Here is a 144,179-nt window from a genome sequence, read left to right on the forward strand (position 1 = left end):
AACGGTTTGTGCATTAACTAACAAAAAATAAAATAGCCTGTATCAGATTTCAAAAAGAAAAATGGACAATGTTCAAAATGTAGTCATATCCAAATATTTAACAGGAAAAGCTGTATTCATATTGGTCTCATGATTGTTCTCTTCATTATCAAAGTATGTTCCTTCTCAGCCCAAACTTTTAAATTGCAAGGAAAACTGCCGTCACTGGTGGGTAAAAAAAAAGAGGCTAAGAAAAAACTGTCCTTCACGCTGGTGTAAATATTCCTTCACAAAACACAGTATCTATAAATATAATCATTTCAGGGCAATGCATCAAAATAAAAAATACATATATATTATTTATTTACTTTACCACCGGAGAATTTTTTCGATTTTAAGAGCATAGTCTGATGTCTGTGAAATCAATCCAATCCAGCACGCACAAGAAGCAATTTGAACATATAACGATACTCCCTCCTCAGTCCTGCTGTTTTCTTCTTTTGTTTTATTTTATTGATATAAATGTATAAATCCTTTTTGGGGAAAAAAAATCACCGTTAACTGCCTCTCGCGAAAAAGGCAAAATCACGTCAAACAAACAAAGCCACACTAAGAAAAATGAAACCCGGCGCTGCTTTGATGGGGAAACCAGTCAGATGAGATGGTTGCCTCCTCTATCCCCGATGCTCGTGTCTTCAGGCTGTTTCCTCCTGCTAAACACTGTGCTCTCCAGATTATACACTTCTCATTATTAACTCCACCTCTCTGTGTTGATGTCACGTTGGCTCTGTTCCTGCTAGATTAAGAGGCTTGCATAACTATTGCATATATATATATATATATATATATATATATATATATATATATATATATATATATATATATATATATATATATATATATATATATATATATATATATATATGTGTGTGTGTGTGTGTGTGTGTGTGTGTGTGTGTGTGTGTGTGTAAATCACACGATCCACAGAAATACAGGCATACAGTATGGGCTTCAGTAGCACAGTGAATGTGTTTAGATAGATACTGCATTAGACAAATGCTGTGTGTGTGTGTGTGTGTGTGTGTGTGTGTGTGTGTGTGTGTGTGTGTGTGTGTGTGTGTGTGTGTGTGTGTGTATTTATAAAAACGTGCAGATTTGTGTAGTTATGTGGCACATATAGTAAGGACACTATTACTGGTTGGGAATGACACACACACACACACACACATATGAGAACGTCACATAATATTTAGTATGGTTTAAACTAAGCCCATACGGTCTGAGATACCAATACGTTTTTAAATATAGTTTAATTGGAATGATTGTCGGACAGATACTAAACCTTAAAGTAGACAAGGTATTAAAAAATAGAAGTTTGGACGTCCCCATTCTCTGTTGAATGGAAAAAAAAAACTTATTTGCATTTTAACACAGTGACCCCCAGTGGATACAAAACGTTACTTCAAGATATTTTGTTATTGCAAATAATGTGATGTCCTTTCACTGCAGATCCAAATACTGTATTTGTGTTTGAAATATTTGGCCTGTTTTTCTCTAAAGAATTTCTAGCTGTCATGCTGGCATACACGTGTTTCCATGGAAACACGAAACTTCGCCAAAGATACTACTGTATTCTTATGGAATATGTTGACTTCACTGTCACTGCGCACAATTTTCCATTTTAATTTGAGACCCTATGTAAATATTTTCGACAAAAACAGCATCCTACATTCCACAAACGGATAACACACATATTTTCCCATAGCTAGCTTATCTATTAAAGTTACACTTCACCAAACTCACTTTTTCTCTATTCCAGTTGTTTTATGTTTAGTAGTATGCTTTACTACACTTTGCCATTAACATAGCATGCTATACTGTCATTCTTTAAAAAAATAATTGCAAAACAAGATACATTTAAGTTTTATATTTGAGGATGCTGTCTCCATCGAAACAATGGTACACTGGGTGAGAGGCTGAACATCACACTTCCTGTGTCTCCATGGAAACACCTGTACCAGCCGCTTTTGAGAATTTTGCTTCCTGTGTATCCATAGAGACAGAAGCATGTCTGAACGTGGCTTTCAGAATACATAAATAAATGCTGTACATACTTTTGTTGAACATCTAACATGAATTATTGTACTTAATAAGTAAAATAATAATTGTTCCAGAATATCCAGACTTTAATCGTTTCTATGGAAGTTTAATATAAAGTTATTTATTATTTTTTTTTTAAAAAAGGTAAGCAAAAGAGCATTTTTTCTTTCAGACATACATTTCAAATTAGGAAATAGGGGAATTCATTTTTACTTTGAAGAATGTGTAAGGAAGTGACCTAATTACATATAGTTCAGTAAGCAGAGAATGTATTAATTGTGTCGTTTATTATTATTATTATTGATTATAAGGATGTGCTGTGAGTGTGCAGTGAGGGAATTCATAAGCATTCACCCACTGCAGTGTGCATACCATTGCGTTGCAATCATTAATTTTTTTTTTAATAGCTCAGCACACAGCAGTGCCAGGCCAAAAGTTTTGCATCACCAATAGAATTAACAAATGTTGCTTCATAAAGTCGAATGAAACAGGCTGAGTAATGTTACGTTAACATTGAATTACATACCGCTTTGTAGTTTTCCATATACTTAACGAAAACATTGACAACAATTGAAACATGTGACATTTCGAAATTAAATATGAAATACTGTACTATTATTATGGCTTCCGGTAAACTTTTGCGATATCCTTTTGGAATTTCTTTCATTACATGATGTTAAATAAAACATCTAAGTTATGTTTATTTATTTATTTCTTTTAATTTCAAGCGATGCAAAACATGGCCATAGCTGTAAGTTAAGAGCTTGACTACATGAGCACACTAAATAATTATTATGTATTATATTTATAAAATAAATAAATAAATAAATAAATAAAACAAGTGAAACATCAACCTAAAACTAGAGGGGACCAAGCATTAAAAAGTATACCCATGGGATCTCAGAATAGGTTTTGAATCCGCTTCATTTGTTATTGTATTGACCCAACTCTGCACAGTTAGTTTTCCAGCAGCTGTCACTATAAGAAACACTGAAACCAGCATTAAAAAAAAAATAATAAAAAAAAAAAAAAATGTTGTGATCATGAAGCTTGAGACTTGGCCCTTTTTATAACCAATCAGGACATAGCGCTGCACAGGACTGTTCCAAACCACTTCCAACTAGTGCATTGCTGACTCATATAGAAAACCTCAGACATCTAATAATGACATACATTTCTTCTAATCAGACTGCACTTCATAATGCAGGAGGGTTTTCATGAAAGGGGTTGTATCCTGAAGAGTTTAAATCAATCCAGTGATTAGATCAGAGGTTACATTGATTTTGTGTGGTTGACCTGACACGCTGGAGTATCATTTTAGTTTTTGATTGGTGGGTTTCCTTCCCAGCAAGATCGTCATGACCTCCATCCGGAACCTGCTGCAGCGGGAGATTTTCACCCCTAAAGAGGAGAGGCTGCTGGGGATCGTTCATGTCTGGAAGGGGGGCAAGAAAAAGAAAAACTCAATTCTGTGTGCAGCAGGTGAGAGTTCCTCTTTTAACGCAGAGTTAGAACAACACTGGGAAGGACATGGCCCAGCCATGCTGTGGTATACATTAAAGGACCAACTGTTATCAGAGGAAGATGGTGTCATTTGATTTAATGATATAATGCAATCAGTTAAAATAGTAACTTAGTAAATAGTTGAACATTTAGTATCCACTTGGTAGATGCCCTCTAAAGCTAACATGACTTTTTTAGAATCTTAAAAATGTTATTTAAACCGAATATTGGTTTATAATAGCATTCATGTCCTCTGCAATGGTCCTTACCCGTAGACAGTTAAACCTAACTGCTGTAAATCAGATTTTTGCAGGTAATGACAGCTGCAATTTTTTTTTTTTTTCTTGGGACAGTTGACCAAAACTAATATGTAGCGATAGGAAGGTTTTGGTTTTAATGACAAGAAATAATTAAGGAGCAATGGTGGTCTCACTGGCTAGCTGTAATAAATACTGTATGCCTCCAAGTTGTATGTAAGATGTATTTCTTAAACGGTAACCAACCCTGGTTCTATGCTATGACCATGGCCATCAGAGTTGAAACATCGCAGTCTCACAGGAATTCTCTGAGGTCCTGAAGTACAGACACACGATCAAACAACATGGCTTGTTGCAAACACCATCAAGGGAAGATAATGCTTTACAATATACCCTTCTGGGTTTCTTGTTTTCTTTTGCAACCATCATGCTTTCAGTAACCATAGCATGTTAATAGGTCTAAATAGGTGTATTTTCTTTGACTGCCTTGCTCAGCTGCTGAGCATACACATAATATACAACATTAGTCGTGTTTAAATTGTGAAACCACTGATAATGTAAAATATAAACGAAGTATGGCTCAGCCAGGCTGGGTGATGGATCATGAAGACCTAGCGTTGTTTTTTTCTTTTGGTGTGAAAGAACTGCAGCCCAGCAGGGTTACCTACACATTCTAAAATAAACCTGTTTGGAGCACGGGAGGGCTTTTTATGCTTCACACTGTAAACCCAGCTTTCTCAAAGCAGTATGTTTGGCAATGTTCCTCCCCACTGGCAATCTAGAGTTGTATTTAAGTCATGTTGCTCTAAACTTGCTACGACATTTCACAATATTTTTTTTCTACCCACATCTAATAAAGAATTTGAGAAACTGCATTTATTTATGTATTGTCCGGGCTCATGTCAAGAGCTTTAATGGCATGAAGAGGCATGAAGGCTTCCCCTCACAGCTCTTTGTGCGCACCTCTGTCCAGACCTGAATATCTCTTTATTAGGACCTAGGCCTCTCATAATCAAAGACAGACAATGGTGCTGGATTGTGTGGTGATTTTGTGCTTTGGTACACTTGACCTGAGCTTGATTTTGAGGTGAACGACTAGTTACACCACACTAACAATTTCTAAAGTGTCAGATTTGTTCAGGTCTGAATAGGCCAGTAAAGGCTCAGTGTAGCTAGCAGTAATTTGCTAAGTTTACAGTACATGCCCAATCTAATCAGATTGAAGGTACTTATTTGAGGAATCTAAAACACTCTGTAGTTGCTGGAATCAGGTTGGGGTTTTAATCGGATTCAATTACAAAGGTTCAGAAGCATTGATTCCTCCAAACGCAATTATGTTTTTTACTCTACGCATTTGATAAAAATATATATATATATATAGTTACAAGAGGATTGATTTCTTGTGCATGTAAACATAAGAACTGTATTGGGTGACTGGAGAGCAAGAGCAAAAATGTGGAAGTTTGTTGTTAACCCCACTTGTGGTTGTTTTTTGGCACCTTAGTGCTTTAAGAATTGTCTACTGACATATTCCCAGTTTTATTATTGTATTATTATTCTGTCTTTAAAGATTGTGAGACATAGTGAACTTTAATTGTGTTCTGTTGATTGTGAGGTTAGCAATTGTTACCCTGTCTCTGGGGACTGCTGGAGGGGAATGTTGTCATTCTGGATTTACAGGTGCTATTATCCACTGTGACATTCTGAAGAGTGTGGATATCATCCTTGTTGCAGACAGCTAATAAAATGGATCTGACCAGTACAGTGAGGTGTTGTGATTTGCATTGAAATATTTATCACAATACCAGCCAAGACAGTTAAGAAGAGATAAAGTAAGTGGGTGGCAACATGTTAGCTTTCCTTTGATCCTCTTAAGAATCTTCCATCTTCAGAAATAAGGATCTAAATCAAGTTCATAAAATGTAAGACCATCAACACATAAAAATAATCTATAATGGGCACCATTTTTTACTGTTCCGAGAGAAATACACTAAAAACTCTCACTTAAACGGCTAGATGTATGACTTTTTTAAGTTTGATGCACAATGTCCGGTCATTCTTCTAACTTAAGATGTTTTACAATAGGTTAATATGTACAGTTGATCCTGCCTAATGACAAGGTTATTTTACAGTAGTGCTTAGCATGCATCTCGAGCTGCATGTTTCCATTTGCTGGTATCATTTCCCATCTAACGTTGTAGTTTATTCACCCGGAGAGATCTTGTCATGCAAGCAGAGTATGATTTCATGCTGAACCAGCATTCCACAGATGCAGTGATTTATGTCTCAGGGCATACAGTTACAAAAGCACTCTTAGCCCTGATGTATGCGTCATTTGTGTCAGCAGTTACCCACTTGTTAGGATGGATATTGATTTTGGCTAGATTTATTATCGGACGACGGTAGTTAAATCCAGAAGGCATACTTGATGCATCCCTGGTTTGAATTAAATCAGTAACCTCCTAAACAGTATGGATCTGATTATAAAAAACTATTGATTATAAAAACCTATTTTCTTGATGGCCCACATGTGGCATGTATTAAAAAAATGCATATGTGCACATTTTTTTTTTCTTTTTTTTACAATCGGTATATATATATATATATATATATATATATATATATATATATATATATATATATATAAAACATTACTTAATCCAACTATGAGTTTCAGAATCATTACGTTTCTTTCTGTTTTCTTCCTGGGCAGTGACTTCTGAGCGCCCTGTGCAGATCTCCCTAGTGAAGGTGAAGTCAGACCGCTGGCAGTATAAGCAGTCTACATGCTGGGCAATGGAGGACCTGATGCTGGTAGATGGGAAGGATGCAGTCAAGGTCAGAAAGATATCTTATTAACACAGTTTGAAAAAAAAGATATTTACTGTTACTGTTGTAAATGTATGGAACTGTCTTATTGGAAAGTACAAAATAAATAAAAAGAAGACAAATCCTTTTATTTTTAAACCTAGTTGGCATAATAAATATTTTATTAGGGTTCTGCAAATTGGATTTTCCCCGTTGTAGAATATCAAGTAAATAGATGTTTCAGCAACTGCCTTCATTGTGACCTCATAACTTCCTGTGTGATAGGATGTGATACCTTGGATGTCTGCTAGCTGTCATTAATGTTATGCTTCACATGTTTTCCTGTAACTTGAAAAATTGAAAAAAAAAATTAGCTTGTTATAGACAGGCACAAGCTTACCTTTTTATGAATGGTAGAAAGCAAAATACATAAAATGAAATAGCTTTTGCATTTTTATATGGTATTTCAGAGATGCATAGGGACAATCTCAAACGTAAGTAAAAAGAAAATAGGATTTATAAACGCAAGGCAGAATTATTTTTTTAACACTCTTTAAACTCCTTTTTTTTGGTATAAATTCATCTTTCCAACAGGAATATTAAACAGGAGGATTGAAATTTACTTTCACATCACTGCTTAAACAAAATTGATTCTGCATTTAGTTTATTCAAGGCTGAATGTTGAATGCAACCAGTAATCAGTCTTAAATACACAGCAGTGGGAATCAGTAGTCAATCAGTGTTCGTGACTCCACACAGGCAATACGGGGAGCATCATGGTCTAAACAGACAGACACCGTTCATCTTGTATTGACTGTATAATTACTATCATCAAGCTTCTGTGCAATCCCTGTTACAAGCTGAAAAGTCATTAACAAAAACAATATTAGATACACCAGATATTTCTGGCTGTGCTTCTCATTATGCACCAGTGGTCGATGTGACCATGGCAAGCTCACCATGGCAAGATGCCCTTATAGACCCCAACCTCTCTTTCACTGTAGGGTGTCATCAGTCTGTCTCGAAGGTCTGAAAGTGATTGACCCGATGGGTAATTGTTTTTTAGACAGTATGGGTCCAGACCATTAGTCAGCACTGTGACTCTCCTGTTTTTAATAGGCTGGTATTGAAAATAACGGTTGTGCTTGCTCCGCAGGATACAGCTGAGTTTGATTTCCACTTGAACAAGGTTTATAAGTGGGTAGCCAGTAGCCCTTCTGAGAAGATTGCATTTATGACCTGCATGTGGAAACTCAACCAGCGATACCTGCAGAACAAAGTCAAGTTCATCAACATCAGCCCTGACATCCTGCAAGGTAAGGCTGTCTCCTGAAATGTAGAGACACGTTCTGTTTGGGGCTTGGGGGAATAGCCGCTTGTGTTTATTATTATTATTATTATTATTATTATTTATTTCTTAGCAGACGGCCTTACCCAGGGCGACTTACAATCGTAAGCAAATACAAATAGGTTTAAGATATGATCTCATTTTCCTTTTGCCAAAGCTCATAATTCTTAGCTAATTTCTTATACATTCTTATACAGCTTGTTTCACAGACCCTGATGAGTACTAATCTAGGACTTACCTTGGGTAAGGTAGTCCCAGATTATTGCCAGAGGGGGTCTGCGTGAACCATCCAATACTGCAACTACTACATCTAACAATGTCAAACTTTCTTTGTCATTGAAAGTAAACCCATTATAGGTTTTACTCCTGTGCAAAATTTTAAAAAACATTATATATATCTTACGTCTTATGATACTAAAACTGATGTCAAGGACAGGATTCAGGAAGCGAGAGGAACAGGCTGTAACCACATGATTCATGCCAGGTTGAGCATCAGTGTGTATCATCAGCACTCAGGCAGGAAACCTACAGCAGACAACACCCTTCTCTGCTTCCTGTTCATTGTAACCTTTCGCTACCTCATACCATGTGCGGGTGAGACAGACATCTCCTTGAGCCTTTCCTTCCTGGTACCCTTGTGCAGGCAGTGAAGGGTTGTACTGTATGTTGCACAGATACCTGGAGCAGTAAATTGGAGCACTTCAAGATCTGTATTGTAACAAAAAGTGGACAATTCAGGTGCATTTGTCAGGGGATTATACTCTGTTGGATCTGATACCCTTTTTGCAGTGTTTATTTTGAGCTGTAATCATGTTATCCAGGTTAACATACATTTTGGCCAATTGAAAAAAACATGTTGTTTTTTTATGCAGGAATGTTTTTGTAGAGAATTAAAACGATAGAAGAATTTGAACCATATGGTCTTGTCTTTTTACTATGTAACTTATTTAGGCTCATTACGATAATACCACTGTATATTATACCAAATCTTTTTCTTAAAACAGCTGAGAACAAATTTATCTTTGTATTCTACTGCTGAAATTTGCCTTACTACTTATATGATATCATTGCATACTTTGTTTCTTCATTTTTGAATACGATGCAGTTACTTTGTGTTTTATAGCCTTATTTTTCATAAAACTATTTGGAATAATGACTTAAGTGTCACGTAGTTCCCTTAAAAAACACAGACTGTACACAGAACACAGTTTTATAACTGCCAGCAACACATAAATGAATATGAGAATGGTTAAAGGTTACAAAACAGTTCTGAGCAATAACCCCAGAGCTGATAAGATACATTTTAGTGACATCAAATATTGATGTCCTCAAAATTGCTTCCCAACACTAAGGTGAAATCTCTCGTCACCTTTAGAGCGAAATAACAGTTGCATGGAGACAAAAGAGCTCAACTGACAAAATAAGGATGATGAGATGCGACATTGCGGCCTGCATTGTAGCTTTACGTGGCCCTTTAGTCCTAAATTATTCCTGAAGAATTACAATGGCTTCACCTTCAATATTTCTTCTTTTGACCTTTTTTGTCTGTTTTGGCCTGGAGTCTGGATTATGCTAGCAGAGGTGGTTTTATCTGGAATTGGAAAAGTAATGGAAATATTTTTTTGTAATAAAGTGTATATAAACATGGCTTAAAACAATATTAAATGCCTCTCAATAGCAACAGAACCTTGTCTTAAGTCAGTTTGACCAGAATGAACCAATTCATCCTACAACCACACAAAAAATGTGTACAGATTACTGCTGGGGAAAACTGATCAAATTATTGTGCAAAAGTTGTTAATCAGGGTATTTACTTGTAATTTACAAAAAAAAAAAACAAACATTTCATTCAGAACCATTTATTTAAAAAAAAATATAAATACAAATATAAATACCACGGATATACAGTGCATTTGTACAGATTACCAGGGTTAATTTAAACAAAAAAAAAAGTTTTATGCCAACAACAGATTAATTTCTCGATTGGCAAACATTGTTTATCCAACTTTCAAAGACATTCTTTAAATGAGATATTCATGTAACAGACATAAAACTGTCAGTGTTTCCTGTAAAATGGAAGAACGCAGCTTGGTGATATAGCTTGCCGCTTATGTTACCTCTGCATGCAGTTTTATTTTTGCAGATCGGGGGATTGTTTTGTAGCGTTAGCAGCTTGGCTGGCTGAGATTAACATAAATCAGCAGTGATATCCTGCCACCCCCTCACTAAGCTATTTAATATGCAGTAATGGTTAGGCACAAAAACAGTTTTTATTTCTTCTTTCATCCACAATTTTTTTTTCACCTGAAAGGCATATGCCATTATTGTGTTGTGAGGGTCAGCTTGAATTGTCATTTAATCGGATGTATTGTGACCTTACAGTACTAGCAGGATTGTATGTACCTGATAATCACCCAATACTTCATTAAACACTCACTCATAACATCTTCAGCTAAAGAAACCAATTTCTGACAAAGTGTTCTTCTGTGTTTACAAAGAACAACAAAGGAATATGATTCTGATAAAACCTTTAACCACCTGTGAAATAGGTTGTATTTGAATCTGTTCTATGTTGATTATGGGAGTTGCCCTGCTGTTTCTCTGCAGAGACCCAGGTTCTGGAGGCCGAAGTGGGGACAGGTGAGCCCGCTGGAGAAGGGTACCAGCATCTGACGGCCAAGGAAGCAGCAGACATTGAGCTGCTGATGGAGCGGAGTGAGCTGGCTGTGTCTGATGCTCAGGCCTTTGCAGAGACACTCAGCACTGACCTGCAGGTGCTTGACAAGGTAGGAGATTGGATGAGGAGTAACAGGAGCTGTCACTGGATAGAATCTGACTTTCTGAATTCAATTTAAGGACCTTTTTTCAATCTACAATTAGAAACACTTGCAATATATAGTACCCACTTTTGTGAAGGGTTACCAAAGGGGAGCTGGAGTTCATGCTGTCAGTTTCAGTCAATGGGTAAGACAGCAGGACTGGCAGAATTTGATAGATGGCTAATAGGAGGCAGTGTGGTCCAGTGGTTAAAGAAAAGGGCTTGTAACCAGGAGGTCCCCGGTTCAAATCCCAGCTCAACCACTGATTAACTGTGTAACCTTGAGCAAGTTACTTAACCTCCTTGTGCTCCGTCTTTTAGGTGAGATGTTGTTATAAGTGACTCTGCAGTTGATGCATAGTTCACACCCTAGTCTCTGTAAGTCGTGGATAAAGGTGTCTGCTAAATAAAAATAACAGTGTCTGTCTGTCTTCTCCATCTATCTACACTGCTATGCAAAAGTCTTAGACATGTTGCATTTTCTACTCTGATGCATTATGAGCATCAACAATTTACTCAATGGTGTTTTTCCTTCTTTATGCAAGTCAAGGTTGTTATAATAGTAGAATACAGTAGTGGAGGCTTTGAATGAATTGATGATGCTTATAATGCATCAGAGTAGAAAATGCAACATGTCTAAGACTTTTGCACAGCAGTGTATCTGAAGATATTTTTTTCAATATGTATTTTTTTGTGCTGAAACATTTATTTTAATTGGACATACGCTGTAGCAGATACAGGACACCTGCTAATCAAGTTTCCTCCATTTCATTATCTTTACTAACATTGTGACTTCTCCTTTTACATGTGTGTTTTTTATTTTCATGCCAATTGTAAATTGCAAAGAATCACAGTACATACATTATGTAAATGATCTTTGCCTCTGTGTTGGATATGTGAGCTTCTCTCACACCTGCGGTGGAGGAGCAGTATTATTTCCTACTGTACCTCTACTGTACTGACACAGAATTGCCAACTCTCGCGAATTCATCGCAAGACACGCGATTTCTAAATTAAATTAAGACCTGCTCGCGATCTTGCGACAGTACTAGTGGATCTCGGGATTTTTCGCTTTTCGAAAGATATACGTTAGTCATGGCGGAAAACTCAAAGAAGCGCAAACACTGTAGATGCAAATTCAACCCAGACTGGAGCAGTTGCTTTCCAACTTCTTCATACTGCTAAACATGCAACACTCCAGGAGCTGTCCTTGCAGTAGCTGTCTGCGCAGCAGTAACAGTCATGATAACAGATAATGTTGTTTGTAGTGTTGAATGGTGATCTGGATTGTCTGGTTTTGTTATACATTTTGAGAAGCACTAATAGAGGTTTGTAAGAAGAGATGTGAGGTGTTATAGACTCAATATAAGCTGTTGTTAACGAGGTTTAAAAAACAACTGAAAATATTGGTTGTCTCTTAGCATTGAAATATTGGAGTATGTTTTGAAAAATAAAATCTCGCAAATCGAACGCCAAATCGCTTGATTTCTAAGAGTTTGTCTCATGATTTCTGCAGAGGTGTGGTTGGCAATACTGCTGACACAAGCGTCTAACAGCATATATCAGAATTCACCGAGCCGCATGTGGTAAGTCTCCCTCGCAAAAAAACATGGTTTATCAGTTGATCTTTTTTTTTTTTTTTTTTAAAGGTATTTTTTGTGAGTTAGACCTGCCAACAGGTTGATGGAAAAACAGGAAATCAAGATATAGACATTTGTACAGAAGTGCAAACCACAGCACTATATCTGAATATACCACATTGGATGTTTATAAATATGTACAGAGAGTTGAAATACTGTAGTAAGACAGACAGGTAGAAAAAATAGCTTTTTGTTAATACACTGTAATGTATTTTATTTTTGAAATACTTATTAAATAATGAGAATAAAACTGGTTTCTAGATACTAAGTTCATAGTCATTGGTCTTTTTTAGTGATCTTGCTAAATGAACAGCCTTACTATTTAAGACTGATATTTAGCACCACAGAGGTAAAGCATTCACTCATGCATTTTACTTTTTAACTGCTGTTCCCGCTGGATAAATAGGCCTATAGGCCCACAGTAGGCTCTGAAAGCATGTATGTACAATACACGGTAATGGAGAACCCAAAAGGATGTACTGCATACTGTATGTAGCACAGTAGATACAATTTAGGTATTGCAAAAAGAAAGGCTCTGTTATATGTATATAAAAATGACTATTATGTAGTGCAGTCTCTGGTTCTGTTCACTAATCACAGGGTCATGTTTATTAGAAGCACTGTTAAAGTCAGAAAATTGCTAATCATTAGATTATGCACCCAAACAAATGCAGCAAATAAACATGCCTTGATAGTAATAGCAATGTGATTCTAATGTGCTAAATATTAGCTTTCCTTTAAAAAAAATAGCCATGTGTGGATTATGCTCTATTAAATATCTTATTTAAATACATGTTATTTGTTAAATGTGTTAAATATTACAACTAAATAATATAAATGTAAACATCTTACATGGGAAGGGCAATTAAGCTATGATATTTATTTATTTATTTTTTTTGCATAGCTCTAATGTGTAACAGCACTTTTGCTGACACTTTTATTGTCCTCCCCAATACAAACTGGGCTTTGGAGTCAAGCACTATAGGTTGAAAATGCATTTTTAAAAAGTTAAGTCGCTTATGTTTTCCCATTGTGTTTTTAGAAATAATAAACAAATACAATCAATGATAAATCCTAGACCTCACATTCTCTCTGATACACAAGCTGTAAGTATGAGGTAAAAACATAAGGGAAGTCAACAAATATTTTGGCTAATGTCAAAATGAATAATTGTGTGTGACTGTATGGAAGTTCTGCAGCATAATTCAGCTTTAGAAGCTATATTGACGTGCTGTACTGCTTCCCACCCAGGCTAACATCATGGCGATCATGGAGTCAGAGAAGCAGGTTAGTCAGCTGGTCCAGCTGATTGATGAGGGCCTGATGGAGGTGCTGTGTCTGGAGAATACTCTCCGTGTTCACGACGAGCTGCTACGCAGCGTCAAAGAGCAGATGGACAGTATCCACAAAAGCAACTACTGGCTGCAGGTCATCGACAACAACCAGAAGAAGCTGCAGAGAGAGGTCACCTATTTAGCGGTAGGAACCAGCTTGTCTACATAATAATAAATAACAATTTGCAATTGTTCTACTAAATTGCCTTCTGATACAATAAAACCTTCTGTAATTTGAATTTACTAAACGTCTACAGGAGATTAACTGCAGTAATTTCCAAGAGACTGTGAATGGTGTTAATAATTCTTGCTGTAGATCTCCTACAGGCATACCACTAAACCTTTTAAACATTTGCTGTTGCAAGCAGTGGCTCATCGGAAAGGTTATGTATGTGTCTTTGTTATGCAAGCCTTTGAACAAAAAAAATAAAAAGAGAAAGCGGCAAACTAAATGAATCTCTTTTAACATCATCTACACACTCTGCCCTCTCCCAGCTTTAGTCACGTTTTCCAACACCCACACAGTCTTGTTTTCTATGCAGAGCATAGAAAACAATATACAATGCATAGCTAGGTGAGAACTGAGACTGTAAATGTTATTCATCATGGTCAATTTAGTTACAACAAAGTTGGACCAGAAAAGATAAAAATAAATGCTAAATTAATGTTTTAGCATCAAGTGGCAAATTGATCAGTCTAATTTCTATTGGAAATGGAATTCATATTAATGTACAGCTATTATTTTCAAGTGTTACCATATACAGTATATGCTACATGCATGTAGTACAATTTAGTACTGTATATGGACAGCAGTTTAACTTTACTAGAACTGTTTTGCCTGCTTTAAGATGGATGCTTCTCTATTGGTTCTGTTGGTAGGATAGTCTGACCCTGAATGATAAACATGTCTGGGTTTTGAATTATGGAAGCCTCGACACCACTGAACATGTAGAGGCTTGCAGCATTGCTGCACAGGCTTTATCCAGATGTGCAAACACTAGCCTGGCACCAGGTAATGACCTTCCTTACAGTAATATTAAAATATAATATATCATATTACGTATTCATTAATAAAAAATATACATTTTAGTGTTCTATTTTAAAGGTCATGGTTTAAAACTGGAGTCCTGTCTTTTGTGCATGTTTCATACATGTTCTTAAAACATGGTTACTGTTTGATCACTTGTGGGGATAAAAAAAAAAAAGAAATCTTCATAATGAGAAGAGGTTGTTTGGCTGCTAGAACACCATTAGCCCAGGGGCAGTATCTAATAGTTTTGTAGTGACACCTGAGTGTTTTACTAGTGAGAATAAAAAACAAAAATCTAATTCTCTGAAAAAAAACCTTAAGGCTGAAATTGCTCATTTCAACACAGGAAATCATTAAACCTGGGAAACAAATTCAGCTTTTATTACATTTTTAATGTCAGTGTCTCAAAGGAATGGTAAGGATTACATTCCAGCATTTTTATTATATTATTCATATATTTGTTGTTTTCCAAAATCGATTATCTATTAAACCAAAATGTGATAATAATGAGCCCTTTAAATCCAAGATAGATGCAATTTGTCCAACGTTGGTACAGTGATTCTTCAACTGATGAAATGCTTGATGGTTTTATTTCTGTTCTGTCATTTATTAATGAGGTTCACTGTTTACTTATGTTGGTCAGAAGTTTTAGATGATCCTTCAATCACGCAATTCAGAATTCAGCTCAGCTTTATTGCTGCCTCCTGTTGATTGTCCTTTCCTATCCATTCTATTTGCTTTCTTTTCCTTTTATTTTACTGCAGAGCAACGCAAACTACAAGGTGTGGCTGAACAGTTAATAAAGTTTGAGAGCCTGCGACAGAACTTTGAAAAACGCTTTGTCAGTCACCTCAACAAAATCATTGTTTTACAGGTAGGAGGCACTCTACTTTGGATGGACTAGAATTGTTCTGTGCCAGGCAGAGATTGATAGAATAGGAAAAAATCAAACTGGAATGATCAAAAATAAGTTCAATCAGAACACACACAAAATAAGCAACTGTTGTCTGACTCTCGTTTATTTTATACAAACATATCGAAAGATTCAACTTTATGAAGATTAAAATGATCTGTGAATGAACAGTGAAACAAACAAGTTATCAAAGGTTTTTGCTACAATATAAAATCTTGACATGACCTTGATTTCATTAAAGCTCTGCAGCTACCACCACTGCATAGAAAGAGACTGCAAATGCCATTGAAATAATCAAGGCCTTTTCTTACCTCTAATTAGCATTAGCAACAATACTACTGCTGTGTTGAAGATGTTTGCTTCCTGGACCTTAATCATGTTCTGTGCTCTACTTCTGATTGCAGTTAGACCATTGTCGTAAGTCTGGCCAACAGTAACACATGAAGTGGCTGCAGTAGGTACCAGAAAGCAACAGCAGTACTTAATGGTGCATTTAAAGCAAGATTGATTCACAGGTCTGTTTTACTCCAGTGTAAAATCATTATACTCACATTACTGACATGTTTTTAAAGAGGATGGACCAAGGTGCTGCTCCACATGAAGATGGTGCTGATTTGGTTTTGCCCCAACACACAGCTTTCCACCAGCAGCTGCTGCCCTATGTGTCACTCATGGGCTGGCTCAGGAACTCCAACCCTGTCATCTTTAATGAGCTGTACAAGGTGGGCAAGGCAGTTTATCCCAAGCATTCGGGTTATTTTTCATGATTATAACTAAAGTTTCAGAACAGCTGACCACAACCTTTTTTTAAAATAACCTGTCTCTCTCCCATATTGAATTTTGAAATGTACTATGCTTTTCTCGTGTTTGTGCTATGTTTAACATCACATGATGTATTTACTTTGCTTTATCATGTGATAATACACGATTAACTCACATGCTGTCAGTGTGCTTTTACTGTATTTTGCTATGCTTTAAATATTTGCATAAACCCAGCGAATCTTAAGCAATATGACTGTTGAGGAAATATTTAACTTATCTACAAGCAAAGCACATTGCCACTTTAGTTTCTGTTGAATTCAAGTATTCTTGGTTTTAGATACTGCAGCACCCTATATTACAGACTCAGCCTTTTGTTTTGCTGCCATCTGCTGATAAATAACTGTAAATGAAAACCCCTGATCACATTTTTATAAACTTCCTAGGAATATAAGCATTGCAGGGTTTTTTTTTTTATTATTATCTGTGGCATTATTTCTCAGTCTCTTAACTCTATTATTTTTAATCAGCTGCAGTATATTTGCTATTTGCTGTTTATATCTGTGTAATTTATATTTTATTAGTGCAAGTCTTTTATTTCACTTGATTTCTATAACATACCTTTGCATCGTTTCAGATCTATGTTTAATAACATTAGCTTTTGTGTGCTCTGTGTTATAAGGAATATCTGACACAAAATATGCTCTAAAAATGTGAAGTGGTTGTTGTTGTGTTTCCATTCTGATTCTCTGGTCCATTCCACTGTTATTTTTAAATTACTAATTGTTATCTGGAGGGCTGTAAATCCATTATCTGTACTATACAACACATTTCACACGTACTTGATGTGTTCTTCACAATATAATTGACGTGGTTAGCTGGTTCCTCATCTTTTCCGACAAACTAGAAATCGTGCCGTATATTTGTATTCATCAGTGATCTGTAAAATAACACTGTGGCCTTTTCATGAGATGTTAACAATAAAACTGCATGTATCTGTTGCAGGTCTATGCTGATAACTCAGGCAAACTTTATGAAAAGCAAATGAAGGCTGTATTTGACCTGGCAAGGTTCAAAGTGTGTGGATTTAAGGACAGTAAACGATTGGGTAGGTACTGGATTTTTATTTGTGAGATAAAACCTTCAGCTGGTAACTTCAGGTAATCATAATTTATAGTCACAATCTAGTAAATACTCACTAAGGAATATTATTTATTTATTTATTTATTTATTTATTTATTTATTTATTTATTTTTTTTTAATGGATTGAAACTGCTACAAATGTTTATAGTTCCTTTGGCGACCAATTAATTTAGGTCAAGGCTGTATTTTTCCTTTCACTGAACTGTTCTCACAAAATAAATTGCTTTTCAAAAATGATTGAAGAGAACAGGGTCTGTTAATTTGCTGTGCTCATACACAGGTCCTTATCCCTATTAGAGGCTCACATCTGCTGCCACTTTACAGCTCCGTGAAGAGGTATGGCTCACTGGTGAGACAGAGCTTCACAATCACTGCCACTGTAACACAGACATTTCACCTGTTACTTTAACCTGCATCTTTGAAATGGGGGTGTCAACCCTGCTACAGAAACTGCTGCTCCCTTCAACAAGGTTTAAAAATAGTTTTTTTCAGGTTTCCAGGACAGTCTTGACAGAGCGACCCCCTCAAGTTCCAACCTGCCCCGGCCTCGACTGCGCTTCTCCACCACTGACCGGACAGAAGTGGACATGGCTCGCAGGGTGGTGGTGGATAAGGTCAGTGGAAGGGTCGTCTAACTAGCCACAGCATGGCCAAATAAATGCACTTCAGGGTTCAGTGAAATGATTTTGGGAGTCTCAGCCTACCCCCGTGTACTTGTCCACACACCATCACAAAATCAACACATTATGCAGTGTTGCAGGCCAGGAATTAATGGAAGAGGTGAGGGGAAGCCCTTGTGGGTTAAGCAAAATTAAAACAAAAACATACAAATCAGATATCAATCAATAAATTAAATAAGTAAATGACATATGCTTTCCCCCAGGTGCTGGAATTGGTACTTACAGAGCTAGAACCTGTTTGCATCGCAGAGCAGGAGTTTCTCACTTCCTTCTTTTGGTTGGAGGAAAAAGATAACAAGCAAAACCTTTTTGCTGAGGTGAGTCTTAGGGGTTTCCTTTCATGGTTCTTTTTGGTGTCTGATGTTTGGAACAGTACATGCAGAACTGTGATTACAAAGTGGACAGACTAAATACCACCGTATGGAAGGTTACATTCTGATCCTTTGGTACAGTCTGTTCTTAGGATATAACTAAAGTACTTGAGACCTGATCAGAGAAAGCCCTTGACAATAGATTGTGTCATTCTTACCAGCTGTTTATGTCACTGACAGCAATTGTGTAATCCCTGGCATTCCAAGTGAAGAGGTTAAACTTTGAGCTAATAGGGCTCCCTAACTTCCAAGGTTACCCCAGCTTGCACTAAATAAAACAACAGAGATGTGTGACTTTACCATTACTCTCTTGCAACCTCTATATCTGGCTCCTCATTTACAAATAAGATTCTTCTTTGATGCGCCACTCATACAGTAGTTTGAAGGGACGTATGTTGTAAACACAATACCGAAGCCTTAAACAGAATATTTGCTAAGAATATAACATTGAATATAAAATTGTACCCTTAGATTCAGCTCTCTTATCAACCCTTACTTATGGTGCAAGAAAGAAGAGTATTTTCTTTTGTCCAGTATTTTTTTTTTTATTCTGCTCGCTTATTAAAATAACCAGTAAGTCCATCTACTGTTAGGGTGAGTGAGTGTTGCACATAACCATGTTACCACTGCTTGTGTTATTACAGACAACTTTCAATAAAAGATGTTCAGAAGCACCAGGATCTGACAAGTCTATGTATGATGAGTAAGTACGCTTGACAATGCTGGTCTCGTTATTGTTGTATCATAAAATAATGTAGGCAAATCGTATTATAACCATTAGAACTTTGTTGGCACTACATTCTGTTGACTGGTGATGAATGGTGATGGCGGTTGCATCTGCTTCTTCTCTGTCCGCAGGCTGGAGGAGGTGTCAGACCCCTGGGTGAGTGGGGTCCTTGGCAATGTGGAGCTGGAGCTGCGGACTTTGGTGAGCCTGTGTGACAAGGTGGACCTGTTCAGCTGCCTGTACGTGCTGATGAGAACGGGTCAGCATCTGGCCATCAACCAAAACACTCCCTGCGCCTCCTTCCTCAACGCAGTCCTCAACCACACCCTGCAGCTGGGCAAGCGCAACTTTCAGCAGTGCATTGTAAGTGTGGTCCCCTAATCTATTAGCATTGTACAAGCAGAGTAAAAGCAGGATAGAGCACAGGCAAGCTGTGTTAATCACTGTAGCTAAACTTTCCTAAACAAACACGGACATTGATTTAAAATATGCATGTGTTGCCATTTCTCTGGGTTTCTGTTTTAGGTAGATGATAATTAATTGTTTGAGGAGTTTTCTGTTGTACTTCTTGAACCAGGTCAGGGTCTATTTTGGCTATTTTGGCTTGTGTAGAAAAATGTTATCTCAACTATATGAATTTGTTAACTGAATTTGTTCTTTGAGTTACTTAGCCACATATGTGGTATACAAGTAATATATGGAGTACTATACAATTGGTTTAGCTATTTATTTATTTATTTTATTTATTTTAATTTAATCGTTTCCAATCATTTTTACCCCAGTTTTCCCCCCAATTTGGAATCGCGAATTGTGTTATTATTGATCCTGGTTCACAGCTGCAACTCCCCGGCGACTCGGGAAACGGAGGATGAAACATGCGTCCTCCGAAACGCATTCCTGCCAAGCCCTCTTTTTTAGCACTGCGGAACCACAACAAAACCATCAGACCTATAGTGCCGGAGGACAACAAAGATCTGAATGGCTCCACTTTATACCTGCAGGCACCCTATCACCCACAGGGGTCGCTAGCGCGCAGTTAACCGTGGATTGCCCTGCTGTCCTAAGCCATCCTTACCTGGGCGGCGCTTAGCCAATTGTGTGCTGCCCCCTGGGAACCTCCGGTCATGGTCGACAATGACATAGCCTGGATTCGAACCTGCAATCTCCAGGCTATAGTTCGCATCCTGCACTCCACGCGGAGTGCCTTTACTGGATGCGCCACTCGGGAGTCCCTGGTTTAGCTATTCTCTTTTTGATTGTCTTGTTTGATAATGTGTCTGCATAATGTTTTGACAATATCATGCAGCTGCCAGCCTGTCATGCAGTTTTGGCAGTGAAGATTCAGTGAAAGCATGTACGTAGCTTGCTAGTTTTTACTGCTAGACTGTAAGGCTTTTAAGCTTTGGTTAACACTAACAGACTATAAGAACTATGCATCTGTTCCCCACAGTTGACACGTTCAGTAATATGTGCAAGGTAAAGTCCTGGCTTGATAGAGGGCCTGTTTATAGCAGTCTTAAAGATAGGATAGCAGAGGACAGGTTAATTAAACTTGTCTAAGGTCACACAGTGACTGAGAATTGAAAAGAAGCATAAACATCCTATTGTGGATTTATTACCTATATGTATATGTATTATTTTATCAGGAAGTTCTATATCAAGAGATTGAGAATGCCAAGCTTCCTAAGAAAGTGAAGATTGGCATATTGCCATTTGTGACTCGACTCGAGGATTTTGTCACGCTGGCAGAAAACGTACTTGAAAATACTGAGGGACGTGGAGATCTGGACAAGGCCTACAACAAACTTTTTTATGCAGCCTTTAACAGCAGTGAGTACACAGAGAGCTAAACAATGCTACATTGTTGGCTGAGTGTTGTTTAATTTTTTTTTTAGAATCACATAGCTCAAATAGAGACAACTGTCGTTACTATCTTTGAGCGATTCAGTTGCACCAATTTACTGATAATGTGTAACGCTAACTGTCCATTATCTTTCATTAAGTGGATTCCTCAAAGTCATGAATAGTAATCTGCTCTACAGTATACTGTAGTATAGACCATATGGAGGCAACATAGTTGAAATGTCATGCTTCATATGGCTGGAAAGAAATCATAAGACAATGGGCAGTTAATGAGTAGCACTGAATTTATAGTAGTGAAAAACTAGTTTAAACTAGTTAAGACAGTTATAAAAACATTATACAAACAAATGTAGAAGGTGATGTAGGGCTATTTACTTTAAGAATAAAATCAATTTGGTCTTCTGTCAGTTATTATATTCATGTCTCCCTGTCCTCAGGTAAAATTACACCATATTAAAAGTGCTATTAAATCGTTCCATCTGCACAGTGCTGGCACACAAACTAATGACATATTTGACCACAATTTTTATACACTGATGCATAAGCAAATGTTTTGATTTAGTTGGGAAAGACTCAAGATAAAAGATAAAAATGCAAGTTCATCAAAGGACAAACTCAGACCGGGGGTCTTGATAGTGTTAAGTGCAATGGCCACATTTCTAGAAGAAACCAATCATAATAATAATGTAACTGCCCGTTCTTGTATTATCAATTTCAGACAGTTTAAGAATACATTGCAAAAATATCAAGACAAGTGACTCACTCAAAACCCTTCTATTTTCCATAGTTGAAAACATGGCTCTCCAGACCCTAAAGATGCCCCTTAATGTGGTGATGATGGTAAACTTTCACCACATTTACACATTCCTGCTTGAAATGAAGGTACCCAGCCTGGAGACCACGAGGAAGGAGGCAAAAGAGAAGTACACTCAGCACCTGGAGCTCTTTGTCACCACTTACCTGGGGCTGCCCCTGGAGAAACTCAATGTAGGTTTGAGAGGTTCACCAGGATTATGCTGTCACAGGGTAGAAGTATGCACAATATAAATATCCACAGTCATTATTTTAAACACTATACTGTGCTCCAGCAGCAAGTAAGACTTATTTATTTTCTTTCTGTCTCAGGTTAGTAGGCCTCCAGCACTGAGGGGGGGGGGTCAGTGTTTTCACCAAGGACAGTGTAAACATTCAAATTGTATTTCTAAAGTACCTCACTATACACTTTATAGTTTTTAGCTCACTAACCTAATGGAACCAAACTGATACCTATTTCCATTTCCCATTATTGTGCTGCTGTCGTCAAGTAACACTAGATGGCAGTGCAGTTGTACCTGTGGTGTGCAGTCCCTCTAGCTGCCCATATTGCCCTATGTCTAGTTCTTGTAGCTAAACTGTTTACTCTCCCTATTTCAGGAGTTCTTTGATGGGGTGAAGGCCTGCGTGGCTCATGGGATTAAAGAGGAAGAAGTACATTTCCAGCTGGCCTACAGCAAGCAGGAGCTGAGGAAGGTGATAGAGAAATACCCGGGAAGAGAGGTGCGCAAGGCACTGGAGATGCTGTACAGGAAGATCAACAGGCAGCTCTCAGAGGAGAACCTGCTGCAAGTAATGATAAGATGTTGCTAGAGTTATTATTATTATTATTATTATTTATTTCTTAGCAGACGCCCTTATCCAGGGCGACTTACATACAATTACCCATTTATACAGTTAGGTTTTTACTGGAGCAATCTAGGTAAAGTACCTTGCTCAAGGGTACAGCAGCAGTGTCCCCCACCTGGGATTGAACCCACAACCCTGCGGTCAAGAGTCCAGAGCCCTAACCACTACTCCACACTGCTGCCCAAAAATATCAAGACAAGTGACTCACTCAAAACCCTTCTGTTTTCCATAGTTGAAAACATGGCTCTCCAGACCCTAAAGATGCCCCTTAATGTGGTGATGATGGTAAACTTTCACCACATTTACACATTCCTGCTTGAAATGAAGGTAGCCAGCCTGGAGACCACGAGGAAGGAGGCAAAAGAGAAGTACACTCAGCACCTGGAGCTCTTTGTCACCACTTACCTGGGGCTGCCCCTGGAGAAACTCAGTGTAGGTTTGAGAGGTTCACCAGGGTTATGCTGTCACAAGTTATGTTTTACATTTGTTTTGCAGGGGTGTTCACAATGATTTCAATGCAGGATTTGGGGATTTATAATGCTTAATTTACACATTTCTTAATATCTCTTAACTGTTTGGAGGAGTGTATATACTGGGGGTAGAGCTAAAGGGAATCTTTATATAGCTGGAAGGGAATCTGGTATGTCGGAGACAGTGCTACATAGATCACCAGTATAGGAGCAGAACTGCAAGGGAATTTTGGTTGTGGAAGAGAGAAGAATACAGTTGGCATCTAAATGTACAAAGTGCACAATATTTAGCGTTCTGTCCTTGCTGGCATCAGAGGGAATGGAAGTATATAGGGGTTAGGGTATTGGGGTGGATTTTGTATTAAGGCACACTGTAAAGGGCTATAGTCAGCCCATTGATGTTGGCACAGTGCCAGTCCACTGCTCTGCCCAGTCTCACCCATGAATTGGTTACAGTTTATAAGGGCCTGTGTTGCCGGGTGGGTTGAGATCCCTTTCCCACAGCGTTCTGGTTTGTGTTAGCAGGTGGTGTGGAGAGCGATGCAGGAGGATTTCATTCGTCAGTACCGCGTGATTGAGGAGCTGATTGAGCGCTGCTACCCGGGGTCTGGAATATCCTTGGAGTTCACTGTGGAGGACCTGCTGCAATACTTCTCTGCAGTCACCTGCTGCAGCCCACGATAGACAAGGAGAGTGAAGAGCATGACGGGCCAATATTACAGTCAAGAACCTGGCTAGAGCACAGACACATGGAACATGTCTCTCTGACTAAAATGCAAGTTACAGTAAATATTCTGATGTAGAATTTTAGTAAGGTATCTCATATAAGTCCAGATGTTTCAGCTGTACTGTGTAAATAATTGCTGAAGAATGCATTTGCACAGGACGTTTAACCAAAGTACTGTTTTATATCTTTGTAATTACTACAGGGGATTGTATCAGATTGATGCAACGTGTCATGTTATATGTAGTTTTTTTAAAAGGCCACATGTTATGATGGCTTTGTGATTCTGTGTTTTTATATGTTAAGTGGTATGGTATATTGTATATAACAAAAGTTTTATAATCTGTCTTTGACCACTTTGTAAGCAAGGTTCTATACTGAATGTATTTTTATTGCCGTTCAATTGTTTGAATTGTATTTTTACATCCACTGTTATAATTGTATTAATTTATTAATATTTTTGGCTTATATCATTTGGCTACACAGCCTCCCCCTCACTGATAACAATCTTGGGGTTAGCACGCAAAGCTGACAAACCTTTCACATTCTTTTAGAGAGGTCCCTCCAAGGACAAAAATATTGAAAATATTAACACAGCATTGGTTAACAGTAATCTATGAAACTGCTGTTTTTCTGTGTGATTTTCATGTAACATTTTGTTGTTGACTTCTTTAACAATTGTCTGGGAAAACTTAATAAATCTAAATATTGATTTTATTCATTTTAAAAAAAGAACTGACTGGTGTTGCATCTCCACCTGTCTTTGCTGGTAAAACATTTCCAACCAAATACTGTAAATCTTGCCAGTGAGGAATGGAATTTCTTGGTTTGACCATTAGATTGAGACTTTGTTCTTTTACATTTGAATGTTTTATTTAATTAGGTAATATAATATCCACAAACAATCCACATACAGTATCTAGACAGTTAATCTTCCAGTACACCCCAGCTATGCCCTAAGCTTTAATTATGAGGGTTCCATGGACACCCCGGAGTTCAGTAAAGATATAGGGCTGGAAAATCCACTGAGGATATGATCATCAGGTATTTAGTCCTACAGCAAATAGGTGTCAGTTTAGATTCAGACAGATTATTAGCAAACATCTATGACATGATTGATTCACACAGAACATTTTAAAGGCTGCTGGGCACTAAATCTATTGTTTTAGACTTACTTCCTGGTGAATATGTCCAGATTGATTTCAGGAAGAAAGCTTTATTTAACCATTAATCATTTAATCAGAATAACCATTTGCTGTGCTTCCGCCCTTTGGTCCTTTACTTTCTCAGTCACTTCTACTATACCTATCTATTTAAATCTGTTCTCCATTTTGTATTGAGTATAACATCCCATGTTTCAGGGGGCAACTGTATTGTAATTAAGACTAAGTGCTTGTGACTAGCAACAGAATAGGGTTTTCCCCTTGACTACTCTGTGAATTGCCCTCACTGAGGTGAGGCCGAACTGATCGACCTCCAGGGCCGGGAAGCGAGGTAACTTCCCCCAAGGGGAAACTAAGGAAGGATAGAGGAGGAACAGGTCTCCCTGGCTTACTGAGACGTCTAATTGAGAGAGTTCAGACTTGGCTGACGCTCTGAGGCCGCATGGAGAGCCTTGTGATCTATGCAGGGGGAACAAAAGTGCTGAAAAAGAGAATAAAGAAACAAACACATAAAGAGGGCCAGGGGTCTGAAGGAGGAGACTGGCACAGGTGCAAATGAATTGATTTAAGCAAGAAAATGGAAAACGAAATGTAGTTTCGTTTTGACCAGGGGTCCCCTCTGACCAGCGGGAACCTTCTTCTCGGAGGGCGAGATAATGTTGTTGGCCTCTATGGTTTGGAAGTGAGTTTCACTTGACCCCAAAAGAGGACCCCCGGCTCCCCACAACTGCACCACCAATGCAGACAGAAAATGGTGTTATAAATGTTAGTAATTAATTACAGTTTTTTTTTTTTTTTTAATCTAATCTAACCGCTCAGCAGAGAGGAAAAAAACCTGTTTTTGTGGGAGGAAACTTCTGGTGGTCCTGGCTGAGTACTCAGGAATTCATATTAATTATAAAGTGTTTGTTGTTTCTTGAACATTTAAAGTGTGCTGCAGTGTTCTAGTACAGTAACCAAGATAATTAAAACTAAAAAATACATGTTTCAAACAAGAGCGCTTGTGAATGGAAGTAAGATTCATGGAATTATTAGCTATCCCCAAATTAAGAGAGTCGTTAAACATTTATTATTATTATTTATTTCTTAGCAGTCGCCCTTATCCAGGGTGACTTTCAATTGCTACAAGATATCACATTATTTATTACATACAATTACATTATGTTTTTTTACACATTATTTTTACATACAATTACCCATTTATACAGTTGGGTTTTTACTGGAGCAATCTAGGTAAAGTACCTTGCTCAAGGGTACAGCAGCAGTGTTCCCAACCTGGGATTGAACCCACAACCCTCCTGTCAAGAGTCCAGAGCCCTAACCACTACTCCACACTGCTGCCCACACAGTAGCATGGTATAGTAAACTAATCATGTGTACAGGGTTAATGTGCTATCTGTTTTGTTATTATCAGCTGCATATATTTTCTTCCTTAACTGTAAATGGCATCCCCATTGCCGTTCTTTGGAAAGATGAAATCTTGTGTAACACATCCTTACCTAACTTCAATTTTACTTCCTTGAGGAGTGCTGTGGTATTTGCGAGGAGATGCTTCCAAGCACGTTCACATGGAAAGTTTCAGTAATTGTTCCAAATTGATGAAGGTCTTTACTCTTTTAACTTTGTACAGTTGTGGGTCATTTTGCTTCGATTGAATTGCTGTGTTTTTCATAGTGTTAAAAAGTAAACTGCAAGCACAGCAAGGCAAAAGGTTAAAAAACAAATCCCCCAAAAACATATATTTAAAAAGGAAATTTCTATAAAAAGCGTAACAAAAACGATAATGGCAACAATTTAAAAATGAAGTTGTCTGGTTTACAATCTTATTAAAGCAAGGTAGGAGATTACTCCCATTTCACTGTGTGTATTATATTTAGACAGGCTGGTGAAGGCCTTGGTACACTGGACCCAGTAAGGGAGGGAAATGGTGCTTAATTAAATGGGCCAACCCTGTTCCGTTGTTATTGAGTTTCGGCTCAATGGGCCTCAGATGGGTCACGAAAGGGGTGGCTGGAGTTTCACATCAGAACAAGAAAGGGTTTGAAACTTTTCAGGATAAGATCAAACAGCTGTGCCAAGTGCAAATTACCCGTGAACTGTTTTCTCAAATTTTGATGCTTATTCGTGTGAAAACGACAGCCACAGAGGCATAATACTGCAGAAGTTACCAACAAATCTCTGCATCTGTAAATGTGGTCACAGGTGAAATGAGTTTCCAGATCTGTTACATAATTACCTAGGCATGAACAACATTCATAACCTTAATATCATAACATTTTACATGAACGTTGACACATGACCTATTAGAAAATGGAACAGCTTTTCTCCTGTGATAAGCATGGGTGTGTGTCAACGCCATGTACCAATGAGTTTTATAAATAGCATCTTTCTGGAAAATAGTTTAGGAAAGATGTTCCATGAGATTAGGTGAAGCACGTTCCTGATAAATAAATGTCTTTACTAAAAAACACCATATTTGCAGAAAGGAAAATACAACTTGAACTGTTATACCAATCACTTAAGAGAACGTAGATAATGGTAAAAACACTCTAGGGTATATTTTGCTTCCGTGAGGGATTTGCATTTGCATTTTAATCTGTATACATTTATGGGCTTAGAACATAGAATGTGTCTTGAGACGAAACCAAAAAGAGATGAATATGTAATTTCGGTGCTGTAGACATGTAATACTGGGCATTTCAACAACCTAGAAACTTATCTATTCTTCATTGCTTCTTCGCGTTTCAGAAAGTAGATAATCAGGATTCCCAACCATGACCTGTAGGTGGAGTACAACTCATAGTGTGTGGATGACCAAGGTTTTCTAAGACTACAGTTGCTTCACAACCCAATGATTCTTGTTTAGTTTACAGTCTAGCATCTAGCATCAGTGTCACTTTTTTCAGAATTGTAATCATTTTATTTGAATATGTGAGGTAGAATTGCAATTTGCTATACTGCAGACCTATTACAGTTGTATGTATTGTATTAAGGTATGTAACGGATTAGATCTTTGCAAAACAGTCTTTTTATGTGCAAAATAGTGTGAAGTTATGTAGAGTATACTGTCAGTCGAGTTATCTGATTTCTTGTAATCCCATTAAACCAAAGCAGGACTAAGGTACTTCTCAGTAAAAAAAACAAAAAAAAAAACACATCTGAATTACATGAAATTACTGCTGTAACATATGTGCTTGTATTAGCTCCATCTTTGTATCTACATTCCGTACATTCGGTACATTCACTGCCATAACAAAAAAACTAAAACAAAAAAGAAATCTTAGGGGATACAGCAGTAGAACAATGGAAACAATCCGACTTTGAATGCCAGGAACACCATTTACATACTGTATTATAAATACCTTGTCTGATTAGGAAGAATACAATTACTGAAATATCTGATTACTTTGATTAAAAAAAATAAAAAAATAAGTTGCTCTAGAGTGATTTCTGTACCATGTGGAATTTACATGTTAAACTAGTTGTTAATGTACTTATTGGTTAAGCTAACATAAGCCTCAGTTGTAGCAAAACAATTGGATGAACAATGTATTTGATTTGCATTATATTACATTTTACTAGTTTATATTCAATAGAAAAGATTTTTAATGAAAAAAATACTAAACTGGTTGGTTTCACAGACCTTAATTCACACTAATGGACAATAGCACATTTACTGTGATGTGTTCAATTGTTGTAAGTAGTTTTAAGTGCTAAAATACATTGCCATATGCATACAATTTGAGTTCCCTGAACTGAAGAGCCCAATTGAAATGTGTAGTGGCCAGACCTTGCTGTTTTTTGGGGGTTTCAGTTTCTGGTATGTGAGACTATCTTCATGGCTACGAGTTTACTTTTCCAGCTACTTATTTTATTGGATTACATTAAACATATTAGTCATTAATTTATAACTTCTGGGTAAAAGTGCTTTTTTCCAGCTAGTCAACTTCCTTGTGTCAGGAAAGTGGAGTAAAAAAACGAGTATGTTGGTGTTTGTATTTTTGATTTATGGTTAACTGTTGCATAACACCTGTCTGATTAGTTTAATCTACCATTTAAATTTAAAAACAGTAAACAACTGAAGATGTTATTAAAACTGAAAATCAATAAAAAAAAATAATTTCCTCAGTATTTACAAAGAAATGTGTAAATGTATTATTTGTTACAACTGTTAAATGTCATTTTTTTTTAGTGTGTGGTGTACCCAGACTATTTTTTTAGTTATTTTATTTCATCTCCACAAAAGGAGCAACAGCAGACAGTATTTTCCTTTCATGACTAGCTACAGTTGTGTGTGTGTGGGTGGTGTGTGTGTGTGTGTGTGTGTGTGTGTGTGTGGTGTGTGTGTGTGTGTGTGTGTGTGTGTGTGTGTGTGTGTGTGTGTGTGTGTGTAGTGTGTGTGTGTGTGTGTGTGTGTTTTTTTTATGTACTCGTGCTGTATTTGTGTAGTTTGCTTCGCTCCCGGTGTGTATAGCCCTTAAGTCTAGGTCAGTGGCATAGCTGTCAGCCATGTGCAAAAATATTGATCTGCACCCCCCCAAAAAAAAAATCTAGTGGTCTAGGTTAAGGTTTTTCAGCAGGGGTCTCACTGGTATGGCAGTTGACATCTTTATGCATCTTTACCTATTCACACCTAATTCAATTTCCATTAAGGATGTTTTTTAGTGACGTTATTATGATGTACATATTTTCTTGATTATGTATGACAATAAAGGGAAACATCTTATGTATTTATGGAAATTCCAGTTTTCTTGCTTTACTAGTAATATGGGTTACATGATGTGGTTATATAATGATGCTCTAATAAATTATAATATGTGCACCTAGCTCTCCAGACTAGTTGCACATATTATCTAAGAGGGCCGTCTAGTTTGTGGAGCAAAGTGTGAAGGGCATAAAGTTTAAAGGAAACAAAAACTAAAATAAGTAAATGACACACTGATGAAGCAAAGTGAAAGAAAAGGAAGGATGATGAATAAATACAAGTGCAAAGAAGTGGTGAAAATGCGAGAAAGGGTGGGTAAGGGAAATGTCTGTGGGGAATTCTTTTGTGTGTGTTTGTTTTCCAAATGGTCAACAGACTCTTTACTTAAGAAACACTTTGCATGATGATGTAAGTCAGCATGCAACAATCTCTGTCAGACTTGTTGTTCCAGTTCAGGAAATGGCAAGGCTATAGAAAGGGGATTTTTTTTTTTTTTTAAATCAGGCACAGATTGTAGCAGGGCAGCACGCATGACATACTAGAAGGGTGTGTGAGAAAATACTGTAATGGAAAGTCCTGCATACCTTCACTGGGTGGGTGTCCTTCCCCTGAATGCATCTCATCATTTACTCATAAGCTTCCCGAGGCAATGTAACACAATGCCATTTTACTGACAACCTTTTACTATTTACAAGTGTTTTATTTGCTAATAAAAACACCTGAATTTGTTTTAACAGATGAATATCTGCATTACATTAAACATGAGTAATTCATTTATAACTTCTGGGTACAGGTGCTTTTTTCCAGCTAGTCAACTTCCTTGTGTCAAGAAAGTGGAGGAAGCCAATTACATTGCTATAGATTATTGCGGCCAATACTTTTTCTTTTGATGCACACGTTGCTACTGTTACAATTACATGTTTTTATATAATTTTACCAGAATTTACATGTGTACCGATTAAAGCAACTTTATATCTGATGTGTAGGACATTCACATTAGCAGTTTTGTTGCAGATTTAACATTTCCCTTACATCCAGAACCTGTTGATTCTGTAACATCATACTAGCACTAAGCTGTATGATCGATTGATCAGTCAAAAAAAAAAATAATAATAATAAAAAAAAAGCCTCATGGTTTAGGAACTTAAAAATCTTAGAGGGTTGCTCACCAAGAAACTAAAGTATTACTGCTTTAAAAAAACTAGTATGTTGGTGTTTGTAATTTTGATTTATGGTTATCCGTTGCATAACACCCATTGATTACTTTAATCTACCTACCATTTAAATTTAAAAATAGAAAACAGAAGAAAAGCACTAACATGCTTATGAGATAATAAGTGTGCCACTAGCTATGCTGTCTATATGACATCATCTTCAGCTATTCACACCTAATTCAATTTCCTTTAAGTTTTTTTTTTAGAGATTGTAACAGGGAGAGACCTGGACTGGCCGTCTGACGCATGCACGATGCTGCAGGAAGGCGGTGACACGGAGAGGTGGGGAAGAGGGTGTGTGTGCTTTCCCCCTCTCTGAGTGGCTGGAAGGCGGACTTTAATGGGATTGTTAACCTATAAAGTAACACTTTGTTGTTTCCTCAGATCTGCCCCTTTAGACTGGAACAGCGAGCAAAGCGGTCTCGTTTTGACTACCGAGGGACGGGAGGATAACAAACGTCCGGAAAGAAAAATCAAAGAAAATAATTTTAAAGAAAGAGAGGGAAAAGTGGGGGATCGTTGGGCAGCCCCAGTATTGTTGTGCAGTGAGCTGGAGACAGCAGAGTGTAGGACGGAGTCCCGGGTCGTACGGGTAGCGGCGACTGGGGAGATTCACGCTGCGAAGTGCAGCACATTTATTTTGTAGTTTTTCCTTACTGTGTTTTATTTTCCCTGTTTCTTTTTGCCTTTTTCGTTTTTTATAATTTGTGAGCACCTGCGAGTGCCGGACTGTACCTGAGTACCCTGCCGTGGCATTCCCCGTTGGTTCTGGATACCATAGCTGGTAGCCAGACCACGGACCACAAGCGCCCTCTATGGGCTCAAAGAAATCAGTGCACCTCACCAGAATACAAAAGAAAATAATAAAACCGAGCACCTGTGTGGTGTTGTCAAATACCATTTCTGTCTCCCGTGTCAGTGAATACCCGCACCCTCCCACAGAGATGCTATTATGATGTACATATTTTGTATGACAAAAGGGAAACTTTATGCAGTTACAGAAAACCCAGTTTTTCTTGCTTTACTGGTAATATAGGTTACATTGTGTGCTTATGTAATGGTGGTATCTGGGTCTCTGGCAACACATATGCTGGCCTGTTAGATTTAAAATAGAAGTTTTGTGGTCTTTCTTTAAAACTCTTCAAAAAGGGCATTAAAGACAAATAAAGATCCCTCTAGTCCACAGGTTAAACCTCAGTTCAGAAATTCAGGTTTTTTTCTGAGCTTTTTGAGAAAAATTAGTTAGTAAGCCTGATAAATACATAATGATCAAAGCAGAAAAAGCAATCACGAATGAGACAAAACACACCCAGGAGTCTATTTCAATGTTCTAAAGAGTGGCATATGTAAATACCCCTGCTCTTTATCTCAGTGTTAACCCAGCTGGGATTTACTTATAGTATTAACATTACAAATACAGTGTGACAAAGTCGTGAAAAATCTAGATTTACATTTTTTAAATAGACCCCCCCATAACATGATATAAAAGAGAGCGTTAATCATGTATTCTCCTTGTTGCTTAGGTTCACTTTGCAAATTAAATAATTTCAGTCATTACATCCTGGTGGCTTTTTAAAAGAGAAGTTTAAACAAGCCCTCCCCAGACTAAGTGCACAAATTATCTAAGAGGGGTGTCTAGTTTGTGAAGTGCATAAAGTTTAAAGGAAACAAAAACTAAAATAAGTAAATAAATAACACATTGATGAAGCAAAGTGAAAGAAAAGGAAGGATGACAAACACCAGTGTAATGAAGAGGTGAAAATGAGAGAAAGGGTGGGTGAGGGAAATGTCTCTGGGGACATTTGTGTTTGTTTGTTTTCCAAATGGTTAACAAACTCTTTACTTAAGAAAAAATGAGCACCACTGTTGGTCCAGTTCAGGAAATGGCAAGGGTCTAGAAAGGGGATTTTTAAATCAGACACAGATTGTAGCAGGGCAGCACGTATGTCATACTAGAAGGGTGTTTGAGGAAATACTGTAAAGGAAGAGTAATGGAGATTCCTGCATACCTTCACTGGGTGGGTGTCCTTCCCCTGAATGCATCTCATCATTTACATATATACTGTATATCCCTATTGGAGGAAGTATAGGATTACATTTCTCTGCAATGCACCTGCACCGAGGTAAACCAGGTAAAGGTGCATGGAAATGTTAAATTAAGTCAATCTTTCTTTATGAGAGGGGGTTCAGACAGGGGAGGAATTCTATTGACATGACAAGAAAATGGGTATGAAACAGCAATGTGTGTTGTATGGGAGAATTGGACTGGGGATATACATGGGTGTCTGTCTGTTCATGCCCATGGGTATCACACTTACAGTTCTGCATATATCTGGAAACATGAGCTCTCTATCTGTACATCTGCCTAACATCTTGAGAAGACAAGATGTTTTTCCACATACAATTTATTATACATTATCATGATACTAACACCTCATTTTCTTGCCGAATGACTTCTAGGTCTTACCGCTTATCCAGTTATCCAATTTAGATTTTACAGCTGTAGCCAGGATGTTTGTTGCTGATATTGTTAAATATATATATTTTTTTTAAACTTAGAAAAATCACAGCCTGGCTGTTGTTAGTCTTTGCTGGGGGTGCGTCACGTTTAAGACTAGTTGAGAGAATAGTATAAGCTTGAATCAGGAAGAAACTGTTATTTCAACAGAAACTATTTATCTTCACTGGAATTCATTCAAGTGTTTAAACTAATATGGCACAGCTTACCTACACCCACGTTATCTAGAAGGAAGTGTCTATTTATACATTATGGGAATTGCATTTGTTTCCCCTCCAGTAATTTCTATTAACATTACTCAACTTGTATGTCATATCGTGTGGCAGCCAGGGCAGTGTCATAGCAGCTCTTTCGGTTGGAAGAGGTCAGTGACATTTGTGGTTTATATTTGACAGAAGATTGTGTTTCTAAATTTGCAATAAGTGATGTCCCCATCTCAGGAAGTTGACACACGAACACAGGTACTGCAGGTTGAAGCGCTGGTGCGTGTATTTATTACACAAATAAATAGAAAAAGCCAACAAAAAACACTGCTCACAGAGTCAAATAAACACAAATAATCAATCTGGAGATGACGAGTTTGCACGAGTTTAGGGGGATGGGGTTTTTACATTAACAAACATTCACCCGTTCTAAATCAACACAAACAATACATTTAAATCATACAATAATAACATCATTTGTTGCTGAATGCATGTCAATGCATACCCTGCATTCGTCCGTTTCACCTGCTAGACACAAATTACACCAGCTCAGCTGGAGCTCCAACTCTTAGCTGATCAACCTCTATCCATCAGGGATAAACCACACCTGGAATTGGGGAGATTTCTGGGGAGATAACTATTTTGTTAGGTGAGAAAAGACTTATTTGGGGAAGTTTGACAGGTTATTTACATTCCCAGATGATTCTAGGTTAGGTAGAAGATGGCTGCAAACACTAATATTAAAAATGATCCCATAAGTTTACAGAAAACTTAATTTGAAGTTTAAAATGTTATTATTTTTGGTTTTCTTTTTATAAAATACAGATTTTATAAGCTCAATGTCCCACTCCACTCCATCTTACTGTTGCTGGTTCTTGCTTATGTAGATGTGTAGGCTGTGTTTCTTCCAAATTGCTAACATACAAAACCACAGGACAGGACCGCCCAGGTGTATTAAAGTAAAGCAGGAGAGGACCCCCTGTAGAGATGGGGTCTCAAATGCAGGTACCTTACAATATGTGAAATGGCCCCTCCGGAATAATTTTAACAACACGTGGACTTGCAACATTGAATAAGTCCTGGCAGTCAATGGTGGCTATTTATTGCTGTTATTGCTTAATTAAAAAGCATGAGCTGTCAGTGTTTCATGAGTATTGACACAACTGTTCCAACATTTTCTTGAATTCAGGCTGATGCAAAACATATTTTCCGTGTTCCTTGCTCTGTTTATAGGAGTGCTGGGTACAGTTTGTTCAATTGCAACCTCTTGTTGAATTCAGCTGTGGTCAATAAAGTGAACGAGGCCTGTTTTCCTTGCCAGGAGAGAACAGGAGAGGAGTAGACCTGCATTCTTGTGGAAGTACCTCATGAAACCCACCAAGTATTTAAAAACTGAGACTGTTTCCAATAACAAATAATGTTTGTCATATATTTTTAACTTTTATTGTGCTGCCCCCAATGCCAAATGTGAACAGAAATAGAAGTGAAAGAAAATGAAATAACCATTGTTTCCGATGAATAGTTCTCTTGTAGATTGTATCAGTATGCTATGATATTTGGTTATAAAATGGCACCGATGGTTTCTGTAACCTAATGTAGGACATTTCTCATTGTAGTTTGTCTATTGATGTAATTTGAAGGAGAGGAAAGTACATATACCCTTGCATGGGCAATTGATTTCAAAAGAGAACGCTTCATTTTACGAATTTATTATATACAATACATTTGCAGTATATACAATACATTTATATCACTTAACAATGAAAGTACTGTATTATTGTACACCTTAAACACTGTAAACTAATAATCTTTTTCAATTAAATAAAATATAAACACCAAAACAATTACAATTGTTTCATTTGTATTATATTTGCACACTTGGGGCATTACATTGATTTCACATTTGATGATTTAATTGATTGAATTGACAGATGATATCTTCCAAACTAGTGACCTGTTACACAAGTCAACAGTATTGCAATTCCGATACAAAAGTCTGAAATTACACACAATAAATCTTTGTAAAAGATCAAATAAAATAACAATAATTCAGTAAATAGAGCAATATTTTCGGTGCTAGCAGAATTGAGAGTATATACATTGCATAATCCATGTGAACTGTGCTTTACTTACAATTGAGTATGACTGGTAAATAATCACTAAAATTATGCACTATATAACAACAACAACAACAACAACAACAACAACAACAACAACAACAACAATAATAATAATACAGTAAAACAAAACACAAATGGCCTAAAGATCGTTTCCCCAATCATTTCATATTGTTTTCTTCAAGTGTACGTCATCAAAGGATGTCATGAAGCCCTTCACTCCAGGTGCATGGTGAGGTGGGAGCAGTCCTGCATGTCTTCTATGTTCTCCACTGCATCAATGATGGCCTCCACTCTCTCTCCTGGCAGGACTGCCCCAGCGTTGGCCCGGAACTTTTTCAGCAGACTGTCACGACTCAGTGGCTTCCTCCAGTGTCCATAAAAGGTGTCGCAACGACCCTTCAAGACATCGCCCGTTGTGAGGGTCACCAGCACCTCTGCGTACATCTTATTGAAATTGGCAGGGTTGTCCTGGGGGTGCTCGACCTGTACTCTGCTCAGGAGGCTGAGCAGCTCAGGACGGTCCAGGAAGGCTGGGCTGAAGGATTGTACACTGACCTCGCCGTCCAGCAGAGCAGTGCAGGCATTGAACTGGAAGGAGTGTCGGGCCTGGTGCTCAGATTCAGGGAAGGGCCGGTTGATATATTTGGAGAAGGGGATTCTCAGTAGGATGTTCTGGATCATAGAGGGGTGGAACCCCCCTACGGTGTTGACCAAAAGCTCCCGTGCTGCGCACGCTGCGTCTGCCACCCAGTGCATCCCCAGGTGTGCAGGGAAGCGCTTGAAGGCTATGTCCTGGTCCTCCAGCAGGAAGCGGGGATCCTGTTCCACCGGGGAGGGCAGTGCCTGAGGCAGGTAGTCGTTGTAGAAGGCACTAAAGCCAGCGCAGCCTGGGGTCGAGTCCAGGATCAGTGTGCTGGCCTCCAGGCCCCGGGATGCCAGCAGTGCCGCCTCCAGACCAAGTCGGGCTGCGTTCCCAATATGAAGAGGCTTGGATTGAGTGGCAGCGTTGGCCATGGGAGCCCCTGCCAGCGAGGCAGCAATCGCCAAGGCGTTTGAGCACTGCGAGCGATCCAGGGAGAGCAGACGGGAGCAGGCAGCAGCACTACCCAGAGGGCCCACTACAGTCGGGGGATGGAACCTGAAGGGAGAAACACTGGCATGACCATCCTGGTAACTGAGAGAGTATTTTACATTATATATGCTTTTAATGGTTTTAAAATTCTGATTTAAAAACAACCTCGGGTAGACAAACGTTTCTTATCATGCCTTCTAAAAAAACATGTTATTTTGCTAGGAAAGTGTAATAATAATTTCCAATAAAAACAAAATAATCACTGTGAGGCTAAAAAAAACACTGAATAACAGATTAAGATTTGCTTTCAAATTCAAACACTGTCTCATTCATGCTGGAAGAATATTGGCACACTTCCTTCTTGGCAGCACTACAGTTTTATGCCAAGTTTGTTCGGCAGCAGTCTCCTCACCTGTTGGGGATGTTTTGGGCTTCGTTGGAGAACCTCATGAGCCGACCCTGAATCTCAATGCCCACGTTGAAGGCTAGCAGGAGGTCCATCCCACTGGGCTTGGCGTTGCCAGGTAACATCTGAGCAATAGCGAGCAGGGCAGGAAGGACTGCCCCTGAGGGGTGGGTGGCTGGATGCCAGGTATCATCGAAATCCATTGAATGGACCTGCAAAGAAAAACGTGCAGGCACAGTAAGCACCTGGTACAGTGTGATCTCCACTGACATTCCTGACTGTGAGGAAGCCTGGCAGTGCTCCATCTTTCTACAAAAGAAACCTCAAGGACATGAATACAAACCTGAGCTTCACTTTTCAAAAAAAAAAAAAAAAGGACAGGATAAATGGAATGTGTCCTGAATACAGTCACTCCCTGATGGGCAAATATCCAGCATAATGAACAAATTAAATTATTTAAGTATTATATTTACACAATTAAGGCATTACATTAGTTTTTAATTTTCTGCATTATGAAAATGTTTAGCCTCAGATCTCAGAAGTTTTTCTCCTTTGACTTTCTCATAGAACTACTCCTTAATCATCTGCTAAGTAACCTGTAAAGTGCTCTTGTTTGCTTTTCTCAAACAATTACTTAAAACTAGAGATAAAACAAACGTTTAAACTATTTTATGTTGAAATAATAACACATTATCTCTTACAAGATGATTTGTGTATGTATTGTATATACTAACATTTTGGAATGCTGTATTTCAAGAGGTGTTTTCATGGAAATTAGTTGCAGGTGTAATGAGGAAATAACCAACCACAGACATGAGCTGCAGAGCTCGTCAGCTGCTAGAATGTGCTCATTTCATGGACTACATTTTTACAATTTGAAAGGGCTGAGCACTGTGTAAACAAACCTGATATTAAAACATGCCAGCCAGCAAATACACTGACTTACCGCTACTCCATTGACAAAGGCTGCCAGACTTGGAGAGAGTCTTGTGTGCCTTCGACCAAAGACTGAACTGATGTAATCTGGAGCATACATTTGCTGCAAAGAGAGTTAATCACAGATCATTATAGGATCTCAACGTTCTTTAAGATGGAAACAAGCAAGTTAAATTCTTGATTATCATCACCCTGGTTTGACAATGCAAACCTCAACTGGAATGGTGACTGTTCAAAGAAACTTTTCAAAAATGGGGTAAGTACTGAAGGAATGGTTGATATTAAAATTGTACAGCCATGGCCCACTTCTTTGGCCATCATTTTAGGACCATAGCCCAGTGTAAGCCTCAGCTGAAGGATTACCTGGCAGTGCTGCAGAGCCAGCTCGAAGACATGGGAGCTGCTTCCCAGCAGCCCCACCCCGATGCTGTCCAGGATCATCCTCTTACTGCGGTGCAGCACAGTGTCTGACAGCTGGCCCGGGTGCACCAAGTGGATGAACCCTCCAAAACTGCTGGTGATTGTCTCCTCTGGGGCAGGCCTTTCTTGCACTGCAGGACAACAAACAGCAGATCAGTCTCTGCCTGTGCTTCACTTTAGTATTCATAGCATCTCACTCTACAATAATGGACTAAAATAACAACACTTAAAGATAACTGGGTCCATTCAATTGATGATGGTATGAAATCCTTAAAATTGATGTTATTTACACAGTTTTTTTTTTTTTTAATTAAATAGCTTTTTAAAAAATGTTTACCTTCAACTGCAGATTTATGTAGAAGTCGCAGGCAGGAAAAGTGCCTTGAGGTTCTCTGAAACTAATTTAAAAAGGGAAAAAAATTAAATAAAATCAATATGATATATGACAGAAAATACTTCTACTATGACTACTACGACTACTAATAATAATAATAGTAAAATACAAAATAAAAATGCATACATTTCCAAGAGTTCCCGCGCAATAATTACCTTGAGTGCTGAGAGCATGATGGTGTTCAGTAGATTGCTGTGTACAACAAAGTTCTGTCACTGAGCTGATATTTTGCAGTGGTTCCATCCTCTCTTTATATTCTTTCATACCTGGATGCTGATCGTCCTCCAGGTTCCAAAACCCCTCCTTCTTTTAGTGAAACTGTTCAACTAATTGGGGGGATTTTTCTAATTTGACCAGGAAATGGGTTATGTAATGACCAAGAAGGGGTCTGGAATGTTGGGGAATAACCCTCTTTCTGTTCTGGGAGGACACTTACTGAGAACTTGGCACTGGGAGACTCCTCCCCTGCTTGAGAGAGAGGTTCTATAAAAAATAAACTCTCACCTCCTAAAGTTCACACTGCAGCTGAAGAGACACCTTGTTGGCCAGGTACTGTAATACCAATCTTGTTTCATATTTTTACAGTTAGATAAATGCTTGTTTGATTATATAGAAACTATTTAAATGTATTTGTTTAATGTAAATGATGTTATGTAGTGTGTGATCATTTTTTTGTATTATTAAAACTACCAGCTGTATTTTAGTTATCTAGTAGAAATGTAGATTATTATAAAACATATATACCAGATGCTGCATGCATTGGGGGCACCCATCCTCATGAGTGTGATAATAATTATTATCACATACCATACAGTATATAATAAAGGAAACACAAAGACTGGGCAGAATATTTCCTTTACAAACACTAAAGATAAGTAGATCAAAATGGCAAGCTTTTTCATAAACCAGTATAATTAATGTATTACGTTTTTACGTGAACAAACAGTTAAGTTTACAAAGTATATATACAGTGTGGGTAATATATTTCATTAAAAAAAAGATATATATCATTATAATCATTTGCAATAAATCACATAATAGAATTCATAGAATATCTACATGGTTATCTGACATATGCTTTCATTAGTCACCATACTATATTGAATTATACTGTACTGAACAAGTATGCTTAAGACTTAAATAAAATGCCTCTGTCATAAACTGGCACTGTGGAAAATAGGTTGTGTTTTTGAAAAGACTGCTTAGTTCAGTTTACTATTGACACAGTAATACCCACAATTTAATAAAAACATGTATTTATTTATTTGTTTGTTTGTTTGTTTGTTTGTTTATTTATGTAGTTTGTGTATATGTATATACAAATAATGGGGTGGATATCCCTTTTTTTCTCTTAGTACATGGTTATGCAGTTTCATTTGTATGCTTTATGGTGCATTAAGTTGGTACTGGTATTGCTAACTGTTCCTTGGCTGGCAGGCAGACAGATCACTGATAGCTAGATTCAGGAATTTCCTCATGCACGTTTACACTCCTGGGTGTTTTGTTCAAGCCTTTTGTTCTTTTTCAATAGCATTGTGTATCAGTCATGCTTGTTTAATGAAGTAGTTGGACTCTGATATTGCGATCAGCTGTACAGTGTTTACCATAAAAATCAGTCAGATGTGCATATGAACTCCAAATCACTTTAAAGGAAAAGCAGAAAATAAACATTTTGGTGTATCCATTTAAATTGTTTATCTGGGCAGTACCAGATATCTAAATGGAACAACATTACTGAAATGTCAGTTTCTCGGGGTGGTGGTTGTTGAAAGATGCTGAGCTCCAGTCTAGCTGACAGGCTGTGATTGGCTGATTTGGCAGTTGTGGGTATAGACTGGTTGCTTTCATCGGTACAAAGTATTGATTGGCTGTTTGTGGTGGATAATACAATAAATGTGTACCAATTGTGTCTTTGTTTGGTATTTGCTGTCCAATAGAACTGAGCTTTCATTACGGCAAGTCAAAATGAAAAGCCGGCTCTTGCACTGATTGATTTTAAGTTTGATTCACAGTTGATGCTGTGACGTTCCAGTGGGCACCGTCTCATAGAAGCCTGCTAGAGTTGGCTGAGTGTACTCAATGCTTTTCTAATTTGACAGAGTTTTGACGTTAAGAAGATGGCGAGTGCAGATGGATTTGCGGCCATGTTCTATGGAGAGCCGGGGGTCCTGGGTCTCCTGGCCAATGGAATCAGTGCTTTCCTCGTTCTTCTGCAGAACTTCAACGGAGCACAGACTGGTGTACCATCCCAGGGAGTGGAGCACATTCTGGCTGGTAAAAACACAATCTATCTGTGTCTTAGGGAAAAAAGGATTCCATGTTCTCTAAACACCAATTCATCCTGTACTGATCTCTTCTATGATATTTAAGATGTTTCTTAATATTATATTACTCTTATATGCTTCAATACAGTCTTACAGACCATGGGTGTAAGGCTGAGGTGCAGCAAATAAAGTTGGTATTCTATTAGAAAAACAATATGAACATGCAGTGACCCTGTATGCTAATTTTTTAAAAAATAAAACAAAGATCTTCAGCACAACAATAAGGGGACCTGTAATAGCACAGCTGATAATTAATTTGAAGTTTGTTTGTTAGGTGACCTTGCTGGACTCTGACTTCTACCTATCTACATTTCACAGGTGTTCAACTGATTCTGATTGGGGGGGTAACTCAGCTGTTGGCTGGGCTCCTATCCTTCCGGAAGTACGATCACTTAAGTGGGACATCCTTCATCGCATTTGCTGCTCTCTGGGGCAGCTATGGGTCAACCCGTATAGTCCTGGGTGCCTTTCCACCCTCCATTAACAGCACCAACACCACTGACCAGCTATATCCAGCCAACAGCACTTTTCGAAATACAGAATTGGCTACTCCACCAATCGGTCAGTCTGCTATAGCAGGGCTAATCGCTTACATTTCCATCTCATTTATCCTGTCCTTCTGCTCTGCCACTGTAAACTACATCATGCCTTTTGTCTTTGGGGCCATCACCTTGACGCTGATCTTTGAGGCAGTGGGGCTTGTCGGGGGGTGGGCTCTAGTGGTCTCCGGGGTCCTGGAGCTGGTGATCCTCATGTGTGGGCTTTATGGAGCGACAGCCTTGCTCCTGAAAGGTGTCACGCAACGTTACATCCTCAAGGGCTTTGGGACCCCCCTTTTTGACGTGCTGCTCCTGGGGACGGCCAACAACAGCAACTCCAAAAAAATAGGGGAAGAAAAGAAGAAGAACACCCAATATGCTGAACCCATGGCACTGGGCTACCTGTGCGACACAATCTCCCCTTTCATCTTTGCCTTCTTCTGCTTTGGCTACCTACCTTCCTTCTTTGTGGGCACTATTTGGGTCACTATCAATGCTTTCTCCCAGCTTTTCTCCAGTTACTATGCCTACCTCCGAAAAGACGTCTACCACACAACCAAGTTTTGTCTGCACAGCACCTACTGGCTGGTGAAGTCATGGGAGGAGTTTGTGCTGTCAGTTCTCATCGACAGAGAGGGAGCGGTCAGCGGGCGAGAAAGGATGGTTGGTGACTGGTTCTTCCTAGCGACCGCCATTGTTCTTTGCTTGATGTCACTCAACATGGATGTGCTAGAGGTGGCCCATAACTTGCTATTCCTCCTGCTCACGGTATCCACAATCTCCCAGATCCCACTGGGGGGCTACTACATCTTCTTTGGGGTGATCTGCAGCTTGTTCACAGCCCTGTCTCTCTACGGTACCTTTGCCCGACTCATCAATTCCATAGGGGAGAAGACCTTGATCCCTGTTGGGGTGCAGCCACTATCCACAGAGAAGCTCCAGGATTTCCTGGGACTCATCAAACGGTGCTGGGTGAAACCCCAAGACCTCCCTCGCAGCACCGTTACACAGCTACCTGATGCCCTTTTCTATGTGACCAATGGCATAGCTGCCCTCTCTGCCATCCACAGCCAGGACGTGCACCCCACCTTCCTCCATCTCACCATCCCCTGGGTACTGATCCCTGGAGCAATCATCCAGGTTTACGTGAGCCGACTGGGCATCCAGAAGGGAAGGCGCTTTGGGCCCATTATCCCATCCTGCTATGCTGGCATCTGGGCTACCTGGACCTGGTATCGGTTTGCAGGTATGTTTTAATAAGGGGAAAAGGCAATGCCAGTTGTCTTTTTAAGTAGATTCACATGATAACTTTACAGTGATTGACCAATTTGTTTTAATAAACCCCTGTTGTAGGCAACAGTCATGTCAGTGGAAGTGCAACCTGTTTTAATTTAAAAAAAGTGGTTGAGGAAGTATATAGGTGTTGAAAGTAATAAATAAAAGATGTGTGTCCCTGTTGTAAAAAAGAGTAGCTCTGTTTGACTGCACATGATATAAGGATTCTAGAACAAGCTAAACACTTTCTATTTGTGAAATCCCCCTGAGGATGTCCATGACTGTCCTGCACCTAATTCATGATTTTCTTAGTTGGGAATGTCTTGCTTTTAAAATTAGTAAAATAATGTCTTTATTTTGTAGGTGTGTTACTTGGCATTTCTACTGATTTTGCTGGTGGATTCACAGCTGGGGCTGTAGCTTTCTTGGTACTTAATGGCTTCCTAATGCTTATAGGTAAGTAATTTTAATGGAATTGCATCTTCGTCTAACATTTAGGGGTTTGTTTAGTTGGAGTGAAAAGTGTCAGAGTAAATGGATGGAAAATATTAATGTGTGTTGGTATATGTTTTCCTCTCTTTCCCAAGGTGCCTATGTAAATGTTGTGCTGCTGTTGCTGACTCTTGTCATGGAGGTGATTGTGGTGTGTTTCCTGCTCTCCACACTGGGCAGACTGCCTTACCAACTGGAAAGTAAGAGTCTCCCCTTCTCCTTCCCCAAAGTCAAACCTGGAGCAAAGATTAACAGCAACTTGTTATTTAAACAATTTGAATTAGGAAGGCAGACATCTATCACCCGAACACCATACATAATGGCTAATAATTTATCCTTAATGAAAACATATTCTGTGTTTGGATTGGCAATCAAACGGGTTAAGTTCTTGAGTAAATGTTTTCCTTAGACTAGAGTATTCATCTTTGGCTTTTGATTGAACTGAACTCAACAGATCCTAGACTTTTGGCTCACCCACAGTTCATGCATGGCAATCTCTCCTGTTTCTCCCCAATGTTACCATTGTTGGGTCTGTTTTGTTACACACATGCACTACATCTATGGAGCCTGTCTGTAGACTCCAGTACATTTTCTTTCCAAGGATGGTGATAAAACTAAGTTGGTTTTCCATTACAGTTGCGATGCTGGCCATCTTCTCTTTGATCTGTTTGTATGGTACTCTGGCCTCCCTTGCAAATTCCATCTTCACAAAGGAGCTGCTGCCTCTCGGGCCCCCATTGCTGAAGGTAAAGTTGTCATCCAGCTATATCGGAATTAGTTTTAAAATAATGTTTTTTTTCAAAATAATAAAGATTTTTAATAGATCCTTAAACTAAGGTATGTCCACGAAGCCTTTGAATTCCCAGTGGTCATTACAAAAGTGCTGAAGTGGATTGTTGTAGATTTGAGCATGCTTTTAAATGCACTCTTTCTTATAGGCTACACAGGAAAAAGCTGACAAAACTCCCCCTCCTCCTCCTTGTTCCATCGCCACCTCAAGAAAGACCAGTGGGCTGCTGAGCATCTCAAAACTCCTGGATGCTGGTGGGGTCTGTGGTGTTCCCACTGATACTGTGTACGCATTGGCAGCATCCTGCAAACACCCACAGGCTATAGAGAAGATCTACAATATCAAGGTATGGACTGGCGTATTTATGTGTTTGTTTGTCTGTGCTGTACAAAATAAGCACTCAAGAGTTATTTTGCATGGAGGCAGGAGTAGAGTCACTTTCCAGAGCCATGCTCTCAGCTCACACTTCTGTCCCTCTTTCAGGATCGCCCACAGGAGAAGCCCATCTGTATCTGCATCTCCAACTTGGAGCAGCTGTCAACTGCCAAGCCCCCCTTCAGCCCCCTGCTCTGGGAGTTCATGAGGAACGTCTACCCAGGAGGCATCAGCTGCATTGTCAAGAAGGGCGAGTGGCTCAATAGGCTAGGTGAGTTCAGACAGGCTCTTCCATCTAAAGGAAATGATCCCTGCCACCGTACAGGCAGTTAGGTCAGCTGCCGTTTGTATGTATATAGGATTTTACCCAGTACGTTTTTGTTATTTAGTTGTATTACTGATATTACTGGCAAATGGAAAAAAAAACAAAAACTTAAGTGTAATATGAACTATTTAAACACCTGTTAATTTAATGAAAGTACTTTAAAACTCCTGTTGAAAGTTTAGTTGTATGTTTCTAGTTTTGTAACATTAATAGATGTTTTTGTCCTTCCAAAAATTGGAATGTATAATTTAGAGAAAAAAGCGAGGTCTGTGTTTCAAATCCTGGCAGTCACTGCATTGGTCTAATAGTTTATGGGTGTTATGGCAATTTCTGTGTAAAACCACAGGTGACTTCACTCTCCCTTTTATAGCACTGCTACATCTGTTTACTCTTTTACTCATATGGAAGGATATCATTTGTTTCCTTTAAGAAAATTCAAAAACCTGTGTGAGTTTAGTTTGTAAGAGAGGCTCTGTCCAAAGACCCATGCTCACAGCCTTCTCTTGGTTCTGGTTTAGGAGTCGGGCCAGCCTATGACAGAGTGGGGACTAAAGAAAGCATCATGATCCGAGTCCCTGACCACACAGTGACCGCCCATCTGTGCAATATGACTGGACCACTGGCCATCACTTCAGCCAATCCAAGTGGAGAGCCTGATAGCACACACCATGACATGGTGATAACGTAAGTATTTGTGCTGTATGCTAATGACCAGGTGACAGCCACAACAGCAGCCGTTAAGGAAGATTCATTTCTATTCTAATTGTTAGATACTATATTCATGGCAGTGTGAGGTTGGTCCTAATTATTGAGAGTCTACTGGGTACTAATGGGAAAAAAATGTTGTATGACCACATTCCGGCGCCTCCTTAAGACTCACCTCTTCAAACAGCACCTGTAGAACTCCTCTGTTTGTATCCTGGGACACTATCACCCTTCATGTAAATGTGCTTTATTTTGCTCTTATCTGCCCCCTATTTTACTGCATTTAATCCTGTACTTCAGAATACTGTAATCTGCCAAGTGTTTAACCGTAGTACTTTGTATTTAATCACATCCTGATGTAACTATCACTATTTAATCATATCCTGATGTAACTATCACTATTATCTGCTGTATTATTGAATTGTGGTTTGTCACACTTGTACTTTGCTTGAACAAAAGTTATTGTATTTCTTGCTCTTATTGTATTACTTGTATTGTAACACTTGAAATGTATTTGCTTACGATTGTAAGTCGCCCTGGATAAGGGCGTCTGCTAAGAAATAAATAATAATAATAATAATCATGGATACATAATATTGCATGTTAGAATAATATTTGTAGTCACTGTTATAAATGCTATAATTTCCTTTTTGTTTCCCACAGGCGTCTCGGGCACAAAATCAGTGGGGTTCTGTGTGACGGAGAATCAAATGAAGCAGTCGGTTCCACTGTGGTCAACTGTTTGAAGATAGATGAAGGTATTTCCTTGATATTTTTCCTGTTCCCTTTTGTTTAAGGCAGCCTGGACTGAGAGCTTTTTTTTACTGAACACTGTTACTCAGTTTTATTTTCTCTTTCAGGTACAATCACTATTATACGAGAAGGCTGTTTTCCTGCTGCCCAAGTTAGACACATTTTTGAAAAAGTCAAAAATTCCATGGAGTAAAGACAAGGAACACTCACTACAAATAACAGTAACGTAGTGAATCACCTCTCAGGATGTGAGAAGTGTACTAGCTGGTGAAAATGTGAGCAGTGATCTTCAATTATGATGTAGTGACATCACTAGGATAATAAATTATTATTATTGTATTTATAATTATAAAAACTGTGCCATTTAATTTATTCTTAAACTTGTTTCTGTAAAGACTGGCAACATTTACTCCTGAAATGAAGATTTCAAATTGTACAGTCCACATTTGTGAATAATGCATATATTAATAAAGTAAATAAATAATGTGTGTGTGCATATATTGAAAACACTTTTATGGTAAATTATAATACAATTTGTGTATGCTATGTACTTTATGTAATTATATTTGTTATAGGTTTGTATTTATAAACTAATAAATCTAATCAAATAATTTGGTGAATCTTACCCCTGAATGCTATTAGCTATGATTGTCTCAAAATCCTGGATATAAAAGAAATCGTCAAGTAATTAAATGCATAGTATAGGCATTAGAAAAACATGGTCAAGTGTTAAAAATTATATTTGTCGGGGAGACATTTCTGTTTTGTATCTGCTATGAATTTCCTTCCCTAAACATGTACTGTTTTATTTCATAAGACATTTTTAATACTGTGTATATATGTATATAGATATTTTTTCTATTCTTATAAAGTATACTATGTCTAGGAAGAAGTGACTGGATTTTGAATCTGTAAATAATCCTTGTTAAAACTGTATAAACTGTTCAATGTCGTATAATTACAACATTTATTCTGTGATTGTCCTTATCAATGACCATCAATAAAGTATAATTAAGACTCAAATGACTAATACTTGAAACTTAACAAGATTACATTTATTTAATTTCCAAAGCACAACTTACATGTATTAAACTTCCATTACATTTAGTTGTAGCATCCAACAGCAGATTTAAGATAATGGCCAGGTTACCTGTTTTCTGCTGGGAGGTGATGGTATATGACTCCTTCACATGGTGGATAGGAGATCTGAAGGTGTTGGAATCATCTTGGGATGTCTCACTACCCTTATATCTATACTGAAAACATGTTTAAAAATAAGATGAGGCCCCTTAACTATTTCCTTTTAGCTTTTCTCATGAAATTGGTCATAAACCAATTTCTGTCAAACAAGTCAATATGTTTATGTCCCAGCCATCACCTTACAATATATACCATAGGTTAACTATCGGTCAGTGCATATATATTCTCCTGCCAAAGCTTGATATAATACATCTGCTGAAGACTGAACGCATCTTTGGTACACTCAGGCATTTCCCCTTGACATTTTTACTTTCTATACATAGTTCACTGAGGACATCATTAAAACTCCCTCTATGTGTTATCTGGATTTGAGACTTGAGTTTTACAGCAACTCAGACTTTCTTAATTGGTTAAACTCAAATCGGTCTCTTACTCACCTTTCATCATAGACAGTTCTAGGTGTATCGACAGACAGCTGAGAAAAAGTCAACTTTTCATTATAACTAAGGACAGTAGATATAAATCATTAAACCAGTCAATTACACAGTACAGCAGTCTAGTCCAGTACAGCTCAAAATTATGCTGCATTGCTAAGCAGGCGCACAGCTTGATAAAAGGAAAGTAATTCTGAATTCAGCTGTTTAATTTAGGTTTGGAACATACTAAATACAGACAAAAAGGTTTGGGATGAAACCTGAACTAGGATGGGTACAGTGATATATTTCACTATTAAAAGTTAGATGTATCAAACCCCTGAGAATTACCCCTGAGAAGTACAGCCCAACCGCACCACCGCATGACCCAGTACAGCACAACCCCACCACTGCGTATCCCAATACAGCGAGACACCTTTACAGCGACAGACCTCCATCATGAGCCCCGTTACAGCGCATCACTGCGCACAACTTTGTAGCTATACTTGCTGCCTGCCTGAGATGCATTCAGGGTCTTAAGTTATTGTGAAGTAGCTGCCTGGTTTGTTTCAAGTTATTATTATTGTTATTATTTATTATTTTTATTTTATTACACATTACCTTAACAAGTTGTTCTTCTTCAGTAAAGAAGTGTTTTCCATGCAGAGTTTCGATAAAGGACACTTCAGAAGCAATTCATGTTCAAAGCACTTTTTTTATTATCATTTGGCTTACAGTACCAAAATAAATAAGTAAAGTCAAAACAAAGTGAAATGAAATTCTGCTTCCCTCTCTAACAAAAATAGTTCCAGTGTCACACTAATATCTGCTCGGTTGGAAAATAAAACTTAAAAAAAAAAATAATAATAATAATTATTATTATTATTAATAATAATAATAATAATAATAATAATAATAATAATAATAATAATAATAATAATAACCCTGGCTTCAGGAAAGAACAAAACAAAACAACTCCTAATTACAAGAGGGGATGGCAGACATACAAATACAAGTGCTCACATCGAATTAATAAAAATGTACATAATTAATAAACTAAAGTGCAGTTCCAAAATATATAAAGTAAATAAGCAAAAATGAATACAGTTACAAGACCATCACTGTGTTACATCAACATAAAAATAAGTAAAACGCAAATGTGATTACAAAACTGTTAGCAACTGCCAAGTTAGCAACTTTAATATAATATTTCTCTCCATGGCCTTAACAAGCCACCTTAATACAGAACATGTTGAATAAAGTTTAAATAAAGTATTTCACTAACAGCTTCCCCACCATACAATAAGCTATATCACTGATACAGTGCCGCTAACTAAAAAATATAGAAATAATAATAAACACAGCAGGTCAGGGTTATGATATTGATTTCCTTTCCATTCATGTTCTTTTTAACAATAACCACCCTCCCCCCACAGACTATAAACATGCAACGTTTGCACTGAACTTTAAATAAAATGTATAATTTAAACCAGTTCATATTATTAATGTTAATTCTGGCGGCTATCTACATTTTAGTTGTACACAAAGCCTCAAATATAATTCTGTATTTCAGATATGTGGAACTATTACGATGCGGTGGAGCAGCACGTACCACACACAAACAATTCGGGGGAAGGATGGCACCGCGCTTTCGGGGAACTTCTGGGATCCCGATACCCCTCCATTTGGACATTCGTTGAGGGAAAAGGAACAGACCCTCAATGAACTGAAAATGGAGCAGCCTGTTGCTGGCGATTTGCCACCAGAGGGGAGGGCATTGAATTGATTGTCGCTGATTACCTCAATCGTCCTCTATGCGACTGTTTGCGTGGCATTGCACATAACATTGAGTTCCAGGTGTAACTTCACCAGGTTTATTACAACATCAACCAGAACCCATTCCAACTGCAAAAAAAGCTACAGAAACATCTTATTATACAATACAGTTTGACCATTTAAAACAGTTTTCCTTTCACCGTTTCCACAGCACAGTCACATTGTATAACATAGTCCCAAACTAACATCGCTGATATTTCAGCTATTTTACCAAGAGCTAAGAATAGCACTAAGAAAATACGGTTTGTCATGAATCTGAACAGCAGAGTGTTTGTGATTTCTGGACTTTCCAGACAAGTATATTTATGACACTCCTTGAACTTGTCAAACTCAAGAAGGATAATATTGTATGTATGATGTTCCTGTCTTGTGTAGCAACCACAAAAGGAATCTGGGAATTCACAACTCAGGAAGAAGACATGTTTTTCATACCCATTACGTGCTATTTTAAGATTCTTACCAATGTATCTCAGATCAAGAAAAGCCAAAATAGTACTATAGAGAGGATATTGCAAAGGTACCGTGCTTTTCATTATTCTGAATAATGTATCTTCTAAAATGAGACAATATTTTTTTATTTTATTTTAGTGTGTCACCAAATAAGCAAAATCCATGAACACTAGTCTACAACATATTTGAGGGATTCTGGAGATAAAACCAGAAAATAAGAACTTACACCAAAAAACAGCAAATCTTTATTGACATGAACAAACTAACACGCCAAACTGAAGAATGTCTTCGGTAATATCTCAGCATAGGGCATACTGTGTATATCCGGTGTAAATTAATACACACAGAACTGAGAACATTCCTTATTTACTCTGAAATACCTTCAGTACCTGTGTCCTTCAAAATTTGGGCACTTGGTTGACCTAGGCTGAGGTTCACAAGGAGCGCTACCATCGGATCTTTCGCTCCCATAGGCCAGGCAAGGGAAACTTGTCTGGGGATGGTTTTTCTCACCATTCCATTGCAATCCCTAATGGTCAGGTGTCACAGGAGGCCTGATAGTGCGACCAAGCTGAACCCTCTCCTCCTGGGATCAGTACAGTAGCATTGGGAACATTTGCTGCTTAGGGTCACCAGGTAAAAGGAGATGTTTAGTTTCAGGCTTCAGTTCTCCTCACCATTGTGGGTTACATCCATGAGGTTACATTTACAATGGTAATTTCAAATAGGGGAGAAATGGGAGGTAAATAGCTGGATGGCACTTCAATTAGAATAAAAATATATAATTAAAAGATGCTGTCAAAAATGGTTTCTAAAGTCTTTAGATTGGTCTCATTGAGGAATGTTTAATTATGTTTTTTGGGTCAGTTATGTACTTTTTGTTAAACGTTCTGGTAAATGACTACCTAATCCAAGCATTTATATAACACAGAACTGGATGTGCAACTTCACCATCAGATACCAATGACACAATTGATTTTAAGTTTCCAGAGGTGTGGTGACACATAATGGTAGAGTATGGGCTTCTCTAGATGGGCCAGTACACCTCAGGAATGTCATTTGCATTAATTAGTCATGTCTGGAACAACCCATTACAGATGCTCTTCATGCCTACAGCCAAGTTGTTGCCTAATTATATACTGGACACAATTGTGTTCTTGTTCCTAGGTCTGTACAATGACCAGTTTTTATTGTGTTATTGTTCTTGGCAAGAGAATGTCAATCCATCATGGCTTTCCAGCGAAACATCAGCACACCGTCTGGGAATTCACAGCTCTGGGGAATGACCCTGGACCAGGAAACATACCTAGCCAGCCTCTGGCGAAATAAATAAACAGGGGGGTCTAACTGGCAAAGGTACATACTCTCTCTGTGCTACATAAATATTAAAGTACCAAACACATATAACACATCCATTGTGAAAAAAGAAAACATGATAGATCTGTTCTGATTATCCTCCACCAAGATTATTTTATACTTCATTTTTTGTTGCGGCTTTGGTAACATGTTATTTTAAAAGGCTATTTTTTATCATCTTCATTTAGTTTCCTGTTTAATTTCATAGTATTCTGTATAATGATCCATTGCTGTTCCTCCTAAGATGAATAATTGCTTACTAACTACTCCAGAAAATGCTTCTGGAAATAACCCTCTTGGGTGATTGTGTTAAAATTGAAATGGGGGAAATATTTCAATGTTGTACAGCCTTCAATGCACTATACTTCAACTTTGAACCTATGCACAACTAAATGGTAATGTGCCTCCCCATCTCGGTTCTTTATGTTCCCATGGTAACCATTTCATGTTGCATATGGAATAGTAGATGACAGGGAGTGTATTATAACTACTGTACGGTTTCTGTGCTTATTTTTGAGGAATATAAAACTGTAATATAGAACTCACCTTGTAGAGTGGTGTATTTATTTGGAGACGACTCAATATTCAAACCTGTTACAGGTTTCTGATAAAGGTGGCAGCTTTGCTGCTTCATGTGATAACATTCAATACAGTTGCTGTTTCTGACAATCTGAAACATAGCCTGACTTAAGTGCAGCAAGGGCAGAGAGAAGAAGGACTGCAAGCAGACAACCTGGGTAGCATTCATGTCTAACACACACCTTGTAGGACTTAGAGCAAGTCAGGAGGTCATGTTGGAAGCCCTTATTGGAAAATGAAGTCAATACGGAGGGAAAAAAAACCCCAAAACATTAGGGTGATTGTCACAAAGACGGCCGGAGTGCGTGGCGTCAGACCAGAAGCAGGAAATAAACAGACAGAAACTTGTGGTTTGGTGGAGCTGAGCGAATGCTTTCGCTCAGCATTTAATAAACAGAACAGAAAATAAAAGGTTTGAAACAAAAACACAGGACACGGCACTTGCGCCAAAATAAATAGACAAACAAAACGAACTACACAGACAAACACGGTGAGCAGATTTTAGCTATTATTATTATTATTATTATTATTATTATTATTACCTCCGTCTCCAATCCCGTTCTCCACTCACCGAACACACAACAACTCCGAGTGAAAGAAAATGTGTCTATATATACTGTTGTGCTGGGATTCAATTACTAATTAATTATTCACTTGAATCCCAGCACGTGAATGAATTACGTGCAACCCTGTGCTCACATATTACATTTAACCAGCACGTGAAGTGATTTGTGCCCTCCTCGTGCCTAAATACAAATCTACATTTTAAATACTCGTGCTGCACACACCCATTTATATCCCGTGTACCAATGACTATACACCAACATTAACACACGCACGCAACATACAACACATAACACACAAAATACACACAGGGGCGGGCACTTCGTCACAGTGATAAATTCATTATGACAGAGATGCATTGAAAGGTGTTGACAGGAAAATACCTCTCTCAGGAGGAGTGTTGCTGTGTCATTCCATTTAATCTACTAATGCATGACAGATAACTAGAGCTGCCCATTAACCGTATTGGGTGGAACAAGGAAATTCATTGTGTAACTAGAAAATGAAACAAGTGGATTATATAACAATGATTAATTTGCACTGCCAAGGTGTCAGAGGATGCCTGACGGAAGCTGAACTCTTCTGGGAACAGTACAGTAGCTTTGACAACATTGGCTGCTTAGGGTCACCAGGTACAAATGATTATTACTGGAAGAGAAACAAGTGTATTATATTACAATAACCCTACATTTCCTGATGTTCAAATACATTAGTCAATGATGCTCAAGTTGGAGTTTTTTTCTAATTTCTTTTGGGGCTTTATACATTTATTTTTTAAGAAGTCATTGAAAGGAAAAACAAGAGAAAATAAACAACAGTGCATGCTTACATCATGTCTTTGAACATAAAAATAAACATAAAATGGCTTGAAAATGTCCAGCATTCTGATTGGCTGCTGACATTCCAAAGGCATACATTTAAAACAGTATATGGTTCAAACCTGTTTTCATTCCATGCATTCAGATCAATGCATCTCTGGGTGAACAGCTTTTATGATTGCCATCCAAATTGTTTTCTCTCAGCTTTTTTGTCCCTGTCCACTGTAATGCAACATGTTTCGTGATTAGGGCCCTGTGTTTTATGCAACCTGCTTTCTTAGGCTGCACTTCCTCCCACCGCAAGGTGGTCATGTAGTCTGCTTAATTAAATCACTTATTGATTAATAATCTCCTGATTCCTTTAATCATCTCAATTAGTCATTCTATTAACGCGCATTGACGCATTGATTAGGCGGCAGCAGCAGCTACGGACATTTATTTAGTCATGCATCCCTTTATTACTAATACATCTTATTCAATATTATTTCTTAGAGTGTGTAAATAAATAATTTAAATGTTTCAGTTTACTATTAGGAACACATAATTTGTCAACAAAATATTTTAAAAAACAACACTGATTCCCAGAACAATTTATATAAAATACTGAAATCATAACATCAATGCTGTAACATACATATTACAAATATAACATAATAATAATAATAATAATAATAATAATAATAATAATAATAATAATAATAATAATAATAATAATGCAAGGTTGTTCGCAAGCAGCACATTAAGTGTCACTTACAGTTTCATGAAAGAAAATGTCCCATGCATTAAATGTTCCTATGAAACTTAAGCATCGTCAGTTGGTTAACCTGGCCTTCTTTCATAGATTGACGTTGTTCTGTAAAAACTTGGCCATAAGAAGAAACACTTCTTTCAGCATCTACAGAATTGGTAACAACTGACAAATATATTTTAGCCTTTCGTGTTAAATTGGGAAATAATTCTTCAGCTTTAATCCGAACTTAATTCACTTCAAAGTCATTCTACTGCTGTTTTCTTTTGCATATGGTAGGTAGTTGTCCATTTCTGATTTACAGTCAGCATCAAATTCTGGAATAGACTATAATGGGAAGGCTTCCAGATCCAAACTACACACTTATTGTGGGTCGAATATCCTTACTGCCATCAGAAAGTTATGAGCTGGTTGAAAAAGAACGTGGTTTCTTTTTGCATTGATCCGGGATGTAGTAATCAGTTTTTCAGAAATGTCAAGGAAGGTTTTTACACATAGTTTGTTTATTGCGGCGTCTGTGCTGTGTACCTCTTGTGCCATTGCTCGGTATGTATTTATTAATTCTGCAACTTTATTATATCTCTGATGGACTCTCAGTTCATGGCTTTCAAACCACTGAATCAGATCCACCAGTGCCTTGGCATGCATCGCAATTAGGGAGAGCTGAGATTTTAAACTTTACACATCTTTAAGCAATTTCTGGAGGTCCAGTGTTTGGTGAAATGTGTATTTCCTTTTCCACAAAGCCTGTATTTGGAATGATATTCAACAACAGACTACCAAGTGCACCATCGTGTTATGCATGGCTTAGGTGGCAACTTTATGGGAAAAGTACAGCCTTCTTGCTGGATTGCCTCTGTCAGGTGGTCTTTAAAACGTTGTTTTCTGCTTGGGCAATGTTTGAACAATTTTTTTAATGGTTGCAACCAGCTTGTCCGCTTTCGGAAAATTATTTGCCCAGATATTGCTGGCAAGGGCTGTTATGTGGGCATTACAAGTCAAATGTATTGAATTTGGCAGTAAACCTCGAAGAATGTCATTGTATGCCTTGATCATGTAACTGGCATTATCAGAGACAAATCCAGTCACATTATTAAAATTAACTTTAAATGCGTTTAAACATTTCACAACGCCCTGTGTCACCAATAAGTAATTCACAGATTAACTGTATCGGCTAATATTACTTTCAGTTCAAAGGTATTCAATAGTCCTTGGAGAACAAATAAAATGTGCAAAACATACTGCTCTTTTGCATTTGTAGACTCGTCAGTAACTACAGATATACTGTCAGACGTCTTTACCAGTTGTACAATTTTCATCTTGTGCAACTCAGCATTTTGGGGTAGATATTCCCTTCTCAGTTGACCTGCTGTAGGAATTGCTCCCGCATTTATTACGTTTGTTCAGAAATGCACGGGATTATCAATTCTTTCCAGGGGAATATTAGCACAAACAACTGCCTCTGTCAAATCTAAAATAACATCTCATCGGCGTTCATAATTTCCGTTCCCCTTACGTTTTTCACTGGAGGACGTCGTCTCATATCAGTCAATCTCAGCCTTTCGTTTTCTGTGTTTTTCTGATGATAAATGTCGGTCTATTGTTGACTTTCGAGTGTGGTCCAAAGATAAATTGCAAGTTGTGCAAAATAAATTCTACCCATCGGTGTACAGAACACCAGGTGGATATTGTCGCGTGCGTTCACTCAATGAAATGCTTTTTGATTACAATGTCTTTGACTCCATGTTTAGGTCTCTCGATTTTTCTTTTAACACATCAGTTTATTCAGTTACCATTTATACTCATCATAATTAGCTTTTATTTTTCTAATTAGTCAAAGCGTAATGTGTTGATTTCTTAATTGTGAATTCGATTACTATAACTGGAGTGGCTGCAGGGACATCTAGGGGATAGCAGTTGAATTACAATTGAAAAAAAACAGGTCGCGTAAAACGCAGGACCCTATTCATGATGTGTCAGTTACTAAAAGAAACAAAATTAATTAAATTACAATAGTTTCAATGAATTTCATAGAAAAATATTTCAATTCGAAATGCTGGCCATTTAATTTATTTTGTTTATTTTAGTATTTCTAAAATCAGCAATACTCATTGTTCCAGTTTTTTAATCGCTCTTCCTTTAGCAGTGATTTAGAGGACAGATCTCAAACCCCAGTGCACCAGAGTGGCCATTTTGAAAAGATCTTTGAAACAGACTTTCAAGTTGTAAGTGTAAAATGTTGTCAGGATGTTTAGAATGAAAATAAAAATGACATGTACGTTATTTAAACAGTTGTAGCAACACATGGGGACGTATAACGCTATATTTTTCAGACGGTTTTATAGGTATTGGCTCAAAAAAATATATTCTTCAAAAAGATGAGTGAATTATATTTTGACCACTCGATTTACATTGAGCCCAAATACAATATACAGTACACAAATCTATGATTACAGTACTCTAAATATATTTGTAAATGTTTATAACGTAATGTGTAAAATTTTAATCCAGAATACATTTGTTGAAACAGATGTGTTTACCGTGGTAATGAAGGTATAGTGGCAATATCAATTCAAAGGGCAGCAGTGTGGAGTAGTGGTTAGGGCTCTGGACTCCTGACCGGAGGGTCGTGGGTTCAATCCCAGGTGGGGGACATTGCTGCTGTACCCTTGAGCAAGGTACTTTACCAGTAAAAACCCAACTGTATAAATGGGTAGTTGTATGTAAAAATAATGTGTAAAAAATTATGTAATTGTATGTAAAAGTAATGTGATATCTTGTAACAATTGTAAGTCGCCCTGGATAAGGGTGTCTGCTAAGAAATAAATAATAATAATAAACACTAGCTTTCAAGTCTGTTGTAAGTGGAAATTGAACACCTGGTTCCTTAAATATCCACTTACTCTACAGCTGAAGAAGAGTCTTGAAAGCTAGTATATGTATATTAGAGTTAATCTGATAAACAGCATCAACTCTTCAATTGTATTAGTGAATAACAAAGTGACCACACACACATGTAAAAAACATAAAAGCTTTATTCAAATAATCTATTGACTTCCAACTGTAATTGTCTCTCGCTGGAGACAATTTGACTGTAATGTTGCTGTTCCTTTATGAGTTACATCCAAAAGTTATTAGCAAACCGTGTGTGGGTGTTTTATTTGTGTAATCCTGAAATAACACTTAAAAAAGAAATACAAAAATTATATATATAAATAAAAAGCTACATTGAAAAAAACAAACTCACAGACATTAATCACATTGACAGCTTCAGAAAGCATAAAATGATAACTGGAATAGCTTTACAAACTAGTACAATCTGCTTTAAAGCTTCCTTTATTTCAACACTACTATTATGTTCAATTAAACTTTCATAGGATTAAGCCTGTGGCCCCCTGCCAAGATTGACAGCTCAACACAATCGTATACCTCAACAGCATATTTGCTTTGCCTACATCTAAATAAGAACATATTGACTTCACTCATTTTTGTGTGTGTTTACAAAGGCAGTTGCCTATACAGTATATACAGTGAGCAGGATTGACAGAGAACAGTAGCTGGGTCTACTTATTTACAGTAATATTATTTTACCTATGCAACAAGTCAGGCTAGCTCAGCCAAGCAGACATGTCACAATAGTTGCTATTCAACCATAAGATACCTGTATGTTTGAGTACTTCTTAGGAGTATATAGCTTGTGAGCATCCTCATCCTCAGGTATCCACTTCAAATAAGAACCTGTTCTTGAATGTTTCACCTTATGCAGAATCTTTGAAATAATAGCCTTGAAATTCCTATAGACTTCCCTATTTGTCTTGCCCCTCTTCTTGAAGTTCGACCTCCTCCTTCACAGAGCTAAGCTCTCCTTTGGAGCGAACAGCCGTCTCGGGGGTTGTGGTCTCCTCAGCGATATCAGTCACGAAGGCAGTATTGTCCACTCCTCCTCCTTTGTGTTTTCTCTGAACCCTCTCAAAGATTTGCAGCACCTTTGATTCAGAACATAACTTTCAGCAGAAATACACAGATACCATGCAGACCATTTTGAAATGGAAATCACAATGCTGTCAAGAATGGTTAACCAGAATGAATCCTAGCAGACCAGCAATGGCAACAGTACTGCACAATGGTAATGATACAGTAGCACACTGGTACCAATGTGATACTGGTGCTATGAATTACCAGTGTGTACTGGTTCCTACCACTGTGAAGTACCAACAATTGTAAGAGTTATAAGGGTAATTTTAGCAGTTGTGATATAACCATTGCAATTATATTTCACTGTTTTTATATAACAGTAGACAACAAAGCCAAGTTCTAATATTAAAATGGTTTGAAACCACCACTGAAGCCCACACTGTCCGAGGTGGCAGGGAGGTACCTGGGATTTGGGGAAGATGCCCACTCTGAAGAAGCCAATGTTCCCGGTTTCTATCTTGGTGCAGTCCACAACGGTGGAGGCAATATTCTCCGGGGAAGGCCCATCACACAAAACCCCATCCACCTGCGAGAGAAAACAAGCGACTTCTCTAATAACACGTTAACAACTACTACTAATAATGTAGCTGCTTAAACTCCTTATTTACTAATTCACGACATCAATGTGTAGTCATACTCTTTCTTTTTCAAGTCCAACTGTTTTAAGCTGCCACAGATACCTGTTGATACTGGGATTGTTTGAGTGTTTTGGTCCAAGCTTGGTTTGTTTCTATATGTGTGTGTATCTCTGTTACTGTATCTCAGCTGCCCCACCTTATCTCCCAGTTTAGCGTAGACCTGGTTGTGGTGGGTAGTGTCTGCTTCTCCTGTTGGATTTGCTGACGTCACTGCAATGGGACCCACCTGTCCAGAAAGAAGTGGTTTGTTTAGATAAGACTCTCCAGGGGTATTATCATATAGCTCAGGGATTTAGGCCTTGACCTCATACAGTTGGTCTCAACCTTTAAACCAACACTCCTTACCAAGTCGATGAGGTGCGTGGTGACGGTGCAGTTGGGGTTACGGATGGCGATGCTCTGAGGGGTGCCGATGTACTTCGCTGAGTCTTTCAGACCAAAGCACTCAAGCCATTTCCCTAGGAGTTAAAACAAGCACCAACTGTTAACAGAGCATGACAACACCAACGCAGAGAACTACTGGGGTGTAGTACAGAACGGAAGCACAGTTCACTTACTACATATAGATAGTCTGTCCGTGTACAAAGCAAAGACAGACCAACCATAAACAATGCAAGCCACCAATGTAGGAATCAGATTAATCCTTACCCACCCAGTCCTAGCGGTACATGACCCCAACCCAGCTCTACAGTGCCTCCTACCTCGCAGGATGACCATGCTGATGGAGGAGGGCCAGGCTGCCTCCATGAAGTCCCAGAGCAGTGGGTTAATGAGGTGTCTGGCTGGCTCTAACTGCTTGATGCTGGAGATCCACAAGGACATGGGCCGGTCCTGAGCATGCACCTTCGCTCTGGAACAGAAAAATGGCAAAGTTTAGGCAAATGCATACCGAGACATCAAACTGTACACATAAGTGCTCAAGGTAAACGTAATCTTTACTACATAAGTTTTCATTTCTCTATGACCCATATCTGTGAGCTGGTCGTGACCTATGAATTTGTCTTTCACGTCTAATATTTGTTGTTTCAGCTGTTGTGAAGGTGACTGCAATACAACTATACGTCTGAGCTGCCTTAAAAAGTAAGGGGAAGAAAGTATACAGTAGATAAGACAAGTTGATAATATTGTACATGATTAAGGCTCCTATTAAAAGGCAGAAGACAGATGGATGAAATAATACACAGATAGAATGATAAGATAAGACATGGGATACTGTAACCACTGTAAAAACTTACTTGTATGCCTTTTCTACAGCATCCGGCCGATTGCAAGCAGCTACCAGCACATAGACTGTGTCCGTGGGGATCCCACAGGTGCCACCGTTCTTTAGGATGTCTGAAACCAGGGGGGATAAAAGTTTATATTCACTTTCAGATATCCCTGCTAATATAAAGAATAGTGAAGTTAATGAGTAATAATAAAGTTTAACCTCATCACCACAGATGTCAAAGTACCTGCAATCTTCTGAACAGAGGTAGCCTTCCTGGCAGGGACATGGGGACACTTGCTACTGCCGCCCCCGTAGCCGCTCAGCTTGATGAAGGGCTCGCCGACAGGCAGCTGGGGGCTCTGGAAGCTGCTGTTGAAGAGGTTGGCCAGGAAGCAGTAGAAGCTGACCAGGCCGAAGATGATGGTCACCCCGATGTCGTAGCCAAAGGGGAGCGCGTTGACTGCGTCCAGCAGGAAGCTGATCAGGATGAGCTCGAAAGTTAGAGCATAGGCAAACCAGGCCTTGCTGAGGAAGAGGGTCCCCACCATCACAAAGCAATTGAAAAGCATGAAGCAAATGATGCCCACGGCCACATTGAAGCCCCTTGTGGCACCATAAAGACCGCCATATCTGGTCAGCCCCCACACCACCCACATGATGCCATAGAGGATGAAGGCCGTGCTCTCTAGGGTCTTGCCTCGTGCGAATGCCACCGAGCCAGACAGCAGTTGGAGGGCTCCACCAGCTACCACTGCCCAGGGCAGGATCACGATGCCCAGGGGTCCACTTGGGCCGACAGTTGCAGTAATGGCAAAGGCAGCTAGCACACTGCAGGCATGGCCTAGCACTTCTGCATCAGCATATTTGGAGTAACCCAAGTAGGGTGCGTGCAAGTCCTTATCTTGCTCTCGTAGGTTTAAGGCACTGGTCCTAGAGACTAAAGCCTTGACCAGCCCTTCTCCAGTGGGGATCCTCCAAGGTGATGCCATGTTGTGGAGAGAGACAAGTACCATGATGGCAGAGACAATGAAAATGGCGGCTTGGACTCCCTGGGTGCCTCCCTGGAAGAAGCCTTGGGGCTGGGCAGCAATGGCAATGCAATAGGCCACGTAGAACAGGAGGTAGAGCCCATCTGCCAGACTCTTCTGGGTAATGAAAAGGGCCAGCACAAAGAATAGGATGGAAAAGACAGCAGGGAAGGGGACTGGGAAATAGGGCTCAGTTGGGCTCCAGACAGTCAGAAGGAGGGTGTAGCCTTCAGCGAATTTCAGTACCGAAGTGAAACCGTAGAAGGTGGCAGAGAGTGTGTCAAGGCAGCGGTAAGACAGGATGCACACCCCAATCTGGTAAACCCCAGCTGTCCACAGCCATGGAACCTGACCTTGGAAAAGAGTGGAGACCACCCCTAACAGAGAACAGGCGAAGACGCTGGCTGAGAGCAGGTTCATCACCAGGCCAGTTATCACAATGTCGTTCTTGTCCTGAGCTTGCGAGGCTGTTAGCTTGTCTTTCTTCACCAGGCCGGTGCCTGGTAGCTGGAGCTTGCTCTTGGTGATGTATTTGAGCATCCGCCCTGTGCCAAAGTATGCTCCCAAAAGGCAGACCAGCAGGTAATTGGCGGCCATGGCCCCCTGTCCAAAGGAGCGATCATACAGCCCAGCAATTTCATGTGCACATGCCAGGCACACTGCGAAGGAGATGACCGACAGGACAACCTCCCTCTGCATGACCCCCACCACCCCTATTATCAGCAGAGCCAGGGTAAATGCCACCAGCCCTGGAACCAGGGCATCACGCAGCCCAGCTTGCCCCACCACCACCCCCTGCCCAGCCAGGATATGAACAAGTCCTGAGCCACACCACAGGGCTGAGATGGTAAGAAACACTGACACAAACAGAGGGGCATGGTTCAGGCTCCGTCTCACACCTGCAGGGGGGGTGGGGGGGTGGGGTGGAGAGATAAACACAGCAGTCAGCGCCAACCCTAGTATACAGTCAAGATGACCACCTGTCGTCCAAGTATTTCATTAAAGTCACTTTGCTATTTAGATTAAAAGGTTACCCACTTGTAAATGTTATCTCTCATGGCTGTGTATCTTTATCAAGCGGTAACTTTGTATAACATTACTTTCACCCAATTGACAGCATACACTTGTAGTTTATAGAAAAATGAATGCTGCAGGGTTCATCAGACACTGATACCAGAAGGGATAAAGCTATAGATATACAAGTAACATGTGCGGCTCATGTGATCCACATGTTTGCTCGTGGTTGACATAATTAATATTGCCGCAAATGGTTGCCATGCATGGGTTACCCTAGTTATTCATGAAGTGTACTGCAGAGCCTGTGGCGATCACCACTTACCTGCATAGGCCAAAAGTGCAGCAACGATGAGCAGCAAGATTCCCAGTGCAGTGCTTGGAATAAATGGGCCTGTCTGGGTGTGACTGTAGCCATTTACCAACAGCAAAAGGGCACCTGGGAGTATTGAGACATTATATACTAGTCGTTAGTCCTGCTTATTGGTTTTCACACTACACATGCATTTCAAAATCATTAGCGAAGGAAGCAATTGTTACCGTTATTGTGTCACCTTTTCTTAACAAATTCTTAAACAAAGGCAGAATGACAAGACATTGTGTAACGTCCAAAAATAAGGAAACACTGCAAAGTGGTTAACCTGTTACAGAAATAAACATTACTACATTATTCTTAGCATATTAAACGGAGTAGTTCAGTTACATAAATTAGTACCACTGCAGCACAATTAATTTAACTGCAAAAGAGATTTTGACTGAGTCGTGGTGTAGGGTAGACTGTCAGCTATACATACATCATTGACGTGTTGCATGATATCATTTCAAATGGACTGAACAGTTAATCACAAATAGCAGTTAACTATCGGTGAAAACCATAAAATCTGTCGAAATAACCATTAACACACAGAACAAGTGCTGTTACAACACATGCCTTATTGTGTATTGTACCGATTAATTAGTGTTCAACGTGCTGTATGCCGTATTCTGCTACCGTACTTTACATTTAAATAACGAACAGAAAGGTACTTGGCATGTAAAACGTGAAATTCTATGTTTTTAATTGCCTGAATAATTGGTGGAAATCAGGTGTATGGCTGAGTGATGATAACCGGAGTGTGACAGAAACGGAACTATTATCAAGATTGTGTCCCCTTTTGGCCGTGGTGATAATAAGCGGGTTTGACTGTATTTACACAGGTAGACTAAATTACACAATAATAAAATAATACAAGTATTGAATTAAGAGTCGTAAGAATAAATTATTAAATATTTCACATACTATATCCCTACATTGACTGAATCATTTAGTTTAAAATAAACTATTAATTTACTGGGCAAGAAAAAAAAGTACTGTACTAAGCCATGTTTTGACAAAATGTAACCCAGTACAGAACACGTTAAAAAAGAAAATTGAAAAAAAAAAAAAAGCAATTGTAAGTCTTGAAAGGGATATTTTAATATATGTATAATAAGTTAAGTATGACACACACACAACGTTATTTTCACATTGTGGTTTTAACTTCGGGGTTCAATTCTGTAATAACACAACTTAGACATTGGGTTCATATAGTTTCCTACCTGCGGATATTCCAAGGATGCCAACAGAGAAATGCAGGGACTCAATCTCTACCCGCGGCTCAGTCATCGCGGACACTCGCAGTTGAATTCAGGATACTAACTTGCTCAAACTTCTCCACCCCAGTATCTATATAGTGCTGCTGATTAGAAAGACTCCCACTAGAACGTCACTCTAAAACACAGAAAAAAAAAAAAAAGAAAAATCCTTCCTCTTCCGTCACCGTAAAACATTTGCATCAGTTCCCCAACAGGATAGGTTGTTTTAATAAGGAAGTTAGTGTAGAACATGCAACTTATTTCTTAAGAAGTCTCTGTTAATACTGATTTAAATACATAATTAAAAAAAATACACTGCTACCTCAGACAGACTAGTGTGACCTCACCTGCCTGTGGAATTCATTTTGTCTGGGTGGGTAAATAAATACATATGTTTGTGTTATTTGGGTTGAGGGTACAAAATGGAATATAGAAAATTCAGTAATTTGGTGTATGAGTCAACAATCCCAATACAGTGGAACCAGCAAATTCATAAGAGATTACAGTACAATCACTTATTTTCTACAGATTTCCATAGGACATATGTCATATTTTAGCAGCGCTAAACAGAGACGTATGTCTGCTTTTAAGCAGGACAGTTGTGCAACAGGAAACCAATGTGAAGCGGTTACATTTACACAACCTATCCCTTATGTGCAATCTATAGCTACCCCAAAAAAGGATTTACTCACATTTTGGACAGGGGACTGTTTAGATGCAATTCTAACATTTGATCACCAGGTTGCACTGTTTTCAATGTTATTATTCAAACTGAAATTGCAATATTTGGTCGCCGATGTGGCAATGTGTGCAAAGCAAAAATCATATTGGATCGAATAAGAGTAATGAAGCTCTGAAAGGCAACATATGATTGTACTTCAAACCTACAGGGGTATTGAAGGTTTTTATATGCTGATTCTAAAAAGCGATCAGCTTAGGGTGGCACTCCCCCACACACAATACTGAATGACACTTCAACTCCGGGGGCGCAGTGTGAAGCATGGATAAAATTCATCACACTACTTAAATACATGCACATATACATGAGTGTTTAGAGTAGTACATTGTTTTCTAAAAGGTTTTATTAACATATCACCAACCCACCTAACATTCAGGTAGACTATCACACAAAGACTTCCCATTAACATTTTGATTGCGAAAACTACCTTGTCATGTATACACCCAGATTAGATTACTGATTAAGATGCTTCTTTCAGTGTTACTGAAACATTAAAGACCAGCTGAACGGTGCATTCAATAAAAACAATTCACTGCTAATCTTTCCCAGGCTTTATTCAGTCAAACATCCCTGGGTGTAAATCCTGGCTACCCGACCCGACTGTATGTGTCGGGTTCGGGTCGGTTCTGGTCGGGTCGGGTGTATATTCTGTGTCAAGCACTCGGGCTCGGGTCGGGCCGGGCCGGGCCGGCTCAGTATTTTATAAATAAATGCATTATTACATTTTAGCGAGTGTTTTTTTTTTCCTTTTGCAAATTATTATTATTATTATTATTATTATTATTATTATTATTATTATTATTATTATTATTTATTTATTTCTTAGCAGACGCCCTTATCCAGGGCGACTTACAATTGTTACAAGATATCACATTATACATATCACATTATTTTTACATACAATTACCCATTTATACAGTTGGGTGTTTACAGGAGCAATCTAGGTAAAGTACCTGCTGCTCAAGGGTACAGCAGCAGTGTCCCCCAGCTGGGATTAAACCCACAACCCTCCGGTCAGGAGTCCAGAGCCCTAACCACTACTCCACACTGCTGCCCCAAATGCAAATACCTAACGATTTATCATGGATCCCACGTGAGCAAACCGCAAAACGTGCAGTGAGAAGCGTCTCTGCGTTCTCGTGTTTATGCTGTAAAAAATACAGCCAAAAAGTGATTCTACATTATTAATATGGAGGCTGTTGATATAAAAAGAAAGCTGTCTACTGGAGAATGTTTAGCAGTGGAAAGTGTTGTTGCTGGAAAGGGTAAATATTCTCTTTGGAAACATTTCGACGTTGTTGTTTTCCGCTAATATAAAAGTTCAAGTGGATTTGTACAGTGCAAATCTTGCAAACTTTTACTTAAATATGACAGCAAAAAGACGGAAATTCATCTTTGCAGCGGCACACTGAAAAAAGTCAGTTGTACGTGGTAATTCCGTGGTTTGAGAAACTTCAATGACATTGTTGTCACCAGTTTTTTTTTAGCTAGGTTTATCCAAACATCATGCTATATGTCTGTATCTGAGACTACCAAGTAAAATGTTCATCTAACTGGATACGTTGATGTTGTTTTATGGCGATATTGTGGTCGGGTATGAAAAAAAACGGTTCAGACCTGTTTTATTTTTATACCCGAGCTGACCTTTACCCGGGTGTTCTTCATAGCCAGGTGTCTTTGTCTGACACCTGCACCAGTGTCTTTGCTGTCTGTTGTATTATTCATTCTGCTCACCATGACAACATCTGCAAACTGATTCTTCCAGGAAAATTCTCTTTGCTTCATGGTTCACCTTATCAAGCTGCTTTTCTAGTTACTCATCCAAACAGAATGCTGTGGCGGTCGCTCATGTAAGGAACTTGTGTGCCACCAGGTGTTTGCTTTAGTTGAACTTTGACACATTACATACAGCAAATTGAAATGTTTACTGATGATGCAAATACATTTAAATCCAGAATCCCCATATTCTTACAGTTCACAAAAATGGACCTCTCCAGTTGATATCAATAAACATAAATATGAATGTGGCACAGCTATTTCTGAATTACAGAAAAAAAGTATTAAACTGATTACCAATGCTATTGTTTGATTCTTGCCATTGGTTTATCAAAATAAAATTCACCACTGTGGCATCATTCTATCAGCTCTATTTTGGATGAGTTTGTTTTATCATTGTGCTCGTACAGAACCATTGCATTGCCATTGTAGGGCCAATACAGCATTGTCTGCGCTACTAATTTGGTAATTAAGATTCAAAAAGCATTCATTCAAGACTTTCCCGTCACAGTGAGTGTGTTAAACATTTTGAGAGAAAATGTAACTTATTCGAAAGGGTAGATGTTTTTGTTCACAAAGATTAACCCCACTAGGAATTTTCTGTTTTCAATTATTTTGCACAACCTCCTCTGGTAGACCTGCTGTATTGGTCTTTACAAGCTGTATGAGAGCTGTTTTTTTGCAGGTGATTTTTTTCTTTTGCTTTGTGGTTCTGTCTTGAGCAAGTTCTGGAGATGGACCTGACACAATACTTTGGGTGTGGCAATAGTGTTCTAAGAAGAGGATCCTCTTTTTCTTCACCAGTCAGTGAAAGGGGAAGGATTTAGAAAAGACTGGTGTTTAGAAGCCAAATGTAATTGAAATTTCACACAAATTATCATGTGAAAAACTAATTTGAATACATAACGCACTGCTTAAGGGCAGTTTCACATCTTTGGATGTGTTCAGTAAAAATGCAATATTTATTGGGGGTTTGCTGCACCATCTGTTGGGAACATATGGTGACTATGCATTATTTTATTTTTAATATTGTTAAGTAGGTAAAACTTCAAGGCAAAGTCACATTTTAATTTACTTGACTACTGAATTATCGCACAGGACTCAGTTTCTGATTCCATTTAATTTAGGAAGAACTCTCCAAGATTCTGTCTTAAAAGTGTAGTCTCCCAGTTCAAGGAAGAAGGAAGCTGTATATGATCTAGGGACACTGATGCTAACAATGAGTCTGCAATTTTTGATTCCCTGGAAAGTCCCATTTGCTCACCTCTCTGCTTGGGGGCAGGACTCAGGCACACAGGCCCCACCCCCAAAGGGTTTGCCAGACAAAACCCATCAGGGCATATAAACCAGCTTCAAACAGGAAACACTAAATGAAAAGATCTCTGCTACACCTTAACATCTCTCTCCAAGCCTTTTAACAAGTTCAAGGAACGTTACTGGTAAGAGTTTTATGTTTAAAATAAACTTTTATATATTTGAAGAATGTGTTAGTGATCATGTGTGTGTCTTAATGATGAATATAGTATATCATAGTATATATATATATATATATATATAATATATTGCACAGTATAGTATATAGTATCGTAGTATATTGTAGGTACTGTAGTATATTAAAGAATATTTACTGTAAAGTATATTAGATAAATGAGTGTGCATATTTACTAGGTTATTATACATTTGTCCTGTTGTTTCTGGGATATATTCTGGGTTTTTTGAAGCTCTCAGTCCTCTCTATTGCAATGGTATTGTGAGCTTCCACACGATGTCCCATGAGCTCCATACAGTACATTGCACTTATAGGTTGCTTTAATGATGGTGCCCTCTGTGTGTTTGTGTTCAGAAGGAGCTCTGATCACCATGGCAAAGTGTGTAGCTGTGATCCTGGCTGGCTGTGGGGTGTACGATGGGAGTGAGATCTATGAGTCATCAGCAGTTATGATCCACCTCAGCAGAGCCAATGTGAAGGTAGGCAGACTTGGCATATATTGCTATTAGGGCTGTCAAGCGATTACAAAAATTAATTGCATATTTGCTTGATACAATTACTGCATCCATCTCAATAGCTGGTTTTATTATTATTATTATTATTATTATTATTATTATTATTATTATTATTATTATTATTATTATATAATGGGCTTATAAAGATGGGCTTATATATATATAAATTTGTATTGTATTGTCATTGTATTATTATTGTAGCGCTCAGCTGCATGGTTTCCATGATATGAGACAGACAAAAGTTGCGGTTCAAAGAAATCAGAAAGTGCTGTGTGTGTGTGTATATATAGAACACCCTTACATCATGTAAGAATAAATCATGGATTTGAATGTAAACAATAACAAGTAGTTGTCATGCCATCAAAACCTATAAATACCTCCAATGTTTTGATTCAAACACAGGCTCCCTTGAGAAAGATATGTACAACATATCGAAACGTTGGGCAGCTGGCTCTTTGAGCTAATATATATATATATATATATATATATATATATATATATATATATATATAATATTTTAGCTGCTGGTGAACAATGGCTCTCATTCCTCTCCTCTCACTCGCAGACTAAACCTGACATCTCAACTCTCTCTCTCAACTCTTCCGGTGCCAGATCTCGCTTCTCTTTCAAACTGTCATCTCCACACACACATCCCAAAGTCCCTCCCCGTTCCTCACTCATTGGTCCAACACTCCCTATCCCTGACTGGTCGTGTTAGACCTGCTCCCACCCCCCTCAGTGATGCACTCACACACAGGCTGCACCAAAACACACAGAGAACGCTCTCATTATTTACAGAGTACTCTCATCCCCTTCCCCAATCCATAATCAGGTCTATTCTCACATTGTCTTGCAAATCAGCTGCCTTCGTGCTACATTATTATTATTATTATTATTATTATTATTATTATTATTATTATTATTATTATTATTATTATTATTCAGCAAACATCCCAGCATAACAAAAACAAAAAAAACTGTTCTATTTCTGGATTAGTTGTTACCCCTTCTTTATAATTTTATATTTATTTACACAGAATTATACAGAAAACTCCATCATTCTGTTAAATTGTTTTAACCAACGCTAAATCACAATGGAGTTACTCACCTTAGTGCATTTCAAATTATACTGTGTATATATATATATATATATATATATATATATATATATATATATATATATATATATAATAATCCGTTTTCTTTCATATATGTATCATTGTTTATAATAAAAATAATTATTTTATAATATACAGTATATATATATATATATATATATATATATATATATTAGTAGTCATTAGACAGATCATAGGCATTGCTCTCTTTTTACAAATCCATTAAGGGTTTATATCAATCTGTAGGTATGAGCATTCAGTGTTTTAATGTAATTTAAACCACGTTAAACTGTATAAACACACACACACACACACACGGGTAAATTATTATACATGATTATTTTGGTTAAACAGTATTTGTCAGGTTGAGATGCATTGAAAAGTTTTCAGGTCCCGGTAAAGTATAGACTGTCAGCGCTAATATACCAAAAACGTTTTTATTCACTGATATGTAAATATATGTATTTAAAAAAATGTACCTGCAATAGAATCAAATTTTACCAGTGAGAAGAATATTCTGTTTAAAACAGGTGATGTTACATTCGGTATGATTCTTTTGTTACATATCACTGCCTCACATCAGCGGTGAAAGAAAGAGACACTTACTGCAAAGCAGGAGTTTGGTTTTTTTTGGACACACTTCCTCGCCCCTCTGTTACCTGGGGTGATCAGGAAGCAGTCGACGCAGCGCACAAACAAACTATGCTTTTAAAATCCTGGTGTATTAATACAAAAATACCTTTTTAAAAAGTAAACGTCAAGAAATAATAAAGAGAAACGCGAGATTAACGCACGCTAAAAAAATGAATCTCCAAAGAAATGAATGCTTTAATCACAGAAGTTAACTGCGATTAATTGACAGCCCTAATTGCTATATGTATTGAAAAATGTAGTGTCATATTTTACATATTATAATATACTGGCTTTGGGCCTGGGTCAAGCAGAGACGAATGTCCGCTATGAGTTGGGTTGAGGCCACCAAGCTAATTTGCTTGAGTCGTATTTGAACCCAGGCTTCCATGGAAAGACTAATGGCAAAGCTGTCATGTAACATGCACAAGCAAATGAATACATTCATGATCATTCACTCAAGTAGCCCGTGGTAGCTCATGACTGTTTGTGTGCTGTGTTCCAGGTTAACGCCTATGCCCCCGATGTGGATCAGATGCATGTGGTGAACCACATAAAGGGGGAGCCGACGGAGGAGTCGCGTAACGTGTTGACAGAGAGCGCCCGTATTGTCCGCGGAAACATCCAGGACCTGGCCACACTGAAACTCGCCGACAACGATGCTCTCATCATCCCTGGTGAGTGAGAGAGGGAGGGGCAGCCGGACCACTCTGTCTTACAGAGAGAAAGGGACCAGGCGTTCCTATCAAAATGAGAAGCTGTTGGTTCTCACTACATTTTATGTAGCAGTTGGCCAGATCTTTATCAATAATGGTAGTAGACACATTCACAGTTAACACATTGCTCTGAGGTACTTTCATTGACTATCAGTAAGTGTAAAGTTACCATTCTACATGAAGGCATGGATGAGCACAGTGATATAAGCTGGGGTTACACCTAAGCTAACCTAGTTTATCCCTTGAGACTCTGCCACATTTGTCTCACATGATAATTGAGTTGCTTTGTTCAGGTGGGTTCGGTGTAGCCAAGAACCTGTGCACATGGGCGACGCAGGGGAAGGACTGCGAGGTGAACCCGGCTGTGGAGAAAGCCATCAAGGATTTCCACAAAGCTGGCAAACCCCTGGGGCTGTGCTGCATCTCCCCTGTCCTGGCAGCCAAGATCCTGCCTGGCTGTGAGCTCACTGTGGGCCATGACGAGGAGTGTGAAATGTAAGTGCAGCTGTTCTATTATTTAGTATTCATAAATGGGGTAATAAAGTTTTAGCTTACAGAAGTTGTAATAAAAACACATGTTTATAAAATACGAGTAGTCTAAACAGAATAGATTCAGTAGTTTGAAAATGTGCAAAGGCAGCACATGATGTTGTGTGTTTAAAAGTCTTATGTATGTTTTAATTTATAATCTGCAACATACCAAATATATTGCCATGAATACTTTTGATTCTACAGCTTGCTGAACGGCAATACCTTTCTTACATACTGTATATAACAGTACAGTTATTCCTCCTATCCTCTAGGTGGCCCAATGCAAATACAGCCAACGTGATGAAGGAGCTTGGCTGCAAACACGTTAACAAGCACGTAAAAGAGGCTCACGTGGATGCTAAAAACAAGATAGTGACCACCAGCGCTTTCATGTGCAACGCCCCAGTGCACGAGATCTTTGATGGGATCGGGGTCATGGTTGAAGAGGTGCTGAAACTGGCCTAGGTGGACCAAAAGGGGGGATCCTTGTGTCTGGGGGTGCAGAGATACCATGCAACTGTCTGGAGAGAGATGTAGCATAGCTACAGTAGCATAGTATTAAACTACAGGGTCATTACAAGGCTTTTGAAACTATTGTTTAGTGGCTTTAGGTGGTCCTACAGTATATGTTCATGTTAGTTTCACTGTTAGTTATCCTGCTTCTTATTCAGTGTGTGTATATAACAGAACAACATCCGTGTGTTTCAATAAATAACTAGACAAAGAGAAGGAGATGTGATACTTTTTATTGGACTACCTAAATGACAATTAATCACTAGCTTTCAAGACCTCAAATGTCTCTTCAGAGAGATTGATGCTTACATATTTATAAAACTGTATCACATCTCCTCTTTGTCTATCATCTCTGGACTGATGCTGCTACCATTTCATCTGTCAATAAACAAATAAAAAGAAACCGAAAACTGTTTGTCTCTCTGGTATATTTTGTCATAACAAACCCTGTTTATTTGCAAAAAAGGGGACTACTTGTGGTCAGCTGCAAGTCTAACCCCCTATGAAATATGTGTGCTTTTGTATAGAGACTTTTCATTTACTAACTCGCAGATGCAGAAGGCAAAATTACAGTTGCACAGCACCTAGTGTTCATTTCTAAAAAATCCTCACTTTGGAAAGTCAGCTTCAAGTAATCTTTTTAAACTTTTTATCAGTGATTGAAGGACATTTGTAAGCCAAGTAAATAATGATACAAATTAACAATAGTGAACTATTAGGTAAGATGTTACATTTGAATGAAATTTAGAAGGTATGCATTCAAAACTTTATCCTAACAGTTATTTAAAAATCTCAATATATACATTAATATAAATAAATAAATATATCATAATAAAAAAATCCTTGCCAATGCTGTAATAAGGTGATTACGTTGTTGGTGCTAATGTAGTAAGATAATATCTTTTAAAGCCTTGGTTATCCCTTTTCAAGCTTTTGATTTGGTAACGTGGGAAGGAGTTTTTCTTCATTTTATTTTAAATGTGCACAATGGTTTTTTATAACAACTTTATGAACACCGAACTCTTAGCGTTTATGAACCTAGAGACCAATAGCATCTATTATGTCACTATCAGTATCATTTATATTATTAAGACCATCACATGAAACTTTGCCCTTGTAAACAATCTTTACAAATCAGTCAGCGTGAGCCAGTATCCAAGCACTTTTTAAATACACAATGCAGCAACTTCTCCAGGTAGCTTACCTTTAGATGTTTACCATAGTATGTCGGCTGTTTCCCTGCGTTTTATCACTGTTATCCATTTATTGTGCTGTGCTTTACCATAACTCTCTGCAGTGAATTCTTTATAAAGGTTTCAGCCACAACTGGGTGGTCTAACTTCCAAGAGTACATTGAGAAAGAAGCAACATCACATCATGAGCACCCTGAGTGGGCAGGTGGGAGGCCCCACTTTTAATTCAGCAATTTAGCTAGAAGTTGCCAAAAAAAGAAAAAATGCAACGATATATATTTTTTCATTTTAATATATGCCAGGAGATGTCAGTGTAGTCCTTGATGTTTGAGTTGGAATAATAACTGCATGAGAACTGAACTGCTGAAGTGGGGAAGTTAGTTAACAGGTTTCTGTATCAGCTATGCTCTGTCAAACTATATATCAGCCAATTCAATAGGTGGCAGTCTTGCATTATTATGTATTTGCATCCTAATATTACACCTCTCTTTATCAGATATGGTACTCCAAACATTGAGACTCTTTACCTTTAACTCTGAAATTAAAGTAATCTTCAAATTACAAATAATTACAAATAAAGAACCTCATTTTTAGTTTTTTTCTCTTGATAGACTGGGACTCCTCTCCAGGCCCTTGTAGTGACATTTATCTGACCAAAAACCTTTCCCATTATACAAATGGGTTTTGCAAATAAAGATGTCCATATACTCAAATGTACCCATAGTACACAGTCATTGCAATGACAGTGCTTATGCATTGCTGTTGATCACATGACAACGGGATAGCTAACTAACTGAAAAGCATGTATTTTTATTTATAATATTAGGTAATATCAGGGCCTTATTTCAATATGCTCTATTGAAATTGTTTCCATCAGACATGGGTTTCCTTGGCGACCAGCTCACACTGTTTACCGAGCGCCTGGCAGCAACAATCTGATGTAATTCCCTGAATGCCTGCTCATATTTGTCTTTGGTAGAGGAAACATAAGCTTTGAGTAGACAGACAGTTTCTGTGAGATGTTTATCATCAGTTTATATACAGACATTGTGGGATTCTTAAAGTCAATGTTAGTGGGTTGCAACCCTTGAGTGTCTCTATAGGGACAGTACTGATCGAGTACAGTATATAACACAGTCATCTTATTTGGCAGGTGGTAAAGGCCAAAAACACGACCAAGCAGGATGCTAGATAAGGGGACACATATTGTATCAACTGTGTTACTTGGCGAGGTTTTTGAAGGAAACAATTAAATACTACTATCACTACTACTACAACTGCGAGTAATAACAAGACTACTACTAATAACAGCAGTAACACAGTGAATAATGTCCACCCAACTGTTCAACATCATTTGTGACATAAACATTTCAGTGTTATCAAAACCTGAGATAAGTGCAGCCTTATTATGCCCAGTCAGAGTTACGGTATTTGCTATAATAGTTGTACATGATTTTATTAGTTTCTCATTTTTCTTGTATTCGCATTCAATTTGTGTAGCGCTTTTCAGGGCTGCAGCATGAGCAGATCATTTTGTGACAGATAGGTGTCTGCTTTGAAAAGTAGCACACACTGGATACTTACAGATGAATGTTGTTGGTTCAAATTTGTGCACTTTCTTTTGTTTTTTGTTATAAAATACATAAAAAATAGTTTTTGGTTATTTTCTTCACTTGTTTTCTTTGTTAGGGATGTCTTATTGATTTACAGTAAGTTTGGAACCTGAGTGATTGCGCTAAAGTAACTCTAACTCAGCAAAACCAATAATTTTTTTACAGTTTTTTTTTGCAATGTTCCCCTGTGACAGAGATAGAATGATTCTTGGTGTTAGATTTCCCTCCCGACCTGTGAGGGCGCTGTGTAAAGTGGACTGGATGGCCCAACAATTCATTCCCAGGGTTAGGCGGACATCGGCCATCTAGAAAGGGGGCAGAGCTACGGTACACTAAATCATCGACCCGGAAGGGAAACGATGTGGCAGCCGCGGATTGGAGGAGCGGTTGCACTCGTTAACCAAGGGGTCATGGTTGATGGTATATAAGGGGATGTAGTGAGGTGATCTGTTCCTTATTATGGTTACACTGAAACTGGATGGACTAATTGTGAAACGACTGTTTTGTTTGTTTTGTCTGTCTTGTCTTTAATATAACTGTTTGTTTGTTATTAGATTAGACGGCTAACAAGATCCGGAGCTGTCGCTTAAGGCCAGCACAAAACCTGGACAACACTGCACTTTGTATCACAGATAACTTGTACTTCACCACGAGCACTACAGCACTCACTTTGTGACCGTGTTTGTGTTTATTATTTACGGGACTGCAACCCATAATTATTCCCTGTGCAATACACATTGCTGTGTATTGCCAGCCCTCTTATTGTTTTATTTCATTGTTGGATTACTGCACCTGCACCTGTACTGCACCTGCACCTGTACTGCACCTGCTCTACACCTGCACACTAATTACCACTTTGCCACATCCCCTCATATAAATAGTAAAAAATGAATAAAAACTTGTTTTTGGTTGAAAAAATTGGTATAATGTTCTTTCCTCAGAGTATTACTTTGACAGTGATTTGAAACATGTTTATGTAAATAAAGTCACTTTAATTCAATTTGAACAGCACATGGTCTAAAGTGTTATTTTGTTCCCCAAAATTAAATAAGACCTGACCAGCCTGACAGGGTAAAAATAATTGGACTGCAAAGGGTTCAATTAACTTTCTGTTAGTCAATTCATATCACAATGAATACAAAGTACTATTTTAAATTACACAATTCACATTTTATTTTAAGTCGAAACATCGTTTTAATGATTAAAAGCTTATAAGCAATGGAGAGAATCAATTCATTGGTTCAATCCACATCACATAGTTAGGACATACAGTAGTATAGTTTTCAATTATACATTTTGCGGTTATTTATGAAAATAGTAACATCGCTATAATATTTAAAAACAGATAAATGTGTACAAAAATACTTTAAATAAAGTTAATCATCTAGACATTTCGGCTTTAGTGTATCTAATTTATAAATCCAGTATCCCTCTCTTTAAACTATTTTTTGTTTATGTTCCCACCTCTCTGAGAGGCATCACATGTTCTCTCCCAGGTATATTAAGGAACTAACATGATTTTGAGCAATAAAATGAACATATGATTCAAACTATTTAAATACTCCATAAATGGTTTAATAAAAACATTTTTAAAAAGAGTTAGATAAAGGTTCAGTTATAGACCATCACTGAAGTCACTTAAATAGAGTAGCAGCGTATCAATTAGTTACATCACCAATAGAATGATAACATTTACAACATTATTGCTTTTTTAATCTTAATAATAGGGTCAATGAATAAAAGTATAGAGCTATTTAGATCCACCACAGTTTAGATCACTAAAATAGGCCCCATGGTCTGCATTGCACCTCACTGAAGATTGGGGGCATTGTTTGGAAAGTGATGGTACTCATCAACACCAGAGACTAGGACTGTAGCATTAAAGGTGCGAGGACGATCTGGGTCCTGTAAGAAAGAAAAAAAAAGAAAGGTTTTCAAACTACTTTTAAAAAGATTGTGAATGTAGTGTGATAATGCATTGCCCTTTACATATGGGTTTGAATCCTGTGTTAATGTGATGGTCTCACCCTTTTACCCTTTCATTAGTCCACATTATAAAACCCAAGTCTGTTCTTGAAGCCCATGCAGGACCTAAGGTGTTCAGCACAGACGTGAGCGTGCAAGGTTGTAATTTTTAGTTTTTTCAAAAATATTAGTCTAAGCTAATTTGGCCTGTGGACTGCTAACACTGCACAGTATTGTACTTCCTCATGAGCAGATAGTAATCCAGCCTGTCAGTATATGAAGCTTTAATGTGTTTTACAAAAATTATCAGTGGGGTATGTCTCATTTTGAAGATATATGAGTGTCTCCCAAATTGTTAAGCTCCTCTTTGGCAAGCTCAGGTCCAACCGTCTCTCCTCTCTCAAAAGTGAAGTGCTTACCTGAACAGGATAGGCAGAGGTTGGCACATAGCGAATAACGAACCCACAGCGCCTCCGAGTGGACAGGTTGGGCTCACTGGCATGGACTGTCAGACCATCGTGGACCTGGGATATAGGGTATTAGAGTGAGCAGAGTGCCCTCTTGTGCTGACAGGAGCCATGACTCTGATGACAACTGGTTCTTGCAGTTTTCGTGTGAATTTAACTGTTTAGTTCAATAATCATGATTGGTGGAGTTTGGGACAATATTTACTGTATGATCTCCTGTTAGAACATAGAACACTTTGGAGTTTCTGAAGGCTGTCCTATTTTGGTTGTGATAGCCCTATTTGAAAGTGAAGGCCACAATTGTCAGCATACATGTGGACATTTATTGTTCCTGAGATGTTAAGCTTTCTTTTGATACCACATGCCTAAATATATACAAAAACTCAAATATTCAAAAGCACAATAACACTCTTGAAGTTCAATTTCACCGAGTCAGCCCACTTCTCAGGTGTTATAATGTACATAGAGGTTACTTACAGACATTTGTCCAGCCTGTAGAGGGCACTCCACAGCCTCACTCGTGTTGAGGAGGTGATCTGGGATCTCCTGATTGGCTGTCAGCATGTTCCCTGGGTTGGGTGAGGTGATGTGGGGGAGGAGACCTTGATGGTGACTTCCTAAAAGATATAATGGAATTAAGTTTAATTTAAAGACATTGAAATTGCTTTAATCTGAACACAAGTTTTTGTATTCAGTCATAACATTTAAAAACATGCCATTAAAAATGTTGATGAAAAATATGTTTATTTTAATTTGTTAATCAGACCCTGGCAGCAGCTATAAGGAGATAAATACATATGAGCACCATAAGTAGCACCATAAGTAGCAATATACAATAAATGCAAGAAGAAAAGGTGTGAGTCGCAGTACCTGGGATGACCTGCAGGACTCCATTCTCTCGGTCTACGTCGTCCAGGGCCAGCCACACAGAAGCCACTGAACCCCCCTCAAAACCCCAGTACCTGCCATTCAAAATCACACTCGGGGTCAGTGATGATTTAAGCATCATCTCCACAACTACAAGACCCCCCAGCATCATTGCATTAACAAGCCCCCTTGAGGTGCTTGTGTAATTAGTGCAGTCACTGAGTTTGTACCAAATAAACACCATCTTATTTTCTTGTTTTACCTTTAAAAAAATATTTGTTTTTTTTCTAATACTAGAAAACATCCAGCTGGATTGTAATAAAAAAAAATACAGGAGCTATAAGCTTTGTGCATGGACTTTTCAGTAACCAAGTTTGATTCAATAAACAACACAGCAACTGCATTATGTCAGTGTTTTATGAAGACATTTAATCAAAGGTGCAATAAACAGGATTGCTATAAAGAAACCTCAAAACTTTTAAAGGGAATGTGGAAAGAAGTTTATATTTGACAGGGACAGTGTGGTCACATACGCACCCTGTACATCATGCACAATATCGCCCCCTGGTGTTTGTGAAAAAAAATCTTTTAGGCCCGTTATTACCGCAATGAATACATTTCATTCCATGTTGTCTTCAAAATGTCTGGCTAAAAAACAGCTTTGTACAGTATGTATGTGTTTAAAATGAGGCATTGTGGTCCTACATTACTGACCTGATGTCCTGGTGCCAGGCAACATAAGGAAGCACAGGCTTCTGACTTTCACAGGCAGCTTCGTGGCTCTTCTGTTTGATCGGGTATTTGCAGATGAAGCGTGAATCAAGGAGGATGACGTTGGGTCCCAGGATCCCCTTGATTGGCTCCAGCACCTTGGGATGGATGGCCAGAGACATCACCCAGTGGTACTTCAAGTGCACATTATGGAGACTGTACTGGGCATACTCCAGCCCTACAGTGGAGAGAGTAATAGAGGTGAGGACAGGCACTCAGCAGTGCATTCATACAAGCCATGGTGAAAGATTTTACATCTATTCAAATAGTACAACTAAACAACATTACATTATTGAAATAATCTAATAGAAAACACTTTGGTAGGGTTATAAAGTGTATATCATAAGCAGCTGTTATTGTATTGTATTACAATTGTATTGCATTTTTACATTTCCATTAGTATTGTATGGCAATCACAATCATTTAGAGTGAGTGGGTTCTGTTGTTTCAATATTGAGTTTAAATCCGCCTTTACTAGACATTGAATATGCTTTGAGCTTGTCTGCAGAATCCTGCACTGAACAGCCTTCCTTCCTCATGTGACAATGTGACCTTTCAACTCCACTGACCTCACCTCCTGTACTCTCTGTGGCAGATAGAGCTGAAAGGTCACTATGTCACATGATTTGAATGGAATATGCAGTTGGGGCACTTGGGATTCTGTGAACAAGCTGGAAGCAGTTAAAAGCCAGGTAAAGGCAGATTTATAAAAAACATTTCAATAACTCAGCTGAACCCAGAACCACTCCTAATGATTGCAAACACCATCCAGTATGAATGTTAAAAAGCAATTCATATTGGAAGCTTCTTCTTTGTACTTGTTTGCCCAGTAGTAGCAGTTATAGTACAGATACTCTGATTAGTAGAGCACCCCCTATCATTTCCCATGATGTGGATAATTAACACACGCACACGCCTCCTAATGCGACCATTAAAAGACCAACCACACTTTATCAGTTGGTGGGGGAGTCCATACTACAAAATCACATTATATGAATCCAAAACAGTTCCAACATTTGAAGACATTGAAAATGACTTCTAGTCACAAGTTTCTCATTGAATTGAATTGTTTCTTTTAGTTTTTATACTCTCTAAACGTCTCCTCACCTCCTAGGCATATACTCACCAAACTCCCTCTCCAGTCTACTGAAGCCCTCTGTAGCTCTCTCCAGCTCTTCGGGGTCTAGCACTGGCACTCCAGTTAGGAAGCCATGCTTCCAGTAGGTCTCAGCCATTTCAGCCAGCGAGGGGGTCATCGTCATGTTGAATTGGAGGTACAGCTGCAACAGGCAGGAGAATTCAGGACTCAAGAACTTCAGCTATATACAGGTAAAAACTAGGAAACAAAATAAATTATGAAAATCAGGGTAATGCAGGCTTCAACACTTCTTTTAAGCAGGCTTACACAAGGCTTAAAGTTATCCCTAGTCTATCTCCAGAGAAGCTAATGAGCCCAATATATACCTGCGCAGGTAACCCCACCTCCTGACCCTACCATGTGTATGGGTGAACTTTTAAAATTCCAAGATTTCAAAATACAAATCAAAGAATACATATTACCTTCCCCCAGCGACTACAGTGGTATTGTCCAATTAGCATGACTCATTCTAGCTACACAAGGAAATGAGCAATTGTTCAACCAGTTTCTGCTTAAAATACATTTTAGAGTTACTCAGGTATCACAAGGAAACTGACAATTTAGATGACCATACCCAACCTGCCAGTACATTTTAAACCCTGTTTCGTGCACCTCAATGCCAAAATAAGAAAGTTAGCATTTGTATTTGTGGTACACAATGTATGTTGTAAACAATGTATGAAAGTTCTTAGGTGCTATTTTCTACATGTCCTTCATTGGTATGCCTGGGTCAAGGAAGCACGGGAGCTTAAAATACTATATACTCTATGTAGCTGATGTTATGTCATTTAATCGGTGGGAGAACATCAAGCAAAACCTCCACTTCACTGACAAATCTAAAATACCACAAGGCAATACCAACCGTGTTATCAAACTGTGGGAACTGCTTGAACCACTCCATGGAAAGTTGAACAAAAAAAACACAATTAAACCTATGAAACCAAAGAAGTGGAGTTAATTTTTTTTCTTACTGTGGTCTAGTGGCATATCCTATGATTCTGAATTGTATGCAGGACCAGCACACCATCCAGCTCCTTTGTCAGATGTCAATGCCAGTTCTCAAGTTGGACCCCCTCATCAGTTTTAATCCCAAAAGGGATTAATGATTGTTTCAAAATACAGCCATTTATATGTAGCTACCTAATTAGTGAGAAGTTTGTTGGAATTAATGCTGTGTCAGTAGGTACACCATTTTGACTAACCTATGTTAGTTCGTAAGCCTGATGAATAATGATCAAAGCAGAAAAAGCAATAGAGAATTAGACAAAACACACCCAGGAGTCTATTTCAATGTTCTAAAGAGTGGCATATGTAAATACCCCTGCTCTTTATCTCAGTGTTAACCCAGCTGGGATTTACTTATAGTATTAACATTACAAATACAGTGTGACAAAGTCGTGAAAAATCTAGATTTACATTTTTAAAATAGACCCCCCCCCATAACATGATATAAAAGAGAGCGTTAATCTTGTGTTCTCCTTGTTGCTTAGGTTCACTTTGTAAATTAAATAATTTCAGTCATTACATCTTGGTGGCTTTTAAAAGAGAAGTTTAAACAAGCCCTCCCCAGACTAAGTGTACAAATTATCTAAGAGGGGCGTCTAGTTTGTGAAGTGCATAAAGTTTAAAGGAAACAAAAACTAAAATAAGTAAATAAATAACACATTGATGAAGCAAAATGAAAGAAAAGGAAGGATGACAAATAAATACAAGTGTAATGAAGAGGTGAAAATGAGAGAAAGGGGGGGTAAGGGAAATGTCTCTGGGGATTTTTTTTTTCCACACAGACTCTTTACTTAAGAAAAAATGTGCATGATGAGGAAAGTCAGCGTGCAACAATCTCTGTCAGTTCAGGAAATGGCAAGGCTATAGAAAGGGGATTTTTAAATCAGGCAGAGATTGTAGGAGGGCAGCACGTATATCACACTAGAAGGGTGTTTGAGGAAATACTGTAAAGGAAGTGTAATGGAGAGTCCTGCATACCTTCACTGGGTGGGTGTCCTTCCTCTGAATGCATCTCATCATTTACTCAGAAGCTTACCGAGGCAATGTAACACAATGCCATTTTACTGACAACCTTTTACTATTTACCAGCGTTTTATTTGATTATAAAAAGACAACACCTGAATTTGCATTCAGCACATGAATATCTGCATTACACTAAACATATGAGTTATTAATATATAACTTCTGGACAAAAGTGTTTTTTTTTTTGTTTTTTTTCCAGCTAGTCAACTTCCTTGTGTCAGAATGTGGATGTTGTAGATTTAGTTTCATATAAAAACATAATCATTAAATGCCCTCTCCCTGAGTAGCTTTGTATACAGGGACTAGGATAGCAGGACAAGATCTGTTCCCTTTGTAGTTCAAAGAACCCTTTTGTTTTCCAAGTGTTGTTTAACATAGGGTTTATCAAACCCAACGAAAGACCGGTTCTCACAAACAGACAACTGGGTCTGGAACCAGCATTTATCACAGACAACATAACAAACTGTATATCATTGGTATTTTACCTTTTTTGTCTCAGAATTAAACTGTTTCTGTTGAAAATCATATCAAGAGGACTGGAATTATTATTTTTGAGAAATAAACTTTTATTATTACAAGGTTCTTGCAGCAAGCCAATTATCTTGTTATAGACTATTGTGGACAATACTTTTTCTTTCTTGCTTTTTAATTGTTCATGATACACACACGTTGCTACTGTTACAATTACATGATTTATATAATTTGAACAGCATTTACATGTGTACCTATTAAAGCAACTTTATATCTAATGTGTAGGACATTCACATTAGCAGTTTTGTTGCAGATTTAACATTTCGGCTACACCCAGCACCTGTTGATTCTGTGACATCATACTAACACTATGATCGATCAATCAACCTCCTCCCCCCCCCCAAAAGAAAGAAAACTAGAACTTAGAAATCTTAGAGGTTTGTTTATTAAGAAACTAAAGTATTAATTCTTTAAAAAAAAAAAAAAGAATCTGTTGGTGTTTGTAATTTTGATTTATGGTTAACTGTTGCATAACACCTGACTGATTAGTTTAATCTACCATTTAAATTTAAAAATAGAAAACAAAAGAAAAGCACTAACATGCTTATGAGATAAGTGTTTTATGCATTTATGGAAATCCGAGTTCCCTTTCAATTTGAATACGACCACCAAAACATTACGTATGGGATATGCCTGCCTATTGGTAGGTATTTTCTGAGCTCTCTGTACCAGAGCTGTCGATAGGCCCTTCCTAGGATGACGCCCTCGGTCCCGCCTACTGAGGGGTTAATGCCATCATTCCACGAAAGCCATTTCTCTTTTTGCCTCACAAGATGATAAGGTAAGACCCTCTGTGATGGTATCTGAGCGTATTTTGAAAAAGAGCTTTGAGTCTACTGCAGTTCCCTTGCCTTCAGGCTGGAAGCTGGCTTGGTGCTTTCATGGAATCAGTGACTCCTGATCCAGCCTTTTTCTTTCTATCTTTTCTCAGCAACCTGATGCACATGGTTCTCAATGCTCGGTGCACACTGTGCTTAGTGCACGCATTGCGTGGTGCTCGGTGCACTTGGTGCGCACGGTATTCAGTACCCTCAGTACGCATAGCGCCCCAGTGCATACAATACTTGGTGCACGTGGTGCTTGGTGCACTCGTTGCGTGCGGTGCTCTGTGTACTCGGCGTGCATAGCGGTGCTCTGTGCGCACATTTACCGGTGCACGCGCTACTCTGTGCAAGCGACGCTTGGTGTACGCCACGCTCAGTGCAATTGGTGCACACAGTGCTTGGTGCACTCGGTGTGTTTAATAACTCGATGCATATGGCGCTCGGTGCACTGCGTGCACAAGGCTCTCAGTTCACACCGGTATCCACCATGACGAGCCTTCTGTGGTTGCACATCCTGCAAGGCAAACATACTGCACAATGATGGGCACTCTCTCTGCATGAGGTGCCTAGGGGTCCAACATGCCACCGAGGCCATAGGGAATAAGGACTTCTCTGACATCTGCTCGGCTTTTCAGCCCAGAGTCTGTCGCAATAGTCACAAGAGTCCTCGCACCACTAACCTAGGGTTAAGCGGGTTCTGATGCGTCCCTCGTAAGCTGCTGTTCCTTCTCCCTCGCGACGGCTCTGGTATACATTTCCCATATGTTTTGTTGGTATTCTTTAAATTGAAAGGGAACGTTAAGTTACTTACCGTAACCCTGGTTCCCTGAAAGAGAAGATGACCACCAACTAGTGAGGTCGCATCGGTCAACCTCACGGCTTTGATGCAAAAAGAGAAATGGCTTTCCTGGAATGATGGCTTTAACCGCTCGGTAAGCAGTACCGAGGGCGTCATCCCAGGAAGGGGCCTATCGACAGCTCTGGTAGAGAACTCAGAAAATACCTACCAATAGGCAGGCAATAGGTGGTCATCTTCTCTTTTAGGGAAGCAGGATTACGGTAAGTAACCTAACATTTTTATTGCTTTACTGGTAATATGGGTTGTATTATGTGGTTATGTAATGATGATACTTGGGCCTCTGGCAACACTAATGCTGGCCTGTTAGTCTAAACATAGAAGTTATGTGGTCTTTCTTTAAAACTTCAAAAAGGGCATTAAAGTCAAATAAAGATTCCTCTATTCCCTAGGTTAAACCTCAGTTCAGAAATTCCGTTTTTTTTAGCCTTTTCTCAAACATTAGTTAGTAAGTCTGATAAATACATAATGATCAAAGCAGAAAAAGCAATAGCGAATGAGACAAAACACACCCAGGAGTCGTATGTAAATACCCCTGATCTTTAACTCAGTGTTAATCCAGCTGGGATTTTCCCCTAGTGGTGATTTATTGACCCACTTACATTAAACACCCAAGATAAACTTTTCAGAGTAGAGGTGCGTGCAAATGAGAGGGACTTCAAACAAGGGAGGAAAGTCTATTGACATGACAAGAAAGTCATGTGTGTTGTATGTGAGAATTGGACTGGGGATATACATGGGTGTCTGTCTGTCCATGCCCATGGGAATCACACTTACAGTTCTGCATATATCTGGAGACATGAGCTCTCTGTCTGTACATCTTCCTAACATCTTGAGAAGACAAGATGTTTTTCCACATAATGTAAATAAGCCATTTTATTATACTTTACCATGATACTAACTTGCCTAATGAATTCTACAATAGGTCTTACCACTTATCCAGTTATCCAATTTTGAATTTGCAGCTGTAGCAGCAATGCATGTTGCTGATATTGTTAAAAATGAAAATAGCAGCTGATAAAATAGTATAAGCTTGAATCAGGAAGAAACTGTAATTTCAATAGAAACTATTCATCTTCACTGGCATTCATTCAAGTGTTTAAACTAATACGGCACAGCTTACCCACACCCATGTTATCTAGAAGGAAGTGTCTATTAATACATTATGGAAATTACATTGCCCTCCACTCATTTCTAGTGATGTTAATGACTTATTATGCCATATCGTGTAGCAGTTAAGTGGTTTATATTTGGCAGAAGAATGTTTCTAGTTTTGCAATAAGTTCCTGGTAGATGATTACTTCAATCCGAAACAATCCTGTATTCTGTCACTCTTATTTTGTTACTCACTTCACATATCTTTTATGTCCGAGCTCCTCACACTCACAAAAAACTCAGAGTAGCCAGCCCAGCAAGCAAGAGCACCACCATACAACTGGTGCTGACTTGACATGAAACTACATGATGGTCCAGTGAGTGGCTGCGTGTAGCAGAAGAGTAGTGGGTATTTTAAAGTGCTCTGGGTCCACAGGGTAGTAGTTATGTGTTGATCAGTCATGTCAGGGACACCCCATTTACAGAGGCTCGTCATGCCTAACAATGTACCCAAGTTGCCTAATTATATACTGTACAGAATATTATTATATTCTGTATTTTGTTATTATATTATTATACTATACCGAATATTATAATATTAATATGCCATAGTGTGCCTCTGGAGAGATAAATGAACATCGGGTCTAACTGGTAAAGGTACATACACTCTCTGTCCTACATAAATATTAAAGTACCAAACACAAATAACACATCCATTATGAAAAAAACAACATTATAGATCCATGTTTTCTGATGATCCTCTCCCAAGATTACTTCATACTTCATTATTTGTTGCAGCTTTGGTAACATGTTATTTTAAAAGGCTATTTTTATCATCTTCATTTAGTTTCCTGTTTAATGTCATAGTATTCTGTATAATGCTCCATTGCTGTTCCTCCTAAGATGAGTAATTGCTTGCTAACTACTCCAGAAAATGCTTCTGGAAATAATCATCTTGGGTGATTGTGTTAAAATTGAAATGGGAGAAATATTTCAATGTTGTACAGCCTTCAATGCACTATACTTCAACTTTGAACCTATACACAACTAAATGATAATATGCCTCCCCATCTCGGTTCTTTATGTTCCCATGGTAACCATTTCATGTTGCATATAGAATAGTAGATGACAGAGAGTGTATTATAACTATATGTACTGTAATATAATGTACTGTAATATAGAACTCACCATTTAGACTGATGTATTTATTTTGAGACGACTGTTACAGGTTTCTGATAAAGGAGCAGGCTCTGCTGCTTCATGTGCTAACATTCAATACAGTTGCTGTTTCTGACAATCTGAAACATAGCCTGACTTAAGTGCAGCAAGGGCAGAGAGATGAAGGACTGCAAGCAGACAACCTGGGTAGCATTCATGTCTAACACACACCTTGTAGGACTTAGAGCAAGTCAGGAGGTCATGTTGGAAGCCCTTACTGGAAAATGAAGTCAATATGGAGGAAAAAAAACCCAAAACATTAGGGTGATAAATTCATTATGACAGAGATGCATTGAAAGATGTTCACAGGAAAATACCTCTCTCAGGAGGAGTGTTGCTGTGTCATTCCATTTAATCTACTATTGCATGACAGATAAATAGAGCTGCCCATTAACTGTATTGGGTGGATTACTGCAACAGTTTTAGCACTTCCTGGAACAAGGTAATCCATTCTGTAACTAGAAAACAAACAAGTGGATTATAGAACAATGATGAACCTGCACTGGCAAGGTGGAAACAGGCCAAGCTGAACCCTGTCCTCCTGGGATCAGGACAGTAGCTTTGGGAACATCTGCTACTTAGGGTCTCCTGGTAAAAGGAGGTGTTTGGTTTCAGGCTTCAGTCCTCTTCACCATAGCCGATTACATCGATGAGGTTATATTTCAAAAGGTCATTTGAAATGGGATATAGCTACATGGCACTTCAATTATAATAACAACATATCAGAAAAAATATGTTGACAATGGGTTTCTAAATTCTTTCTCTTGTAATCTCAGTTAAATGAGGAATGTTCAATAAGGGTTAAGGTTTTTTGGGAAAAGCTTTACCTCAGTTAGGTACTTTTGCAAGCAGTAAATCCAGGCAGTTATATAACAGGAGGCGGTGTGGTCCATTGGTTAAAGAAAAGGGGCTTGTAACTAGGAAGTCCCCGGTTCAAATCCCACCTCAGCCACTGACTCATTGTGTGACCCTGAACAAGTCACGTAATTGTAAGTGACAAGAGACGTAATTGTAAGTGACTCTGCAGCTGATGCATAGTTCACACACCCTAGTCTCTGTAATTCGCCTTGGATAAAGGCGTTTGCTAAATAAACAAATAATAATTATAATAAAATGCCATTGCATCGACAAAAATGTAAACTGAGCGCCAAATTGAACATACAGTACATAGTTCTATGATTACAGTGTTCTAAATATATACATTTGTAATGTAGTTTTTAATATAATATGTTACTTTTAATCCCAAATACATTTTTTGAAACAGATGTGTTTAAGGTGGTAATCAAGGTAATGATAATAGTGAATTTGAAGAGTTGATGCAGTTATGATACACAAACACTAGCTTTCAAGACTTCATCTGTTGTAAGTGGAAGTTTAACTCCTGCTTCCACTTACTGTGCCTGTGAAGAAGAGACTTGAAAGCTAGTGTTTGTATATTATAGTTAATATAATAAAGAGTATCAACTCTTCAAATGTATTAGTGAATAACAGAGACCACACACATGTAAAAAAAAAAAAAAACAACAGGCTTGTTTCAAATGATCTATCTATGACTTCCAGCTACAGGTCTACTTGGAAACAGTTTTGCTGTAATGCTGCTGTTCCTTCATATGTCACAACCAAAAGTTATTAGCAAACCATTCTAAAAAAAACACACATCCCTGTGTGGGTGTTTTATTTGTGTAATCCCAAAATAATACTTTAAATAATACATAAAAAATGACATAAATATCAATAAAAAAGCTACACTTTTTGCTGTGCTTCTACCATTGTGTTCCACAGTGAATTTGTACAAGGGTTTCAGCAACTACTAGGTTTTCCAACTTCCAAGAATACATTGAGAAAGAAGCAACATAACATCATGTATACTTTGAGTGGGCAGGTGGGAGGCTTAGCAAGTTAGCTAAATGTTGTCAAAAAAGAAGACCTTTGCAGTCACCATTCCTGGAACCCTTTCTGTTTTTTTGGACTTCATAAAATTGTTGTTTAACCTGCTTCAGGTTTTCTCAAGTGTACTTAATACATTCTGTAAACAAGTTTGCTGAACTGTCTGATCAACATATTAAAAATGAATTTGAGATGCTGACCAATTATAATACATAGCATAACAAATATAAAAGAGAATCACTATAACTTGTCTATAGTTCTATAAAATAAAAATGCTGTTTTCAAAGACATTGTTCAAAGTCACCAGTCTCTGTGTCAACACATGCTTGTAAGCTATTAAACCACACTGTAAATGAAGACTTTTATTTGCCTTCCTCTTCTGTAACAGTAGACCTGCTTCTAATATTTCATCCTTCTGCTATTGTGAAGGTAATTGTAACAGAACTGTACAGTACAGCTGCTTTAAAAAAGTGAATAACAAAGGTATAAATTAGACATGATTAATAGGCATGATAAAGCTAGATAAGGCATGTGATTTACAGTATGCTGTGAACTTACTGTGCCTTTTCTACAGCCTTGTTCATTCTTCACTCCATAAGGGGTCAAGCTAGAGCTTGAGGAATTCAAAGTGTGTTAGACTCTCATCTGGTGCTGCAGACATGTAGAGAATCGTTTATCCCAGCATTTTTTAGAATAACATGAAATAGTGCCATTAGCCAAAATAAATAAGAACAAAAAAAGGCATTTTAAAAGTGGGTCCCCAGGATAGTAGTTCAACAGGGAACTTCAAGTGTAAAGCATGACAAATTTACACTGTTAACACATTTTCCAGTAAAGTGGTTTATTTTAATGATCTGAACAATGCACATTCTAATACTGCCTCTCTAAAATGTATGACCCTGATTTTTTCCAGACCTCATTTCACTATTTCACTGGGGGCAAATGTACATACATTTACTATCACATTTCTGCATTTACACGTCTACATTTACCCTACTGTACCTTAGGTCTGATTGTAGGGCAGCAGTGTGGAGTAGTGGTTAGGGCTCTGGAGGGTCGTGGGTTCAATCCCAGGTGGGGGACACTGCTGCTGTACCCTTGAGCAAGGTACTTTACCTAGATTGCTCCAGTAAAAACCCAACTGTATAAATGGGTAATTGTATGCAAAATAATGTGTAAAAATAACGTAATTATATGTAAAAATAATGTGATATCTTGTAACAATTGTAAGTCGCCCTGGAGAAGGGCGTCAGCTAAGAAATAAATTTAAGAACCACAACCCCTACATGCCTATATACACACTGTGCTTCTGCATGGGTTATCAAATCATTGTGCACAGGCTGCAATTGAAGACAATGTGTTGCACAGTTCACCCAGGCCAGGTCTGTGCCCTTGTTATGTGTTCCACCCCAGGTGGTGTACATAACACAGGACTGTGCACACTTTGCAATGCCCAGACTATAGGATCAAATATCTACTCTTATTAGATTACAAGTTAAGCCAGTCTGTTCTTTTTCAGTGTTACCAGGAGAGAAATAAAGAAAGATTTGTATCGTTCAGAGATGATGCTCCCTTTTATTTAACCAACTCACTGTGCTTTCCTTGTCTTTTTTTACGATGGTTGGCAGTTTACAGCATGCATGGCGCTGCCTGTTAAATTATTCATTTTGTCACACTGTGCCAACCTTCCATGGAAGCTGCCTGTTCTCACCTTCCCCTTGCTTCCTGTTTCACCTTGACAGGCTGTCTCCATCTACAGCAATATACAGGTAGTGTACAAAAAAAATGGAAACACCTGGGTAAATGAGGGACACCAAGTATATTGAAAGCAAGGGCTTCCACACAGGTGTGGCTCATGCGTTAATTAAGCAAATAACATCCCAGAATGCTTATGGTCATGTATAAAAATGCTGGACAGGCCTGGTTGCCTATAATTATGGCTAGCAAGGCTGCACGAGGAGACCTCAGTGACTTTGAAGGAGGGGTGATTGTTGGGGCGCGTTTGGCAGGAGCTTCACTGACCAAGACAGCTCAACTTGTTGATGTTTCACGAGCAACGGTGTCTAAGGTGATGTCGGCATGGAACTCCGAGGGAAAGACATCATCAGCAAAGGGCAACAGTGGACGGAAACGCATACTCCTGGATCGTGATATTCGTGTATTAATTCAAAGTGCAAGGCAAAACGGGCGAGCAACTGCAGATCAATTGACTGCAAATTTCAACCTGGGGCGCGAGCAGCCAGTTTTATCAAAAACAGTCCACAGAGCGGGATACCATAGTGGCCCAACGCCCTATTAAGTGACTTTACATTGGTGTTTCCATTTTTTTGTCCACCACCTGTAGCATTGCCACTGTTGGGCCACTACTGCGTTGCCATTAAAGATTAGGGTTATTGTTAAATATGGCATTATCGTTGGCCAAGTCAGAATTGATAAGATTCAAAAAGCATTCATTAAGATGGCTTTCATTTGTGAATTAATGTTATAATTTTCATTTGTGAAATAATGTTATAATTCAAAGACCCCTTTGGTGCAGTAGATGTGCTCTTTTGGTCTTCACCAGTTTTTGTAAGTACTTCTTTACTTCCATTTTGAGCAGTTCATAGGGGTGGCAATACTGTTCTAAGATGCTCTGTTTTGTCCCATTGAGTAAGAGGGGAAAGATGATGAAAGGACTGTGAGAGATTTTAGTTAATTGTCATGATAGTGTGTTATGTCATAAGTTAGTGGCTAACATTAATTCCTCCTTGATCCCAACACTCCATCACATATTATTTGATGAGGGCATTAGTCATTTGTCTTCTTGACTTACTGCCATATTTAAAAATACACTTGATAGAGATCACCCAAGGAGGTATTTTCAATATGAACATTCATTACATTGGCACACTTGAGTAAGATCTAACCCTTAAGTGTTGCTCCTGAATATGGCTATTCATTTATGTAAGATGTTACTGGTAAGACTTCTAAATCATCACCTCATGTGATTTCCAATACAATTTCATTCAATTAAGTAGCATACATTTGAAAACCTCCTGTGATTGGCTGATTTCTCATATGTGATTTATAATAATTGGTACAGCCACTTATTCGGGATATTTTTCCTTCTTCCAAGGCGTCCCGAAAAAGCGACGCAGACTGAATTAAAGTAAGGTACATTTAAACCTACTACCCTTTGGGGTAAAATGTCTCTATGTATGTGTAATAAAATACTGCTCTTAAATTGCAAGTGGTGTCCTGACTGATATGCAATCACAGAGTTTGTAAAATAGCCTGGGGAGCACTGTTACATGATGCTCATCGCATCATCCTTGAAATTCAAATAGACAAGTCTGATGAAAGGCACAATAAAAACTATATTGCAGATTCATCTGGCTGTGGCTGATTTGTAATGTAAACAGTTTTTAAATGCAGAAAACACACCAGGCAGAGAGAATTGACGCACGGCCCTCCTGGTTTTACAGGCAGCTAAAGGTGATGAACTGGAATCACTGGGCCCACTCTGGGTCTGGCTCTTAACTCCTCAGCTCTCCCACGGGGACAGTATGTTTAACATCATGAACTTTGCTTATGAACACTTTACGCATTACTAATAGCAGCTCATGAAATGTTTTCATCTTAAATATTATCAATGTACATATTCATTATAATATATTATAACCAGTAAAAAATACTGTCTGGGGTAATTCTGGGGGAACTGGTAGGCCCCACAAATTACTGGTGACAACTGCAGCTTTCTGTTGAATATATATAGGGCTTTTGATTTTTTGTGTTTTCTGTCGACTTTTCTACTCTCCGTTAAAATTCAATTATACATGTTAAGCCATTTGTGTATCTCAATCACAACTGAGAAACGTGTTAATGGTAAAATTGATTTAATTTACAGGGTTTTTCTACGAAACAACTAAATGGGCTCATTTCAAAGCAGATGCGATTCCTCTTTATTCATGTAAATACAGTCAATTGTAATAAAGTGTGTCCAGCATAAATGAAAGATTAGTTGCTTATTAACATGTTGCAATCTAGTTTGTATGTTCTGCTTCTGCTTGTTAATCAAAAATGTATATATATATATATATATATATATATATATATATATATATATATATATATACTGTATATATTAAAGAGTGTTTATTTAATGAATGCCACTAGATGTCAGTGCAGTCTAAATTATTTAATGATGGTTCAGCCTCCAAACAAAATGAGAATCAGACAACTCAAGGGTAAAGAAACCATTAAATATAGTTAGATGCTTTCTAATAATAATAATAATAATAATAATAATAATAATAATAATAATAATAACCAAACTGCACACAATACATCTGTACAGGTGGCAAGCCCAGTCTAATTGCTGTAACTATCTGAAAGGAGCATTACATTGCCATAACAGATCATTTGGTGAAGTAGCACATTAAACACCTTAACTATATAACTCATAAAAAAGACAATTCCCAGATATCCTATTTCACCTTCCTTTAATGCAAAACTTACTGCATGAAGACATACACAGGAGACACAAGACCTCAAAATGATCAATTACCAGGAGATAGATACAGACGTGCTCAAATTTGTTGGTACCCCTCCACAAAAAACGAAGAATGCACAATTTTCTCTGAAATAACTTGAAACTGACAAAAGTAATTGGCATCCACCATTGTTTATTCCATATTTAATAGAAATCAGACTTTGCTTTTGATTTTTTATTCAACATAATATTGTAAATAAGAAAACAAATGACAATGGCATGGACAAAAATGATGGGACCGCTAACCTAATATTTTGTTGCACAACCTTTAGAGGCAATCACTGCAATCAAACGTTTTCTGTAGCTCTCAATGAGACTTCTGCACCTGTTAACAGGTAGTTTGGCCCAATCTTCCTGAGCAAACTGCTCCAGCTGTCTTAGGTTTGATGGGTGCCTTCTCCAGACTGCAAGTTTCAGCTCTTTCCATAGATGTTCGATAGGATTCAGATCAGGACTCATAGAAGGCCACTTCAGAATAGTCCAATGTTTTGTTCTTATCCATTCTTGGGTGCTTTTAGCTGTGTGTTTTGGGTCATTATCCTGTAGGAGGACCCATGACCTGCGACTGAGACAGAGCTTTCTGACACTGGGCAGTACGTTTCGCTCCAGAATGCCTTGATAGTCTTGAGATTTCATTGTGCCCTGCACAGATTCAAGGCACCCTGTGTCAGGCACAGCAAAGCAGCCCCAAAACATAACTGAGCCTCCTCCATGTTTCACTATAGGTATGGTGTTCTTTTCTTTGAAAGCTTCATTTTTTCGTCTGTGAACATAAAGCTGATGTGACTAGCCAAAAAGCTCCAGTTTTGACTCATCTGTCCAAAGGACATTCTCCCAGAAGGATTGTGGCTTGTCAATATGCATTTTAGCAAATTCCAGTCTGGCTTTTTTATGTTTTTCTTTCAAAAGTGGAGTCCTCCTGGGTCTTCTTCCATGGAGCCCACTTTCGCTCAAAAAGCGACAGATGGTGCGATCAGAAACTGACGTACCTTCACCTTGGAGTTCAGCTTGTATCTCTTTGGCAGTTATCCTTGGTTCTTTTTCTACCATTCGCACTATCCTTCTGTTCACTCTGGGGTCAATTTTCCTCTTGCGGCCGCGCCCAGGGAGGTTGGCTACAGTTCCATGGACCTTAAACTTCTTAATAATATTTGCAGCTGTTGTCACAGGAACATCAAGCTGCTTGGAGATGGTCTTGTAGCCTTTACCTTTACCATGCTTGTCTGTTATTTTCTTTCTGATCTCCTCAGACAACTCTCTCCTTTGCTTTCTCTGGTCCATGTTCAGTGTGGTGCACACAATGATACCAAACAGCACAGTGACTACTTTTCTCCATTTAAATAGGCTGAATGACTGATTACAAGATTGGAGACATGTGTGATACTAATTAAAGAAACTAATTTAAAATATCACTATAATCCAATTATTTATTATCTTTTCTAAGGGGTACCAACAAATGTGTCCAGGCCATTTTAGAATATATTTGTAGAATAAGCAATAATTCATCTCTTTTCACAGCTTCTTTGCTTTATTCTATGACATACCAAAGGCATGCAAGTACACATGATAAAATAGCTTTTAATTTCATCACTTTTCAGGAGGAATGAAGCATTATTTCAATGAGCTGTAAGGGTACCAACAAATTTGAGCACGTCTGTACATGCACTTTCATTTTGATTCCTGTTCGAGAAAGGACCTTCCTAGGCCCGGTGCCTTATCTGTACAGGACAAACTGTAGAAGAACCAAAGAACAATGTGGTTTATTTTAACGATTTAAACAGATTTTAATACTGCCACCATATCATTTATACAGCTGATTTTTCATGGACCTCTTTTTGTTGTGTTTTTATTGTACAGTATGTATGAGCTATTTAGATCCACCACCATTTAGATCATTAAAATAGGCCCCATGGTCTGCATTGCACCTCACTGAAGATTGGGGGCATTGTTTGGAAAGTGATGGTACTCATCAACACCAGAGACTAGGACTGTAGCGTTAAAGGTGCGAGGACGATCTGGGTCCTGTTAGAAAGAAAAAAAAAGAAAGGTTTTCAAATTACTTTTAAAAATATTGTGAATGTAGTGGGATAATTAACTGCCTTTTACCTATGGGTTTAAATCCTGTGTTAATGTTATTAATATACTGTATATATATATATTTTTTTTTCTTAGCAGACGCCCTTACCCAGGGTACGCTCTTACCCTTACCCAGTTGTATACAAAAAATTAATATCAAGAATTACAGCACAATTAATGGCAAGATGCAAAATACAATGACTTCAGTCCTATTAAGAGCAAATACAAAACACAGTACGATTTGATATCGGGGCAGTTCAAAACCAGATAACAGTGTTGATAGTTACATCAGGGTTAGATACGAGTGCAAGTGAAATACAAGATACTACAGATTGGGTTAAGTGCAGGATTAAATACAGCAAAATAGGGAGCAGATAAGTGTAAGTTAAAGTGCATTAAAGGCAGAGTGCTATATTGTCCAGAAGGGAAGAGTTGAGTTTTACAGGTGTTGTCTGAAGAGGTGTGTCTTGAGGAGGTGCCGGAAGGTGGTCAGGGACTGGGCAGTCCTGGATGCGAGCGGTGATCCGGAGTCAGTGGAGTGAGCAGAGCAGTGGAGTAGCGTGGGAGAAGTGAAGGCAGGAAGCACACCAGGCGAGCAGCGGAGTTCTGGATGAACTGGAGCTCACAAGTCTAAGCCAATGTTCCACTGTTACACGGTATTAAACTGTAAAGCAGGTGAAGCCAACAGAAACAGCCTCGCACGACTTTGGGGATTAAGGAAATCAATTTTGCTAATATTTAATCTACACTAAATGTAACCTATGCGTTAACTGATTAAAAATTAAGAACCACTCAATGATTGCAAAATTGCAAGGCAACAGAAACAGACTATTAAGAACCACTCAATGACTGCAAAATTGCAAGGCATCAGAAAAGTTACATTTACAGAACATGAAGCTTAAATATGTTTTACAATAAAACAAGTATGGAACAACTATAGGATATGTCTCATTTTCAAGATATCTTAGTGTCTCCCGACTTTTTAAACTCTACTTTTATAGCCTTGGGGCCACCCCCCGTCTCCCATCTCAAAAGTGATGTGCTTACCTGAACAGGATAGGCAGAGCTTGGCACATAGCGAATAACGAAACCACAGCGCCTCCGAGTGGACAGATTGGGCTCACTGCCATGGACTGTCAGACCATCGTGGACCTGGGGTATAAGAGTGAGTATAGCGCCCTCTTGTGCCGACAGGAGAATTTCTTTTTATTGAGTATCCAACATTTATAACATTTAAAAAATACATAAAATTTCTCAAGGATGTCATTTTTTGGTTGTAATAGCACTCTTAGAAGCCCAATTTGAAAGGGAAGGCTGCAATTGCCAAGCATACATGTGGTCATTTATTGTTCCTGAGATGTTAAGCTTTCTTTTGATACCAAATGCAAAAAAAATATATATATATATATATATATATATATATATATATATATATATATATATATATGTGTGTGTTATTGTGTACATAGAGGTTACTTACAGACATTTGTCCGGCCTGTAGAGGGCACTCCACAGCCTCACTCGTGTTGAGAAGGTGATCTGGGATCTCCTGATTGGCTGTCAGCATGTTCCCCATGCGGGATGAGGCGATGTGGGGGAGGAGACCTTGATGGTGACTTCCTAAAAGATATTATGGAATTAAGTTTAATTTAAAGACATTGAAATTGCTTAAAACTGAACATCAGTTTTTATACCATTAAAGTTGACCGTTAGACTGCAGTTTAAGATTCATTCATAAAATCTAAAAACATACCATTAAATCCTTGGCGGTCCAGTGGTTAAAGAAAAGGAGGTTCCTACTTCAAATTCTCAGCTACTGACTCACTTTGTGTGACCCTGAGCAAGTCATATAACCTCCTTGTGCTCCATCCCACAAATAAGACATAAAACTGAGGTCCTATTGTAAGTGAATCTGCGGCAGCAGTTGTTGATGCATAGCTCACCCCTTAATCACTGTAAGTCGCTTTGCATAAAAAGCATCTGTGAATTAATAATAATAATTTTGAAGAGGAATAGTTTATTACAATACAATATCAAAACAACATCCAGATTTGAAATTATTTTGAAAAAAAATGCTGCTATAATAAATATATATATATACCTCTGATAAAATAAATTGTTTACAACTAGTTATAACAAATCAAGTACTCCTTACTGTACATATAAAATCAATGCAGACGTATTATGTTCAGTTGGGTGTACTTTATTCCTTATGTGATTTTAAATATGCATTTCATGTGGGTCATGCTTTAATTTGGTTTATTAACTGCTGACAACTGGTTTACTAAATTTAGTTTCATTTTTACCAGTGGTTAGGTAATATACAGTAACCTATTTATAAATAATAAAAAAGGTCAGCTAAACCTGTTCAGTTGATCCCTATTTCAGTGTTATCAACTTCACGTCTGTCATGTTATTGAACGATGTGCAAAGGCACTTTTAAACATGTTACTGTAGTAATGTTTAGCAAGTTAGAGCTGTTTTTATTTATTATACCTTAGTTTATATATAGGTTAACACAAAATAATGTTTGTTGCCATGTTAGTAGGCTGTTGTTAACAGTTACTAAACTGAAATGTCCCTTAAAATCATGGCCCACAGCATCGCTAATGCCTGTTACTATTGCTTATAAAATGCATTTAGTGCTGCAGATGCATTGTTGAGTGTTTATGACTAAAGTGTAACCACATGAACCACTTGGGGATATCTTAACACACCCCAGAGAAAAAGAACTGGAATAAAGATGACTGGTTACTAGGGGTGTAGTGAGAATTCATATTTGTAAAAATGGCACACAGACAGGATACGATGCTGGACCAGGAGAAAGATAAACCCAGTCAGGCATGACATATTCAGTTTGATCTCAGATGCATTTAATTGCATTTGCAATATCCACGTGGGACTGTGCCCATTGGAGCTGTAAGTGTAACTACACAGCAGTGTTTCTTTAAAAACATCACATCAACATGTTCCTTTCTACGCTTCCTAGGTGCTCATGCGGCGTGCAGTATTATCAACCACTGGAAAAGGTCAAATGTTGCCACGGCGAATTAGTGAAAAATGTTCATGTTATATATATATATATATATTGAAACATCTTTCACTGTGAAACATTACTGTGTGTTGCTACCTGTTAGCAATGTGTGCAAAGCTTAAATCCCAACTGCAATACTGGCATGGGTTCTATACACTGAAAAGACTGAAAAGACTATGACCACATGGAACATTTTTTAAACTTCCATACTAATGTACTCAGGTACTTTTTACCTGTCATCATTACAATAGCTAAATAATACGTTTTGGTTAAAATTCGTCCTCATATTTTGCTATAAGATTATCAAATAACTGTGTTGACCTCCTTCTAACTTGCACAGTGCATAAAAAAGTCTACATCTGTACATGTAGATTACTGTACATGTTGATTGCTCCTAGCATTAATAAATTGTAGGGCTAGCATCAAATGCACATATTCATTATATTATTCTAAGCAGGTGTAAGTACTATTTATTTATATTTTATTTTGTTAACCAGGTATGGTCAAAGGGAACAAGGGTTTTTTTAAGGACCCTGGCAGCAGCTATAGAGTTATAAATACATATGAGCACCATTTAAATGTGAAAAGCAGCTAAGATACATCTAAATAAATAGCAATATACAATAAATGCAAGAAGAAAAGGTGTGAGTCGCAGTACCTGGGATGACCTGCAGGACTCCATTCTCTCGGTCTACGTCGTCCAGGGCCAGCCACACAGAAGCCACTGAACCCCCCTCAAAACCCCAGTACCTGCCATTCAAAATCACACTCGGGGTCAGTGATGATTTAAGCATCATCTCCACAACTACAAGACCCCCCAGCATCATTGCATTAACAAGCACCCTTGACGTGCTTGTGTAATTAGTGCAGTCACTGAGTTTGTACCAAATAAACACCCTCTTATTTTCTTGTTTTAAGGTTAAAAAATATTAGATTAAGTCTAATGCCAGACAAACTTCCAGTTGGACTGTGATAAAAAAAAAAAGACAGGAGCACTTTTCAGTAACCAAGTTTGATTCAATAAACAATACAGCACCTTCATTATGTCAGTGTTTAATGTAGACATTTAATCAAAGGTGCAATAAACAGGATTGCTATAAAGAAACCACTTAAAGCTTTGTGGCCATAACTTTTAAAGGGAATGTGGAAAGAAGTTTGTAAAGGGAAGTGGTTACATTTGCCTCTACATGTAATGCACAATATCGCCCTCTGGTGGACATGAAACAACCTTGTAGGCCAATTATTACTATAATTAATAAACTTCATTCCATACATGTGTATATGTGTTTAACATGAGGCATGTTCACCATAATAATTGTATTGATATTTTTCTACACTACTAACCTGATATCCTGGTGCCAGGCAACAAAGGGAAGCCTGTGATTATGCTGACCTCCACAGGGGGCGCTGTGATATTGCAGTTCCCCACAGGGAGTGCTGCTGTTCTGTTGTTTTCCACAGGCAGCTTCGTGGCTCTTCTGTTTGGTCGGGTATTTGCAGATGAAGCGTGAATCAAGGAGGATGACGTTGGGTCCCAGGATCCCCTTGATTAGCTCCAGCACCTTGGGATGGGTGGCCAGAGACATCACCCAGCGGTACTTCAAGTGCACGTTATGGAGACTGTACTGGGCATACTCCAGCCCTACAGTGGAGAGAGTAATAGAGGTGAGGACAGGCACTCAGCAGTGCATTGATACAAGCCATGGCAAATGAAGAGATATTACATTTATTCAAATTGTACAACCAAACAACATCCTAGGCATATACTCACCAAACTCCCTCTCCAATCTACTGAAGCCCTCTGTAGCTCTCTCCAGCTCTTCGGGGTCTAGCGCTGGCACCCCTGTTAGGAAGCCACGGTCGCAGTAGGTGGCACACAGTTCAGTCAAGGAGGGGGTCATTGTTGAGTTGAATTGGAGGTACTTACAGCTCCAAGCTCACTCCCTTGTTTCCCTCAAAGCTCGCTCTCTTTGTTTCTAGTTTACTCTGTATTGTCTCAACTCACTCTCAGCACTTCCAGCTCACTCACTGAGCTCACTCTGTACATGCCCAACAACTTAGGAATTACTCTTCCCTTGCTCACACTTCACATTCACGCACACAGCTTATGCTATGCAATGTGAGTTCTCTCTACTCTCTTCAGAACACAGATTCCCCTGTCTTCAGAACACTACTCACACCCGCTTGACCTGATCTCACTTTTTCCCAACAGCACACGCGCCACACTTTGTACACTCCCACTTTGCAGGATTTCTGCTCACTCTTTTAGCACTTAAAGTTCACTTGCCTAAATCTCTATTCCTTATCTAAACTGTTTTTTTTTTTTTAAAAACTCTCTCATTCTGCACACTCTTAGTTTACACAATACAATTTTAGCTCACATTCCAAGCCCTCTGTTCCCTCACTCGCCATGCTCACTGTTTTTTTTTTTTTTTTGTTAAATCTCAGGTCACCCAACTCAATTTATTTTCTAGATCCCCTTGTGCACTATAGCTCTAGTGCAGTATATTACAATGACACTGAGCTCACCCTTTCACTCGCAGTGCACTCTGTAAACTGGCCCACTCTCTACCCTCACAGCTGTCTCCTCAAAGTCAGAGTCCCAGCAGATCCAGGGCTGCTTTTTAAACCCCGCTGGATCATTTTCTGAATGGAGACCTGTTCAGGCAAATAAATACAGGGTGGAATTTCCTCTCTGGACTCTCCTCTAAGCTCTCCTTGTCTGCCTTTTATTATTAGCCCAAATGTACGGTACTTGCGGCTGTTTACAGATATAGGAATTTACAAGTACAGCATGGCCACTTCAAACTAAAAAACATCTTGTTAGAATAATTACTTCTGAATTGCTTTCATCAACAGGGACTTTATAAACAGTTAACACCAAAATAATATTTTCTTGATGTTTTGCCCCAGTGGCAGATTGTGTCTGTGCAAAACAAGACATTAAGAATCAAATCAAGAAATATTACCTGTCACCTGGCAAGATATATACTGTACATAATGAGGCTGTACTATCCATTAAGTGTTGTATAAAACTGAAAAGCCCAAACTGTCTGCTTAGTATTCAGTGGGGGACCGCCTAACCTAGACTCAATGGATATATTATTACACTCAAATCTGAATGGGGAACTGCCAATTTAAAACAAGTAAGGGAATGTAATTGCAGAACTTCAGCATTACTTTCAAAAGTTTCCCCACCATTAAGCATATTACAATACAGCCAATACTTTTAGTGAGTTTCTAATCGAATGTTGCACTCAGACAGTTTTTTGTCATTCAGATTGATGTATTTGCAGTATTTTGGAATTTCTGTTTTAAACCAGTAAAAATGTAAACTGTGAGGCAAAAAAAAAAAAAAAATAGCTGTTCCAAAATGGGCTATTTGATGGAAAACTATTCATAATTCAAGAAAATTAACCATACAGACATCGAAAGTGGTGTGGTTTCAGATGGACGGAAGTGCCTTTGCGTGTTCAATTGACATTTTAGAACATTTATAAATAGTTCCAAGCAGTTTAAAATATAGTGCACAAACAAACAACATATTTTCATTACATGCCTTTAGCATCATCTAGAATTTTAGGATTGAGACATAATTAAAAAAAAAAAAAACTATATGAACATAACTTAGATCTTTTAATTATCATCTTATCAAATGATATTGCAAAATTCAACCGGATGCCATACTAGCAGTACAGTATTTCATAAAAGTAGTACAGTATTTCATAATAGCAGTACGGTATTTCAGTATTTAGATTTTGAAATGTCACATTTTTCAATGTTTGTTAGTTTTTTGTTAAGTATATGGAAAACTACAAAGCAGTATGTAATTCAATATGTTAACGAAACATAATTCTGCAAGTTTCATTCGAATTTACGAAGCAAAATATGTTAATTTTGTACGGGGATGCAAAACCTTTGGCCATACCTGTAGATTATTACTTGTTATGTGCCTGGCCACAGTTTAAGGTCTTCACTGTGTATCTTGAAACATTTAGCAGGATTATTTAAAATAAGAATTGTAAAGATGAGGTTGGTTTGTAAAGTGCTTTGGGATTATTGCATATACTGCATTTAACAAAATATTCTGACTTGGGTATTTTGAAATTGAAATGCCTAATGTAATAAAAAACAGATGAGAATAAATGTCTATAACAGGGAACGAGGCTTACGTGAGTATGTTGCCTCATAGTGGATGTATTTTGTATAAACTTCTTTACTAAAGAGAGATAGAGAGCAGGCAGGCTGATCATTATAGAAAGACACAAAGACAGACTGACAATTAAGTTGTCCTGCTGACAAGTGTGTAAAAACATACAAATGATTACAGTACTCTGAAACCCAACAAGGAAAGCTTGTATTGCCTTATTTAGTTCAAAAGCTTTTTTAATTAGAAAGTACAGATAAAATCATAGCTTACAGTTGGAGAACAAAAGATACAGTCAGGCTGACCTAACATTATTTAGTTTGGGATGTACATTGCTAATGCTGTCAGACTTTGTAATACAAATCATATTAATAATAGTTATAATTATAAAAAAATATCCCCTTTCAAACATGACAATATGGAAACCCTTCCACCCCCACACACAATATTTACAGTCACTGCAGAAGGCACCACATTTATAATGAAACACACAAGCTTGTTACTCACTGTCAGTTTCAACAGTGCTGTTAATTAAAATAATTAGTAGTAGAGCTGGCTGATTAATTACCTTCTTAAGTTCCAGAGAACTAAGATTCTGTGTTTTCCGTAAAACATTGGATCGCATGGAAATTGACCAGTGGGTTTGTCCCCTAACTGTCCTCAGACATCATAACTAATAACTCACAGAGTATAACATAACCAGATACACTGCCCTCCAAGTATTGGATGAATAAAGGCAGAACAAGACTGTGGTTGGGGAATTGTTTCACAACACTTTGCCAGACTCCTAAGTGCAGTCGAAGCCCAAATATTACCCATTCACAACCAATGCAAAATGACTTCATTGTACCCTTAAATTGATTTTTGTAATGGAGACTGACAAAACAGTTACCACAGTGTGAATATATCTAGAATCAGCTTTATAAAATAAAACAATGTCTCACTCAGGATAAAGATATTTGAAGGAGCTTCAAAGGTTACAGTTCCCTTTCCCTATTCCATTTTCAGCATGGAAACTGAAAAAGCCAGTCTCTACTGAAGTCCAACAATGGGAGTATCAGTATCTGCTCCTGAGTGCTGGCTCTGGTTAGTGGTAGTCGATAGTGAAAGGGGAGGCCTGCACCTCTGCATCCTGGTGTTGGTGTGGCCGCTGCGCTCGGCGGCACTCGCTGGCCTTGTGCCCGTGCCGCTCACAGTGCTTGGCACAGCCGCTGCGGTGGGCTGAGCCCTGCCTCTCCCCGGGCGGGCGCTCGTGCTCGTTGTTGCACCGGTGGACCAGGACAGGGTCAGTCGGTCCTGCCTTCTTTAACAGGAGCCTCTGCAAGACTTGCTTATCGGAGCGCTCCTTTCTGAAATCGTCTTCATACACTTTCAGCTGCGGGAACAGGCAGGCACCAGGGGGTTAGTCTTTTAACGATGTGCAGGCAGGCAAGGAAAACAGATCCTATACAAAATACAGTAATAAATATGGACAATAGACTTCCATATTGTTAAATGCTAAACCGGGAACTTGGTTCACTTCATGTTTTGCAGACATTAATTTTTGTTAAAACATTTTGTGCCTTGGGATCATTTATGTAAGGGTAAGTTTCCTTATTATTACAGCTGGTTTCACAGACCCTGATTAGCACTACATGGAATAGCTTACATAAGACAGACAACAATAATAGCAAAATTAGATACACAGGGTGATCGTAAAATAACTTGGTCACAAAATCCCAGTATATGCCAGCACATCACATGGGCTGTAATGCATGCAGACACTGGAACAGTTCAACCACAGAAAGTCAATGACTGGAAGACTTGCCTACACACCAGTGGAAGAGGTACTGTAACAGAGAGTCAAAGCAGGGAACAGCACTGTCTCTAGCAATCACCAATGGGAGATTGCTACTGCAGCATTCCTTCCATTTCACTAGAAGTGTTCTGCTGGGGCAACACACTGTTCCAGGGTTAGCATGGCGACTGCCAGCAGCTGGGTTACCAGAATGTCCTCATTAATTTGAAATTAGATTCAAACTGCAGGGAGCTTGCCTACTTAAACATTTCTATTTAATGTCACAGATGAAATGCATGATGTTTGGTTCCGACACCGTGTGTTTTTTAAATACACAGAGGAATCGCTTTCTTTTTCTTACAGACTCCACTTTGGGCCCTGACTGACCTGCTCTTGCTGCAGCGCCATCTGCTGGCGCAGCTCCTCTTCCTTTCGTCGCAGCTTGCTGTTCTCATTCTTCATGCGCTCTCTGTCTTTGTGTTCTGTCTTGTAGTCAGCTTCGTAGATCTGTGTCTACAAACAGAACAAACAGTCATAGGCTGCTGATAGGGGCCACCTAAAAGTGTTATTTACAAGCAGGTCCTCCTTTAACATAGAGGGGTCTATTTATAAAGGGTTAATGCCTGTCGAAATGAGAAAACAGGAATCCATGATCGGATTTCGTCTATAGCTGCCTACGGCAGTTGCTATTCATAAGAGATAATTCAGATGCGTAGTTAAGCCCCAACGATTTTCGTCTATAAAGGCATGTTTTTAACGAATTGAGAAAAATGTTAACGATTACCTCATTAGCATAAAGTTTTCATCTGTCCTAAGCATCAAGAGTGAACGACAGCAAAATGCTGTTGATAACTAGGAGTTATTGAACGCTTTCTACAGTCAAGTCTAAACTAATGACAGCCTCGGCAGACTATTTTTTATTACTACACTTGCTGTGTTATACAGTTTAACATACCCCTGATTAACACTGCCTATTTTGAATAAAATATATATAAATCTGTAGCTTTATATGAAGGAAAATATTTAATATAACTATCTACTCACACAAGAATATATTCTCTGGCATAATCATTTTCAAACAGCGGAAGCGGAGAGCAAGTGAGAGACAGTTATTCTATTATTATTATTTCTTTGCCGTGATCCGCGGCTGACAGCGGTCCATTTCTTTTTATTTATTTTACCTGTGTTCACAATAAACAGTTTGGACGAATACTGCCTGTGTGAACCTGTTTATTTTCATGCAGCATTACAATATACAGTATACCAGTGCTGCTGATGCAGTCGGTGGGAAATTTGGGCTTGCTTTGTATTGCAAAAAACACTGATCGAGCCTCAGTGCGAAGACACGATCAGTGTTCAAAAGGGAGTCTTTTTTTTTTTTGTGCACCACAAAACAATCCATCTTGTGAACAGTGTGCAATATGGCGTGAAACTTTCACTGATTCATAAACGTGTGTGTGTGTGTGTAGATAAAACCGCGTGCAGTACACCAGGGAGAATATGTATATATACAGCTAAAGCATCAGAAATCTTGAATGAAGAAAATAAATGAAATAACACAATTTGCAAGAAGAAACTAAGATGGTGAAGGACAAATTGACCCCATTTTAGAGCTGGCATTTAATTGGTTTCAGTTTTAGTACACTGCATTTTGAAGGTGACAATCTACTTTAATGCAGGGAGAGGGAACTTTATTATTCAGCTTAGAGAATTATTTGATAACCAGGACTTGTAACACTGTTCTTGGCTACTTGCTTCCAACCATATAAAACTCTCAAAACTGTTCTGAAGGCATTCATTCATTTCAAGGTTATTAACTTTTAAAACAACACAAATTACAATTGCAAGACTGCCTCGCTGGAGTGTTGTTATCAATACACAATAGGGCCTTTGGAAGGTGTATTGCTATTGTACATTTATCATGAGCTATATGTTAGTTCTCATTACATTTTCTGTTACTTCCTTCGTGGATTAATAGAATAGCACGCAGTATTGAGCTGTTTTACACAATTTAAACTATTACATTACAATATATAAAACAATGGAAATTCAATCGTAGGGTACATGTATGCATAATTGTGAGCAAAATAGTGAAGGTCATGTGTGAATATCAAGACATCTTTATTTTACTGTGATCATGGCAACACTGTGTGCTGCAGGTTTCTGTGATTTATATCTTTGGGTATTTTAGTTAATGTATGCAAGTTGCACTCGATAGCATTATAATTTAATTGCATTGTTTACAATTACCTCCTGACATTGACACATGTGCAGCAGCTGAAGACAAGACTTAATCAAAAAGAAAATTGATTCCCCGGGTTGAGATTGAGGAGCAACCAGGTGAAACACTAGAAGTGTTCATCAACATGCTTAACTATGAAGAACAGTTAAACAAAACTGTGCAATTACTGTGCAAATTGACCTTTTCTCATTGTTTATCAGCCTGCCCTGTGCAACACAGAGCAGATTAGACTGCATAGGGAAGATGACCCATTTTAGCATGGGATTGAAGTGCGACAGGGCAACAGCAAAATTGCAGCAAAGTTCACTAATGGGAAAAGCCTTTTAAAAAATAATATATATATATATATATATATATATATATATATATATATATATATATATATATATATATATATATATATATATTGGAACGTCCATTGTCCATAGTGTTAGAATAACTTCCTGTACAACAGGCATTAGGACCCTACCTGACAAAACAAAACAAAAACTGTGATTGTCAATTAATGTACAGTAGTGTAGACAGGAGGCCTACTAACCCTACATCATGTCAACCAGAATTTAGGGGCATACTTAGAAAACACTAATCAAAGGGATGTGGGATGTGGTTATCTCATGCAAACTTGATTAGCTAGTCAGTAACTTTGTGATCAACTCAGAGTTAAACAGACTTGTACACGCAGAAAGCATCAGACACCACGGTCTATTCATTGAATCGTTACAGCTCTATTAAGAATCGACCATGCCTCCTTTACCCACTCACCTGGCATTTAAGGGTTTCCAGCTGGTCCTTCAGCTCCTGCACCTCCTTCAGCATGTCAGACTGTCCCTTAAATGACCTCAAGGTGGCGCTGTCCTGCTTTGATCTGCCCTGCCTGGGGTTGCCCTGCTTTCTGTCGCCATTTCCTGGTGGTTCGAGTGGGGGAGGCGAGTGGCTGGAGCCCTTGTACTGCATGCGGGGGGGCTGGGAGGGGAACTCATACAAACCCTCGCAAACCTCTGGCGGTCTGCAAACCTCCACGCCATTCTGAAACACCAAACAATGAAAATGAATAACCAAAGGTTTGAAACACACATTTGCTTGTCTCTCGATAGCATACAAACAGCCATTTCCAGACTTTACTGTCCCTATGACTTGGTTGACGCTGCAGAATGAAAAACATGTATTGTAAACCTGCAGCCTACCATTTTTGGAAAAGTCTATCTGTGGATGTTGTTTAGCTTCCATTTCCATTATTATATAACAGCAAATTGTGATGTCAACCAAGATAATGTCTAAACAAGATTTCTTCCTACTGGCAAAATAGATGTTTGACTATTTGTTAATACAGTCTTTTTGGTTTCATTCCAATCCAGCATGGAAAGAGTTAAAGCTACAATAAAAAACTAGGATTGGTTTGGGTGTCTCTGGGGCTGCTACAAGCTGGCCACAGAGCATATGTTGTGTACAGTGGAGAAACTGGAGTGAGAACAGGATGCCAGGTTAACATGGGTCTGTACACATCTAAGCAGAATCCCAGCACACTAAGCAAATTGAAGTTCAACATGTCTTTTATTTCTATGCAGATCAAGTAATCTCCATAAACACAATCCTAACCTTTACAATGTATACGCTAAAGAACAAAATGAAAGGTTTCTGTCTGATAAACTGTCAAATGAACCTGGGTGCTGGACTAGTGCGAGTTTCTAAAGCTGGTTAAATAGAGAAGAAGAACAAAGCAGCTGATAAAAACAGAATTCTTTGAACCCCCACCCTCACCACTCTTGGTAATTGAGAACGTTTCTTATAACTCACCAGTACCTCTGCTGGCCGCTCACTGGCAGTGCTGCTGCTGCTGCTGCGGTGAATCTTGCCCTCTAGGTGGCGCACATACTCCTGAAGGTGCTGGTTCTTCCTGAGCTCCTGCAGCAGGGTCTGCTCATAGTACTCACGTTTACTCTGAAAGAAGGAGCAGAGCAGAGGGTCATAACCAGACACAATCCCCTCAGATACTGTCTCTGTACCTTGTGTTTTCCCTTAGTAAAATGGAAAGAAGGGTATACATTCATATTGCTTTCCAATGAGTTCATTTGCCCTAATTAAATCTGAATTCTACAAATCCGTAGACAGACTGTGTAGCAATATGTATGATTGTATCGGTCAATGAAGGACTTGAACTAAGTTTGCAGTTGTTTAGGATGGAAAGGCTTCCATGCGTATTGTCCACTATTACGGCGATCAGATGCATATGTTATTTACCGTACTGTGTTGCGAGTCTTTCATTTTTAGCAATCAAGAAAAGACTACATGCAGGACAGTTAGGAGATGGCTGGTTTATTATTTTATTATTAATTTCTTAGCAGACGCCCTTATCCAGGGCGACTTACAATTGTGACAAGATATCACATTATTTTTACATACAATTACCCATTTATACAGTTGGGTTTTTACTGGAGCAATCTAGGTAAAGTACCTTGCTCAAGGGTACAGCAGCAGTGTCCCCCACTGGGGATTAAACCCACAACCCTCCGGTCAAGAGTCCAGAGCACTAACCACTACTCCACACTGCATTGTGGGTAACCACTACTCCACACTGGTTTGTGGGTAAGTTATTGTTAGGGCCTCTGATTGTCGGTTTTAACTGATGAAAATCAATAAAACACCCCCAGTACAAAAAAATGAAATCGAGGTGTAGACAATAAACATCGGAAAACACTGGAAATGATTACTCAATTCATGTTAACGTCACCCCTTTCCCATTTAAGAAAATTTTTTAGTAACACACACACACATTCAATACCCTTTTCCCATTTAAAAAAAAAATTAAGTAACACACACACACACACATTCAATACCTGAAATACATTCAAAATGCCAATAAAATTCAGAGAATATACACATTACACAGTATATATATTCAGGGTATGGATTCTTAAAGGATCAACTGATGCATAGGTATCTTTTCTCAATATAACTGTTCTGTATATCACTTTTTTCCTAAATTGCTAAAGATAAACACACAGGGTTCTTTTCGTTGGCTTTCCAGAATGTATTGGTGGAGTTTTTGGGGTATTAAGCTTTATCAGCTTGTTGACAGATATGGTTCCTGAGTGGTACACTTAGAAAGTCCCTTGTGAGTTCAAATGGAAACCAAAAGTAACACATTCGACAAAAATGCAGACTTCAAATATTAGGACAAAAGTGACCTCAGTGAACCCAATACAAGCTTAATAAAATACTGAAATCTGAATGTAGCCTAAAAAAGAAATGTAGGTCTCAATCTTATTTCCATGTATTCAGTGTAGTTTAAAGATTTAAACAGAGGCGTTTCTAATAAACCCCTCCCTCTACTTCATACCAATCCCACTGGAGTTTCCACTCAGTGATTTATAGCTTAACTAAAGGCAATACAAATACAGATAGTTTTACATTTTAGGGCTTTGATCATTGTTGTTGACAGATGTTGACTTTTATATGATGTTGACATTTTAGACATAAAATGAAAGACTGATTTCCAGTTTTTGACCTTTCTAAACATCCATTACCAGTAACAAATATAAGTAAAATGAATGACATCTAGCTCTTCCTACTTTCAGTAAAGAAAATGAGGATATTTATGATTTATGAAGTAGTCATAAATGTCAGCATAAAGAAATCATTTCCATAGGGTTATTGAGGACTTCCCTGATGTGTCACACTTTAAAGGGTACATAAGGACCTTTTTATTTTATTGTGTTACATGTTCCCATGTGTTGCTACAACTGTTTACGTAAGGTGTGTGTATTGTTTTGATTATTATCTTTTTTTACATTTTGACCACTTTTTTAAACTTTTAAATTGCATTCCCTGCCTCACGATGGCTTCACATGTACCCGCATGGACCTATCAGAACTACATTTCCCATCATCCCTGCTCACATATGTAACTAAGATGGATTTACCAGTGAACAGGAGGATGATGGGAAATGTAGTTCTGAGGTCCATGAGGGTACATGTGAAGCCATCTTGAGGCAGGGAATGCAATTTCCAAGTTTAAAAAAGTGGTCAAAATGTAAAAAAAAAAATTAAAACAATACACACATCTTACGTAAACACTTGTAGCAACACATGGGAATAATAAAATAAAAAGGTTGTTATGTACCCTTTAAACCGTTTCCTGACAATCCCCATGGTTGTGCTGAGGGAGCTGTTAGTGGCTGGTGAGTATGTAAGGCTGCCCCCTGTGGCTGGAGGCTGCGTGCCCCTCTGTACCTGCTCGTGCTCCAGTTTCATTACGAGCCTCTCGTTGTGCTGGTTCAGCCCCACCACCTCCTGCTGCAGGGAGCTAATCTTCTCCTGCAGCCCCATCGTGGTGCTGCGGTAGATATGATCCCACTCCTCATTCAGCTTCATCAGCTACCAGAAGAAAAAATAAGGTATTAATATAGTCTCATGGAAGACTTGGGTCACCTCAGTATAGCAGAGAGCCACCTGATGCATTCATGATAGCTGCAACACAGCCAGGTAGTGCATAGCTCATATATGTACAGATCCCCTATGCCTTTTAGAGCATCTGGTGTAGCTCCCCATTAGAATTTATAGCACTCGATAGGATTCTGATCTGGATACTGTCCAAGCAATTGAGAGTTGTAGGCTTTATGCGGTGTATGGTGTAAATCCAGTAAAGCAGGTTTTTGTTTCGAAATGGATTTCACTTTGGGTATCAGGGCAAGATGCACAAGATAACTGCCGCTTTTATTTTCATACATACTTCCACACTGCAGAATAATGCTGATCATCTAACCTTGAGTGTTCATGTAATTTACATAAGCAAACTAACAATAAAATCACAATCAAATCACTATTTCGACTTTAGCAGGTAAAACTTAACCAGAGGTACATGCCAGCTTATTGTCAGATTATCATATATGGATTCAACAAAATCAATGGAGATGTTAATCATGACATCCCTCTTCGCAAGCATCCGTGAACATGCAGCGCTGTGTGATCGTGCATCATGGCAGTTTATATGTCCTCGCCCTCACCTCCTTGTTGAGTCTCCTCAGATCTGTGTTCCTGTTCAGCAGCAGGAGTTTTTCTTCGTCGGCTGACGTTACTGTCATGCTCTCCGAGATGATGGTCACGTTTTCTTCAGTGTCATTCCCGCTAGAGATCAAATGCCTACCGTGACCCTCTGTCTCCTCCCCATGGTCATCAGGCTCTGCCTCTCTGCAAACCAGAGTCCAGATAAATCACTGTCCAGAAAGCATATTATAACCCTTTCTTGTGCTGAGGCTATCAGAAATACACCCCAACAAGTTTTGACTATTGGCACATCATTGAATAGGGATTGTTTAATTTGCTACTGAAACAAACTAAGAGGACATTCCCGCGATGAATACCCCAGAGATAGAAAAATTTGTGTTACCACTGGATCCTCACACGCATATATACATCCATGCCTTTGATTGAATAAATAGGAGAATAATACAGTTTCGAAATAACTTAATTAAATCATATCTGACTGTTGCAATAATAACACTTATTAAAATATTGTTGTGCTGCTTTAATGTAACAGAGTTTAACACTAGGATATGCCAGTATTGGTGTATTTGATAAAGTCTATCATGTTTTGACCTCTAAAATTGATACAAGTGGGTTAAAATGAAACCTTTTAAGTTATTTTAAGTATAACACTTTAGTACATTCTAGATTTACTGCAAAACATAGCACCACATAAAACAATTACAATACTAACAAACTAAATGGGTAATGACATGAGTTACAGTATCTGCATACACCATACATAAGTATAGTGTATAGAGAATCCCATATCCTATCATTACACCAGGCTTTTTTACCTGCTCTGCAAGCAGGACACACCACAGCAATATAGGTTAACACAACACAGTTATTTTACATAATGTAGATATCAGTATACACAGATTAAACAATGATCTGTGGCTAAGCTTACAAATGTGGAGGGGAACAGAGCCAGCTGCATAAAACACACTGCAGCAGGAAATTATTATTTTAAATATTGGTGTGGAAAGTACAAGGAGAGAAATTATCACACACACCCCTGGATGACATCACGGAGCCTACCGTCAAGCTGGGGTGTTGTACTGTGGGGTTTTTGAGCTCAGTGACCCCACGGTAATATTTAGAACCACAAAGCAATGTGGTTTGTGGTTAAAGCATTTGTAAAGTTTACAACTTAACTGCTATGGCAGACATCTGTTAAGCATCTATACAGGTTTAATAAAACATTTAAACAGCATGTAGCTGCTTCAGATTATTTAGAGTGGTTCTCATTGCAATAACTCAAATAGTGTGTTTTCTAGAAAAACAATGTAAGTGTGACATACAGATGAACGGACAGACAGACACCCCCCTATATTCTCAATAACTTATGCTAAATAATGTTACTACCAAGTATCATGACAACACTCCCCTTGGATGTTTTTTTCTGGTGTATAGTGTAACAAGATGATCACCTGGTTACGAAGGTGATTGGTGTTTCCAAATGATTGTATCACAGGAATGCACTCTTCCCCTAATTGGCCAACACTTCTCTGCTAAGTGCTGTTCCAATATTCTCTTTCGATATCATGCAACATTTAACCCAGATGAGTCATTCTTATTTTCACTTACTAAAAGCTGCAGCACAGTAGCCTTACCAGAAAGCACTGGCTAGTGTGTGTGTGTCTCTGGACTGTGCAGCTGTGGGGCTGATTGTTTGATAATGTTTTCTTGACCTTTAGTGGTCATTATTAATACATTGCATCATTTTGTGTTTTCTGTGAATAACATATTCCTCCACCAGAAATGTTGTTACTACTTTATACCCTGATGAAAAACCAAGCAGCAAATGCTGATAAAATGATTACCTGCTCAGAGCAATATTGAAACAATATGTTTGGCCTTTCACTGGCCAGCCAGCAGGTATAATCCCAGACAAGTTTTACAGCAAACAGATGACTAATTTAAGAGTGCTGACAACAAACAGTTGACTTAGAACTCAACACTAAAGGGATTTTTAATGGACTTTTTTTAAAATCAGTTTAACCAGCTCCTCTCCCAGCACATCTCCTTGCACCAGCACAACCAGTTGAAAACCAGCAAACTACAGGCACTGACCAGCATATACCAGTACCAGTCATATAGTATATAGGTCTCCTCTACCACAGTTTATACTTTGTTCTATATTGCCACCAGAATTCAAGCAAAGCTACATTTCTCAACTAAACTACCTGTGACAGCAGTACAATAAAGATGAAAGAGACTTTTAAATATATGAGTAACATTATTTTATAACACGCTACCTTGTCTACAGGCCCTACATTAAATGTGTACCCAAAAGGCTACTTTCAGTAAATGATACAGTACATGCCACCACAGCCAAAACACCACAATGTACATGCCTGATATAGTTTGGTATAAATTTAGTGTAACTGATTTTACATAGTCATGTAACTGATGCAACCCTCTTTAGCATTTATATAAGTAAGACATAGGAAGACGTGCTGATAACTTTGATGGTATGCTTTTTATCTTTTAACATCTGTGGCTATAGCTTATGACATATTTATGTTGGCAGGTACTGGTACACTGATCACCATGTATTCATTATAAAAATTCAGAAAGCTGTCATAATGCATTTAAAGAAATTTAATGTATTTAAAAAGGCAACAATATTTTAATGTCACAACATAATTGAAAGAAAGCATAATAGGTGCAGACCGACACAGATGAAATGACTGTTGTACAGTACTATCTGTCTTTGCGCTAAATTGGTATAACACCCCTGTTAAAATAACAGCCAAGACTCAACTGAAATGGCAGAAATGTGTTATACAAAAAATAGGAATGGTTTCATTGGCCATGTTTGCCAAGAGTTTTTCAAACCTGTTGGCTAAAAACCTTTTAATTAAACCTCTCTTTCAGATTCCTATCCCAGACAAGAGCAAGCTTTGAAAGGCTCTTGTGCTAGAGTTGTTGAGTTTCCATGGTGCTGAAACCCTGAAACCTAGCAACCCCAGACAAGGGGACAGTCTTGTATCATTTAATGAAGAGCCTGCCCATTTGCAGGCTGAATGCACCGCTTCCACTTCCTGTTTTGAGTGAAAATAGCAACAGCAGTCAATAACCAAAGGGTAAACAAAGACGCCTCTGAAAGCAGCAATCTCCCTTTCGATCTCTGTATTGCACTGGATATAAGGACACCTTGGTTTTATCCTAAGAATACATTACAAATGTATATATAGCAATACACATATAGTACATTGTCCTGTGATTGACGATGTGATTTTATGCATTTGAATGATGGAAAATAAAAAAGTAAGGTTTAAAAACTGCTTCAAGGTCAAAATTTTGAGCAATGAACCTTCCATCTGTGTACCAGGGAACATGCACTGTCTCATAAATTACATGTAAGCACATGTGTGCTGTGTGCTGTGACAGAGCAGACTGAGCGGTGGCAGTCAAGCAAGCAGCACAAAACAATTCCAAATAGATTTTTGCATACTTGACTATTTGCTGCACATGCACATGATGAGCCTGCCTGCTGTGTATGATTGCGAGCTGTGGAATCTAATCAGCAGGTAGGTGTGTTCCAGCGGGGTGTCAAGTATAAAAGGATCCTGTTTATTTACCTAAAGGCTGCTGCAAAGCCAAGGACAACGGGCTGAACATCGTCCACACTACCTGGACAAAGAGGCCTAAAGACCTTGCTGTAATCCTCTGATTGCCGTGAAAGTGACCCAGGATAAGAACGTAAAGAACCCGAAACCGCCGACGGACGGGCGAATAGCCGGAGTCTGGGTTTGTTTAGTAATGAACAGACAAGATTAGTTCAAGGATTGTAGATCCCACCAAGGGACAGAGAGCGAGGTGAATAAGCGGGCCTCCCATGTATTAGGAGTCGCGCATGCCGTTTTTACGGCATCTTGTATTTTATAGTTTTGCACAATGTTTTATTTTGCCTTTTGTACGTCGGGCCATATGTCCCACGTGGTAGCGTCATTGCTGGTAGCGTCATGTGGGGTTCCTGTATGTTCTGTCTGTGTTTATGTAAATAAAACCTGCCCGCCTGATAGGGCGTGTCAACTGAAACCTCTGTCTAGGTCTCCAAGATTTTTGTGTTGATAATAAAAACAAATCTTGGGCATACCAGTAGTCTCCAGGTTGAAATGACCCAGGAAGTGCAAGACAATATGAAAGCATACTTACAAACTGAGATTTATTTACCCTAGCGTAGTAACAAATAATGTATTTCTTTCAAAACTGCACATTTGAGACCAGTGCATGGTGGGGGGAAATGTATGGATTATTTTGTTAGCTACACTTTAATAATAGTAATAATATTTAATAGTTCCTCAAGGTACATCATAGTAAGGACTAGAGCCATCTGGTTAGATACCAGTTTATTCTGCTTTCATATACAAGATGATTGTATAGTGTCACAATCAACCATTTGGGACTTGGACTTTGGTGTTTAGGATAGACCCATCATCACAGAAAATATCAGTCGAATATTACATAGCTGCCTGTGTGCTACCATTGCTGCTTTGTACAGAAGAATGACATGGTTATTGTAGAGCATTTGGTAAGGGTATGAGTCTGTGGCAGTGTGGTAAGGTGAAAGCCCTGCCAGTGCACATGTGTGTGTTGGTGTGGGGAATATTGGGTTGGCAAGGAGGGGGTTAAATTTCTCCCTGTCAAAACACGTGGGAATGTGGCTGGAGCAGACAAGTGAATAAATGATTAATTAGGCTGTGTTGCAGAAAGGGAGGAGCTGTCGTCCTGCATGCCAGAAAGGGAGGAGCTGTGTGCCGATGGGGGTGGAGCTGCCACTGTCTCCAGCGCCACAGGGAGAAGCCCTGCTGTCTCCGGTGCCACAGGGAGAGGCCCAGCTGTCTCCAGCACCCAGGGAGAAGCCCCGTTGTCTCTTGCGCCCCAGGGAAAAGTCCTGCTAGCTCCAGCGCCACCACTGCTGGATTGGCCAGCGCCGGCACCACTGCCGGAGTGCCCCGTGCTGAGGTCAGCATTGCCGCTGCCAGCGCCACCACTGCCAGCGTGGCCACGGCTGGAGTGCCCCGACCACTGTCAACATTTCTGCTGCAAGTATTGCCACTAGCAGCATTTCCGCTGCTGGAGTGCCCCGCATAGCTGTCAGGCTGTGTGGTCCAGTGGTAAAAGAAAAGGGCTTGTAACCAGGAGATCCCCGGTTCAACCTCAGCCACTGACTCATTGTGTGACCCTGAGCAAGTCACTTAACCTCCTTGTGCTCCGTCTTTCAGGTGAGATGTAGTTGTAAGTGACTCTGCAGCTGATGCATAGTTCACACACCCTAGTCTCTGTAAGTCGCCTTGGATAAAGACGTCTGCTAAATAAACAAATAATAATTTACACTGCTAGTATCAAGGACCACTGTGTCATTAACTCTTTCATCACTGCAGACCAGTGTACAGGTCTAACTCCAATTAAAAGTGTAGGCTACCAAACTAATCTAATAAACCAATATTGATATCTATGTCCATTTTTTCTTCAGTATAAGACTCTTTCTGTGACATCAGTGAAGGCATCAGTCAATACGCACAATAACTCAAATTAGAAGGTAGGCTGTGACAAGCAGTATGAACCAGAACAGCACACAATGAGTTACACAGGATAATCACTCTATTAAGAACATAACTAAATGACAACTGAAGTATCACAAGCTGAACAGAGTTCAGAATCAGTGTCAAAGACCCTCAACTCTAAACACCAGTGCCACATTTACTTGGTCACACTATTCAGTTCTAACCACTGCCTTCCAGTCCCTTGGTCCAAAGCCAGTCTGTCTTCTTAATACATGTCGTTAGACACATGTGTAACTCAGTAAGACTAATACAATATTACCCTCCGGTAATTTCTTCTTAATAAGAAAGTGAAAGTATTTGAACATTAACTATCTGTCCCTGATACAGTAGGTTTGGCTTTTAAGTAAAGTAATACAGTAGTAATATGTACACTTTTAAAATAACTGAATCCTGAATAATTAAAGAAACGTATCAAATTATAATACACACCTAACGAGAATTAATACAGAGAATGAAAACATACTTGCACACATTGAAATTGATACAGCTGTTAATGTAAGTAAACACAGTATGCCTTACCCGTTCAAAGCCAAGCTGCTCCGCTGGGTCAAAGTCTGTCTGTACTGGTCCTGCTGGACGGCAGACGTGTTGTCCGCAGCTGGGGAGTCTAACTCCGAACTCGCCGGTGAAGATTTTAAGAAAGGATTGCCATCCATCATTTACAGGTCTAGTCTTCTATACTGTATCGTAAATAAAATAAATAAATAAATAAATAATAACATACAAAAAGTTGTTCTTGTTGTTTTACATATATTTATTTATCAGAGAAATTATCTTTATAGTCTCTTCAAACCCACACCGCAGCCAGAATCGCACTCGTGTCTGCGAAAGAAGTTATTTATTGACAAAGACTAAGAGGAACTTTAAAAACACCACATGCACAGTTTCAAGGAGGAAGTTAGTCACAATCAGCAGGTGCCGCCGTGTCAGAAGGCTGTTTTTTTTTTTTTTTTTTTTTTTTTTACCATTACTGTACTACGCTTGCTCTTTCCTAAATAGATTTGTTATGCGACTGTATTTGTATCATGGCTTTAAAAATAATAATAACACATCATTTTATGTTAGTTACGAGATATATCTGGTCGCTGGAACTGTTTAAAATCATTTTGCATAACATTTCAAACATTTGCATACACCACAGAAAATGGTTTACCTGAAAAACAAATGAAATATGCGTGACTTTCCCCTGGTCTTCTTACTGTAGCAGGCAGTGCACTTAATAAAGCAGTTTCTGTGACCTGGAGTTCATGATTGATTTTTCCTTTAACTCACCATTGAGGAAGTTGGAGGGTGGATATTAAACTACATTCTCAAGAAGGGAAATTCCAGCATAGTGTTGAGACAAAACCAGAAGTAAAACAGAGTGATCTCAGCGAAAGCCAGGGACTAACCTGTTTTGTGTGTGATGCCCAAGGCCATACATTCCCATATATAATAGTTGGACTATAATAGATACATTATTTGGACTACAGCCTACTATTTATCTGAAGGTCACCTCCTGGTGGCATTGGCACACTGGAAAATAACTGGGCAACACTGGTATTCTTACAAAATCAGGTTGAACTTCAATAGGCAAACAGAAACCCCTTCTAAGAACTAAAACTAATCCTAAAAAGAAGCAAACTACTGTATGTATGATAATGTGTACTAGAGGCACACTTAATCTTGAGCTCAACGCGCTGGCACAGACGGACACACACTCTTATGTTCTCTTTGGCACACAGTCCTACAGGAACACACTGAATCCTGGGAAAGCCTGGGGTCACTGTGGATCCACATAGCTATGCAGCATGACTAAGTGACATGAAGACACTGCTGTACTCATTGCTTCCTCTGGGGGGAGGGGTCACCGTGAGTGGGAGAGAGGAACTCTAAAGCCAGGCTATATGACACACCAAATGGAATTTTTTTGCATGGTCAGCAATGTCACACACTTCCCTTTTTTTCTACAATTGATTAAAGTATATGAAACCTGTGAGTACTGTAATTACTTCTGGGAAACCCTGAGAGGTATTATTGTAGCATGCGTGTGTGTGTGTGTGTGTGTGGCCCAGATTATATTTGTCTGTCATATTTTTATATGCACATGTGTCTAACTGTGGCTGAAATATATAGACACTGAATACACCAACTCTAAACCCAGTGATGTGTGCTGTAGGAGGAAAAACCTAGTGTTAGAATCCAAGAAGACTGAAGACTTCCACATTTAGGAAATCCTTTGCAGAAAAATTTGGATAATGGACTTACCTTATTAGAACCCCTAGAAGACCACACTGGTACTGATATGGTACCACTATGCTACTGCAATTGACTACCAGTGTGTATTGTTTCATACAATTGTGATCTTATTAGTATATCAAAATAATACAATGCTGCCTACTACCATTGCTCCTAATTACCATTACATGCCTATTGTATTGCCACTGCAAGACCATTTGTTTTAGGAGTTTGTCCAGAACCACTGAACAGTAACATGCTCAGTAAGGAACTCCAGTTAATTTGCAAAGACCCACGACAAATGCTGGTAAAAAATTGTACTATGTTGATCGTCAAGGTTTGTATTTAGATGTGCATATGGATGTTTGGGCATGTTTGTGTGTGAGTGTGTGCGTGTGTGCGTGCGTGCGTGTGTGTGTGTGGGTGTCGGTGTGTGTGTGTGCGTGTGTGTGTGTGTGTGCGTGTGTGTGTGTGTGTGCGTGTGCGTGTGCGTGTGTGTGTGCGCGTGTGTGTGTGTGTGCAAGCGTGCGTGCGTGCGTGTGTGTGTGTGTATGTGTGTGTGTATGTATGGGTGTCTGTGTGTGTGCGCGCGCGTGTGTGTGTGTGTGTCTAACAGAGCTTGTTTACATCTGACTGAGATGCAGCCTAATGTCTTTATTGACCACAGATGTGCTGTCTGGGCCAAGGACAAATTGCTAATTTCTCAACCGGCGAGGGGAAAAAAAAGATGATGAACTCCGAGAAAGACATGGCAGGACAGGGCAGTATATGCGTCAGCCCCCCTACACTGAGGTGCCTGGTGGAAAGCCCCTGTGGTGAACAGAGATTTATTCAGTCTGCCAATTGTCATACAGAGAGAATAAGCTCTCTGTCCCTAATATAGCTTTAAATATCTACATGTCTAACCATCTCTTACTAACTGTGCCCTGCAAAATGTGCATACTCCCTCCCCTATATATAATGCCCTGTATATATTTTCCTATACTTTGTTCTGTCCTCAATATAATGTGCCTTGTACATACAGTGCACCCCATCCTCACCTGATCACTCTCTCCTCTTCTACATCCCTGGGGTCCCTGTCATTTATATCTGTCCCAGCAGAACTGTGAGGCTCCACTTCGTTCAGCTCTGCAGTAATTTATCTCAAGTTATTTTCACCCATCAATAACAGGCTCAATAAAAACCTATTATCAGGGGTGATTTAGTGTCTGACCGCTAAGGGCTGGTCTCCCTGCGCCTATAAAAACCTGTGACAGGGCTTGAAATACTGCAGTCATAAAAAGCTATTTTTTCAGAGTTTACAGCAACATGCAGGATTATGTAAATCTTACAGGTCTATCTATATATCACTGTATCTACCTGTGTGGGAGTATGTGTACATTGTGTGTGTGTATTCCTTTCAATATGTCTAGTTATCAAAACATTAACCTTCTTATTGTTTCAAAGTGGCATCTGGTGGTGGACTAACTGCCTTATAAATTTCTTATTTTAAAAAAAGCATGTGAATACACATATGAGATGTATGAGTACGTGTTTTCAGTGATACATTTTTAATCGGATCAGATCAAATATGTTTAAAAAAGATATATACTGGCTTTTGAGACCAAGCGAGAAGTGGAAATTGAAGGCAAAGTAAAGTTCTCTCACAGACTCCAAAAATTAAATATCAACTTTTATTTGCCTTAATTCCTTCAATGCATACCTGGTTGGCAATATGGATAGCAATGTATCATGTAATATTTAATTTAATAATGAAAGATATAATTTAATAGGATATACGTATCAGTTGACACACACTGTTCAAAAAGATCAGATGCTTTTCAATAAGATGTTGTAAACCCTATATCCCATTATCTTGTCTAACCAATAGAGGCAGCATTATCCAAACCAGCTGTGCATCACAAGGCACATCAATTCCTCCTTACAGGCTCTTACTTTGTAGTTATTTTACTCCTTTTATTTTTTCTTTGAGGATCTCAGCACCCTGCACCCAAATCACACACACACATAAAGATCCATGATTCTAACCTGATGTTTCCTTTTCATTCTATGCCTGCATGCCAGTTCAAAGAGATTCAACGCATCACATTTAATATCAAGCCCAAGGAGGTTTACACAGTGTTCTCTGAGTGAAGGTTTCTGTGTTTTAAATGTACTAGATGTATTTATAAAGCATACACCTTTAAACTGCTTCTGTTCCAAGTGTCCTGACTGACAACCAGCCATGATTGAACCATATGAATAATGACAACTGAGGAATGAAATTCACATAAATAATTAATGGAAAGGGGGGCAATTTAACTGAGAATGAAAAATAAGTTAGAATATATGATCCTTAAATGATGGTCATTACAGGACGAATCACACAAATGCTTTCAGACAGGCTCGTTTAACTCTTTCGTAACCCTGGCTTTGACATTGAGGAACTAACCCGTATACAAAGGAAAAATACCCTTGAAATACCAATTCTTACCCTGAGAAACCACAGCATTACCAGCAATGGATTACCAATGAGTATTGGTTAATACTATTGCGGTAACATTGGTACTTTATGTAAAAGTATGAAAATGTTACCATTGTGGTACCATTCTACTAACTGCTGATACCACTGTAGCTGCCCTGTCATTTCTCCTTAATCCAGAACCAGTGCATTCCCTTTGTGATGCCACAGAATTGCAGTTGAGGATCATTTAGTAATGTGAATGAATGAATGAATGAATTAATTAATCCTTTTTTGTTTACACGCAAGTAACATTATGTTTGCATTTGTTTTATTGGTTATGGGCATGCTGTATTGTAGATGTGGTATTCAGAATACATATTATAAATACCTGTATTGAAACTCCCCTGTAAACGGAAAATAAAAGCTGTATATACAATGTGTTTCTGAACTCACTTTCCAGCTTGAAGTCATTGTCTGTAATAGTAAATACTGTTATATACCAGTTTCAGACTTTTCACTTTTCAGTATTTAATATGAGCTTGGACATATCATGGTAGGAGTAACAAAGTAGGCTCCCAGTAAATCCTAGCTTAAAATACTATGCAAAGAAATTCACACACTCTGAGATATAGGGCCCCATTTTCCACTGTGCTGTAATGGTGACTTACCTCTGTTTCAAACTGATGCTCCAGTGGCATGCCGAACTGAATTCAAGCATAAAATATTTACTATGTCCCCATTAAGTACATGAGTAGAACATCATCTGAAACAATGAAGTACGCCCTGACGCTCTTTCGACGCTAGTGCGCCTTCCTCTGCCGCTCCGAGCACCTCTGGTGCACCTTGGTTTCATATGGCGCTCCAGCAGCAAACTGTACTTAACTATACTTAATGATAATGTACGCAAATTATATGCTAAAGAGTATTATGTGTCCCACAATGCTACACTGATCACCTGTTATCACCAGAATTAATCATGGCAGCGCCCACATAGGAGCAGCCAGTTCTCTCACTTGTAATTAAGCATTTCATGAAGAAATGTCTTGTTGCCACCATCATGCTGAGAATAGCCATCATCTTTCATCTTTTCTTTCTCTCTTGACGAATCTTCCAAATAATGATCCTCCACCTGGTATCACTTGAATCCATATCTAACTCGCTAGCTAGAACAGGGACTGCTATGTGATAGAGTGGGTACATGTTTTCATTGGAACTATTGCACAATATCGATAACAAACGGAAACAAACACATACATTCACACTCACTCACTTCCTGGTTATGTCATTACTTACTACGATGCATTGTGGGAGATTGCTTTGGAATAAATGTGGCACGCTTCAGTTCGCCAGTATGAAATCAATTGGTTCATGGAATATAAAGACGTGAGGCTCTAACACGTACTTCATTTCAATTCGGTTCAGCATGCCGCTGGAGCATCAGTTTGAAACGGGGGTTATTTAGTTCAGTAAATTCAAAATATGATAATATAATCCCACTTTCTGGAATTACACCTGTTTCATATTCTCCCTTTCCACGCTTTGAGAATAGTGTCAAAAGTATTCAGAAAAGTACTAAAATGTAACTGTTACTTGCAAACCCAGTTGAGTTTGAGCACAGATCTCCCTAATACATTTCTCTCAGGGCTTTACAGTTGAACAGCTGTCCAACCTCTCACCTCTGACTCTATTCTAATGGACCCTTTGAATGCTCTAAAGCCTCAATGTCACCACGCAGCAGTCTCTCCTCTCGCTTGCTGTAATCCCTCTCCTTGACGACGGCCACAATTCATTTACTGTTCCCACCCTGCAGCTCACTGTTCTGACCTCTCTGACCTGGTCTTGCTCGATTTGCTTTTCAAATACTCCCTCACTTTAATAGATTCCAGTAGTTGATGATCTCCCATTTGAGAGCTGACAAACTTTGGAGAAAGGTGCGTTTCAGCATAATTCAGTCTGGACACACAGAGATAGTGTCCCCTTTCTCCCTCCACGGCTATGGCTGTGTATGGGGCTATGCTTCCAGAAATTCGCAAGTTCATGACCCAGACTTGTCAGACTTCAATTGGATCTCAGCTCAGCACCGTGGCAGTCTGTTGGACAAAGGCAATTTAACAGACTTTCTAACCTATTTAAATATTGCCTTTACTGTTTCAAACCACCTGAAACACCTTTTTTCCTCTAGCGAACACTGGGCGCCTGACAGACAATGGTTTTTGATGAGGTGAGCTAGGTCCAGCTGACTTTCCTGATGTAGCCATTGTAGTCTTCCATGTAGAGTGAGTCGGAATTGTACCACACTCACATGGCTCACCCTGCACTCCAGACAGCACTGCTTTTATTAGGTGACACATTTCAGACCCCAACAGTACAACTGTTTTTAATGAGCTCTCTGAAACAGTAACAGACATGCAAACTAAGAGCCATCTTTAACTTAAAATGGTACCATTTGTCATTTCTTAAAAATAATAACAAGCGCTTCTTTTCCAGAACTTCACCTGTGACATCAACATATCGAATGGACTGGAATGATCAAATTAGCTGTGAACCCTTTAAAGCAATCTTTGATAAATGCTTTTTAAATGTAAACAATTTGGACTACACCTGCACATCTAACAATGTAACTGTATTTTTTTGACATGAGGGTAAAAAGAAGCCTGACAACCCTTATAGAAAAGTTAACCGTATAATATCAGAATATTACCTTGAATAAAAGCATACTGTAGCAGAGGCAATGGCAGACCTCAATACTATCAGTAATGGAAAACATAATGGATTTGGATTATGTACAAATCCATTACCATTGTAGAATAGTACTTACATTGTCACATAAGCTTTAGCATTTTAAACTTTGCTCTGAAACTAACAGGAATAACAAACAGCTCAGCAGGCCTTTTCGGGACCTTTCGTATTTCTTTAAATTTTTTGAAATAAAAATTGATTTTTCTGTTCTGCTAAATTGGAAAAGCTTTTCGTGTTCAACTGGTTGTCGGGGAGATTGTATTTCACAAAAGTAAAAAAAAAAACCATACCAGGACTCTCTCCCACGCAGTGTTTCAATTCAGCCAGACTTGTAATATCACGGCAGGTTATGTCTGAGAGAATTTCATTTTATTCATCATTCTGCACTTTAATCAGAGACAGAAAGAACAAATACCGCAGCATGGGGGCAAATTTGTTGCAGTGGAAATATATCCAGTGCTTCATGTATTTTAAAGGTGCCCTTGAAGAGAAAAACTGAAATCCGATTCACCTGTGGAGTAGAGCACTGGGTTTCACACATTCAGGGAAATGAAGGAAACAACAGCCGCAAAAAAATGGACTCCCGCATGAAATGCATGACATGTAATGAGCAGTTTATGAAATGCAAATAACCTCAGTTGTGCGGCATGTTGTGACAGCTAATACAAAAGGGTCAGAACATTCAGTCGATTCGATGAAATTATATACAGAAAAAACTCACAGACATAACCATTGAGGTTGCGGAGCTTACCTTTATAGACTTTACAATCACCTTTAGTACAAGTACTGTGAAATCCCTGTATAACTTGATTATTCAAAAACAAACAGACAAACAAACATAATTAAACTGGCAATTGTGATCTTTTTATCACAGGAGGACTAATAGAATCAATATTATTGTAACAAAAACATAGTGGAATCTAATGCATTCATTAAAATACCTGTAAGCTTGTCCTTGCTACTGCTGAAAGTCAATAGAACATGCCTAATTCTATACCGTTCTTTCTGTTACAGACAAGATTGTAAGGGAATGCCTCTAGACCTGACACAAACAGATACCGCAAGTGAACTGGAATGTAATTGTGGGAGGGGAGGCTTGAATGGCAGGGAGCTTTTGGTTTGTATGCACACACTGCCAGTTTGGTACCTCATATTGTGAATAGCAGAAGGTCAGCAAATCAAATGAACTTCAATGGCAGTGCTGGGGCACTACAATGGCAATATAATGGTTCTGTATAGCCAATTGTAGCACAAAGGCAGCTATGGTATAGGCTGCCATTGGTATTATGTTACCACAGGATTTTCATTATCAAAATAAAAATAATACTCTTTTCCTGTGATGTGGTAAAGTGAAAGGTACTGAGCAAGTATACCACGGTATACAATGTTCTACAGCCTCCAGAGTCAGAGTAAGATCTGTGATAGATAAACATGCTCTGAATCTCTGGGAAACATCTCTATTCCTATGTGTAGTACAAAACACCTCTCTATCCTGATACTGAATAACCCTTGAGTGAATCGCATTGCAATCTGTCTTTCAGCTGGAGTGGTCATAGAAATCATCACTTGTCAGAGCAACAGATACAGACCAGAGGAGGAATACTGTACTGTGCTAGAAACCACACCATGGCAGTACTGCCTACTGCTTCTATAGAAGACAACTAATAGTTCAGTATTAAGGGTGAATATTACACAGGGGTATTTTGCAGTTTACCATGCTTTTCTCATGCTAATATTCTAATTGTTTCTAATTATCATGATTGAAAACCAGCACCTGATGATAATTATAGAATAAATAAATACATAATCATCAAGTGCTGAAAAATAAATTGGAAATTTGTTATAAAAAAAGCAAAAAAATTGTTAAATCTAAAGAGTACAGCAACATTCTCAAAATGATACAACTAAACGAAAAAAAGGAGAAACTATCAGAAAAAAAGCAGAAAGACTCGGTTTACCAAAAATCGTTCTGTGGGTGATTATTGACAAACAAAGGAGAACAGGAACTACTGCAACTAGCTCCAGGTGTGGAAGACAAGAACGATTTCTGCAAAATCTGGAACCAGAATCACTCGAGCAGCCCGGCAAAATCCTCGGATTACTGCAAAAGATTTGACACAAGAATTGAGAGAAGATGTTCAAGAAATTCACAAACAAACAGTTCAATGATACCTTAACAAGATGAATGTCCATGGGCAAAAACCAAGATGCAAACCTTTGTTAAAAACAATACATAAAAGAAAGCAATTGGCGTTTTCCATTGAATACTTGAAGAAGCCTGATGATTTCTTCAACCAAATTTTATGGTCAGACGAATCCAAAATATAACTTTTTTCACCAACACAGCAACAATATGTGTGGAGGAAGAGAAGTGAAGAATTAAATGAAAAGTTCATCATCCCCAGTGTTAAACATGATGGAGGTTGTGTGATGGTATGGGCTTGTTTTTCTTCCTCAGGCACTGGCAACCTTTGTATTGTAGAAGGATCAATGAATGCTGCAAAATATCAAGACACTTTGCACTCTCATTTGTTACCCAGTGCTAGAAGGCTTATTGGACGGAAGTTTGTATTCCATCAGGGTAATGACCCTAAGCATTCTGCGTCTACAAAGGGCCATCTGTCCCCAGAGTTAAATCCCATCGAGATGTTGTGGATTGACTTGAAGGCTGATGGTGCAAAAAAGGAAACCACACTAATTTGTAATCCAGTGCAGCATCATGGTACCATGTCACTTCTAGTCTTTACCATATCTGGACCTCTGTGTACTTATTTGTTCCAATTCCATTGTGCTTCCTTTCCTGATTATTTTCTTCAAACTAGATATCTTCTGGGATATACACTGGCAATGGTATCTTAATGGTATTTTTAATGTAACCATAGCCGTTTTCATTAAGGGTGCCCAGGCGTGGTGTCTTCCTGAAGAAATCAGCCTGTTTTTAATAGCAGCTGTTTAATTCAGCAGAAATGACCACATTCCCTCAGTTACTGTTTAGGCTGCATAACTGGATTAAAATGCTGTGGCAGACAAATTTGTCTTTTATTACATAGGCTGCTTAGCTATATTCCAGAGACTGCTAACTGTGTTCCCACTTCCTCTTGCCATCATGTTTATCAACGAGCTACTAACCTGCGACAAAGTAAACTGAGGTAAGCCCTAATTAACAACTGAACATCCTATTCAAACAGGATGCTGCAGTGAACAGCATACAGAACTTTAAGAACTCAAGGGAAGAGAATAAGACCCCCGACAACACTACAATATTCAAATTCTGCGTACCGTATAATCACAATTAGGAATAACGTGACTTGTGGCCTGGTTTGGCAATATTACATACAATCCATAATTGCTGGTAATTGCCTCTGTGTCAGATTTTATTACTTGCAATGTAATTATGCAGTGTATAATTTAGCTGCTGTTTCCTTTCTGTGATGTTTCATTATCAGACACCCTGACATTGTATAAATTAATAAATACATTGAGATGGAGTGTAGAGGGGCTAAAGATGAATATACATACCCAACTTGCTGCAAAAGTGATATCACTGGCATGGCATCAAAGGAACCAGCTGACCCACAGTATTGCCCAGCACAGCCATTCTACAGCCAGGCAGTGAGAACAGTGAGATTTATCGCCCCTGTCAACCGAAGGCAGAAAACTGTCTCTCAGCAGCCATTATTGCCCTCTGCTGAGCGATAATTCAGAGGAATGAGAGTGCGGATCCTGATATTCATGGGAATGTACAGTATCGTTAACTTATTAATATTAACAAGCACCAAAGACATCTACATAACTACCTTCTCCTGGTATTGAACATGGACCAATTAAAGAAACTTACAAGAAGCAACCTAATGATCCAGGGTTCAGGGAATCTTAATTGCATATTGCAAGTTAATGTGTTTGAGTGTGTGTGTGTGTGTGTGTGTGTGTGTGTGTGTGTGTAGCTGGTTATCGATGTGTACAACATATGGGGCATGGCATGTTCTTAATTAGAAAGCAGTTTCATATTAATTCCAGTGAAATAGCTGCTGTTACTATGCTGTCCCATTTGAATTCATTCAATATGTAGCTTACCTGTAGAATATTTGACTAGATTCTGCAAGAATTTCAGATTTTGCACAAAGACAAGCACAGAGCATGGTCAAGGTCTTCAATTACAAGTCTTAAACTCCATAATCTTTGTTAGCCCTTTAACCACAATTTAAAAAATTCAAGTCCAAAGATGTACTGTATGCATTATTTTCTATAGATTCTGATGGAGGCTGGGTGTCATAATGGAGTCTTTTTAACAATGCCAGGATGCAGCGAACAAAATAATTCCATAAATCTTACCTGTTATGTACTTCCATTTGTTATATAGGTCTCAAATGTGCAGTTTTGAAAGAAACACATGTTATAGCAAACTTGCATTTTAATTTAAAAACACATGGTTATACACTAGGTACAATAAAGTTCCCAGTTTATATTCCTTATTTACAAGATATATGTTACGCTTGCTCTTCATTTCACATCAGCAGTTTATTCTGGGTCAAAGCATGTTACTAGCACGTCAGTCAAAAGGGGAAGCAGCTGGTGGTTATTAAAAGCAATGCCATACTATTTTTTGATCATTCATAACATAATGCTGCTACAGTCCCTATTTCGTGTGTATATTGTGCAGACTCTTTACACACTTTCTGATGGGCCAGATTTTGGCATGCCACACCAGCTTCAAATGAAATCAGTGAGTCAGAGAGGGGACTGAATCCAGAAGTCTGTTTCTCAGTGATTTACACCTTACCTGGGTAGAACCAAACACAGTGAATAGCAATCACAGAGACCACTTGCTCGCACTCTGTCTGGCTTGCCCAGAGAAAATCAGCTTGTGATATTTAGTTAAAAAACAAATTCTTCCTTCAGCTTGGCAGAAATTACATTTTCTTTTATTCTTTTGTTATCATCTGTTTCAATTGGTTTACATCAACAGCTGTTTTCTTCTGGGGAATTTATCCAGCATCGACATAAAATAAATTGCTGTGACAAAACACAACAGGACACTTGAGTAGATGTCTTTGTCAGTACTGCATTTTTGTATGGTGAGTTCTTTTTTTCCTTCTTTGATCACATTCTTTATATTGGGTTGTCCACAGATACTATTACTGAAGAGCAAACTAGTAGAAAGTAGTGTTTGCTTTTGCGTGCAATGGCTTAAACTGTAGCCCTAGAGTCACACAAGCCAAAGAAATTGTATTATAGTTAGAATATATAATAAATACAGAGAGGTGCTTTTAAATTTTGTGTCTTTCATACCAGCTTTAGTTAGTAGAAGGTTCCAGAAGGCCAGAGAAAGAGATCCAAGGTCCGAGTTGTATGTGTTCATGTAATCCGCTTTGAGGTGTCTTGACACAAAAAGCAATTTAAAAATAAAAATGTGTTGTTTTGTTGTGATGATATACTGTTATTTGTAGTTATTCCCTAGCTGAAAACAACAGATCTATGAACCACAGTAACCTAAGCTACAGAATCAATTACTTCAGCTGTGCTGTTAGAGTGCTAATCAACAAGGCTTCGCCTTTAAATGTAGAAATGCCTCTGTTTAGTTTACTAGTGATAAATGTTTAGAAAACCCAGCTTCACCAGCAAAATAGGGGTAGAAACAAGGACGCATAACCAAATAAAGGATTTAAGAGAGTACATATTGTTCGCGAGCCTGCATATAACACTCCTTTTAACTCTGCATATTTGGCTGACATTTTCAGCTAATAGGATATGCCCCATCCTTACAATTACACTCCAGAGCTAATTGGGCTGTATTTAACAATGAATTATTAATTAATCAATGTAATTAATAGTAAGAAAAAGGGCTTGCTACAATGCTTGCAGTCAGCCCTCTATAATGGGTGATGGAATGCTCTTGGGCTGTCTATTCAAACAAAAGTTTTGCAAACTCAGATTATGTTTTTTTTTTACAGTCCTCTGGGACAACACATCAGAGCATTCTGACATGTGCTGATGAACTCATGCATTATTTAAAGAATAACGTTTGTTTTAAGAATAACATGTATTTAAAAAATGTTGCTCGCCATGATAACCTTATACAGTGCAGCATTGTTTTCTGAAGGGCCTCGAGGGGAAAGCAGGTACACGTGCAATTGTTACATCAAGCATATCAGCAGTAACACAATACATATTCAAAGATAAAACAAGGTAGCACATTTTTGTAATAATCATTTAGACTTGTATGGCTATACATCATTTAAGAAGTCTTTCAAGTAGGCAAGTAACTCTATTTTAAAATTATTCACAGTAGGTCTTAGACAAGTAAAAGCCTGTTTGGGAAAGGTGAAAACACTTAAGTTGGTACCCTATAGTTTAGGTTTCCTGCAGAGTGGAGAGGAGAATTACAATGTACAGTACTTAAACTAGGCAGCAGATACTCGTTTACACAGAAAGCCAATCCTACCTTATTTTTCAATTGCCAGTTAAAACTGTAGGCTTCATGGAACAGTTCTAGACTAGTGTTGGCTCCTTAAGAATATGAATATAAAAAGCATTTTATTCATAAACCAAAACAAAATTGCTGGAAATACATTTTAAATAAATAAATACAATTCTGGAAATTGAAAACATTTGCAGTGACATTCACAAAACCTGAATTTTGGACTACCTTATCTAAGGTAGGATTGTTTTTTTTTTAAAGATCAATGCTAATCGGGGTCTGTGAAACCAGTCGTTTTTCTCACCTGAGAACAATTCTCATCATGGATACCAATATGTTTAGTAAGTCAAGTCCAGGGTTATCCCATTGGAAGTGCTCCATGTGAAGCAATATAATCCCTTTCAAGTGTCATGTGACAGATTGTTTAAGGCAGAATGTGCAAGTGTTTAAATGATTTTGTTCAGGGTGCTTTTGTGTTTCACAGAGGCAATAGCGCTGAACTTTCTGCCGCCCACGATGCGCCTCTTTGAATGACAGGAATCATCCCAGCGGGATAAACCTGCTAGAATCGCTAAATAAACAGTGCTATTGAAGATCATTATACAGAAAGGGGTTATTTTCTGTGGGTATTATACAGTGAATTGGAAACTGTGATAATGAAGTCAAAAAAATAAAAACCTTGTAGAAGTGGTGGCATTAAAAAAATCACTTTATTTTTTCTAACAAATGCCGATTTGAATGTCGCGTCACACCAGTTCACTTATTGATCAGACTGAAGATCTACAGGCAACCTCTTTTTTCGCTATCAAGCCAATCTCATCCAAACCCCAACCAAACCTAAGAATCGGACGGTTGAAGCAACTGAACCCAAGTTGTGTTGAGCTGCCTTTAAATAAAGCACCTTTTGTGCATAAAACACCACCAACACCATACTATAATAATAACATGAATAATATTAACCACCAATGTGACCTTTATTCAATGTTTTTATGTGTCCATATATAACATGTGGAGCATGTCCCTCTTCCATTCATTAAACTGCAGACTGCAATCCCTTCAAGTATTTAAAAAGAAGTCTCCTGAACTCCAGGGAAACATACAGTGATTGAATGCTGGCCTCAAATTGCATTACACCAGTACACTGAACACTGGGAAGATGTTTTATTTGCTGTTATAAGCTTCCAAAATAAAACTGTCAACATGATGGTTGATTCGATTTACTGTATCATTCTGCAGACCCATATTAATGTTTTATAAATCCCATTTCAGAAATCAACCAATCACAGCAAAGCAGTAACATTCCAGTACATTATATCCTGTGAGCAGACGTCATTTCGTGCATAGGACACCACACCCAATTCCAATGTTCAAAAATCAAAACAAAACATTGAAAAACACAGTATACAGTAAGAGGCAACATACACAGGACATATTAACTTGGAACAAAAGTATGTATTTAGCTGTTTATCCACCCACTAAAAAAGCTCCCTTTGCTTGAATGTGACAGTAGACTTAGACTTCAGAACAATCTATTAAATATAAAACCAATTGAAAATCCTTAAGATGAATGCTTCACCTTAAGTTTAAAACAAAACATGTACCTTACACAAGTACTAAGGACATACTCAGCTGTACTGGATTGTTTCAAATCCCTTTGCTGCATCGCTGCGTAGACAACTAGAACCCCTTTCTTGGGTCAGGTTTAAATTGTGTTGGATTGCTTTGTCCATTTTCAATATGTTTAATCTCTTTGATTTGAGCTTCAGGGTGTGTTTTCACTTTGATGAATTGCTGAAGCTGTTTTTAACTTGCCGCCTCTCTTGTAAAGCACAGAGGATTCATATATATTTCTAGAACTGTTGCAACAAGTAGATTTCTCTACAGTATTTTACCAGTCAGTGCCATCAGCAGTGTGTTTATTTGTGCCTCTTCTGCATTTTGCATAATCTACCTTTTACTGTACCAGTACATGAACTGGAAAAAAATACATTACATTATTTTGTGAGCCCCTGAAAAATAAACATCAAAAAGCAGCAAGCCTACTTATAAACAGCTGGGTTTTTACTGAAGCAATCTAGGTAAAATTCCTTGCTCAAGGGTACAGCAGCAGTGTCCCTAAATTGCCACAATTTCAGATTCACATCATATATACTGTATATATCTTCCTTTACAAAGAATCATGCCTGCAGCTGTATGACATTTTGTGCTGATAATTTGTTCTGATCATCTGCTGCTGATCTAAGAGGTTCTATCCACATCCACACTGGATATCGTCAAATTAAATACAATAAAAGAAATATATTGGTTCAGGAACTCATTCTCGCACTGATTCAAATCCATTTTACTTAATGAACTTCAATAGCAGTGTGCTGGTTCTCTGTATTAAGATGCAATGACACAAAGGCACCTATAATGGTAAGAGTGGTACCACTGGAAAAACAAACAAAAAAATTATCATTACCTTATACTGGGGCAGCAGTGTGGAGTAGTGGTTAGGGATCTGGACTCTTGACCAGAGGGTCTTTGGTTCAATCCCAGGTGGTGGACACTGCTGCTGTACCCTGGAGCGAGGTACTTTACCTAGATTGCTCCAGTAAAAACCCAACTGTATAAATGGGTAATTGTATGTAAAAATAATGTGATATCTTGTAACAATTGTAAGTCACCCTGGATAAGGGTGTCTGCTAAAAAATAAATAAATAAAGTGACTGCAAAAAGAACTACAAACATCATACAAAAATATATGAACATGAAATTAAAAGCTACTTGCACTTTAACAAATAAAATCTGTGTCTCCTACCAACATTATAGTTGCAATTTATCTACACAACAGTATTCAATAATGTGCATAGCAATTATGTAACCACATATTGCCATTTTCAATTTGAATGGTACAGCACATGGAAAAAATCCTTCAAAGCCAAAGTGTTTTCATGCTATTCCTTCCAGACAATTTGCCAAGCCTTTGCACCTGCTTCCAACAGGCCACATCAAGTTTGGGATTTCAGGATTTTAGATGTTGGCAAGTGTGCAAATCCAATTTGACAGACTGCAGACACAGAGATAATTCTGCAAGCTTGGTTAGCCCACTGAAACGGTAGGCCTCTGACAGTAGGATGTTGATGGTGGTTTAACTGATCCATATTACTTTAAGCACTTGGTCTGTTGCGTGAAAGCTAATGATTGCAGTTGCTCTGTTTCATAATTATTATTTTTTTGCATTGCCAAAAGATAGAGCCCTTATCATCTCTAGGCTTTCGTTTCCTATTGACTACAAACTTCTGGACAATCAGAAACATTTACATCACAAAAGATGATAAAATACGACTGTTAGAACCAGGTTTAAAACCTGGGTGGGACAGGCACTCTGTTTATTTCTGTCTGCACAGCATCGGCAGTGATAAGCTACCAGGCAGAAACACTTACCTTTACATACATATTTCAGTTATTTGGGTTTTCTAACGATTGTGAACCATGACGTCACTGCGCTATTGTCGCATATTCTGCATGCGTGTGTAAAAAAACAAAGCTGGAAAAATCCGCATTGATAATATTGTTAAAGCTAATTAGAAAGCTTCAGATTCAGTATTGCTTCTTAACAGGGGTAACGTTTAACTGAATTCAATGTCAGAGTCATGGTCTCCGAGTCATGATGTTTCAATGATTGGATTGTTATTTGTTAGAGGAAGCCGTTCTCCTCAGCTGATTTTAGAAGCAAGCTATTGCTGATAACAGCCATGCAATGAAGATACTGCAGATTGCTTCACTTCACTTTCTGTGGGCACAATAAGTATACTGTAGCCACACAAAATCTGAATCCTGTACTCTAGTGGGCAACCCAAGTCATAACAATACTGTTTTATTAATATTTGATACATTTTTTTAATGAAAACTCTTGAGGCAGTGTTCTGTAGCAAAGGTGCCAAACAAGCTGAATTTCTGATAAAAGTAGCTTAATCTTTGGTCCCTATTGAAAGGCGCTACATCATCAATATTCAGCATTCAAGGGCTATGGGTAGTTCTCATCTAATTAATAAGGAAGGAGATTTGTGGATTTATACAGTGTTATGGTAATAGAGTACAGTAGGGGAGCACTGTTGAAAATGGTAAGGTCATGACTTTAACTTTAAAGTCTTAAGAGAAACAGTGCTTATAATAAACCCCTTACTTACTGTTTCTACTTTCTGTTTTCTACGTTTGTAGCTTTCTGTTAAAACATGGAAGATATGTTTAAATGCTGTAGAAAAAAAGCCTTGGCAGATGCAGAGGATTGGGCACCTCTTCTAACTAACATCATGATCACATCAAAGCACTGCCTTAGATCAAGGAAAACAGGCCTTCCTGATGAAAGTGGACGTGTGGATGTGTAGAAAGGTGTGCTCATTTATGGCAATTTCTACAGAAATACTGTATCTACGAAGAGCAGATTTGTTTTCAAAGGAAACTTGGCCTCAGAAGTATGCAGGCACCTGAGTTGTGAGACACATGCATTGGGACCTTGTCTCACACTCTCACACACACCTCGACAATAAGTGGGAAACTAATGATGTGTGCACCAAGGGTTTTATTTCAGTTTCTGCTCACTGTTGAATTCCGAAGAAGGTTACTATTTACACCTTATCCTGGTGAAGTATATTCAGGTGGCTATTGTTTCTTTATATTATCTGTGAAGGACAGCCTGTCCTTATCGGCAGTGCTACACTTCTGAATCTGATTCTCAGCTGTGCTCTAACAGGAAATGTGCCTCCAGGAAGTTCAGGCCATTCGGCTTAATTAACCCTACTCATCCTGGCAGGATTCTGATGCACAACAACAAAACTGCAAACTATTTTAATTTAATTTACCCTTTTACTTTTAAAAGCTATCTTCACTGCTAAGCTGTGCCCACTAGCTGATTGAACACACCAATCTGCAGCTGTCATTTCCCACATATCCATGCAGATAGCCAGCCCAGCTCAAACTCAACTTTTTCTAACATCTCAATAAAATGACTCTTGGCATTGGTTCCTCACACTCCCTTTGTCAGGGCCTCACTGAAGCAGAGAATGACAATTGTGCAGAATGGTGTGGAGATTTTGTTATTTCCAATAATGTCAAGTGGTGAGCTAAATTGAGACCAATATACTAATTTCACTTGTGAGCTGGTTTCAAACCCAGGTCTCTGGAGGTGAAAGACATGAAAGGCTACTGTCATTGGCCTAATTTGCTCTCTTACTGGTCAGAAACAGTTATAGTGTAAAGAGTTATCTCTAATCCCCATAAATGTTTTTTCAATAACCTGCTCTGCAGATAGCACAACTCATTCATTTTTGAATGATATCTAGGCTGAGGTAGACTTGGCTGAGAATGTAACTCCCCATTCCTAAGATACATTCAACGTCTTCTTTTTTAGTCAATTTGAATATAAATAGGTCTATGTATTATGCAACAGCAGTGCTCAGTAAAGCCAGACAGTGTAATTATTCTTAGTGTGATCATTCATTGCCTTTGGCAATGCTAAGCTAAAACGTGCTGTTTTTTTTAACCAATTAAGTATTTTTTAATATTGTTTTTAGCCCTACAAAGCACAATTGACTTTTGTGATGTAGTGCCAGTTCTTATCTGTTTTGATTGGGTTTATATCTAAACACATTACTTACCTTTGCTACCTGTCTTCGTATGCGTGTTCCTGCACTACCTTTTTCATCATAATCGTAATTATTGTGACATTTATTCACATTTCCTTCATCAGAACTCCTATTTTTTTGTTTCACACAGGGTCCTTTCCATTAAAATGTCTTTAAGCATCAAAACATCCACTGTTTGCACACTGTCTGAAATATGGCAGTGACCGATTTGTCAATGAATACCATGAGAGGTGGTCAATCAAAGTCAAATAACATTGTGCAAAATGGTTCTAAACTATCAGCTTTTTTATTTTTCCAAAGCAATTTAAATGTAGCTCACTTATTTATGTTATTGATAAAAACAGGAATTATGGTTTTAAGCTCCTGGTCTACAGGTCTGTAGTTTAACATGAATCTCTATTGACATCCATTGTATTGGGATTGTGACGCCATTGTCTCTGATGGATTAAAAAGCTTACTTATCAGTAGAGTCTTTGCACATTAGACTCTGCTGACAATTGCTCTCTATAGCTACAAGCATTGGGAGAAAATGTATTACAAAGACAAAATTGCATTGCCGTATTACAATAAACATGGTTTCTGTCTGATTCAGAGAGAATACAGACTAGATGGTCCTTTCTTGGCAGTTAAGGATGATAAATCTCAGCTAAATTACAGACAATCTTTTGTTCATAGTTCTCAAGAGAGTTGTGGTTGCATTTCTCTGATTGATAAATAACTATTCTGGAGCTTCCCTACAGTCACTGTTTGCAGAGTATACTCCTATTGAAGTGATTTAAACAGTGACAGATATAATACACACACTATTCACATGAGATGTTAGTTTTCATACCTTGTTTTTCCATGTTGACTGCATTCTTTCAAGCTATGTAAGTGTCTGCAAGGAAGGATCAATGCATTTTCTAATATTTCAAATGTATCTCTTGATGTAAAATACTATAAAAAAAAATCTAATTCACTGTTACCATGTTGTATGTTTCATATACAAAATGTAGACCTATGAGATGATGTCAATACCTATTACATAATAGTTAACTCATTCTTTTGTTAGTTCTCCTTTTTACAGACAGAAATAAACTCAAAAGACTAACATGCACTGTTATCTGTTAATCTTCTTGGTACACAATATTATTTATCTAAAAAGTGTCCGTTTTTAGATCTGTCACTACTTAGATCAGTTTTAAAAAAATTAAAAATAAAAGCAGTGTCTGAGATCAGGTTTAGCTGCTTCTTTTGAATGTCATGTATAGTCTGAATGACTATACATGACATTCAGCTGTAACTGAGTTTTCCAAACTGGTTTGCACAAACCCAAGTTCATCCATATTTAGATTTAGATTAACCTCCTGAGTATTAATTCGGAAGAGGGCAGCTTTTTTTTTTAATGTATTTGTATAAAATAAAACGCAGCTACAATAATGTACTAATTTTCTGATGAGTGTTTCAGTTACTTCAGCTCCCAGTACCACATGTTGCAGAAATGCGACACAGAAAGTGAAAACCAAGCCAATCTGTGTCCTGAGCTGTGGAACTGTGTGTGGCACAGCTAACATTGTGTTTAAACAAAGAAAGAGTTTCATGAAACTTCAATGAAGAGTCTGTGGTGGCCAAAGCTGGCCCTTCCACTCGCTGCCTAACTTGCTGCCTAACTTGTTTAAGTGAACCAATTAAACCTGTCTAGACCCTGAAGTAGTTCATTATGTCATTTAACCTGTTAAACCTGGAGTGGAATGGCCCTCCAGGACTGTGATTGGACACACCTGCTCTAAAAGGTGGGTGACTGTATACAGTATACACTGAGAAGATCAAGCTGTAATCAAAAGTATAAAAAAGAGTAAACTTATCAATGCAGGTGCTTCTTTGCTTCCCCCACAAGGTCATATGAGTGGCGCTCTGCAATTAAATACATTTCTACAGTTTCTACAATTTATTGAGGGCAACCTTCAAACCCATTCAGTGACTGGCGAAGAGGGGGGATGGGGGGGGGGGGGGATGGGGGGGGGGGGGGGTGAGTTGCAGGTACAACTTTGACTTAATCGAGCAAACGTTAATGAATCATGCTTATCCTGTTCAGGGTTTCCTATTGAATTATTTTTATAAATGGAATGCAGTTGAAGAAGAAAGTGTTCATTAAAAGTTATGATATAAAGTGCAGGGCCATTCAATTAATCTCTCCAGTAGCATCAGAACACTTCTCCCTGTGGAGATGCTGAGGGAGGATTTATATTTGCAGTTCTATTAAAAATTATGACTGGTCATAAACAGAACCTGTGGCAGGTAAGGGCACTTTTATTAAAGTAAATGGGGAATGAAATGTTGTTTTTTTTTAAAGGCATCCCCATTAGACTGAAAAGGTTGCAAGTACCCTGTGAAAATGTATTCAAATTACATGATTTATACACTCTTCCATTACCAAATGATATAGTGGCACTAGTGGTCTGCTAATGGTTTTGCAAGGATTTCTCCCGGGTAATACACAGGTATTTTTGTATTGGTAACCACAATCTTTTTGGGAAATATAAATACCTCAAAACTCAGGAACACTGCAGTTGTACTATGTACCATTTGACCCTCTTCCCTTAATAACAGTGTATTACCATAGAAACACAAGCAGAACTTTCAACAAATCACTGGATTACCAGCAATGACATTGTGAAGAACCCTTATGCAGTACTGCATCTTAGAGATCCCACTCCCTTCTACTGTACCAGTATCAATATGAATAGCAAACAAGTATTTTCATTTCAAGACATGACATCTGGTACGACACTGCAGTAGGTTAAAGAAAACTCAGTTTGGATGCCATGCTCTTTGACTTTCTTGTACTTCCTGGGTCATTTCACCTAGGGAGTGAAATTGTCCCCATCCCTTCACTGGCTCCTTTCCTGTCAACAACCGATGATCTGCTTCCACTATTGAGTGAAATGCTTTCTGCCAGCAACATGCTTTTACCCAGAAGATACTGATGAGGTGAGTACAAATGCAAACAGATAACCCAAGAATAAGGGCTTGAAACTAACAGTTAAAATAATACCAGACATCATGTTTTAAAATGAAACTATATGTGTGCTGTAACGTGTTTTAAAACTGCTGAAATGTGGTGAGCTCATGGAAGTGTAAAATGGCTAAGATTTATGGGATTATTTTGTAAACTACAATTACTTTAAATACTGCTTTATTGATAAATGGTTAGAGGTGGTCAGCCTTAGCCTTAGAGCTTTGAGCCTTAGCCTCTCACAGTGGATTTAGGCACAGACTTCACACAGAAAAGTAGAGCTCTGGGATGCTCGGGGTGAATGATTACAATCTGCAAACTGGTTTAGAAAGAGAAGGTCACATCTTTAATAAAACCTGGAGACATCCCTGCAGCTCTGCTTTGATCAAATCAGGAGTCCAAGGCCACTATGTCCTTCTTGTGTGGTTTCACCAGTGCATTAACCAACTTCATATTAACCTCCTTTGGTTTGTACTCTACACTTTTGACCAGTAGTAGATGCTGACTCGGCAGGTACTCCTTTATCCAATACTGCAACAATTACACACAGAAGTCAAATGTGATGAATCACCCTTTGAGGAACGGTCATTTATCCTTCCAGAACATGACATTTGTTTCTGTTTACGTGGGTGTGTTCCTTAGAAAAAACACTTGGGATTTGGGGTACTGCTGTTTGCTTGACAGTCAGGTGTTTACAAGCTGAATCAGAAATGAACAGAGAGTTTGCATATGGTAGATTTTTAAATGTCAGGCCAGTGTGAAGAATCTGGATCTCTGAAAAGGGCACTCAGTAATGAATGGGATTTATCGACATCTGTTCTTGCTAGAAACGTTCTCACTGGCCACTGATCTTTCACAGCTTGATTGAATTTTACTTAAAATGATAATGCCAGGTTTGCACATCTCGCTCCCAGTGGTTTGTCTTATTCCCCAAGTTGTACCAGAGATCATACTTTAGAAAAATAAACTATATTGGAGGTGGGGGGGTTGAAGGTTTCAATGTAGATTTCAGATTGCAGCTATAATTGTGTCCGGTTATATATTAATACTGGGTGTATATATTGATGCTGAACTAATTATTTTTAGTTCCTCTGGGGCTATAAATGGTTCGAATTGGGCTATTGAAAGACGAAATGTACAGAAAAATACTATTAAGATACCATTATGCTGTAATACACTGAATACACTTTAGATGAGTCATTAGCAGACCAAAGCATCAGCAGCAACACAATGAATCTGGAACTGCAGTATAAGTGTTGTAGAGTGGAACTCATACAGTAGAACACTGGTTCTAACCATGGTATTGGGTTACCAGAATGTATTAGTTCATACCATTGTGATTACACTGTTGAGTCAAAATAATACAGTGTTCTACTGTGGCTCCATTCTACCAATAGCTCATACTCTCATAGTTGCCCTTGTGCTGCCTGGTACCAATGTGCTATTGCATTGACATTAAATACATTTTGGTATGGGAAATAAAAAACATTTCCAATATGATCTATATAATCCTCTGTTGGACATTTGTATTACCTATGAAGCTTCATACTGTAACTACCTGTGTGCTAATGGGTGCTAGTAAGTTTTTGTATCTCAGACTATAATTGTGACGGGGAAATCAAGGACGGCTCTGGCACATGGTTTGTGCCTTTGGTCCCAGAATGACAGGTCTCTGTGACAAAAGCAACATAGCCAACTGGGAGATCTGAAGTTTGTCAACTAAAATACCCAATAACTCTTAGAAAACGAATAAAGGAAATTATCAAGCTGTATCAGCCAGAACAGTATGAAAGACGTCAAGCAGTGTGAATTTTCATCATCCTGAGGATGTTAGCGGTTTATTAATATTAATAATAAAGTGGCCAGACCCTGTAGCTGTCAGTCATCCTGACCAGGTTTGTGGTTCTGTGTTTAGTAGCTGAATATCCCCTCTCTATCAGCAGGTCACACATAGTCTGACTCTCCAGGCAGACTATTATTCGGGTAGGACTGAAAACAATTAAAACAAAAAGTGTGTACAAGGCTGGAGATTAAAGTGAAATGTATTCCGGAGTCTTGCCAAGGAACTCAAGCTGGGTCAGGGGTCTCTTCAAATTGCACTATTATGGCTTTCAAACCACTTGGAGCTTTGTTTACTACAGGTGAATAGTTCAACTCCAGCGTTGCACTGCCATCTACAAGGTATTCGTTTCAAAGCTTAGCAGTTCTTTGCACTGGCTTGTGAGTAGTCTTTGAATGTTTTATTTGTATATATAATATAATTGAAACCTTCAGTGCCAGTACAATGAGACATTTCTTCCTACAGAGAGTGTGAAGTTATGAAATGGGTTACCTAGTCATGTTGTTGGGCAAAATGCATTTTCCTATGTTTTTATATTCTTATGTTATCTCAACAAGTGGTTATCTAAACAAGTGGCTTAAATGTTTTATTTTTATTTGTCACAATACTGTAACAAGAGTATTTATTGTGGAGCTAGTACCTGTTCATTCTGATTATTACAATATTTTTAAAAAAACACAAGAAAACGTTCAGTTCCAAAATAATAAAATGTATTAAGTACATCTTTATTTATTATATTCAGATAAGTAAATATCATATATAAAATACTACAAAATGTGCCTCCATTCATTGAGATTATACTGCAATTACTGCTTGTCAATATATATTCCTTTACAAATATCTTTTGAGCACAGTGTCTGCTAATTTCCAATTTCATTCAGTGGCACTGAAGATACTAAAGCTGATATATCAGTCATTTTACCAGCCATACCTGGGATGGTCCCCCATTTACCCAACTTCTGTCTCCTAGTCTCCTCTGAGATCTAGCAGCTTGATTCAGGCCTGCAGCTCAGTGCCGATTCTCATCCTGCACGGATCACAGCCTGTAATGAAATTCGCCTCTGGAGGCTGACGCTTTCTTTAATTACTGCCAATTCTCCTTTTCTTCTTCCTGTTGAATATTCATTGGGACTCGCCAGCAGCCGCTTGACTAGACTCCCTGATCTGTGGCAGGCTCCCATCTTGGATTGGCTTCCCGAATCCCGTTTTTAATCCAATTTCATGTCTCCGGGTGACGGAACACTACATTTAATTTCCTACTTCATACTTGGCTTCCCACTGTGCCATTCCTGTACTGAGGGTTTGTGTTTTCAATTTAACAGACACACACTCTTGGTTGCATGACTTGCTCCACGTATATGCGCTTCAGTGTCCCAGTCGATATGTCTGTTCAGACGAGGATATATATATATATTTGTTTTTTAATGTGGTGTTGTGGGGACCAAAGACAGATACATTTTTAACCCCACAAATGTGTGAAAGCTTTGGTCCCTTTCCTGCACAAACAAAGACAGACAGACACACAGTTTGCTTAACACGTGAGTGTTTAATATTCATGTGCATAATAACAATATATAGTGATACAGACCAATTATAAAGTGTGTAAACTTTCTGTCTATACTGTTCAGGGAGTTCAGTTTTACAGGAGAAATTAAAAACAAGAAGGTAAGTTCTTTCAATGGGGTCATTCCCCTTTTATTCAGTAGTGCTATTATGTTTCTTTATGTTCTTTCAATCCAATACAATGCATACATCCATCTAGCACAGCCAGGGCTTTCTTTCTGAAAATACCCACATTAGATCACTTATTTCAGTAATACAATGTAATAGGTATACAGGCACAAAAGACCAATTCTAAATCAGAACAATCAAGTTCAAACCCTCATTGAACTTACTGCCCCCTGGTGGCTAAACAACGGGTTCTGGAACTGTTCTCCAGTGCATTATCCACATGCCCTCCTTTCATTTAGTTGTTCACTCCTTGCCCCAAACTTGTCTTGCTGTTCTTTCAGATATCCCATGTGCCTCTATTTATAACCCCTCCCCTCAGTCTTTGAGGTCATATGATGGCACAATCCCACACTAAAAACATCATTTCACAGATCTCATTTTTAACAGGGTAGGGCCAAAGCCAGGAAGCAGTCCTAATGGTATCTTAATAGTATTTGGCTGATTGTGCGTAGAGTGAGTCTGATTTATTTTATTTCATAAAGATAATTTCCAAATGAAATCATTCATGCCAATGCAGTAATGCTATAACGGGCATACTTTGGTCAATGATAGCACAAGGTCAGCTGCAATGGTATGAGACATTGGAAGAAGGGTACCACACTGGTAACATTTTCATAATCCATTGCAGTACCATATCAGTAGCTGTGTGCTACCATTTCAGTACTGTGCAATACTTGTTCCAAATTCACTGTGTTGCCATTGCTGGTGCTCTGCTAAATTTTCTGATAGGATTTTTCATGATGATGTTCTACTATGGTATGTTTCAAAGTTTTCTCTATGGTTAGTTGAGATTCTTAAAGCCACATTTCTACAGCCAAGCACACCTGTCATCACGAGTGAAGGCTAAGGCTTTTTTTCACAAAAGAGATTCCATACAGCTGTCCTGTTTTTACATGATGTAAATGACAAATAATGGAGGCCTGTCAGCATCAATTTCTGAGTGACCCTGTAAGGTATGAAGGTGTCCACTTGCATAAGGTA

At 38.4% G+C, this 144,179-nt stretch overlaps 9 protein-coding genes across 15 annotated transcripts in view; 3 read left to right on the forward strand and 6 right to left on the reverse strand.

Annotated features, from left to right (window-relative positions):
• Positions 1–739, reverse strand: part of LOC117412359 (BTB/POZ domain-containing protein KCTD12-like) — a 19,316-nt gene extending 18,577 nt beyond the window's left edge. For both annotated transcript variants that reach the window (XM_059001164.1, XM_059001163.1), the window contains exon 1: positions 1–739. This exon is cut by the window's left edge and continues 1,003 nt beyond it. The gene's annotated coding sequence lies outside the window, so the exon portion shown is untranslated.
• Positions 740–3,266: 2,527 nt separating this feature from the next.
• LOC117430461 (exocyst complex component 1-like) lies at positions 3,267–24,810 on the forward strand. 2 transcript variants are annotated; one of them, XR_009308988.1, is made up of 18 exons: positions 3,267–3,561; positions 6,553–6,677; positions 7,804–7,963; positions 10,603–10,781; positions 13,705–13,932; positions 14,667–14,799; positions 15,582–15,691; positions 16,303–16,452; positions 17,495–17,597; positions 18,125–18,246; positions 18,516–18,629; positions 19,328–19,386; positions 19,542–19,773; positions 21,057–21,240; positions 22,061–22,260; positions 22,687–22,878; positions 23,168–23,367; positions 23,931–24,058. XR_009308988.1 is itself a non-coding variant. In XM_059001522.1 (17 exons), the coding sequence occupies exons 1-17, from the start codon at positions 3,438–3,440 to the stop codon at positions 24,087–24,089; spliced, it is 2,574 nt and encodes an 857-aa protein (XP_058857505.1). In that variant the 5' UTR covers positions 3,268–3,437; the 3' UTR covers positions 24,090–24,810. The 2 variants fall into 2 exon arrangements, 1 of the variants encoding a protein (XP_058857505.1); XM_059001522.1 differs by lacking the exon at positions 23,168–23,367 and having other exon boundaries at positions 3,268–3,561; positions 23,931–24,810.
• Positions 24,811–35,625: 10,815 nt separating this feature from the next.
• Positions 35,626–39,505, reverse strand: LOC131701748 (cis-aconitate decarboxylase-like). Its single transcript, XM_059001521.1, has 6 exons — positions 39,436–39,505; positions 39,224–39,284; positions 38,830–39,017; positions 38,477–38,569; positions 37,537–37,742; positions 35,626–37,190 (listed from the first exon to the last, which is right to left on the reverse strand). The coding sequence occupies exons 1-6, from the start codon at positions 39,451–39,453 to the stop codon at positions 36,266–36,268; spliced, it is 1,491 nt and encodes a 496-aa protein (XP_058857504.1). The 5' UTR covers positions 39,454–39,505; the 3' UTR covers positions 35,626–36,265.
• Positions 39,506–39,704: 199 nt separating this feature from the next.
• LOC117430167 (uncharacterized) lies at positions 39,705–47,876 on the forward strand. Its single transcript, XM_059001511.1, has 11 exons — positions 39,705–39,829; positions 41,380–41,554; positions 41,923–43,389; positions 43,782–43,874; positions 44,006–44,110; positions 44,547–44,656; positions 44,849–45,046; positions 45,184–45,346; positions 45,919–46,084; positions 46,769–46,863; positions 46,966–47,876. The coding sequence occupies exons 2-11, from the start codon at positions 41,398–41,400 to the stop codon at positions 47,049–47,051; spliced, it is 2,640 nt and encodes an 879-aa protein (XP_058857494.1). The 5' UTR covers positions 39,705–39,829; positions 41,380–41,397; the 3' UTR covers positions 47,052–47,876.
• A 9,963-nt stretch (positions 47,877–57,839) lies between these two features.
• LOC117430385 (uncharacterized) lies at positions 57,840–64,418 on the reverse strand. The gene is made up of 9 exons (XM_034050376.3): positions 64,266–64,418; positions 63,013–63,126; positions 60,890–62,572; positions 60,671–60,770; positions 60,137–60,285; positions 59,781–59,893; positions 59,572–59,661; positions 59,201–59,323; positions 57,840–58,808 (listed from the first exon to the last, which is right to left on the reverse strand). The coding sequence occupies exons 1-9, from the start codon at positions 64,330–64,332 to the stop codon at positions 58,629–58,631; spliced, it is 2,619 nt and encodes an 872-aa protein (XP_033906267.2). The 5' UTR covers positions 64,333–64,418; the 3' UTR covers positions 57,840–58,628.
• Positions 64,419–68,121: 3,703 nt separating this feature from the next.
• Positions 68,122–72,740, forward strand: LOC117963488 (glutamine amidotransferase-like class 1 domain-containing protein 3, mitochondrial). Its single transcript, XM_034903731.2, has 5 exons — positions 68,122–68,255; positions 68,660–68,784; positions 71,074–71,245; positions 71,578–71,779; positions 72,088–72,740. The coding sequence occupies exons 2-5, from the start codon at positions 68,677–68,679 to the stop codon at positions 72,278–72,280; spliced, it is 675 nt and encodes a 224-aa protein (XP_034759622.2). The 5' UTR covers positions 68,122–68,255; positions 68,660–68,676; the 3' UTR covers positions 72,281–72,740.
• Positions 72,741–76,303: 3,563 nt separating this feature from the next.
• Positions 76,304–80,626, reverse strand: LOC117430532 (L-threonyl-[L-threonyl-carrier protein] 4-chlorinase-like). The gene is made up of 6 exons (XM_034050633.3): positions 80,331–80,626; positions 79,148–79,382; positions 78,437–78,528; positions 78,044–78,183; positions 77,519–77,623; positions 76,304–77,039 (listed from the first exon to the last, which is right to left on the reverse strand). Exons 1-6 carry the CDS (start codon positions 80,464–80,466, stop codon positions 76,944–76,946), a joined length of 804 nt encoding a protein of 267 aa, XP_033906524.3. The 5' UTR covers positions 80,467–80,626; the 3' UTR covers positions 76,304–76,943.
• Positions 80,627–93,123: 12,497 nt separating this feature from the next.
• On the reverse strand, positions 93,124–101,297 carry LOC117430531 (probable alpha-ketoglutarate-dependent hypophosphite dioxygenase). Of its 2 annotated transcripts, none has more exons than XM_059001284.1 (6): positions 100,194–101,214; positions 99,767–100,064; positions 99,081–99,172; positions 96,869–97,008; positions 96,436–96,540; positions 93,124–95,334 (listed from the first exon to the last, which is right to left on the reverse strand). In XM_059001284.1, the coding sequence occupies exons 1-6, from the start codon at positions 100,321–100,323 to the stop codon at positions 95,239–95,241; spliced, it is 861 nt and encodes a 286-aa protein (XP_058857267.1). In that variant the 5' UTR covers positions 100,324–101,214; the 3' UTR covers positions 93,124–95,238. The 2 variants fall into 2 exon arrangements, 1 of the variants encoding a protein (XP_058857267.1); XR_009308964.1 differs by having other exon boundaries at positions 95,254–95,334; positions 95,832–96,540; positions 100,194–101,297.
• Positions 101,298–102,077: 780 nt separating this feature from the next.
• Positions 102,078–118,546, reverse strand: LOC117430447 (TNFAIP3-interacting protein 3-like). Of its 4 annotated transcripts, none has more exons than XM_059001282.1 (8): positions 118,461–118,546; positions 117,708–117,868; positions 111,591–111,774; positions 110,818–110,961; positions 108,383–108,526; positions 107,351–107,614; positions 104,734–104,859; positions 102,078–103,944 (listed from the first exon to the last, which is right to left on the reverse strand). In XM_059001282.1, exons 2-8 carry the CDS (start codon positions 117,845–117,847, stop codon positions 103,657–103,659), a joined length of 1,290 nt encoding a protein of 429 aa, XP_058857265.1. In that variant the 5' UTR covers positions 117,848–117,868; positions 118,461–118,546; the 3' UTR covers positions 102,078–103,656. The 4 variants fall into 4 exon arrangements, with proteins under 4 accessions (XP_058857265.1, XP_058857266.1, XP_058857264.1 ...); XM_059001281.1 differs by having other exon boundaries at positions 102,079–103,944; positions 118,342–118,465; XM_059001283.1 differs by lacking the exon at positions 118,461–118,546 and having other exon boundaries at positions 108,389–108,526; positions 117,708–118,087.
• Positions 118,547–144,179: the final 25,633 nt, after the last annotated feature.

The sequence above is a fragment of the Acipenser ruthenus genome, chromosome 26, assembly GCF_902713425.1.
Source record: "Acipenser ruthenus chromosome 26, fAciRut3.2 maternal haplotype, whole genome shotgun sequence".
Classification (NCBI taxonomy): Eukaryota; Metazoa; Chordata; class Actinopteri; order Acipenseriformes; family Acipenseridae; genus Acipenser; species Acipenser ruthenus.

Coding starts and splice junctions, on each gene's coding strand:
- LOC117430461 (XM_059001522.1), top strand. CDS start 3,438: ATGACCTCCATCCGGAACCTGCTGCAGCGGGAGATTTTCACCCCTAAA. Junction 10,782..13,704: donor ACCTGCAGGTGCTTGACAAG/GTAGGAGATTGG, acceptor CTTCCCACCCAG/GCTAACATCATGGCGATCAT. Junction 22,879..23,930: donor CAGAGGAGAACCTGCTGCAA/GTAATGATAAGA, acceptor TTGTGTTAGCAG/GTGGTGTGGAGAGCGATGCA.
- LOC131701748 (XM_059001521.1), bottom strand. Junction 38,570..38,829: donor TGGCTCTGCAGCACTGCCAG/GTAATCCTTCAG, acceptor CTCTCTTTGCAG/CAAATGTATGCTCCAGATTA. Junction 37,743..38,476: donor CCTTTGTCAATGGAGTAGCG/GTAAGTCAGTGT, acceptor TTTTCTTTGCAG/GTCCATTCAATGGATTTCGA.
- LOC117430167 (XM_059001511.1), top strand. CDS start 41,398: ATGGCGAGTGCAGATGGATTTGCGGCCATGTTCTATGGAGAGCCGGGG. Junction 44,111..44,546: donor ACTGCCTTACCAACTGGAAA/GTAAGAGTCTCC, acceptor TTTCCATTACAG/TTGCGATGCTGGCCATCTTC. Junction 46,864..46,965: donor CTGTTTGAAGATAGATGAAG/GTATTTCCTTGA, acceptor TTTCTCTTTCAG/GTACAATCACTATTATACGA.
- LOC117430385 (XM_034050376.3), bottom strand. CDS start 64,332: ATGACTGAGCCGCGGGTAGAGATTGAGTCCCTGCATTTCTCTGTTGGC. Junction 63,127..64,265: donor CATCCTTGGAATATCCGCAG/GTAGGAAACTAT, acceptor CAATACTCCCAG/GTGCCCTTTTGCTGTTGGTA. Junction 60,286..60,670: donor GCTGTAGAAAAGGCATACAA/GTAAGTTTTTAC, acceptor TTTCTGTTCCAG/AGCGAAGGTGCATGCTCAGG.
- LOC117963488 (XM_034903731.2), top strand. CDS start 68,677: ATGGCAAAGTGTGTAGCTGTGATCCTGGCTGGCTGTGGGGTGTACGAT. Junction 68,785..71,073: donor TCAGCAGAGCCAATGTGAAG/GTAGGCAGACTT, acceptor GCTGTGTTCCAG/GTTAACGCCTATGCCCCCGA. Junction 71,246..71,577: donor CGATGCTCTCATCATCCCTG/GTGAGTGAGAGA, acceptor TGCTTTGTTCAG/GTGGGTTCGGTGTAGCCAAG.
- LOC117430532 (XM_034050633.3), bottom strand. CDS start 80,466: ATGACGATGACCCCCTCGCTGGCTGAAATGGCTGAGACCTACTGGAAG. Junction 79,383..80,330: donor TAGACTGGAGAGGGAGTTTG/GTGAGTATATGC, acceptor TCTCCACTGTAG/GGCTGGAGTATGCCCAGTAC. Junction 77,624..78,043: donor TACAGGCTGGACAAATGTCT/GTAAGTAACCTC, acceptor CCTATATCCCAG/GTCCACGATGGTCTGACAGT.
- LOC117430531 (XM_059001284.1), bottom strand. CDS start 100,323: ATGACCCCCTCCTTGACTGAACTGTGTGCCACCTACTGCGACCGTGGC. Junction 99,173..99,766: donor GCCTGGCACCAGGATATCAG/GTTAGTAGTGTA, acceptor TTTGAATGGCAG/GTACTGGGGTTTTGAGGGGG. Junction 96,541..96,868: donor TACAGGCCGGACAAATGTCT/GTAAGTAACCTC, acceptor CTTATACCCCAG/GTCCACGATGGTCTGACAGT.
- LOC117430447 (XM_059001282.1), bottom strand. CDS start 117,847: ATGATGGATGGCAATCCTTTCTTAAAATCTTCACCGGCGAGTTCGGAG. Junction 108,527..110,817: donor TGAAACTGGAGCACGAGCAG/GTACAGAGGGGC, acceptor TCCTTCTTTCAG/AGTAAACGTGAGTACTATGA. Junction 104,860..107,350: donor TGGAAACCCTTAAATGCCAG/GTGAGTGGGTAA, acceptor TTCTGTTTGTAG/ACACAGATCTACGAAGCTGA.